Source organism: Corvus moneduloides, chromosome 33 (genome assembly GCF_009650955.1).
Source record: "Corvus moneduloides isolate bCorMon1 chromosome 33, bCorMon1.pri, whole genome shotgun sequence".
In the NCBI taxonomy this organism is placed as follows: domain Eukaryota; kingdom Metazoa; phylum Chordata; class Aves; order Passeriformes; family Corvidae; genus Corvus; species Corvus moneduloides.
The window spans coordinates 56,616-191,971 of NC_045508.1; the positions used below are offsets into that span (position 1 = coordinate 56,616).

Below are 135,356 nucleotides of genomic sequence, written 5' to 3' on the forward strand. Positions count from 1 at the left end.
ATGTGAGAGAGCAGCTGGAGTCCATGGAGCTCCTGTGGGAATGGCTGAGGAGCCAAGGGAGAGCTCCTAGGTGAGGATTAAAGAGAGCAGAGCTCCAGGTGATGTTAGAGTGGGAGTCTGCTCCAGGCCTTCTGAGCAGGGAGAACAAGGGGATGAGGCCTCTACTGACAGACAGGAGCAGCTTCACGTTCACAGGGCCTGGTCCTTGTGGGGAATTTCTACAGCTCCAATATCTGCTGGAGGGACAACATGGCAGGATATCTCCTTGTTCCAGGGCTGGGAGAGTCAGACATGTCTGGACTGTGAAATTCACTGAGACCAAAACATCCCCGTGCATGACATTTGCAGTGCCACCTGCTCCATCCCCTCCCCACAGGAGCCACCAGGAGCTGTCAGCCTGGACCAAGGAGATGTATCCACAGTTTCTGCAGCTGTCATTCCCTTGGACTCACCCCTCCTGCCTGTTTGCACTCCATCTTTTACTTAATCAAATAGGCAATCAAATTGATTGTGGTCCCAAGTGCTCGGATGTTGTGCTGACTCTCACCGTGTGTGACTTGTGGGGCACGTGTAAAATGCTGTTCAAGGGGGACCCAAATCCTTTCCTGCTCACATTGCATTGGACTGCCCTGTACCCACATTTCTCTGAAAGCGGATTGCGGACGTTTGGAGATCCCAAAATACCTTGCACGCATTTTTGATGTAAGAGCCAGTCACACTAGAGGTTCCTGATCTCCAAAAATGTGAGGTTTGCTTGGGTACTTCTTCCCTTGAGCTACGTGTTCATCCAGTGAGGGCCTTGTTTATCTTCAGCACAAACCAGAAGCTGCTATTTTTCAGCAGCACAAACGCCAAGTGCCCTTCTCCCTGCCAGGAGCCAACCCCATTTCAGCCAAGGGGAACGCAGATCAAGTGACAATGTTGGCAACAAAGGCCTCCCGGACCTGTCTTGTTCGGGCATTATTTCAGTTCTTTACTTGATTCCACTGATGCCTTTTCCTGGTCTTAAAATCAAGAGGCATACACGATTAGAAGGGGAAAAGGGATTTTACCTTGGTATTTATTTTAAGGATCCTTAGGTGTACACGTCTAGGTCGTATGCATCGAGATGCACCCTGCCGAATCTATCTCTGTGTCCGTGTCTTTCTTCCCCGTCTCCCCCCCAACATTGGGTATAACACTATAGGCTTTACTAATTAGCATATCTATCAAAGATTCCCCAATGAGAGGCTCAAGTGAGCCCCCCCTCCCCAAGGAACCTTCCCCTGGATGGTTCTATCTTGGTTTACAGAATGTGTTCTGGAGAGGACCTTGGGGTCTGGGGCACACTAATCCCTAATTACGAAGCTTCTAAAATGTTTCGTCTCTTAGCTTGACAAGTCCAAGGATGTAGGCACAAAGCACTAGGAATACAGAAGTTGTAAAAGGTATAACAGGGGTAAAAAAGAAAAGGCAAAAATCTTCATGGCATCACGACGGCACTTAATGCCCTTCTGTCCCTGCTGCTCCGTGTGGGATGCCTGGAGACACACGGGAAGGGCTGAGAGAGCCCCTGGGCTGTTCCAGCTGTGCCGCTTTGGGGGAGGCTGGAGAGGGCTGCTGGACCCCTGTGGCTGCTCAGGCCAGCACTGACCATCCTGCTCTGATCTCCCCCCTGACACCAAAGTGTCCTCAGGGAGGAGGTTCTGGGGCTGTGCACATTCACCACAGCTGTACAGGCCTGTCTCACTGACAGAGCTGGGCTTTGCAGGGCTGGTGTTCTCCTCATGGGTGCAGTTCTGCCAACTGTGAGAGCACAGGAGGCTCTCTCAGGGCAGGGACTGACCATCAGGGCACTGCTAAAGGTCTGTGACCAGAGCCCAGCCCTTCATTTCTCTGTTCCAAGGGAAAAGCCATTCTGTGTGAACTGGGAAGGACCAGAGTCTTTCCTCCCTCCCAGTTCACAGCTGATATTGGGAACATCACGGGAGAGGAAACAACAACCAGAACAAATTAAATCTCAGTAAAGTTTCTTTTCACATCAAAGTGAAACAATGAAGATGTGTTAACCCCAGTCCTGTTGTTCTCATTTGTCCTGAGCTCATGGTAAGGACAGCGGGTGCTGGACTCAGCTGCTCACACACAAACCTCTGGTGACAGCAGAGCTGCCCCGGGCTGTCCATCCATGGAGCCCCAGAAGGGCACAGCTCTGCTCCACAGGAGAGCTGCCTCACCCACGGGTTTGTGCTCAGGGCAGTTTGAGAGGTTTTTCAGGTTGGTGAGCCAGGATGTTTCTACTTTCAGGAGCTCCATTGCCCTGCAGGAATTCAGGAATAGAAACTTGAGGCTGGGGAAGTCAATTAGGGCACATTTAGAGAATCACATGAAACCACTGGAAACTTCCCTTAGGAGAAGCCCGTTCCAATGCAATTCCATTTCTGTCCAAAATATGCTCTGGCCTCTCTCAGATCATGCTATAGGCTGTGCTGGGAAGATATCAAGGAAGATGAAAGATTCAGAAGCAAATTAAGGCACAGGGTTTGAACCCTCACAGGAATTCCTTGCTCTGATGACTTTGCTGAATGTTTGAGCCAAAGCTGCTCAGGTCCAAACAGAGCCATGTCCAGCTGGTTGCTCCCTCCCAGCCTCCTCTTTCTGGGAGAAGAACAGACCCAGCTCCCAGGAGTGAGGGGCATTTGCATCATCAGTCAGCATCTTTGCTTGACAGATGGACACCCAAAACTCGATTGTTGGGGTAGGCAGCTGCATTGGATGTACCTGATCCTGGGCAAGCACCTGCAATCAGCCCGACTGGAGCAGTGGGGTTGGAGCAGAGGAATTCCAGAGGTACCTGCAAGCTCAGCCAGGGTGTGAAATAGTCCCCAGGGCAGGAATTGCCTTGGGGGAGAGGAGCTGTGCAGGAGGAGCCCCTTGCAGAGGTTTCCTCTCTGCTTTGCTGTGTTTGTGCAGGCTGCGAGTGTGGGGAGGAAAACCACAGCAGCAGGGCTGTGCTGTGCCCAGCAGCTTGAGAGCAGAGCTTCCGGCCAGGGAACGAGCTGCCTTGGCTCTGGTGTTGCTGTGAGCAAAAGAAACCTCAGTCAGTGTGAAATTATAAATGTTCCCCTGTTTTTGCTTGCTGCAATGACATTTTAGAGAATACAATTGACTTTTTAAACTTGCGTCTCTAGGTTTTTGCATTGTTTACAACCTCGTTAATTGTCAGCATTTTTTTCAGTTACACCATTATTCCATGTCTGTGCAGTGCATGAAAAGACTTCTAAAGAACTCAAAAAGATTTCTAGAGAACGTTGAGATGAAAGGCATGAAGGTCAAAATAGAGAAAGAATAGAAAATTTTATTAAAACAAAGAAGGATGAGATAATGCAGGGCAAACTGCTGACAGCTTCTCATCTCCACAGCTTTTTCCAAAATCTTACGGCAGACAGAGACACAACAGCAGAAAGGCAGAACACTCTGTGTAGGTCTCCACACACCTGCACTCCTAAAGCTCTGCCATGGCCACGCCAAGTCCTTGCACCATTGCTTTGGGTGGGTCCTCCTTTGCCCACCCCCCTCACAGCTCCATCCTGCCCCAGTTATCAGCTCCTGTTCTGCCTTTCCCACCCCACAGAAATCTCCCTCTCCACTCGGGTGTGCCTGGAACTCCAGCTGCTCTCCCCGCTCAGTTCTCAGGTGGTGTCAGCACAGAGGCACAGGCGGGCTCAGGTCCCTGGGACAGGGGTCCCCAAGCCATGCAGCTCCACCAGGGATGAACCTGGCTCAGCTTGGCTCTCCTGCTCATCCTCATGCTGGCTTTTCTGGGAATCAGAGGAGAACAGCGGAAGGTGCTGCTGGGAGTTCCTGAAGCAGTGGGCAGGAGCCTGGGAAAGGGAAATGCTCCAAGACATCAGCTTCCAGTGAACCCTTAAACTCTCTCTCTGGCCATCTCCTTTCTCCCAGCAGAACTTCCTGGCCCTGCTGAGCAACAAGGGTTGCTCTGTTCCTCTTCTCTGCCTCTGTCCCTTGCCCCAGCCCAGGATGTGCTCAGGCAAGAAAGCAGCAGATCTTACAGGTGCCCCATGTGCAGCTCTGCTCCTCCTTTCCCAAAGCCTCACATCTCACAGCTGTCCTGATGAGCCAGAGGAAGAGGGGCAGCTACACCAGGGATTCCTTCCAGTTCCCAAAGACCAACTCCACTGCAATCCCAAGTGCTTTGCAGAGCAGAGATCCCCTGTTTGACACAGTGGGCCCTCACTGCTGCCTGCAGTGAGCATCCACTCTCTGTGCACTGCTAATACAAAGCTGAACAATTCGGTGCTGTTTGGCTTGGCAGAGATCTTTCCCTCCCTCCTCCTTGTTTTAGAGCTTTTCCTGCTTCAAGCCCCATGTTCAGCTGCTGCAGAAAAGTTTGTGTCTCCTGTAAGCCTTGTGTCCTGCTGATCACACCTGGACATGCGATCTCCTGGACACCCACACCACACCCGAGTGCTGTGGCTTTGTCGAGGCGGACGGAAGAGCACACACTGCTCGTAATCCATAGTCGAGGAAGAGAGAAAGATTTTTTATTTTCTCTGCTGCCGCTCTTATAGCTCTTCACAGTGGCTGTGGCCTGTTGAGATTGGCTGCTTACAAACAGTGCCAAGGCTGTCTAACAAACAATGACCGTTCAGGCTGGAAAACAATCAGCTGTACAAGCAAAGGTATCGTTGTTACATATTACCCACACGTTCTTCCTTGTACACTCTTAACATCCCATAACCAGAACATCCTCCCCTCGTGTCCAGAACATCTTCTCTCACTGATTATTTTCTTGGCCTTCTCTGTGGCGTTCACTGAAGCTGCAGAATTTCCTTGTAAAATTCTCGTGGGTAAATTCTGCCTGGTTTCAGGTCTGATTCTGGGAGGTTTCCAGCCCAGCTGTCAATCTCTTCACCGATGGGCTGCTCTCTTTCACCTGACCTTGTGGGCTGCTGTTCTCGGCGTTCGGATGGAGACAGAGGCTGCCATCATGGTGGAGGCAATTCGGCAGCACTGCACACTTCTGCTTTTTCGGCTGCCTTCCTTCTACCGTGAGCGGAGCTTGCTCACTGGAGCAGCTGCTACACTGGGACCCTGACACCCACCTTACTAAAAGAGGGACCTTTTCACCATCTGCTTGGGTGCCTCAGGGAGAAACCCCGGGATTTCCGAGCCCTGCCCCCGCCGTTGCTTCGAGCCTTTGCTGCTCTGTAGCCCCGCTCGCCCTGCCTGCCCAGACCTCCGGGGCTTCCCGCTGCAGCTCCGGAGTTTGATCCATCTCGTCTGCCCCCTGGGATTTTGCTTGTCCCTGCCGTTCCAGCCTGCTGTTCCCGAGGGTCCGGCCAGACACCGGGATCGGCTGCCCGGGGGTTTGTGAAGCCTTTGTTCCATCCCTTCCCGGGATCCCAGGCCCCCAGTGCCGCGTGCTCCCCGAGCTCGCTCCGGAGCGCCCCCTGCAGCCGCGGGGGAACCATCGCACCTGCCCTGCTCACCGGGAGCCGCCAGCGCCCCTGCCGGCTGCGAGCGGAACTGCACCCGAGGGGAAAGGGCCTGACAGCCGAGAAGGCTGGCACTGGGTTTGTGATTGTTTGCTGTTACTGCCAGAGTTGTTGTTGTTTGTTTGACTGCTTATACACATATCGATAGATAATAGTAAAGAACTGTTATTCCTATTTCCCACATCTCTGCCTGAAAGCCCCTTGATTTCAAAATTATAATAACTCAGAGGGAAGGGAGTTGCAATTTTCTTTTCCATTCCAAGAGAGGTTCCTGCCTTCCTCGGCCAACACCCGTCTGTCAAACCAAGACATCGGCGAATTCCCATCGCTCCCATCCTTTATCCTCCCCTCGCCTCTGGGAATGGGTTTGGGAATCGTTTCTTTACCTGGGAGATTTTTAGGGAAATTTTTTTAACAGATCCAGCCCGGATTTTTCCACGGAAATTTCCTTTTATTTAAAAAAACCCCAAAAACAAACAAAAAACCCACCAAACCCTAAAAAACGCAGCCAAAAACTCCAACCAAAAACCAGGAAATGGGAATTTTATTCCAACAATTTCATGGCAAAGGTGAATTCCCACCTTGGACTCCCAGAGCAGGTTTTGGGTGGCAAAAAATACCAAAAATTCCCTTTTTTCCCCCTAAAAATTCCTCACCTGGGGTCGATAGAGGCGGAATTTTTCCCCGATCCCGAACTCCGTCCTTTGGGATGGGACGGGATGGGAATGGGCAAGTGGGAAAAATCGGGAAGAGGAAACGACTGGAATATTAAAAATAAAAAGGGAATAATTGGAATATTAAACAGAAAATAATAAAAATAGAAAAGAGAAAATAATAAAAATATAAAAGAGAAAATAATTTGGATATAGGAGGGGAATATTGGAATGTTAAAAAATATCTGGGATATAAAATAATTGGGATGTAGATGAGGAAATAATTAGAATGGAAAACTGAAAACAATTAAAATACTAAATATAAAAAATTAGGAACTCCAAGGGCAAATAATTAGAATAAGAAATGAAGAATAAATGAAATATTAAATATAAATAATTAGAATCGAGAAAAGAATTAAAATATAAAACAGAAAAAAATTTGAATATTAATGAAAAGTAATTGGAATATAAAAGAGAAAATAATTGGACTATAAGAGAAAGATAATTAGAACACAAATGATAAAATAATTAGAATTAAAATGGAAAATAATTAAAATATTAACTATAAATAATTAGAATCTGGAAGGCAACATAATTAGAATAAAAATGTGGAATAAATGAAACATTAAATATAAAATAATTCTACTCGAAAAGAGAAAATAATTAAAATTAAAAATGGAAAACAATTAAAATAGAAAATAGAAAATAATTTGAAGAGAAAGAGAAAATTTTTAGGATAAAAAATGGAAAATAATTTAAATATGAAATAGAAAATAATTCAAATGTCTAAAATAAAATAATTCGAATATCAAAATTCAAATCATTCCATTATAAAAGATAAAATAATTGGTGAGAAAATGAAAGAGAATTATTAAAACATAAAAGATTAAATCATTACAATAGAGAAGAAAATAATTAGAATATTAATGAGGAAGTAATTGGAATATAAAAGAGAAAATTATTAGACTATAAAAGAGAAAATAATTGGAATGGGAAGAATAAAATATTTGGAATATAAAAAAGAAAGTAATTAAAATAAAAAATTAAAAAGAATTAAAATAATAAATGCAGAATAATCAGAATATGGAAGATAAAATAATTTGAATATAAACCAGAAAATAATTAAAATAATAAATGTAAAACAATTTGAATGTAGAAGAGAAAATAATTAGAATATTAAAAATAAAATAGCTTGAATATTAAAGAGAAAACAATTGGACTATAAGAGGTAAAATAATTAGGACCGGAGAAAATAATGAGAATAAAAAATGGAAACTAATTAAAATATTAAATATGAAATAATTTGAATGTAGAAGATAAAATAAGAATTTAAAATGGAGAATAATTAAAATATTAAACATAAACAATCAGAATCTGGAAGATAAATTAATTAGAATATTAACTATAAAGTAACTTGAATATTAATGAGAAAGTAATTGGAATATAAAAGAAAAAATAGTTTGGATACAAGATAAAATCATGGGAATGCAGAAGAGAAAATAATTTGGATAAAAACTGGAAAATCATTAAAATATTAAATATAAAATAATGGGAACATAAAAGAGAAAATAATTGGGAGAAAATTAAAGAGAATTATTCAAATATCAAAGAGAAAATAATTAGGAAATAGGAAATAATTAGAAAACAGAAATGAAATAATTCAAATAAAGTGGGGAATATTAAAATCTCAAATAAAATTAATTAGGATCTAGAAGATAATTAGAATAGGAAAAATAAAATAAAATAGGATCTAAAAAAATCAAATAATTCAAATATTGAGGGTCCACAGATCAGAAAATTCCAGGGATTCCCGACACAGCAGTGAATTATTCCCATGGATTTATTATTCCAAACCAAATATCCAAGAAATGTAACAACCAGCGAGAGAAATCCGGGATTTATCCACAGGAAACCGGAAGAAAACGGGAAGAGAAGGGAAATATTTGAACACTTTGGGGTTTTCCGAAATTCCTGAATCCCTGAAAATTGTTTGGGGAACTTTGGGAACTCTGCTGGGTTTTATTTCCCTTTCTCACCCTCTGATTCATTAATTCATTAATTAATAGGTTTACATTATAATTCCATTGATGGTTAATTAATTATTAGTCATTATTAATGGATTTAAATTAATTAACGAATTTATAATTATTCATTGATCTCCTCCTGGCCTCAGAGACTGGGATTTGTTGCCCATTCCCAACTCCTAATTAGGGGATTTGAAAGGGATAATTTGAATATTTAAAAGGTACTAATTGGGATATTTAAAAGGAATAATTAAAACATTAAAAGAGAATGATTTGAATATTAAAAGAAAATTGAAATATTAAAAGGAGAATGTTTGAATATAAAAGGAAATAATTTGAATGTTTTAAAAAGGGATAATTTGAATATTAATAAGGGACTGCTTAGGATGTTTTAAAAGAATAGTTTGAATATTTGAAAGGGATTAATTGGGATATTATAAAGGACTAATTGCAACATTTAAATGAAACAAAATATTATAAGAGAATAATTTTAATATTAAAAGAAATTAATTGGAATACTAACAAGGGAATATTCTGAATATTAAAAGTGGGGTATCTGAATATTAAAAGAGAATAATTAGAATATTTTAAAAGGGGATAATTTGAATATTCAAAAGGGAGTTATTAGGATATTTTAAAAGGACTAATTGGAATATTTAAAAAGGAGTAATTAGAATATTTAAAACAGAATAGTTTGACTATTTAAAATGGGTAGTTTTACTATTTAAAATGGGATTTTTTGAATATTAAAAATGGACTAATTAGGACATTTTAAAAGGATTATTTGAATATCTGAAAGGAATAATCTGAATATTTAAAAGGGACTAATTGGGGCATTTGAAAGAAATAATTAAAATATTAAAAGGGAATAATTTGACTATTAAAAGAAAATGATTGGAATACTAAAAAGGGAATAATTGGAATATTAGAAGGGGGTATTTGAATATTAAAAGGGAATAAATTGAATATTAAAAAGGAACAATTGGACTATTTTAAAGGGAATAATTGGGACGTTCAAAAGGGAATTCAGTTATTAAAATAAAGCGAATATTAAAAGGTCACTGCTGGGGCCCTCCAACCCCCACGGGGCGGATCCCCAGAGCTTTCCCGTCGGAGCTGGGGCTGAAGAACGGGAAGAGATTCCCGGGAAGTTTCAAGGGGAGGAGTCCCAGGCGCTGCTTCTCCTCGGCGTCGAAGAAGGAGAGGATGCGGGATTCCTGGTCCAGGAGGACCCCGAGCACGCGGCAGCTCCCGGAATTGCGCTCCAGCTTCCCGCCGGGGAGGCGGAATTCCCCCAGGGAATACTCCAGCCCCGGCACCGTCTCCTCCGGGAAGCTGCCGCCGTTGTTCCGCAGGGAATCCCGGATCTCCTCCCCCAGCACGCCCAGCTCCCAGTCGGATCCATTGCCCACCTCCACTTCCCAGTAGCTCTTCCCTTCGGAAAAGCCTTCCCGGGCCACCACCACGGCTTTGGGATGGATCTTGGATCCCGGCTTGGAGGTGACGATCCAGGATTTTCCCTGGATCACGAGGTTGGGGTGTTTGCAGTGCTCGTCCAGGGTCAGGGAGACTTGGGAAGGAGGGAAAACCAACGGTTGCTATCGTTTGATATCATTTGGTATCGTTGGGGATAATTTGATATCGTTTGATACCGTTCAATATAGAATAATCAAATATTTGGGATTTTTCCATGTGTTAGGATGTGCAAAATCTAAATGCAAAAAAAAACCCCACAGAGCACAAAGTTCTGATTTTTGGGAAAATTTGGGGGGAAGGAGGAGGAGGAAGAGGAGGAAAAGAAGGAGATGAAGGAGGAGGAGGAGCAGGAGGAAGAGGAGGAGAAGGAGAAAGAAGAGAAGGAGGAGGAGAGGGAGAAGGAGAAGGAAAAGGAGGAGGAGGAAGAAAAGGAAGAAAAGGAGGAGGAGGAGGAAGAAAAGGAAGAAAAGGAGGAGGAGGAGGAAAATCAGGAGGAGCAGAAAAAGGAGGAGAAGGAGGAGGAGGAGGAGATGGAGAAAGAAGAGAAGGACGAGAAGGAAGAGAAGGAGATGGAGGAGGAGGAGCAGGAGGAGGAAGAGGAGAGGGAGGAGGAGGAAGAAAAGGAGGAGCAGAAGAAGGAAAAGGAGGAGGAGGAGAAGGAGGTGGACAAATGGGAAGAAGAGGAAGAGAAGGAGATGGAGGAGGAGAAGGAGCAGGAGAAGGAGAAGGTGGAGGGAGAGGAGGAGGAAGAGGAGGAGGAAGAGGAGGAGGAAGAGAAGGAAGAGAAGGACATGGAGGAGGAGAAGGAACGGGTGGAGGAGGAAGAACAGGCAGAGGAGAAGGAGGAGGAAAAGGGGAAGGAGGAAGTGGAGGAGGAGGAGGGGAAGAGGAGGAGGAAGAGGAGGAGGAGGAGGGGAAGGAGGAAGAGGAGGAGGAGGAGGCCAGGACTCACCTGCGTTACTCTGAGCCCGTCTGAATCCTGTGCAGAAAGGAGCACTAATTAATGCTAATTAACGCTCATTAACCCGGCAGCTCATTTGCATGCCAGCAGAGCTGGGCGGGGCGGAGCAATCGGGGCCGGGTCCCACTCACCCAACTGGGCCTGGATGTGCCCTGCAACGAGAGAGCCCAAAGAGCCATCAGGGCCACCTGTGGGACACCTGGGTGGGTGTGGGACACCCGAGTGACATCTGAGTGACACCTGAGTGACACCTGGGCGGGTGTGGGACACCTGAGTGACACCTGGTGACACCTGAGTGACACCTGGGTGGGTGTGGGACACCTGAGTGACACCTGAGTGACACCTGTGGGACACCTGGGTGGGTGTGGGACACCTGAGTGACACCTGGGCAGGTGTGGGACACCTGAGTGACACCTGGTGACACCTGAGTGACACCTGGGTGGGTGTGGGACACCCAAGTGACACCTGAGTGACACCTGAGTGACACCTGTGGGACACCTGGGTGGGTGTGGGACACCTGAGTGACACCTGAGTTACACCTGGGTGGGTGTGGGACACCTGGTGAAACCTGAGTGACACCTGGGTGGGTGTGGGACACCCAAGTGACACCTGAGTGACACCTGAGTGACACCTGGGTGGGTGTGGGACACCCGAGTGACACCTGAGTGACACCTGTGGGACACCTGAGTGACACCTGAGTGACACCTGGGTGGGTGTGGGACACCCGAGTGACACCTGAGTGACACCTGAGTGACACCTGTGTCACCTGTCTCAGGTGTTCCCATGTCACTTATGCCACCTGTGCCACCTGTGTCACCTCTGTGTGCTGTGCGTGCCACCTGTGTGTGACCCGTGCCACCTGTGCCACCTGTGTCAGGCGCGTGTCATCTGTGTCACCTGGGTCACTTCTGTCACCTGTCCCAGGTGTCCTGTGTCACCTGGGTCACCTGGGCCAGGTCTGAGTCACCTGGGTCACCTGGGTCACCTGGGCAGGTGTGTCACCTGTGTCACCTCTGTCACCTGGGAAACCTGGGCCAGGTGTGTCTGTGCCACCTGTGCCACCTGTGCCACCTGTGCCACCTCTGTCATCTGGGAAACCTGGGCCAGGTGTGTCTGTGCCACCTGTGCCACCTGTGCCACCTCTGTCACCTGTGCCACCTCTGTCACCTGGGAAACCTGGGCCAGGTGTGTCTGTGCCACCTGTGCCACCTGTGCCACCTGTGCCACCTGTGCCACCTCTGTCACCTGGGAAACCTGGGCCAGGTGTGTCTGTGCCACCTGTGCCACCTGGGCCAGGTCTGAGTCACCTGGGTCACCTGGGCAGGTGTGCCACCTGTGTCACCTCTGTCACCTGGGAAACCTGGGCCAGGTGTGTCTGTGCCACCTGTGCCACCTGGGCCACCTGGGCCACCTGGGCCACCTGGGCCAGGTCTGAGCCACCTGGGTCACCTGGGTCATACCCCAGTCACCTGTCCCAGGTGTCCCCATGTCCCACCTTTGTCACCAGTCCCACCTCCCAAAGCAGCCCCAGATCAGCTCCAAACGTTTTTCCAGAGCCCAAATCCCCGAAATTCCCCAAATTCCTCAAATTCCCCAAATTCCCCAAATTCCCCCAAACTCCCCGAATTCCGGCATTTCCTCACCGATTTTCTTCTCCATCTCCTGGTTCTCTGCGGGGGCAGAGAAGGAAATCGGGATTTGGGAATGGGAATCGTCGCGGGAATTCCGGGGAAGTGGTGTGAATATCGAGATAATTATCAAGATCAGAAATAATTGGAGAGATAACGAGTTAATTAATGGTTGATAATCATATAATTCATATTTAACTTTTAAATGATTCATATTTACTATTAATATCATTAATATTTACTTTTAATAGGATTTATATTGATTGTTAATATGATTTATATATATAGTTTATATAGAATAATTAATGTCTTTTCGATAGAATATTTAATTATGTAATAAATAATAATAATGTTATCGATTATATGTTATAGAAGTATAAAAGAAATAATTGCTTATAAATATTATATCTAATCATGAAATATAATTAGTAGGAGTAATTAGGTGTTCATTTTCTATAAATAAAATATAATTATGTTTAATCTCTGCAGAATAACAGGCATTTAAATACCTTATATTAAATATCAATTAATAATTATTAGGTATTCAATATTAATTAATAATATAGAGACAAGATAGATCTAAAATGTATTTAATTAATAATAATTATTATCTCTAATCTGTAGAGAATAATGGACCTGTCGATGCTGGAGCTTGCTCAAATACAATTAAATAACAATTAGTTATTAATTATTAGTTATTAGTTAATAGTCATTAATTACTGGTTATTTTGCATTATTAATTATTAATTTCTAATCATTGGTTATTAATGATTGATAAATGATCAAGTAAGCATTAATTAGTAATTAATAATTATTAATCAAGTAAGCATTAATTATTAATTATTAATTATTAATTATTAAGAAAGTAAGCACTCATCATTGCTAATTAACTATTCAGTATTCAGTTATTACTAAACAAAAAATATTCCCAAACATTTCCAGGAAATCAAGGTAAATATTAATTGATTATTAGAAAAGTAATTCCGGATCCAGCAGAAGCAGCTCCCAAAGGAATTTAAATTAATCGGAATTATCCCAATTATTTTTAGGCCCCTTTCCCACAAATAATCCCGGATTTATCCCTTCCATCTCTCTTGGAATTAATTAATAATTAATTAAAGAATTAATCCCGAGGGATTTTCCAGCTCCACCCTCAGAACTCCACCGAAATCCTTGGATTTTATCCCAAAAATCGCGGATTTGGAGGAAAACTCGAGGCTTTTTTACCCTTCTGGAATTTTCCAATCTCCTCCTCTGGAAAAGAAAGGAACAAAAATCAGGAAAATCCCCAAATCTGGGCTCAGTTTGGGGGCGAAATTTGAGGTTGGGATTAAGGGAAAGAATTCCATTACTCTGGGCCTAATAATTAATCCAAGCCTAATAAATTATTAAAATTATTCTAATAAATACTTAGTCTCAGTCTAAGAAATCACTAGTCTGAGCCTAATAATAAATAATTGGGGTAAGATAATAATTAGGATGAGTCTAATAAGTAATTAGTCCGAGTCTAGTAAATAATTAGTCCGAGTCTAATAAATTATTACAATTAGTCTAATACATATTTAGCCCAAGTCTAATAATTAGTCTGTCTGATAATTAGTCTAAGTCTAATAAATTTCCAGTCTCAGTCTAATAATTAGAATTATTCTCATAAATAGTTTTGGTCTAATAAATAATTAATCTGAATCTAATAAATAATTGCTGTAAGGTAATAATTAGAATGAGTCTAATAAGTAATTAATTATTCTGAGTCTAGTAATTAGTCCAAGTCTAATAAATTATTAGTCCAGGGCTAATAAATTATTAGAATGGGTCTAATAAGTAATTAGTTGAAGTCTAATAACTAGTCTGTCTGATAATTAGTCTGAGTCGGATAAATAATTAGTCTGAATCTGAGAAGTAATTAGTCCAAGTCGAATAAATAATTGGTCCTGGTCTAACAAATACCTCATCTAAGAATAAATAATTAGTCCAAAGCTAATAAATATTTAGTCTGAGTCTAATAACTAATTAGTCTCAGTCTAACAGGCAAGTAGTCTGAGTTAAATAATTACTCTGGGTCTAAGAAGTCATTAGGCTGAGCCTAATAAATTAGTCCAAATCTAATAAATAATTAGAATGAGTCTGATTAATAAATAGCCTAAGAAATAATTGGTCTAAGAAATAATAATTGGGCTAAGTCTAATAAATAATCAGTCTAAGCCTAATAATTAGTCTAATAAATAATTAATCTAAGTCTAATAAAGAAATAGTCTAATAAAAAATTATTCTGAGTCTAATAAACAATTAGTCTAATAAATAGTCTGAGTCTAATAAATAATAATTGGGCTAAGTCAAATAAATAATTAATTGGTCTAAGTCTAATAAAAATTAGTCTGAATCTAATAATTAGTCTAAATCTAATAAATAATCCAAGTCTAAGAAATAATTGGTCTAAATCTAATAATTGGTCTGGAGCTAATAATTAGTCCAAGGGTAAGAAGCAATTATTCTGAGTCTAATAAATAATTAACCAGTCTAATAAATAGCATGAGTCTAATAAATAACTAGAGTTTGTGTAATCAGCAATTAGTCTAATAAACAATTGGTCTAAGTCTAATAATTAGTCTGAGCCTAATAATGACTGTAAATTTAATAAACCATTAATCTGAGTCTAATGAATAATTATTCTGAGTCTAATAAATAGACTAATAAATAATTAATCTGAGTCCAATAAATAGTCTAATAAACAATTAGAATAAATCTCATTAATAAATAGTCTAAGAATAATAAATAATTAGTCTAAGAACTAATTAGTCTAAGTCGAATTATTGGTCCGAGTCTAATAAACAATGGCTTTAAATCTAATAAACAATTGGTTTAAGGCTAATGAATAACTAATTTGCAGCTAATGAATAATCAATTAGTATCTAATAGCTAGTTGATTATCAGTTAGTGAATAATTAATTAGCATCCAATGACTAGTTAATTAGCAGCTAATGAATAATTAATGCCGGCTCTTACCCAGCTCCCCCTTGAGATCCTCGATCTCTGTAAGGAATTGGGATCAGCCGTCAGGAATTCCCGCGGTCCCGCCCGCCCCCGGCGCTTCCGGGCAATTCCGGGGGGATCCGGGCGCTTCTCAGGGCCCCAAATCCCAGGGAAAGCCGAGTCCCGCACTCACCCTCCTGGATCTCCTGCTGGTTCTTCCCTGGGAAGGGGGAAGGGAAACGGCAATTACGGAAAACTCTGGGAGCGCCAAAACAGCCGCTGGAACGGCAACGGCGCATTCCCTGCGGATCAAGGGGAGAATTCCGTTCCATTCCATTCCATTCCATTCCACTCCGTTCCATTCCATTCCATTCTGTTCCATTCCATTCCACTCTGTTCCATTCCATTCCATTCCATTCCATTCCATTCCATTCCATTCCACTCCGTTCCATTCCATTCCATTCTGTTCCATTCCATTCCACTCTGTTCCATTCCGTTCCATTCCATTCCATTCCATTCCATTCCATTCCATTCCACTCCGTTCCGTTCCATTCCATTCCATTCCACTCCGTTCCATTCCATTCTGTTCCATTCCATTCCACTCCGTTCCATTCCATTCCATTCCATTCCATTCCATTCCATTCCATTCCATTCCACTCCGTTCCATTCCATTCCATTCCATTCCATTCCATTCCATTCCATTCCATTCTGTTCCATTCCATTCCATTCCATTCCATTCCGTTCCATTCCATTCCACTCCATTCCATTCCATTCTGTTCCATTCCATTCCATTCCATTCCATTCCATTCCATTCCATTCCACTCCGTTCCATTCCATTCCATTCCACTCCATTCCATTCCATTCCATTCCATTCCATTCCATTCCATTCCATTCCATTCCATTCTGTTCCATTCCATTCCGTTCCATTCCATTCCATTCCATTCCATTCCATTCCATTCCATTCCATTCCATTCTATTCCATTCCATTCCATTCCGTTCTGTTCCACTCCATTCCATTCCACTCCATTCCACTCCGTTCCATTCCATTCCATTCCATTCCATTCCATTCCACTCCATTCCACTCCGTTCCATTCCATTCTGTTCCATTCCATTCCATTCCGTTCCATTCCATTCCATTCCATTCCATTCCATTCCGTTCCATTCCACTCCGTTCCATTCCATTCCATTCCACTCCGTTCCATTCCATTCTGTTCCATTCCATTCCATTCCATTCCATTCCATTCCATTCCATTCCGTTCCACTCCGTTCCATTCCATTCCATTCCATTCCATTCCATTCCGTTCCACTCCGTTCCATTCCATTCCATTCCATTCCGTTCCGTTCTGTTCCATTCCATTCCATTCCATTCCATTCCATTCCACTCCGTTCCACTCCGTTCCATTCCATTCCATTCCATTCCGTTCCATTCCGTTCCATTCCATTCCATTCCACTCCACTCCACTCCATTCCATTCCGTTCCACTCCACTCCACTTCATTTTAGTTTCTTTAATTTAATTTAATTTAATTTAATTTAATTTCATTTCATTTCATTTCATTTCATTTATTTCACTCTATTTTATTTTGGATTTATTTCTTTGTTTCCTTTCTTTCCTTTTTATTTTTGATATTTATTTACATTTTATTTTTATTTCCACCGATTATTTTGGTTTTATTGATCTTATTTTGTATTTTATGGAACCGATTTTTAAAATTTTCTTATTTATATTGATTCCTTTTATAGTGATTTTTAAATTTGATTTTGTATTTGATTTATTTTAACTTTTATAAATTGGATTTTATATTTTAGTTTCCTTTTGATTCATTTTAATTTCTTTTTTTAAATTTTATGTTTTATTTATTTTATGGCTTCTTTAATTCATTTTTAGTTATTTATTTTATATTTTTCTTTATTTTCTATTTTTGCTTATTTATTTATTTTCAGATTTTAAGTTCGCTTCTATTTCTTGATTTTATTTTCATAGTTTTTATTTTATTTCTTTTATTTCTTTGTTTTATTTATTATTTATTTTATTCTATTTTATTTTCTCTTTTTTATTTTTTGTTTTGTGTATTTTATTTATTTTATTTTTTCTTCATATAATTTTTATTTATATTCCTTTTAATCTATTTCATTTTAATTTATTTTATTTACCTTCCATTTATTTTATTTTAATTTATTTTATTTTATTTTTTCTTTTTTTATTTATTTAAGGACTTTCTAATTGCTTTTATTTATTTTATTTGCTTTAATTTATATTTTCTTGATATCATTTTTATTTCAATTATTTTAATATATGTAATTTTCATTTATTTTCATTTATTTTCATTCATTTTGCATCTTTTTCTTTATCTTAGTTTTATATTTTCTATTTGATTTTTTCTTTAATTTATTTACTTTTTATTGCTTTTATTTCATTTTTTTGCTTTATTTGATAATTTCTTTCTTTTGTTTTTATTTCTATTTTTAATGTATTTTATTTGAATTTCTTTTAATTTCTTTCAATTTATTTTACTTCTATTTATTAATTTTCTTTTTAGTTTTTTCATTTTTTCATTGCTTTTATTTATTTTAATTGCTTTATTTGATATTTTCTTTAGATCATTTTTATTTCTATTTTTAATGTATTTTCTTTTAATTTCTTTTACTTTCTTTTATTTTCTTTTAATTTATTTTATTTTCTTTTAATTCCTTTTAATTTCTTTTCATTTCTATTAATTTCTTTTATTTTCTTTTAATTTCTTTTAATTCCTTTTAATTTCTTTTCATTTCTTTTAATTCCTTTTATTTTCTTTTAATTCCTTTTAATTTCTTTTAATTTCTTTTTTCTTTTAATTTCTTTTATTTTCTTTTAATTCCTTTAAATTCCTTTTAATTTCTTTTATTTTCTTTTAATTTCTTTCAATTCCTTTTCCTTCCTTTTCATTCCTCGTCTCCTCCTCATTTCTTTCATTTCTCCTTTATTCCCAATAATTTGATTTTATTCATTTCTTGCTCTTCAATTCTTTCATTTCCTCTTTCCCGCTCCATTCCCATTCCAGAACAGACGGATTTTCCCGCCACTTTTGGCCACCAAATCCCGATTTTTGGGGAATCTCCACCCTGGACCCTCCCCAAGGCCGGAATTCCCGGGGCCGATCCCAAATTCCGCCTTTTCCCGCCGGGGAATTGGACTCACGCTCGCGAGCCAGGAGCTGCTGGTTCCCTGCGGAGACACGGAGGGAGAGGCTCGTTAGCGGGGAAGGGAGGGCTAATTAAGGGGTAATTAGTGCTTATTAAGGCTTAATGAATGGTTAATTAGCGGTTGATTAATAGTTAATTAGTGGTTAATTAAGGGTTAATGAATGTTTAATTTGCGGTTGATTAATGGTTAATTAATGGCCAGTTAATTAATTGTTAATTAATGGTTAGTTAGGAGTTAATTAGAGGTTGATTAGCGGTTAATTAGCAGTTAATTAATAGTTAATTAGCCATCAATTAACAGTTAATTAACATTTAATTAATGGCTAATTAATGGTTAATTAATGGTTGATTAGTGGTTGATTAATAGTTAAGTAGCAGTTAATTATGGGTAATTAATGGTTAATAAGAGGTTAATTAAGAGTTGATTAATGGTTAATTAGCAGTTAATTAATGGCTACTATCGGTTAACTAACAGTTAATTAATGGTGAATTAGTGGTCAACTAACAGTTAATTAACATTTAATTAATGGCTAATTGACAGTTGATTAATGGTTGGTTGACTGTTGATTAATGGTTGGTTGACGGTTGATTAATGGTTGATTGACAGTTGATTAATGGTTAATTAGCAGTTAATTATGGGTAATTAATGGCTAATAAGAGGTTAATTAACAGTTGATTTAATGGTTAATTAACGGTTAATTAACGGTTAATTAGCAGCTAATTACCGGTTGATTAGTGGTAGATTAATGAGAATTAATGAGATTAATGGGAACGGGAATTGCAGGAATGGTGGGAGTGGTGGGAATGGCGGGAATGGGAATGGCGGGAATTGCGGGAATTGCGGAAACGGGAATGGCGGGAATTGCGGGAATTGTTGGAACGGTGGGAATTCCGGGAATGGGAATGGCAGGAATTGCGGGAATTCCGGGAACGGGAATGGCGGGAATTGCGGCAATGGGAAAGGGAATGGCGGGAATTGCGGGAATGGGAATGGTGGGAATTCCGGGAATTCCGGGAACAGGAATGGCGGGAATTGCGGGAATTCTGGGAATGGCGGGAATGGCGGGAGCTGCCGGCAGCGCGGCACTCACGGCGCAGTTTGTAGGCGGCCGCCAGCAGCAGGAAGACGCCGAGGACGAGCAGCATCAGGAACGCTGGGAGCCAGGGGGACGTGGCCGGGAAGAAAACGTCTGGAAAAGAAACGCCGGGAATCCCGGACTGGCCAGGGAACCCTGGGACGGCTGCGCCAGGAATTCCCCACCTCCAAACTGGGAATTCCCCATCCCCAAACTGGGAATTTCATCCCCAAACTGGGAATTTTCCATCCCCAAACTGGGAATTCCCCCATCCCTAAACTGGGAATTCTCCATCCCCAAACTGGGAATTCCCCCATCCCCAAACTGGGAATTTTCCATCCCCAAACTGGGAATTCCATCCCCAAACTGGGAATTCCCCATCCCCAAACTGGGAAATCCATCCCCAGACTCATCCCCGAGCCCATGGAAAACCACCCAGGACATTCCAGGACCTTCCAGTGGCTCCAAGTCCAGGAAATCCCTGGAAAACTTTAAAACCTCCTTCATCATCCCACGAAAACTTGGGATAACTGGGAACGATTCCCGTTTTCCCGGCGTCTCACCAGCGACGACGACAGAAGATTCCGAGGCCGTCTGGAGCCGGGGGTCCAGGATCCTGCAGGACGCGGCGTTCCCGGATCCCGGCCGGAGCAGCAGGGAGCTGCCGGCACTCCCAGTGTCCGTCGGCGCCGGAATTCCCGTCAGGTTTTCCCCCTTCCCGTCCGTCCACAGCAGCTGGACATCGGAGAAGGGGCGCTCCGAGAGGCACCGGAGCCGGATCCCGCCCTGCTCTGGCCCCTCCAGGATCAGCAGAGGCTCGTGGACGTTCCCTACGGATCAGAGGGACAGCAAAATCCCGGAGTTCCCGCTCCGAGGCGGCCGGAATTGTTGGGGTTCAATATTCTGGAATATTTGGGATCCAGATTCCGGAGTTGGTTGGGTTCAATATTCCCGGATTGTTTGGGTTCAATATCCCAGAATATTGGAGGTTTAACATTCCCAAATTTTTGTGTTCGGCATTCCCAGAATTATTTGCATTCAACATTCCTGGAATTCTTTGGATTCAACATTCCAGAATTTTCTGGGTTTAACATTCCCAAAGTTGTTTGGGTTCAATATTCCCAGAATTTTTGGGGTTCAATATTCCCAAATTTTTCGGTTTAAGATCCTGGAATTGTTGGGTTCAATATTCCCAGAATTATTTGGGTTTAACATCCTGGAATTTCGGGGGATTTAACATTCCCAGATTGTTTGGGATCAACATTCCCAAATTGTCTGGGTCCAATATCCCAGAGTTGATATTCCTCAATATTCCCAGAATTCTCTGGGTTCAATATTCCCGGAATTCTTTGCATTCAACATTCCCGGAATTCTTTGGGTCCAATATTCCAGAATTTGCTGGGTTTAACATTCCCAAAGTTGTTGTTTGGGTTCAGTGTTCCCGGAATTCTTTGGGTTTAACATTCCCGGAATTGTTTGGGTTCAACATCCCAGAATATTTGGGGTTTAACATTCCCGGAATTTTTGGGTTCGGCGTTCCTGGAGTTGCTTGGGTTTCACATTCCTGATTCCTTTGGGTTCCATATCCCAGAACTGCTGGGATTCAATATTCCAGGACTTTGGGGTTTAATATTCCCAAATTGTTTGGGTTCGATATCCTGGAATTGTTTGGGATTCACATCCCGGATTGTTTGGGTTTGATATTCCCGTATTTTTGGGGTCCAACATTTCCAAATTGTTTGGGATTAACATTCGGGAATTGGTGGGGTTCAATATTCCCAAATTTGTCAGGATTAAAATCCCTGGAATTTTTGGGGTTTAACATTCCCAGAGCTGTTTGGGTTCAACATTCCCAGAATTTTTGGGGTTCAATATTCCCAAATTTGTCGGTTTAAGATCCTGGAATTGTTGGGTTCAATATTCCCAGAATTATTTGGGTTCAGCATCCTGGAATTTCAGGGGATTTAACATTCCCAGATTGTTTGGGATCAACACTCCGGAATTGTTTGGGATCAATATTTGGGAATTGTTTGGGTTTAACATCCCCAGATTGTTTGGGATCAATATCCCGGAGTTGATATTCCTCAACATTCCCGGAATTCTTTGCATTCAACATTCCCGGAATGCCTTGGGTTCAACATTCCTGGAATTCTTTGGGTTCAACATTCCAGAATTTTCTGAGTTTAACATTCCCAAAGTAGTTTGGGTTCAACATTCCCGAACTCTTTGGGTTCAATATTCGATATTTTATTAATGATGATATTAACGGATTAATTAATGAGTGGTTCATTCATTACCTTGGGCTCGGTATCCCAGAATTCCTTGGGTTTGATATTCCTGGAATTCTCTGGGTTCAGTACCCTGGAATTCTTTGGGTTCAATATTCCCAGAATTCCTTGGGTTCAGCATTCCCAGAATTCTTTGGGTTCAGTATCCCGGAATTCTCTGGGTTCAGTATCCCAGAATTCTTTGGGTTTGATATTCCCGGAATTCTCTGGGTTCAGCATTCCTGGCACGGGGATTCCGGTGCCCACGGGATTGGGCGATCCCAAAGTTCCTTTCCCATCCGAGCCACTCCCCGATCCCACAGACTCACCCGCCGCGGGATGGAGCATCGGGAGCAGCAGCAGCAGCAGCAGCGGGATTCCCATTCCCATTCCCGTTCCCGTTCCTGTTCCCATTCCCATTCCCGTTCCTGTGGGAAAGGGGAAATTCCAGGGGTGAGGACGGAATCCAGGGATTGGGGTCCGGCTCCCAGGCCCCGTTCCCTGGGATTGGATTGGGATGGGGCGGGGAGGGAATTCCTTGGGAATCTCTTGGGATGGGTGGGGAAAGTCCCTGAAGATGACGGGAAAGTGGGAGAGAGGGGGAAAAGTGGGAACGGGATGGGAAGGGGAGGGGAGGGGGGGAAAGGGGGAAAGGGGAAAGGGAAAGGGGGAAAAAGGAGAAGGGAAAAGGGGAAGGGAAAAAAGGGGGGGAACGGGAGAAAGGGGAAACGGGGAAAGGGGGGGGAAGGAAAAAAAGGAAAAAGGTGGGAAAGGGAAAGGGAAAGGGGGAAAAAGGGGGGAAAGGGAAAAAAGAGGGAAAAAAGGGGGAAAAGGGGGAAAAAGGGAAAGGGGAGGGAAGGGATCCAGGGAAGGATCCAGGGATGGGACACAGGGAAGGGATCCAGGGATGGGATCCAGGGAAGGATCCAGGGATGGGATCCAGGGATGGGATCCAGGGAAGGATCCAGGGATGGGATCCAGGGATGGGATCCAGGGAAAGGATCCAGGGATGGGATCCCAGGAAGGACCCAGGGAAAGATCCAGGGATGGGATCCAGGAAAGGATCCAGGGATGGGATCCAGGGAAATAATCCAGGGATGGGATCCAGCAAAGGATCCAGGGAAGGGATCCAGGGAAGGGATCCAGGGATTGGATCCAGGGATGGGATCCCAGGAAGGACCCAGGGAAAGATCCAGGGATGGGATCCAGGAAAGGATCCAGGGATGGGATCCAGGGAGGGACGGAGGGAGGGATCCAGGGAAGGATCCAGGGATGGGATCCCAGGAAGGACCCAGGGAAGGACCCAGGGAAGGGATCCAGGGATGGGATCCAGGGAAGGATCCCGGGAAGGACCCAGGGAAGCTCCGCAGCTCCGGATTTCCCACAAACCCTAAACCCCCAAATCCAAGGAATTCCCGGAGAAGGCGCCGGCTCCGGCCGAGGGCCGGGAGCACCCACCTGATTCCCAGCCGAGGCCGGATCCCGGGAATCGCTCCCGGCCGGAGCCGCCGCCGGCCCCGGGAACCTTTGGACCCGGAATTGCGGCCCCGGAGCCGCCCCGGGTGGTCCAAAGGGCGCCCGGGAGCCCTCGGGAGGAGGCAAAGGCGGGAGCGGCCGGGGATCTGCGGGATCGGGATTGGAACCCCCCGGGATCGGGATTCAAATCCTTGGGATCGGGATTCGAACCCTCCGGGATCGGGATTCAAACTCCCCGGGACTGGGATTCAACTCCTCCGGGATCGGGATTGGAACCCCCCGGGATCGGGATTCAAATCCTTGGGATCGGGATTCGAACCCTCCGGGATCGGGATTCAAACTCCCCGGGACTGGGATTCAACTCCTCCGGGATCGGGATTGGAACCCCCCGGGATCGGGATTCAAATCCTTGGGATCGGGATTCGAACCCTCCGGGATCGGGATTCAAACTCCCCGGGACTGGGATTCAACTCCTCCGGGATCGGGATTGGAACCGCCCTGGGATCGGGATTCAAATCCTTGGAATCGGGATTCGACTCCTCCGGGATCGGGATTGGAGCCCCCCGGGATCGGGACACGGAAGCGCCGGGACCCCCCGGGGCTCTCCCGGGATTTGGGAATTTCCGCTGCCGCGGCGCTGGGAAAAGCGGGAATTGCGGCGCTCCCGAGAGGAAATTCCATGGAAAAGCTTTTCCAGAGGATTCTCCGGGATTGGGGGAGCGCCGGGAGTGGGGGGAGGGGCGGCCCAGGGGCTCCTCCAGCCGCGGGAATTGCGGGAGGCGGCACCTGCGGGGATCCGGCCCCGGGCTGGGCTTGGGAATTAATGAATCTATCTATTCATTAGTAATTAATAACCCGTTATTAATTGTTAATTAGTTATGATAAACGATTAATTCTTTATTCTTTTCTTCCTAATGATTAATAGATCATTGCTCTTAATTATTGTTATTTATTATTTATTATTTATTATTTATTATTTATTATTTATTAATGATTAATACAGCTTTGTTAGCAATTATTGATTATCGATTATTTATTAATTATTGATTATTGATTATTGATTATTTCTTATTTATTTATTAATGATTAATAGATCATTGTTATTAGTTATTAATTTTTTATTTGTCGATATTTAACATTCATTATTTACTTATTAATAATTAATAAATACTTGTTATTAATTATTTATTATTAATTATTATTAATTGTTTATTATTGATTATCCATTCATTAATAATTAGTAGATCATTGTTATAAATTATTGATTATTAATTATTAACTATTTATTATTTATTAATGATTAATAGATCATTATTATTAATTATTGATTATTGATTATCGAATATTCAATATTTAAAATTTAATATTTACGTATTAATAATTAATATATCGTTGTTATAAATAATTGATATTAATTATTCATTATAGCAATTTATTATTATTTATTTATTTATTTATGATTAATAGATAATTATTATTGATTATTGACCAATAAGTATTATGTATTATTTCTATTTTATTTATTGATTAATATGTAACTGTTATTAATTATTGATTATTTATTATTATTAATTTTTAATTATATTTTCTCTATTAATGATTACTCGGTCATTGTTATTAATTACTGATTATTAGTTCTATTTATACAATAATTAGATATAAAATATTTCATTCTTATTTATTAATAATGAGTAATTAATAATTATTTCATTAATCAATGTGTTGATCATTTATTACTAAATAAGCATATTAATAGGTCATTACCCGACGTGCGGTATTTTATTAACGCTGGATAACGGTTCATTAATTACTTCTATAAATAATAAATAAGTAAATGAACGGATGCATCGATCAATACCTGGGTCTAATTATTGATTATTAAGGATATTATTGATGTTAATGAGGGGTTATTAATGCCCCTAATACTAGAAATTGGAATATTAATATATCATGAATGGATTCTTATTAGCAGGGTATTAATATTCTGTTATTAATACTAATTGAGAGAACAATTTATTCTCTTACTAATGGGTGTGTTAATAGATAATTCATTGCAGTTTGGAATTAATTGCAATAGATAAGGATTCTAAATATTATTGCTAATTACGAATAATTACACTTAATTAACCCTAACCAAAGGCTATAAATAGCAATTTTAATTAATATCTATAGTAATTAATATTTTAAAAAATTAATTAATTTACAATTATGGATTTTTTAAAAATTGATATTAATTATTAATTTTTAAATTAACATATTAATAGATTATCAATGTTACTAATATAAATGATTAATAAATGTTAATCTTTAAAAACAATTGATATTTAATTATTTTGAAATGAAATGTAATAGATAATGACTATAAATATTAATATTAATTAATATTAATATTAATTACAAATACTTACAATTAACTCTAACCCTAAGCGATAATTACTATAAACATTAATATTAATTATTATTTATATATTTAATCTTTTATTAAGTATTTATATATTTAACTAATTAATTATTATTTTAAAATATTGATATGAATTATGAAGTTTAATAATAATGTCTCGATGTATTATTCATATTAGTGGTGTTATTATTAATAAATGTTAATATTTAATACTTATGAAGTAATATTTAATTATTTTTAATTATTTGCAATAGATAAGGATTCTAAATATTAATATTAATTACAAATAATTGCAATTAATTAACACTAGCCGACCACTATAAATATTATTAATAATTAATATTCATTGTAATTGATCTTTTAATAAATAATAATTTATTTAATTAATTCAGTAATTACTATTTTAAAGTATTGATATTAATTACTAATTTCAATATTAACATATTTATATTTCCTTACTATTAATCAATATTAATAATAGATGAATGATAATACTTATTAAATATTAATTATTATCTTATTATTTTGTAATTAATTGTAATAGATAATAATTAGAAATATTAATATGCATTATGAATAATTACAACTAATTAACCCTAACGGATAATGACCATAAACATTAATAATAATTAATATTGATATTAATTAATATTTATAATCATCAACCTTTCACTAAATATAAAATTATTTAATTAATTCTTTAATTCTTTAATTAATTCTATGACCATTAATTTTATCGTTACTATATTAATGTGCATCTAATAATAATATTTCATAAACATTATTAAGTTAATATTAATTAATATTTAATTAATTCTTAATTGATTGTAACAGATAAGGGCTATAAATACTAATCTTAATTACAATCAATAACAAATTACGATTAATTATATATTAATACACTTATTCATTAGAGAAGACATTTTCCTCTAAATTAATATTAATTAATTTTTAATTAATGACTTTTGAATTTAATGAATTAATTTTAATTAGTTACTAAGAAATAAATATTAATATTAATGGCAGCAAATATTAACACCCATCCAGGTATTAATTGGTGACTTAACAAACCAATCTATTCATTTATTCGCCATCACATCGATATTAAAATCAATGCATTAATCTAGAGATTAATTAAAACATCGTGTGAAAAACGAGGTTCGCTCTTAGTGAAACTTCAAGGAAAGTTGAATAAAAGGGACAATTCGGAGACAGCAGCACAAAGGGAATCGCGGCCGCGTGCTTTGGCAGAGCCAAAGGCGCCTGACAGCCAAAAGATCGGCTTTAAAAGTGCATCTCATTGCATATTCATCACCATCATGCATAATTCATAAACCCTTTGGCGTTTCTGTGATCGTCCCGTCTGCCTTCTCTTCCTCCTTGGCTCCATTCCGGCTCTGCTCCCTCCATCAATTCTTCGATCTCTGGTTTCTGGTTTTGTTTCTTCTCTGATAAGATACTCCAGGAATGTGAAGGCTTTCTCTGCCTATCTTTTCTAAATTGACTACAGAAACAATAGACATTCTATATCATGTATTACATTACAGAACCTAGGTAAAGTTTTTCTAACATTAAGGAACATGAAAAAAAAGCCAACATCACAATACATTCCTAACAATTATGTAACATGTGAAAAGCCAACGTCACAATACGTTCGTAACAGTGGGAAAACCGGGAAAAGGGCAGAAGAAAAAAGGGGGACGGGGGAAGGAAAAAAAACTAAGGTGGGAAAAGAGGGGAAAGGTAAAAAGGTGGGAAAGGCAAAACAAAAAGGAAAAAAGGGGGAAAGCAGAAAAGAAGGAAAATGGGAAAAGGTAGAAAAAAAAGGAGGGATAAGTAAAAAGGAAGGAAATAAGGAAAAAAAGGATAAGTAAAAAGGAAGGAAAGAGGTGGAAAAAAGGGGAAAGTCGTAAAAAGGGGAGGAAAGGTAAAAAAGGGTACAGGGAGGAAAAGGTAAAGAAAAGAAGGAAAGAGGGGAAAACGTTGAGAAAATGCAGGAAAAGTTAAAAAAAGGCTGATGGGGAAATGTGGAGAAAACGGGGAAAAGGTAAAGAAAGGTGGGAAAGGGGGGAAGGAAAAAAGGTGGGAAAGGTGAAAGCAAGGGGGAAAGGGGAGAAAGGAAAACAAGAGTGGAAAGGAAATGGGGAAGGGAACGGGTTGTGGAATGAAAGGGAAAAGGTGGTGGAGCCGAAGTTCTGTGGCGAGAGTTGGGAGCTGAGAGGAGCAGAGGCTGGAATGGCTTGGAATGCCAGGAATTGTGAAATAAAGGGGAGAAGAAAGCGGGACCATCTGGGAGAAGGTGGCGCTGAGTCCAAGGCTGGGCCCGGTGATCCCAGTTTCCCAACTTGAGTGGTTCTGGGATTCCGTGCAATGCTGAGTGTCCGTGACGCCGGGTTGCAGACAACACCCCCATGTCCAGTAGTTGCCACTCCAAGGAGAGATGATCCATCATTCCCGGTGCAGTTCAAACAGGAATTCCGGCCCCTCCTCTCAGCTCCCGGATTGCCGCGTTTCTCTGGACATTCCAGCCCCGTTTTATGGGTGTGCTCTGTTCTCCGAGCCCCTGGAACTGCAATATCCCTTTCCAAGCGCAGGCTAATCCCGAGGGTTCTGTTGGATTGCTCCCAACCAGGAATTCGATCCCTTTTTCCTCCCTAGAGAAGACTCCAAACTGGTCCTAAAAGGCCCGGGAAGTGCTTCACTTCGGGCTCCTGCTGTTTCCCTCACCAGCCACAGCTGCTTTAGAGCCCCGATCCACGGAAATGAGGGAATTCAGGTGTCAGGGGGCAAAAATAGGCCATGGAAAATGGAGGAAAAGCATGGAAACGTTACACGGAATATTTGTAATAAATCGGCTGTAAAATGATCCCAAAGCTGCTCTTTCTTCCCATTTTATTCCCTTTTTTCACCCCTGCCTTGGATCAATTTTGGCCTTTCAGTCTCTGAAGGATTTGTTGGGAAAAATATTTGGAGCTGTCTGTGGCAAAATGGCCAAATTCCAGTCGGGAATTGCATCGGGATTTTAGTTTAATTGCTGCCTTAAGGTAATGAATGAAACAATCTTGTTCTGGCTAAATGTGACCTATAATTGGGATTTGGGACGTTTGTTAATGGAATCAGTCATGGAAACATTGATTGTTATTTCCACGGAGTTGATTTTGTCTTTCATTTTTTAGATTAATTTTTAGCCCTTTTTGGAGAGGTTTTATCTTTATTTGAAGGAGCACAAAAGAGAAATTAATCAAAAGCGGGATGGAAACAGGTCTGGAGCTTTGGGCTTTGGGTCCTGGCAGTGTTTTATCCCACCTGGGATCACAATAAATTCCCAAATTTTACATCCAGGTATGGCCTCCGACAGTTTTGGACACAGAAATTGAATTGAACAGGAATCGAGCCCCATTTGGACGTTAATCAGTCCTGAAGGGTGAGAGTCTCGTAAATCCAATCATTTTCCATCTCCCTGCCAGTTCTGACTCCTCCCCTCTCCCTAATCCAGAAATAAAACTGGTGCAGGAATAACCAAACCCGGAAAATCTTGGAACATTAAAGCTCTAAATTCCACAGATTTTTCCATATCCGTGGATTCCCCCCTGGGCTCTGTGTTGTGTATTCCCGATTTTAGCTGCGAGTCCTCCTGCTGGGACCATCCACCCCCAAGTTGGGATTCTCCAGCTCCCATTCCTGCTGTTTTCCAGATGTTGGAAAACCAGGTTGGAAAAGGAGCTGCCGTGTTGGAAATGAGGCAACTTTTAAAAAGTTGAAATCACCCCAGTGCTGGGTTTGCTCCCCTTTGCCAAGGACGGGTGGAAACCGAGGTTCCTCCTTCAAAGACTCCGTTCACCGAGGGTTTGGGGTTCGCTGGGTGAGGCCTGATGGGCTCCAGCCAGCAAAGAGAAGATTCCCAGACTCCGAGAGTTCCGCGTGGACAGGTCGGGAGCGGCCAGGAGATCCAGAGGAGATGAATGGACATGAACGGACGTCAGCCCCGGTGCCACTGGAGATCCCCGGGCTGGGAAAAGACCGATAAGAAACCAGAGAAGGAAATCAGCCTTGAAGGCGAAGGGATCAATAACCAATAGGAGATGGAATACCGAGAATTGTGCCATTCAGAACCAGAGAAGGAGAATTTCTTTGAGTGTTTTTAATGGATAAATCTGGGAAAAGTCTGGGCGAGATCCGGGTGTGAGGGAACGATTTCCGCGGCACGTCCTGGCAGGATAAAGCAAAGCCCGAATCTCAAACACTGCAAAGATGCTGCTGGGGAGGTTCTGGTTTTCCTGCAGCTTTGGGGACGGATTTGGAGCGTTTTCCTGCTGCCCTTTGGATGGAGATGTTGTCGGCAAACAGAGCCTTTGGAATGTCCGGCTCCGGCCGTCGGGATTGGCTGGAACGCTGCACCCGAGGACAAAAAAGTCTTTTGTGGTCAAAGTCCCTTTTCAAAACTCACAGGATCGAATGCGGGAACTTGTGGAGTCTGTCCCCTCACAGATGTGGAAAAGATCCGTGTCCAGGGAATACAGAAATTCCACAATTCCATAATCCACGTGGAATTTAACATGGATATTCGGGATCTGGCTGTTCAGGAAAGCCTGGCTGGAATAGAAACGTCCACGCTGAGGGGTTTTTTGGAGAACAGTGAGCTGGTGGTTTGTTCTTGATATCCCCCCGGGAATGATTCCAGGTTGGAATTTCTTTTTGCCGTGATGGGAATTCCTGTTATCTGTGGGTGGTTTTAAGGGAAGTTGTTAAAGATCATTTCATTTTAATTTCTTTGCTGCCTTAATTGAATGAATCAAACAATCTGCTCATGCCTAAAACAAGCCTGTAACTGGGATTTGGGACCTTTTTTAACAGAATGAGCCATGGAAATGTTGGTTGTGATTTCCATGGAATTTATTTTGATTTTCCCTTTTTAAAATTAATTTTTAGCCATTTTTTTGTTTTGGTTTTTTTTTTTTTTGAGAGGTTTTATTTGAAGGAGCATAAAACAGAAATGAATCAAAAACCAGAGAGAAATGGCTCTGGAGCTTTGCATCCTTTCTATTCTTCCTTCGTTCATCCAAATTCTCGGAAAAGGGAATTTGCACTGGGGTTAATCATTCAACACAAACATCAGGGCGGGAGGTCTGGCATCCCACAGTCCCAATCCCTACTTTCATTTTTGGCTCTCTGCTGCCCCATGCTTGGCCTTTAGAAGATTCCATGCTCTGCTTTCCTCAGGAATGCGGGGCTGGACATGGATCAGCCCCCACAGGGATGGGAGCAGGAGTGGGAAAAGCTCCTGCAGGACAACCAAGGCTCCAGCGTGGGGGAGAGGGGCTGGAAATCTGGGAAAGGTCCCTTCCAACTCGGGGTATTCCATGATTTTATCACTCAGGTTGCATTTGCCAATCCCATGCCGGGAGGAACTCAGGGAATCAAAGCGGGATGTCCAAGGAGCTCTGTCCTGCCCAGGGAAGGGACTGGGACAGGAGGTGGGAAGAGGGGCTGGGAAGCTGGGAAAGGCCCTGGATGAGCCCAGGTGTGTCCAGGTGGGACCCGGCTGGGATTGGGAATGGCAGCAGGAGCAGGACAGGGATTGTCCCGCTGTGCCCCACCTGGAATTCTGGGCTCCATTCTGGGATCTCCAGGTCCAGCATGGACGCGGAGGGGCTCGAGCCTATCCAGAGCTGGGAGCAGAGCTGGGGATTCTTTGGCTTCTGGGAATTCTGAGGATCCGTTCCGGAGGTTCCGGCTTCTTCCTCCACCTGGCACCAGAACTTTCCATGAGGCCAACAGGAGTCAGGGAATCCACCTGCAGAGTTTCAGGGCACAGTGGATGTTTGGGAGCAGGATTGGGAAGTGAAGGAGCTTTTTAAGGAATTCTGGCTCCGTTTCTCCCCTGCCCGAGGTTATCCACATCTGCCTGGGCTTGGATTTAGTCTGGGAATCACAACTCAATTGCCGGAATTTCGTTACAAACAGCTGCTCCTGCCCTTTTCCTGATTTCCCTCAAAGGGGCTGAAACACCTCGGAGGATTTCCCCATAAATGCAGAGAAACCAACGGCTCTGGTTCGATTCCCTCTTCCCGCTGTGTGTCTGTGCTTGGCAGGAGCCTGGTGAGATTTTCCCTGGATATTTGGGTTTTTGATGTCTTCCCGAGCTGCAGAACGATGGGATCCAGATTCCGGCCGGCAGTGACTCTTCCCATCCTTGTTTTCCTGCAGATCATTCCCGGGGTCACAGGTAATCCCTGGTTCTGTCCCAATCCCAATTTTATTTAGGAAGGGAATTCATTCCCAGCCTAAATCTGTTTGTTCTCCCAGCTCGTTTTCCTGGCATTCCCACATCCCAGTTGCCCACAGGAAGCGCTGATGGGAACTTTGATAAGCACCAACTCCCAACACCGTTCAAGGTCCCTTCCAACCCAAACCATTCCAGGGCTGGATGATCCCAGCATGGGCAATTTTCCCACCTCTCTCTCCTCGCAGGCCAGTACAGCATAATTCCTCCTGACAGCCCCGTCCTTGGAGTCGTCGGGGATGGAGCCGTCCTGCCCTGCCAGTTACAAGGCAGAATAATCCCGGAGAAACTTTCCATCCAGTGGATCTTCTCTGGGAGCTCCACAGAAAGTGCAGTGGCCACTTTTGATGGGAAAACCCCTCAGAATCCATTTCTGGAGTTCGAGGGCTATCGGGGCAGGACGGAGTTTTTCCCATCAGAATTCCACCAGGGAAATCTGTCCCTTCTCCTGAAGAACGTCCGTCCCTCGGACCAAGGGAAATACACCTGCAGCGTCTTCCTAGAGAACTGGTATGACCAGGTCATGGTGGAACTGGATGTGGCAGGTGGGTGCCAGGGAAGGAATTCCTGCATTTTCCCATGAAGTCAGAGGCATCCCCGGGAATTTCCCCAGGATATTTGGGTTATGGATTTCTTACCAAGCTGTGGAACAATGCGGGTCCGCATTCCGACTGTTCCCATCCTTGTTTTCCCCAGGTAAATCTGGGGTCTGTCCCGGCCACAATTTGGCTCAGGAAGTTCAGTTTTGGATTCCAGGATTCAGGACAGACAGGGATCGACTGGAGAGGGTGTGCAAGGATGAGGAGGGGTCTGGATGAGGAGAGACTGGGGGAGCTGGGCCTGGTAATCTGGAGAAGGGAAGGTTGGGTGGGGATTGCATCAATCCATACATATATCCCATCAATCCATACAAATATCAATCCATATAGATATCCCATCAATCCATACAAATATCAATCCATACATATATCCCATCAATCCATACAAATATCAATCCATACAGATTTCCCATCAATCCATACAAATATCCCATCAATCCATAGAAATATCAATCCATACAGATATCCCATCAATCCATATGAATATCCCATCAATCCATAGAAATATCAATCCATACAGATATCCCATCAGTCCATACAAATATCAATCCATACAGATATCCCATTAATCCATACAAATATCAATCCATACAGATATCCCATCAATCCATAGAAATATCCTATCAATCCATAGAAATATCAATCCATACAGATATCCCATCAATCCATACAGATATCAATCTATACAGATATCCCATCAATCCATACAGATATCCCATCAATCCATAGAAATATCAGGCCATACAGATATCCCATCAATCCATACAAATATCCCATCAATCCATGCAGATATCCCATCAATCCACAGAAATATCAATCCATAGAAATATCTCACCAATCCATACAAGTATCCAATCAATCCATACGGATATCCCATCGATCCATAGAAATATCTCATCAATCCATACAGATATCTCATGGATCCGTACAAATATCCCATCAATCTGTATAAATATCCCACTAATCCATACAGGTATCCAATCAATCCATAAAAATATCCTATCAGTCCATACAAATATCTCCGAGGGGAAGAATTTCTGTCCAGGAAGGGAAAGAGCTGGAAAATTCTGCCCTGTTTTCCACCCAGTATCCCAATTGTCACCTGCTCGCGGTGTCATCCCACTTTATTGCAGCAACAAATTTCCCATCAGGGCGATCCTACCTGAGCTAAATTCCAGCTTTTTTGTGGAGAGAACAAAGTCCTTCCAAAGGTGTCTTTGGATTGATGGGAAAGTTACACAAATGGAACAGGAAATGGTGTCAAAATCCCTGATTTTAATGGTTTCACCCCAATTGGCAGCTGAGCCCCTCCCGGCCCCTCACTCCCCTTCCCTTGGGGGAGCAGGGAGGAATTCCAAGGAAGATTCCTGAGTTGGGATAAGAACAGTTTAATAACTGAAATCAACCCAAATCAAAACAGGAAAAACTGGGAGGAGAAAGAAAACGACACAAAGAGAGAGAAAGAAAAGCCATGAAAAACAATGGATGGTTGGCATCATTCCCAAATCTGAGGCAGCTCCTCAGAGAAATTAACTCCATCCCAGCAGGAACCAGGATGGAGAGGAAGAGCCATTTCCCAGCAATTTAATGGGAATTAGAGTTAGAAATCTGATTAATTTGCAAATTATCATGGAGAAATCCATGGAGACTTCCTGCCATGAGCCAGAGAATCCCGGGATGAGTTGGGTGGGAAGGACCTTCAATCTCATCCTGTTCCATCCCCTTCCATGGGCAGAGGCACTTCCCACTATTCCAGGATGTTCCAAGCCTTGTCCAAGCTGGCCTTGGGCACTTCCAGAGATGGGGCAGCCACAGCTCCTCTGGGAATTCCATTCCAGCCCCTCTCCGCCCTCCCAGTAAAGAATTTCTTCCCAATATCCCGTTTGCTGAGGGAATTCCTTGTGTGCCCTTTGTTGGAGCTGGATTTTTCCCGCTGTGCAGCTCAGGGTGCCGAGCCCTCGGTTTTCCTGGATGGACACGCTGGGAACGGCATCAGCCTCTCCTGCAGATCCCAGGGATGGTTCCCGGCGCCCTCCGTGGTTTGGCTGGACAGCCAAGGCCAGACGCGGCCGGAGGAAGTGACCACTCGGAGCACTCCGGGCCCTTCCTCCGGCATCTTTGATGTCGTGAGTTCCATGAGCCTGGAGCTGGGATCGGACCGGGAAGTGTCCTGCAGGGTGGTCAACGAGGTGCTCAACGCCACGCGGGAATCCCGAGTCCGGATTGCAGGTGAGTGACCCCTGAGGGATCAGCCGGGATTGGGTGGTGGCTGCTGTCCCTTGTGTCTCCATTGACCACGGAACGATCCTGGGCCTCGGGATCAGCCGGGATCGGGCGGTGGCTGCTGTCCATTGCCCTTGGAGAGATCCCAGAGCCCCAGTCCCAGGCCAGTGACCTGTGGGAAGATGAATAATGTGGGAACAAATCCCTCGTTGTGTCCCGGTGCATCCGAGATCCATTTTAGCTTGGAGAGGGAAGGATTGGGACATTCCAGTGGGAGAACACAGACCCTGCAGTGGCCTGGACACGAGGAGGGAGGGAGGGATTGGGACATTCCCATGGACATTCCCAGGATCCTGCAGTGACCTGGAGATCCCTGTTTTCCCTCATCTCACAATTCCATTTCTGTTCTCCAGATTCCTTCTTCCCTTCCACATCCCCCTGGATGATCTCTTCCCTCATCATTTTATGTGTGGATTTGGGAATTCTCGGGGCCACGGTTTATAAAATGAAACGTGAGTATTCCCACTTCTAATTCACCACAAGCCCAAATCCAAATGAAAATGTTAAATTAAAAATAAATGTATTTAAAATAAATGTCACTTAATTCTATTTATTTATATTTATATATTTCTTTTATTTTAATGTTTTAAATTTGATTTGATTTTTAATTATTTAATTTAATTTTTTCCTATTTTAAATATTTTATTTCACTTCTAATTATTAATTTTAACTACAATCGTTATGTTTTTATTATCTTTATTAGTTTTATTATTTTTTATTATTTTTGAAGTATTATTATTATTGATGACCTTAAAAGAAACATTTCCACATCAGATTCAGAAATGTGGGATTGAGAGGGAGACGGAAAAACTTAATGGGTGGAGAATTAAATTCAGGATTCAGGATGCCGGGATGATGGGATATTTACAGAATATTAATGAAGTTCCTGGGATTGTGGATTTTGAATACATTTTTCATTATAAAATGAGAGAATTTGGAATCATATTTGAAAGATGGTTTTTGTTAAAAAATAATGGGGATTGTTTGTTTTTCCAGGCAGTTTAATGGAAACCGGGAAAGCAGGTGAGGAGGGAAAAACGCCATAGAACCTCTAAATAGAAACGGAAATGAGATATTTAATATGAGACAATAAATATGAAAGAGAGAGAAGAACTATATTATATGTATAGTAAATATATTGCAATATATTTCTATTATTATATCGATTTATGATGTATAAATGTAGATATTAATATTTCATAATACAATTCTAAGATATTATTATAATCTATTATATTAAATAATACCATTATAATATGCTGTTATTATGGTTATATTATATTATTATATTATAAAAACTATATATATTATGCTTTTAATATATATTATATTATATTATAACAATTATATATATTATAGATGTTATTTTATATATAATTATAATAATATATAATATAGAATAAGTTTATACATAGTATATATAATATAATATATATTATAATATATTATTATAAGTATATTATCTATTATATATAGATTTTTTTCAAAACTGATACAATTATTTTATACAATGTGCAAATATAGAGCAAAATAATATTATTAAAAGCATGTCTGGATTTATATATATTTATTATAGAAGTCTATTTTATATGAAATGGAAATTTATGAAAGGAAATAGAAATAGATAATATATCGTATATAAAAAATATAAAAATAATATATAAAAATGGAGTGTATATAAAATATAATTTACAAAATATATCGAGATAAACTATATAGAAATATTTTATTCCTATTTCACTAATAAATGTATAATACACAATATGAAATAGACCATAATAGAACTTCCAATACACAAATCGATTATATAAATATCTATTGCCTGAGATATGAATATAAATTATATAAAATAGAAACCCACGTCAAAGATGAAAATAAATAAAAGATTCAAAAATGTGAAATCAGTAGGAATACAGAAATGTTTGCCGTGATCAATAATTTACTCCTGGATCTCTCTGATTGCAGAGCGCTCGAGGAAGGAGGCGGGGACAGGTGAAGATTCCCGGGAATCAGAGACGATTCATCCCAGGGGTTCTGGCTGCTGGGATGGGAATCCCAGCGGGATTTGGGCGCCGTTGGTCGCAGCTTTGATTTGCTGAGCCCTCAACGGCGCCCGAATTCGGGCAGATCTCGCAGGGCCATTCATTGCAGCCACCCTAAAGATAATGGACTTCAAATAATTGAATAAAATATTAAAAGTGTTGGGACGCTCCAAGGGACGGGATGGCGGAATAGTAAAAATGATAAATTAATAGAATTAACAACGGCGTTATGATTGTAACACATCGTAGTTAAAATAACATATTAACAGATTTCTAGATGATGTTCAATATATAATGTATAACGAATGCTATCGATGATGCATTAATATGTATGTTAATATATAATTAATCGATCGTGTATTTATTATATATTAATTACTTCATATAATTAATCTAGAATAGAATGCCATAGACTATAATATAGTGTATTATAATATATAATTACGTATTAATTAATATAAAATAAGAGCTGTAATTTCATAAAATATAAACGTACACAACTGTATTCTATAATATGCTATATATTATAACATACAATTACCTTACAAAATTATTAAATATTGCATAAGTAAAATATTGAACAACAATATGTTAATTACTAATATTTTATTATGTTTCAACCTTCCCATGATTCCCCGACCCATTTCCTGCTAAATTTCACCCCAAATTTTTGGCTCTTCAGCCTCAATTCCCTGTGGAATTGTGGGAACAGCAACAAGGCACTGCTGGGAGCTCAATGATTTCAACTGGAATTTATTCCCTCTTTAATTCATTCATGTTTATTTCCTCCTTAATGAATTATTTGAAATTTATTTCCTCGCTAATTTATGGAAGTCTTTAAATGACACAAGTCTGGGGCTCTTCCTGAGGGGCCTGAGGGATATTCCAAAATCCAGCTGGTGAGAAAGGGATTTTTGGAAAGTGGATTTGGGAGGTGGAGGATTAAATTAATTTAATTTAATTTAATTTTATTTAATTTTATTTTATTAATTTTTATGTAATTAATTTTCATTTAATTTATCTTTACTTACTTTTATTTAATTAATCCTTATGCATGAATTTTCATTTCATTTTTATTTACTGATTTTTATTTGATTAATTTTTTAAAATGTTATTTAAGTTTATTGAAAAAAGAGGGACTAAAAAGTGGTCAAAACCATGTCATAATTGAAGTTTTTAACAGAAATTTATCAATTAATGTCTCAATTATTTCAGAAAAAGACCGTTTGAAGGCACAGCAAGGTAAGGACAATTCTTCTGCTCCTTTCATTCTTCCAGGCTGCTGTTTTATCCCAAAAAGAGATGCGGATCGTTATATGAGGATAAAATCAAATGGATTTCTTTCCAATGGATTTCTTTTCTAATCGTTTGATTTTCCAGTTGATTCATTTCCTATTTTCCGGTAGAACTCCTTGTCAGAGCTTTAATAATTGAGGACAAAGAAATACTTTAAATCCCCATCATTTTTTCACCTAAATTAAATTAAATTAAATTAATTTTGCTCTTAAATGAAATATAATTAGTTTTACTCCTACGTTTTACTGAATTAGATTTAATTATTTTGTACTTCTAAGCTTTGGTCCTAAATTAAATTTGTTCAAGTATTTATTTAATTATTTATTTAATTATTTAATTTCACTCCTGAATTTTCATCCTGAACTAAATTTTTAAAAATCTTTAAATTTTAATCCTGAATTGACCCCCTCGGGAATTTACGGATTTTTCTCCCTTTTTCCTGGCATTTGTTGATGGACTCAGAGTCCCAGAGGAGCACAGCCGAAGCAGGTAAATCCATTTCTCCGATTTATGTAAATTATATTCAAATCAAATGCAATTAATATTAATGCCCTCACTATTAATTATCAAGCAGCTCCGAGAGCCGCTGAAAGGGCAGAAATTAAACTCCGGGGTTCTCCCACCCAACCCAATCCCAGCATTTGATCCCGGCATTGGCTTTGGGGAACTGAACCCCCCCGTTCCTCACGGGAACAATTCCAAAGGGCGAAGCGCTGCCGGGATTGCTCAGGGCTGGAATTCCTGCCCGGGGATCTCAGCTCTGCGCCGGCCCCTCGAGGGCCCGCGGAGCTCAGGGAAGTTGTTGTTTTTCCACAGGAAAGCTGGAAAACAATCGGAGACTCGGTAAGAGATTGTTTTGTGTCGGTGTCGTGTGCGAGACTGGTTTGATGTGAGGTATTCGATATCATCGCCTCATGGTGCGGATTTGATGTCGTGTGTGATATAGTGAATATTTATTAATCGAATATTAAACATTTCATATTATACGTGATGTGTGTTACATATTATACATTATTATCTAGGATATACAACATAGGAGAGAGTGTTATTATCTTCTTATTATATATGATGGATTATATGTTATATATTATGTGTTATATATTATATATTAGATATTGGATATTATGTACTATATTATATATTATATATTATGTACTATATTATATATTACATACTATATACATATAAAAATATATTTATATATTCTAAATATATGTTATTTTTAAATATATAATATATATTATGTTGTATTTATATATTTTATATATTATTTATTACTATATAGTATATGGTAATATATTCAATAAATAGTAATACATTATATATAACTGTATATTTCTATATATTGCATCTTATTGTACGTATTATAATAATATTGTAGGTATTATATGTATTATAGTATATATGTTTTAGAGACATAATATATTAATATATCACATAATATAAATTCTAAAAATAGAATTTTTGTATTTCTATTATATGGCAATCATATATCATGCATATTGCACATAATTCTTAAAGTGCTTATATTAAAAATGTCATATAATCTGAAAATAAATTATAATAAATAAAATATATTTATATTATATAGATAGATAGATAATAATATATTATATAGTATATAATATAATTATACTATATAAGAATATAATATAATGCGATAATTATATTATTCTATTATACTGCATTATATTATATTATATTTCATTAAATTTATGTGCAATAATATATATTATTATATAATGTATTATAATTTTATATATTGTTATATTATATATCATATACAATAATATATATATTACCTTGCACGTAATATGTAAAATAGATATATATCATATATCATAGTAGTGAGGTGTTATATACCCCATACATTATATTTAATGTGCTGCATATAAATGATATAGTTACATATTCTATGTACTAGAATGTTGTTATTATATAATACTCTATTTTTTATTACTATATTTGGCTATATATTATTAGATCCCATCTATTATATGAGATATAATTATACAGAACCCCACAAATAAAAACCCGGGTAATTTCATTGAAACCCACAAATATAAACCCTGCTTATTTTAATTAAACCCCACTAATTTTTTATGCTGAAATGGAATTCAAAAATTCAAATACCAACCCCTGGTGTGGCGGGATTTTCCATGGATTGGGGTTGTCTGACCTGGAAAACTCCCAGTGAAGAAGTGCCAATAACTGGAATTTCTCTCCTTTCCAGAGCGACTCCGAGCCGAGCTGGGTAAGTGGGATAAAAATTCCATTTTATTGCCCCATTTCAGTCCAATCAATTCCTTTCATTCATTGCAATCATTGAAATTGCTGCCCAACAGATCCATGAATTTCCCCTTTCCGTTTCCTTCCCGCAGATTTCTGGGAAGCCCGGAGCCACGCGGGTGAGCAGGGAATGGCGGGACACAGGGAGCGGCTTCCCGCGGGGAAACGGGAGATGTGGGGGGGATCTGGGGAAGAGATCCCTGCCTGTGAGGGCGGGGATGGATTGGAATGGAATTGCCAGGGAAGCTGTGGATTCCCCATCCCTGGAAGCGCCCAAGGCCGCGTTGGGAGGGGATTGGAGCAGCCCGGAACAGTGGAAGGTGTCCCTGCCCATGGAATTGGATGGGATTGGATGGGATTTCAGCTCCTTCCAACCCAACCCATTCCATGAATGCAGAACCTCACCCACTGTGGGATTTGGGGATTCAGGGATTTGGGAATTCAGCGATTCAGGGATCCCGTGGCCCCTCAGTTCCTCATTGGCCACATCCCCCGTTCCAGGGAATGTTTAAATTCCTTGTTGAACCACCCCAGGTCCTCACCCACTCTGGGATTTGGGGATTCTAGGCTTCAGGGATTCTGGGATTTGGGGATTTGTGGACTCGGGAATTCAGGGATTGAGGGATTCTGTTCCCTCAGTTCCTCAGTGGCCGCTTCCTTGTTCTGGGAAATGTTAAAATTCCGTTTTGACCAACACCACGACCTCACCCAGTGTGGGACTCTGGAATTCTGGAGTTCAGGGATTCTGGGATTTGGGGATTTGTGGATTCAGGGATTGTGGGACCCAAGGTTTCAGGCATTTGGGGATTCCAGGCTTCTGGGACTCAGGGACTCAGGGATTCAGGGTTTCCGAGGCCAGCCCCTCGTTTCCTCAGTGACGGCAGGGGAATGTTAAAATTCCTTGTTCAGTCAGCCCAGGAGCTCACCCACTCCGGGATTCTGAGAGAATGGGATTTCGGGATTCTGGAATTCAGGAATTTGGGGATTCTGGGATTCAGGGACCCTGGGATTTGGAGATTCCAGGACACAGGGATTCCGTGGCCCCTCAATTCCTCAATGGCGACATCCCCTGTTCCAGGGAGCGTTTGAATTCCTTGTTGAGCCATCCCAGGACCTCACTGACTCTGGGATTCAGGGTTTCGGGGATTTGTGGATTTTGGGATTCTGGGATTCGGGGGTTCTGTGATTTGGGGATTCAGGGATTCAGTGGCCCCTCGGTTCCTCAGTGGCCGCATCCCCTGCACTCCCCGGGAATGTCCCAATCCCTCGCGGAAGCCGCCGGGAGCTCCCGGGGCCGCTCCGCTCATGGGATCCTTCCCGTTCCCCGCAGTTCCCGTGGCGCTGGATCCCGAGGCGCGGCCCCTGGATCTCGGGGATGCGCAGGATCCGCTCCAGGTGCCGGTGCTGGTGGCGAGGGACGCGCTGGGAGCCGGGAAGTGCTACTGGGAGGTGGAGCTGGGCCGGGAGCGGGACTGGGCGCTGGGAGTGCTGCGGGACGGACCGAGCCTTGCCGGGCCGCATTCCCGGGATTCCCGGCATTCCCGGCATTGCTGGGCTCTGTGCGCATCCCAGGGACAGCTTTTCTCCAGCGGCAGCGGCAGCCGCCTGCTCAGGGAGCAGAGCCGGGGTCTCTCCGCGCTCGGGGTGTTCCTGGACTCGGAGGAAGAGCGGCTGGAATTTTATGACGTGGAGCAGAGGGATCTGGTGGCGGGGATGTCGCTGGGGGCCGGGGAGGATCCCTCGGGAAAGTTCTTCCCGTTTGTGTCCCAAGGGGAAGAGGGGACGCTCCGGATCCGCTCGGTGCCGATGCCGGTGCCGCTTTAAATCCGGATGGGATGAGGGAAGGGCTCCGTGGGAAGGAGGGAAGAGGCAAATGCTGGATGTCAGGGATGGAAAATTGAATCTGGGGAAAGTTGAGGCCGTGGAGGGGAAAAGAGATGGAAAGGAGGGAGGGAGAGAAGGATGGAAAAAAGAGGAGAGGGAGAGGAGAGGAGAGGAGAGGAGAGGAGAGGAGAGGAGAGGAGAGGAGAGGAGAGGAGAGGAGAGGAGAGGAGAGGAGAGGAGAGGAGAGGAGAGGAGAGGAGAATAAAAAGAGAAAATTCTAAACATTTTTTAAAAGAAATAATTGATTGAAAGAAAGCTGGGATGAGGTTCAGAAATCCCTTGGAGGAGTTCCTGTTCCCGTTCCAAACCGCGATTGTTACAAATGTGTGAATTTAAGTGGGTTTGGAGCTTTCCCCTCCTCGTTCTCCCGGGCACATTCCCCGTGCTCCGTGTTCCCCGCTTTTGTTGGGCTCAATCCCATCCCGGGCTTTGGGATGGTCAAATTCTCCCGGATTTTTTTTGTATCAATAAATGAATTAAAGTTGTTTTAAAGGCGAAAAAAAATATCGCAGTTTTGAGAACTTTGAAACTTCGGGTGGGAGAATTTGCGGCAGGAAAAGGAGATAAAAGAGGGAATTTTGCCCAAAATGGGGGTTAATTTGGCCTTTTTTTCCTGGCATCTCTGAAGAGGTTGAAGGGGGCTCGATCCCGTCTCCTTCAGCTGGAAAAACCGGGAAGAACCTGAGGAAGAAACTCCTGTGGAGTTCCCGAAACTCCTCCGGAACCCCCGGACCCCCCCCCCCCCTCCCCCCCCCAGTTTCCAGTCGGTGTCAGGAACGAACCAGATTAAATTTGGGGTATTTTTAAATTTGCAGAAATAGCAAATAAATGACCCAAAAAAACCCCCCCTCTAAACCCAAAGATTCCCATTCTCTCTCCCCTTTTCCAGGCTCAAATTCCCACCCAGGAATCTTGGGGGTCCCTGGAGGGTTCTGGAGGAGTTTTGGGATCTGCAGCGGAGGGGTCTGGGGGAAACTGGGGGGCTCTGGGGAGTGCCCAGGGGGTTTTGTCCTCAAATCCATTGGGACCGGATTTTCCTGGATAAAACTCCCACGTTTTACTGGATTTCCCTGGATAAACCCCCCATTCCTGACCGGTTTTCCCTGGATAAACCCCCAACTTTTAACCTGTTTTTCCTGGATAAACCCCCCATTCCTGACTGGTTTTTCCCCTGGATAAAAGCCCAGTTTTCACCGGGTTTTCCCTGGATAAGCCCCCCGCTTTTTACCTGTTTTCCCTGGATAAACCCCCATTCCTGACTGATTTTCCCTGGATAATCCCCCCATTCCTGACTGGTTTTTCCCTGCATAAAACCCCCATTCCGGACTGGTTTTTCCTGGATAAATCCCCCGTTTTTCCTCGGTTTTCCCCGGACAAAAGCCCTACTTTTTACCGGTTTTTTGCCTCATAAAACCCCCATTTTTACCGATTTTCCCTGGATTAAAAACCCCGGGTTTTCCCGGTTTTCCCTGGAATTCTCCTCCGGGAGCCTCCAGGAACCTCCAGAAGTGTCGAGGGATCCCTTTTGTGCCCTCTGGGGTGTTTGGGGGGTCCCCTTTGTGTCCCCCCCCCCCCGGTTTGGGGTCACCCCCGCCCCACCCGCCGCGGGCGAACAGAGTGGGCGTGGTCTCCCGCCAAGGCCCCGCCTCCTTCCGCTTCTCGCGCTTCCATTGGCTTTTGGAGCTGTCAATCACGCCCAACCCCGCAGCACACTGGGGGCGTGCCCTCCCGCCCATGTCCCGCCTCTTTGCCCTATCTCGCTCTTCCATTGGCTATTTGCGCTGTCAATCAGGGCCCCAACCCCCGCCCCAGCCCCGTGCGTGGGCGTGGCCTACCGTGACTGACAGCGCGCTCGCCCAATGAGAGGCGCGGTTCCTCGCCACCTCCCCGACGTACGGCGGGACCGGGGGGGGGAAATTTGGGGGGGGTGAGAAATTTGGGGGCGTCGGGACCCCCCGGGACCCCCCGGGACCCCCCCGGGACCCCTCGGGGGCGGGGCCGCGCCCGGCCGCTCCGGCCCTTTGTGTCGGCGAGCGGCGGGCGAGGGGCCGGGACCAGCTCGGGGGGGCTGCGGGAGGGACCCCAGGTTTGAGTGGGGAGGGGGCTGCGGACCCCCAGGGTTTGGGGGGCGGGAGGGCAGGACCCCAAGTCCGGGGGGGCTGCGGGACCCAGGGCTGGGGCGGCTTCAGGGATGGGAGGGGGCCGGGACCTGGGTCCGGGGGGGCTCCGCGACCCCGGGTTTGAATGGGGCAGCGTCCAGGACCCCCGGTGTGCGGGGCTGTGGTACCCCCAGGTCTGGGGGGGTTTCAGGGCAGGGAGGGGGCGTGGGGACCCCCAGGTTTGGGGGGGCTGCGGGGTCGGGACCCAGGTTTAGGGGGGTTTCGGAACCCCAGGGCCGGGGGGAGTCGGGACCCCAATTACGGGGGTCGCGATGGACTCCGAGGGGGGGGAACTTTACAGAGGTCTGGGGGCTTTTGGGGGCAAGGTGGGGTCGGGGGGGGGGGGCTGGGGGTCAGGTGGGGCTGATGGGGGGGTCCTGGGGGTCCTCAAGGCGAGGGGGGGTTGTAAAGCTGGGGGGACCGCCAGGATGGGAGTGGGGGAGGGGTCTTTCCTTAACCATCCCCTGTCCCCCCCCTTCCCCAGATCCGCATCGGGATATTCGGGGGGGTCACGACGGAGCCCGGCAGGATGGAGACCCCCCCTCCCCGGCCCCGCTGGCGGCTGCGACCCCCGGACCCCGCGGAGGGGGGGGACCCGGCGGGGGGGGGACACGGGCGGACCCTCGGGCCGGCGGTGGCCCCGCGGCGAGTGGACGCGGCGCCTCGTCCCGGCCCTTCCCGGGGGTCCCGGGGCGGGGTCCGGGGGGGCCGGTACCGAGATGCGGCGGCTCCGGTTCCGGCAGTTCCGCTACCAGGAGGCGGCGGGGCCGCGGGACGTTTGCCGGAGGCTGCGGGAGCTGTCGCAGGGGTGGCTGCGGCCCGAGGTGCGCAGCAAGGAGCAGATCATGGAGCTGCTGGTGCTGGAGCAGTTCCTGAGCATCCTCCCCGAGGACATCCAGAGCTGGGTGTGGGTCCGGCACCCCGAGTCCTGCGCCCAGGCCGTGGCCTTGGCCGAGAGCTTCCAGCTGGGCCACGGAGATCCCGCCGGGATTTGGGAGCAGCAGGTGGGAGCGGAGAGGCGCAGGGGTCCGGACATGGGGCGGGGGGGTTCCGAGGGGCTCCTGGTCCCGAATTTGGGAATAATCCCCCCCCCCCCCCCATTCCTCCCACTACATCCCACCCCCTCAGACCTCCCCACCGTGGATTCCAAGCTCATTCCAGAGGGAAGCCCCCAAACAGAGACTGGAAAGGGGGTCCTGGGTGCCTAAATCCGCTTGGCAGCTTTCAGGAGTCCTGGGCCCCAAAATCCCCTCTGCGTCTTGGGGGGTCCTGGGAACCCAAAACCCTTTTGGGGCCTTCAGGGGTCCCAGGCACCCAAACTCCTTCCACAACTCCTGGGCATCCCCAGCACCCAAATCCCCTCTGCAGCTTTTAGGGGTCCCAGGCCCCAAAATCTCCTTGGCATCTTTTGGGGGTCCTGGGCACCCAAATCCCCTCAGCAGCTCCGTGTCCCTGTTCCCGCGTGCCCCAGGTCACCGTGCGGGTGAAGGTCGAGGATGTGGCCCCCGGGGACATGGAGGACCCTGGAGCTTTGGGGGTCCCACCGAGCCCCCTGTCCCCATCGGAGTCCCCCCGGGAGGAGGCGGCTCCGGGCAAGGAGAAGGCGGTGGCCGAGGAAGAAGAGCTGCGGGAAGGAGGTACGGGGATGGGGGCAGGAGACCCTTCACCCACCCCAAAAATGGGGTGAAGGTGCTGCCACTGGAGCTGGGGGAGCTTGGAGGTGGTGGGACCCAAAAACCATCTCAGTGGCCCCAAAAGTTGTCTTCTGGGGGTCAAAACCATCTCAGTGGAGCCAAAACCAAAATCCTGGGGTCAAAACCCATCTCTTTGGGCACAAAACCATGTCCTTGGGTCAAAATCAACTTTTTGGGGTCAAAACCCATTTCACTGGGACAAAACCACCTCACTGGGTCAAAACCCATCTCTTAGGCTCAAAACCCATCTTGTTTGGGCTTCAAAACATCTCTTTGGGTTCAGAACCTTCTCCTTGGGATCAAAAACCGTCTTGGGCTCCAGAACCATTTTCTTGGGTCAAAACCCATGTCCTCGGGCCAAAATCATCTCCTTGGACTCCAAAACCATCTTGGGTCAAAAACCATCTCCTTGAGTCAAAAACCGTTTTGGGTTCAAAACCATGCCTTTGGGTCAAAACCAATTTTTTGGGGTCAAAAACCATCTCATTGGGTTCAAAACCATCTCCCTGGGCACAAAATCATCTCTTTAGGCTCAAAAGCCAGCTTGGACTCAAAACCCATCTTGCTGGGCTCCGAAACATTTCCTTGGGTCAAAAACCATCTCAGTGGCTCAAAGACCGTCTTGGGCTCAAAACCATCTCATTGGCTCAAAACCATCTTGGGTCAAAAACCATCTCCTTGAGTCAAATCCGTTTTGGGTTCGAAAACATCTCAATGGGCACAAAATCATCTCCTTGGGCTCCAAAACCGTCTCCTTGGGTCAAACCCCGCCTGATTGGAGGTCCAACCTCACCCTTCTCCCCATGGTCCTGATGGCCTCCCATGGGTGGATTTGGGGGGTCAGTGGTGGGAGCCGGACCCTCCCCACGTGCACCGGAGCATGGAGGGGCCGGAGCCGGACATTCCCCATCGGGAACCACCCCATGGACCTCATCCTCTCCCCCACAGGTCCCATCACAGCCCCAGAGCTGCCCCTTCCCCAACCCCAACACCCACCCGACGTCCCCAGAGCCGCGATTCCCGCCCGGAGAGGAACCCCCCGGCGCCAAACCCAGCGGGACCCCACCGCTCCCACGGGAAACCCCACGGAGGACGCCGGGAGCGCGGAGAAGCCGCCGGAGCGGCCGTACCCCTGCGGGCAGTGCGGGAAGAGCTTCGGCCGCCTGACGCACCTGAAGACCCACGAGCGGACGCACACGGGGGTGAAGCCGTACGGCTGCGGCGCCTGCGGGAAGCGCTTCGGCCACCTGTCCACGCTGACCACGCACCGGCGCCTGCACACCGGGGAGCGGCCGTACGGCTGCGGCGCCTGCGGGAAGAGCTTCACCAACCCCTCGGACCTGAACAAGCACCAGCGCTCGCACACCGGCGAGCGGCCGTACCCCTGCCCGGCCTGCGGGAAGCGCTTCAGCCAGCAGTCCAACCTGACCATGCACCGCCGCAGCCACACCCAGGAGCGGCCCTACCCCTGCCGGACGTGCGGCAAGAGCTTCAAGTACCTGGCGGATCTGACGGTGCACGAGCGCTCCCACACCGGGGAGCGGCCCTTCCCCTGCGGCCACTGCGGGAAGAGCTTCAGCAACAAATCCTCGCTGGCCCGGCACACGCGGATCCACGCCCGGGCGGCGGCCAGGGACAAGTGACAGCGGGCGGGCGATGGGCGGGGGGCGTTGGTGGCCGTGGGGGGACAGCGCTGGGTGGTGGAGCTTGGGGGGGGTTGGAGGAGGGGGGATGGGGGGTGTGGTGGGGCCCCACGAGCCCTGGGGCTCCAGAACTTGGCTCCCTGGTCCCGGAGATGGGAGCGATGTCCCTCAGGGGCTGGTGGCCCCGGGACTGCCCTGAGGTGGGTCAAACACAGATGATGATGGACGTGAGCTGATGTTTGATGTCTCCCATGACCTGGTGGCTCCAGGATCCCGTTCCCTGCTCCCAGAGGTCCAGCAGGGGTGGTGGGATGATGAGTTGATGTTCCCATGACCTGGCGGCTCCATGATCCCGTTCCTTGCTCCCAGAGGTCCAACACAGGTGGTGGCACCATGACTGATGGGCTCCACGAGCCTGGTGGCTCCAGGACTTGGCTCCCTGGTCCCAGAGAGGGGACACAGGTGAGGGATGTCCCCCAGGACCTGGTGGCCCCAGGATTGTTCTGAAGTGGATCAAACACGGATGAGGATGGACATGAGCTGATGGTTGACTCCACAATCCCTTTCCCTGCTCCCAGGGATCCAGCAGGGATGGTGGGACCATGACTGATGGGCCCCATGAGCCCAAGGCTCCAGGACTTGGCTCCCTGATCCCGGGGATGGGGCACAGGTGAGGGATGTGCCCCACGGCCTGGTGGCTCCGTGATCCCATTCCCTGCTCCCAGAGGTCCAGCATGGGTGGGATTGGTGTCCCCCAGGAGCTGGTGGTCCCAGGACTGTCCTAGAGTGGATCAAACACGGATGAGGATGGACATGAGCTGCTGGTTGACTCCACGATCCCTTTCCCTGCTCCCGGAGATCCAGCGTGGGTGGTGGGACCATGGCTGTTGGTCCCCATGACCTGGTGGCTCCATGATCCCGTTCCCTGCTCCCAGAGGTCCCACACAGGGGGTGGGATGTTCCCGTGACCTGGTGGCCCCAGGACTCCCTGTCCTGCACCAGCATTGGCCGACCCCACCCGGCCATTCCAGGGGGTCTCTGGGGGTTCTCCCGAGGTTCTCCCGGGGGTCTCAGGCTCTGCCCTCCCCCAGCTTTCCCCTCCTTCCCTGGAACAATGGATTTTTGTCCCTTCTTGGCCTCGTGGTTCAACTCGTGTGAGGGGGAGGGGGGTGAGAGCCAAAAATTCCTGTTCTTCAGGAAACCCGGGATCTCCCCAAATCCCTGTGCCCTGTAAGGGACACACCTCCCACCCCCAGGGAATTCTGGGCTCTCCCCAAATCCCTGCATCCCCTGCAAATCCCTGCCACTCCCATCCCTCTCAGGGACATCCCCCTCAGGAAATTTGGGGTCTCCCCAAATCCCTTCTTACCCCTCCCAGGAAATTTGGGGTCTTCCCAATTCCCTGCCCCCCCCCCCCCCCCCCAACTCCCTGGACCCCCTCAGAATTCCAGGACCCCCAACCCCTCTCTCCCTCCCAAGCCTGGATTGTTCCAGAGACCCCCCCCCCCCCAAAATCCCGGACATTCCCCCGGCCTTGGAATGGGGTTTATCCCTTGAATTTTGGCTTTTTCCCCCCTCCGGAGTTCCCCCAGGTCCCTTTGCATCCCTTATTTTGGCTTTTTCCCCATTTTCCCTCATCCCTTTGCTTCCAAAATCCGTGACTCCACACGTGGGATTTTTTTTGCTCTGCAAACGATTTTCATGAGAAACAAGAGGGAGAAACCAACACAGACACAGGGAATGGGAATTGTGTCCATCCCGCTCCAGGGGGAGGGAGGGTCCAGCTGGAGAGAGAAAATTTTGATGGAAAAAGAAAAAGGGGGAAATCATGTAGGAAATGGATTTTCCTGTATCCTGTGCCAGTTTGGGGAATCTGGGGGCAAAAAACAGAGACTCTTGAGGGCAAAACCAGCGTTTTCCTGGATTCCGTGGTTTCTGGGGGTTTTTTTTGGGAGAAAATGGACAATTCAGATGGAAAACGCCACATTTTCCTGCATTGTTGCCACGTGGTTTGGGACTGGGATGAAGGTTATACCACGAAAACCAAAAATACGGGAGAAAAAGCACCAAACCCAGCGATTTTCCTGGATTCCGCATCGTTGCTGGAGTTTTTTTGGGGAGAAAACTGGAAATTCCACTGGAAAAGGCCGCATTTTTTTTGTGGTTTCAGACAGGGATGAAGGTTCTGCCATGAAAATGAAGAAGACTGGAAAAAAACTCAACAAATGCGGCAATTTTCCTGGATTTCATGGTGGTGTTTGAGGTTTTCTGGGAGAAAAGAGGAAATTCCGCCACATTTCCCTGTGCTGTTCCAGGCAGGGGTGAAAGTTGTGGCACAAAACTGAAAAAGATTGGGAAAAAATCCCCCAAACCCGAGGGTTTTCCTGGGTTTCCCGGTGTTGTTGGACTTCTTTGGGAGACAAACAGCCAGAAAACCACATTTCCCTGCATTTCGGGATGAGGTTTATGCCATAAAAGCCAAAAAGGTGGGAAAACCGCGCCGAAGCCAAGCGTTTCCATGGATCTGCTGCCGTCGCGTTCCGCGGGGGTTATCTGGGGGAAAAACCAGCGGGAAAAGCCGAACTCCAGGAGTCGCCCCATCCCTAATGCGGGCAGGGGGGGAGCTCGGTGAGCTCCCGGCAGCGCTCGAGGCCGGCGCGGACCCCGGTGACCGCCCGGCTCCGCACCCAGCCCGCGATGACCACGCGGTGCTGGCGGCCGGAGCGGAATTCCCGGGTGAGCCAGGCCGAGAAGGGGACGCGGAGGTCGCGCCGGAGCCCCCGGAGCACCACGGCGCATTCCGAGCGCGCCGGGATCTCCTCGCGGACCTCGTGGACGCGCGACACGAACTCGCTGGTGCTGGCAGCGCCCGCCCACGGCACGGCCGTGACATTCCCTAAATCCCATCCCGTCGCCGTGAGAAGCAGCGGGGCCGCCCGGAGCACTCCGTGCGCGGCCGCCAGCGCCGGCAGCTCGGCGCTCCAGTCGTGCTCCATCTCCGTGGCCTCTTCCAAGGTGACGGATTTTAGGGCGGCCCGGCAGCCGTCGTTCCTCGCCAGGACCTCGGCCAGCGCCGCGTCCTCGAAGAGCTCCTGCGCCGCGCTGCCGTTGTAGGACACGTTGGCGATGGAGACGTCGGCCGGGCCCTGCCGGACCACCAGGATCTGGTACCACTTGTACCAAATCTCCTCGCCTTGCACGGCCACGAACAGCGCCTGCTGCTCCTTGGAGGCTTTTCCCAGCCCGTCCTCGCTCCGGCCCACGAAGAGGTCGGTGAGGGGACAGCCCTCCACGGCCCCCTCGGGGGTGCTGCCGAAGGACGTGTCCACCCAATCCAGCGCCTCGAAGCCGCCGGGGTTGACCAGGATGTGGAATTTGGAGTCTCTCTCCTCCTGTTCCAGCCACGGGGAGAAGCAGAAGGGGCCCCGCTCCGGGTCGTAGGCGCCGAGGTTGCACTTGTGAGCCCGGGTGGAGCAGACGTATTCCAGGCGGCCGGAATGGCGGTTCCAGTTGGAGACGGCGTCGGCGGGGAGCTGGCCCTGGAAAGGCACCCACTGGAGCGAGGATGGAGCGTCCTGGGAGCGCTTCCGGCGCGGAGGGAGCCGGGCGGGAGCTGGAACGAGGAGTTGTGGGGTTTGGGGAAACTGAGGGGGGTCCGTGGGTCGGGGGCTGGGACTGGGATGGACTGGGAGGGGATTGGGATATACTGGGATGGGACTGGAAGGGGATTGGGATATACTGGGATGGACTGAGAGGGGACTGGAAGGGGATTTAGTGGGAGAGACTGGGATGGACTGGAAGGGGATTGGGATATACTGGGAAGGCACTGGGATATACTGGGATGGACTGGGATGGGACTGGGAGGAGATTGAGATATACTGGGAGAGACTGGGATGGGACTGGAAGGGGATTGGGATATACTGGGAGAGACTGGGATGGGACTGGAAGGGGATTGGGATATACTGGGATGGACTGGGAGGAGATTGGGATATACTGGGATGGACTGGAAGGGGATTGGGATATACTGGGATGGACTGAGAGGGGACTGGAAGGGGATTTAGTGGGAGAGACTGGGATGGACTGGAAGGGGATTGGGATATACTGGGAAGGCACTGGGATATACTGGGATGGACTGGGATGGGACTGGGAGGAGATTGAGATATACTGGGAGAGACTGGGATGGGACTGGAAGGGTATTGGGATATACTGGGAGAGACTGGGATGGGACTGGAAGGGGATTGGGATATACTGGGATGGACTGGGATGGGACTGGAAGGGGATTGGGATATGGTGGGAAGGCACTGGGATATACTGGGATGGACTGGGATGGGACTGGGAGGAGATTGGCATATACTGGGATGGACTGGGATGGACTAGAAGGGGATTGGGATATACTGGGATGGGATTGGAAAGGGATTGGGATAGACTGGGAGAGACTGGGATGGCATTGGGATATACTGGGATGGCACTGGGATATACTGAGATGCACCAGGAGGGGACTGGGATATACTGGGATGGACCAGGAGGGGACTGGGATATACGAGGACGGGACTGGGATGTACTGGGAGAGGGCTGGGATGAACTGGGAGTGGACTGGGAGAGACTGGGAGGGAATTGGGGTGCACTGGGAGGGAACAGGGCACGAGCTGGGAGGGCAGTGGGATGGACTGGGATGTACTGGGAGGGAAAGTGGTGTCAGTGGGAGAGGACTGGGAGGGACTGGGATATACTGGGACATTGTGGGATCGGGCTCCATCCCGGGACTCACCGGGGCGCTCCGCGGGGCTCCTTCCCGGGGCTGGCACCGCCGCAATTCCCGGAATTCCCGGAATTCCCGGAATTCCCGTGCCAAGGACCAGGAGGGCGGCGGCGGCCAAGAGCTGGGGGGGACCCGGGAGGCGTCACCTTCCCCCATCCCAAATTCCCGAGCCCCAAATCCCCTTTTCCCGCCGGGTTTTGGGCTGAAACCCCCCCGGATTGGTCCAGTTCCACTTTTTAACTCCGGGAAAAAAAGCCGGGAAAGGGAAGGGCAGGAAACGCGCCCCCAATTCCTCCATTTCGGAGCGAATTCCATTCATTTCGTTATTTCATGGAATTTTTTAAAAATTGCCATATCTGGGCGCTGCGAAAAATCCCCCCCCCCCCCCCTTTTTTTTCTTTTTTCCCCCCAGAAATGGTTAAAAATTCCCAGAATATTCCAGAAGGGACCGGGCCGTACCTGGAGCGTCGGCATCGCTCCGGAGCCGACGGAGCCTGCGGAAAAATCCGGGATTTTCTTCCAAAATCGCATCAACTTCAGGAGCCCCGGGGCCACGACCCTCCCCAAATCCACATTTTGGGGTCCCTTTCCCCAAAATCCACAATTTGGGATCCTTCCCTTCCCAAAATCCACAATTTGGGTTTCTCCTCTTCAAATTTTGGGGTCCCTTTTCCCAAAATCCCCATTTTTTGCTCCCCCTCCCTTCAAATTTTGGGGTTCCCCCCCTAAAATTCCACATTTTTGTGGCTCCCTGGCTCCAACCTTTGGGGTTCTCCAAATATTGGGGCTCCCCTCGATTCCCAGCTCCACATTTTGGGATCCCCAGCTCAAATTTTGGGGTCCCTTCTCCCCAGTTCCCAGATCCGAAATTTGGGGCTCTCCCAGATCCCATTTGGGGCTCCCCCAGTTCCCAAATCCGAATTTTGGGGTTTCCCCCTCCCCGGCCCCACATTTTGGGATTCCCCAGCTCCAATTTTGGAGTCCCTTCTCCCCAAATCCACATTTTGGGACTCCCCAGTCCCACATTTGGGGCTCCCCCAGTTCTCAGATCCAAATTTTGGGGCTCCCCTTCCCAAAATCCACATTTTGGGACTCCCAAGTTTTGGGGTTCCCACGTCCCAGTTCCTCATTTTGGGGTTCCTCCTTCCCAAACTCCACATTTTGGGCTCCCCAAACTCCACATTTTGGGGTCCCCCCTCACCTGTGCTCCCGTTTCCAGGTAAATCCCCTTTTTTTGGGGTGTTCTCAGCCGGTTCTGGTGTTTTTCGCGTTATTCAAGCCCCGAAAACGCCCCCAAACCCCCCCAGGAAAAACGTCAAAAATGCAAAAAAAAAACCCCAAAATAGAGAAGTGGGATTTTGTGGGGGATTTTTTCCGCTTGTTGAGGACTTTTCACTTCACTTTTCGGGGCTTTTTTTAACCTTCGGGCCCCAAAGAAGGTCAAAGAACCCCAAAACACCGCTGGGAAATTGAAGATTTTGGGAGAAATCCGGGGATTCCTGGTTTTCCCAGTGGTGAGATTTTTAAAAAGTCACTTTTTTTTCTTAGGAATCATCTTCAAAAATGAGTCAGAAGCCCCCAAAACTGAGCTGAAAGACCCCAAAAATGAGTCAAAACATCCCAAAAAGCACCAAAACACCCAAAACAATGAGTCAAAACATCCCCAAAAATCACCCAAACACCCCAAAAATGAGTCAAAACATCCCAAAAAAATCACCAAAACACCCCAAAAATCACCCAAACACCCCAAAAATCACCAAAACACCCCAAAAATGAGTCGAAAGATCCCAAAAAATCACCAAAACAACCCAAAAATCACCAAAACAACCCAAGAATCACCCGAACACCCCAAAATCACCAAAACCACCCCACAAATGAGTCGAAAGATCCCAAAATATCACCCAAAAGTCCTCAAAATGAGCCAAAACACCACAAAACGAACCCCAAATCACCCCCAAGACCCCAAATCAGCCCAACACCCCCAAAATTCAGATAAAAAATCAAAAATTTTCCAAGTTTGGGGGGTTTCTAACCCAAAAATGCCTCTCCTCCTCCCCCCCCCCCCAAAGTGACGTCTCCAAATCCCCCCCGGGGACCCCAAATCCCCCCCGGGACCCCAAATTTCCCCCCCCACCCCCCCAAAGATCCCGAACTGAGCCCCCCCCGCCCCCTCCCAGTGCTCCCAGTCCCGAACTGGGACCCCCAGGAGGGAACCGGAGCAGCCGCGGGTCCAACGAAACTTTATTGGGGGACGGGGAACACCCCAAAAAATGGGGGAATGACTCCAAAAAGGGGGGGGGAGACCCCCGGGAGGGGGGAATTTGCCCCAAAGTAGTGTCGACGTCCCAAAAAAACGGGGAAAGACCCCAAAAAGGGGGGAAAGACCCCCGGGGGACCTGAAAATCTCCTAGAAAAGAGTGAAAATCCCAAATAAAGCGGGAAAATCCCATTGAGGGGGATCAGAGACACCCAGGGGGCCAGGAAAGCCCCCCCAAAACCACCCAAAAAATCGGAATAAAGGGGGAAAATCCCCCGGGGGGGCTCAAAAATCCCTAAAAAGAGAGTGAAAATCCCAAAGAAAAGGGGGAGAAATCCCACTCTGGGGTGGGAGGGGCGGGAGGGTCCCGGGGGTGCCGGGGTGGGGCAGAGACCCCCGGCAGGGCTCGAAAATCCCCCCCAAAAAATCTGAATAAAGGGGAGAAAAATCCCCCCCCAAAATCACCAAAAAATCCCAAAGAAAGGGGGGAAATCCCCCCAAAAAAGGGGGAAATCCCAAAGAAAGGGGGGAAATCCTAAAGAAAGGGGGGAAATCCCAAAGAAAAGGGGGAAATCCCCAAGAAAGGGGGGAAATCCTAAAGAAAGGGGGGAAATCCCAAAGAAAAGGGGGAAATCCCCCAAAAAAGGGGGAAATCCCAAAGAAAGGGGGAAATCCTAAAGAAAAGGGGGGAAATCCCCCCCAAAAAGGGGAAATCCCAAAGAAAAGGGAGAAATCCCAAAGAAAAGGGGGAAATTCCCATAAAAGGGGGGAAATCCCCCCAAAAAAGGGGAAATCCCAAAGAAAAGGGGGAAATCCCCAAAAAAAGGGGGAAATCCCCAAGAAAGGGGGGAAATCCTAAAGAAAGGGGGGAAATCCCAAAGAAAAGGGGGAAATCCCCCAAAAAAGGGGGAAATCCCAAAGAAAGGGGGAAATCCTAAAGAAAAGGGGGGAAATCCCCCCCAAAAAGGGGAAATCCCAAAGAAAAGGGGGAAATCCCAAAGAAAAGGGGGAAATTCCCATAAAAGGGGGGAAATCCCCCCAAAAAAAGGGGAAATCCCAAAGAAAAGGGGGAAATCCCAAAAAAAAGGGGGAAATCCTAAAGAAAAGGGGGAAATCCTAAAGAAAAGGGGGGAAATCCTAAAGAAAGGGGGGAATCCCAAAAAAAATGGGGGAAATCCCAAAGAAAAGGGGGAAATCCCAAAGAAAAGGGGGAATTCCCGCTCCGGGGGTCTCAGTCCCTCCGCAGGTTCTTGAGCCGCTCCTCCAGGTCGGCGTCGGCATCGGCCAAAGCGGCCGAGGCGGCCTCGGCCCCCCCGCGCCCCTCCCCCGCCGCCAGGGACCCCCCCGGGGGGGGCAGCGCTGGGGACACGGAGGGGCCAATCAGGGGCCATCCCAAAATCCCGCCGGGAATGTCCCAGATAGCCCCAAAACCGCGGTGAACGGCCCCAAAATGCCACGGGAATAACCCCAAAATCCACCCCCCCCCCCCCCCCCGACCGCCCCAAAAACGCCCCCGGTCCTCCCCCCCAAGGTCCCTTAAACACCCCGAAATGTCCCCAAATTCCCCCGAAATGTCCCTGGATTGCCCCAAAATGTCCCCAAATTCCCCCGAAATGTTCCCAGATTGCCCCGAAATGTCCCCGGATTGCCCCGAAATGTCCCCGGATTCCCCCCAAATCCCACCCGGGATATCCCAAATGTCCCCAAATCCCGGCCAACGCCCCCAAAACGCCACCAAATCCCCCCAAATTCCCCTGGATGCCCCAAAGTGCCCCCCCTCCCCCCCCCCCGGCTCCTTAAATCCCCCGGAACGTCCCTGAAATGCCCCCAAATGCTCCAAAATGCTCCCCAAATCTCCCCCAAATCTCTCCAGGATCCCCCAAACCCCTCCAGGACCCCCCCAAAACACCCCCGGGCCCCTCCCCAAAATGCTCCCAAATCCCTCCAGAAGCCCCCCGAACATCCCCAAAACTCCCCCCCCCAGCCCCTTAAATCCCCCCAACCCCCCCCCAACCCCCCCAGGACCCCCCAAATCCCTTCAGAGCCCCCAAAATCCCTCCAGGACCCCCCAAAACACCCCCAGGCCCCTTCAACTCCCCCCAAAAAGCTCCTAAATCCCTCCGGGACCACCCCCCAAACATCTCCAAAACTGCCCCCCAAGCCCCTTAAATCCCCCCAACCCCCTCCCAGCCCCCCCAAATCCCCCGAGGACCCCCCAAATCCCTCCAGACCCCCCAAAATCCCCCCAAAATCCCTCCAGGACCCCCCCAAAACACTCCCAGGCTGCTTCAACTCCCCAAAATGCTCCCAAATCCCTCCGGGACCCCTCCCAAACATCTCCAAAACTCCCCCCCCGAAGCCCCTTAAATCCCCCCAAACCCCCCCAGTTCCCTCCCAGCCCCCCCAAATCCCCCGAGGACCCCCCAAATCCCTCCAGAACCCCCAAAATCTCCCCAAAACTCCTCCACGACCCCCCCAAAACACCCCCAGGCCCCTCCCCAAAATGCTCCCAAATCCCTCTGGGACCCCCCCAAACATCCCCAAAACTCCCCCCCCAAGTCCCTTAAATCCCCTCAAACCCCCCCCAGCCCCCCCAGGACCCCCCCAAATCCCTCCAGACCCACCAAAATCCCCCCCAAATCCCCCCAGGACCCCCCCAAATCCCTCCAGACCCACCAAAATCCCCCCCAAATCCCCCCAGGACCCCCCCAAATCCCTCCAGACCCACCAAAATCCCCCCCAAATCCCCCCAGGACCCACCCTAATCCCTCTAGACCCCCCAAATCCCTCCAGGACCCCCCAAACTCCCCCCAAATCCCCCCGGGACCCCCCAGGCACCCCCTCCCCCACTCACTGGCCAGCTCGTCCGTCAGGTTCAGCCCCAGCTCGTCCAGGACCTGGGACACCACGGCGTCACTGCCGGGACACAGGGACAGCGCTGGGACGCACTGGGACGCACTGGGACTCGCTCCATCGCCGTGTCCCCAAACCCCCATTCCCCAGGTGGCCCCGGGTGTCCCGTGAGTGTCCCCCAAGTGTCCCCTGGGTGTCCCCAGGGGTCCCCCGAGTGTCTCCAAGTGTCAACGAGTGTCCCTGGGGTGTCCCCAAATGTCTCCCAGGGATCCCCAAGTGTCCCCTGGGTGTCCCCAAGTGTCCCCTGGGTACCCCAGGGTGTCCCCCAGCATCCCCAGGTGTCCCCACCTCTCGTCCTCGTCGTCCTCGTCCCCGAGGGCGTCGTCGATGGCGTCGTTCATCAGCTCCTCCTTCATGTCCATGAGCTCCGACTGCTTCTGGAACTCCAGCAGGATCCGCTGGATCTGCGGCAGCTTCAGCTGGGGACACAGGGGGACATCAGGGACACACAGGGGACATCAGGGGACATCAGGGACACCCAGGGGACATCAGGGACACACAGGGGACATCAGGGGACATCAGGGACACCCAGGGGACATCAGGGACACTCCAGGGGACATCAGGGGACATCAGGGACACCCAGGGGACAGCTGGGACACACAGGGGACATCAGGGGACATCAGGGACACCCAGGGGACATCAGGGACATCAGGGACACACAGGGGGACATCAGGGGACAGCTGGGACAATGAGGGGACACCCAGGGGACAAGAGAGTGACCCCAGGGACACCAGTGTGGCAGTGGGGATGCCCAGGTGACCCCAGTGCCCCCCATCCGTGTCCATGGTGTCAGCGTGAGCCAGGTGACCCCACCCAGCTTTCCATGGTGGCCCTGGTGACACCCCAGGTGGCCCAGGTGGCACTCACCTGCCTGTTCATGGTGGCCATGGCCCTGGTGACACCCCAGGTGGCCCAGGTGGCACTCACCTGCCTGTTCATGGTGGCCACGGCCCTGGTGACACCCCAGGTGGCCCAGGTGGCACTCACCTGCCTGTTCATGGTGGCCACGGCCCTGGTGACACCCCAGGTGGCCCAGGTGGCACTCACCTGCCTGTTCATGGTGGCCATGGCCCGTGTCACGCCCCGCATGGCGCTGGCCATGGCGCTGTTGGATTTCAAGGTCTGCACCCGCAGTGCCACCCCCTGCACGTTGGCCCTCATGGCGATGAACTTGCGCACGTAGCGCCGCGTCCGCACCAGGTCCTTGGCCATCACCCGCACCGCGTCCTGGGGACACGGGGACAGCGTCAGCGGGACAGCGGGGACATGGGGACAGCAGGGACACGGGGACATGGGGACACGGGGACATGGGGACAGCGGGGACATGGGGACATGGGGACACAGGGACATGGGGACAGCGTCAGCGGGACAGCGGGGACATGGGGACACGGGGACATGGGGACAGCGGGGACATGGGGACAGCAGGGACATGGGGACATGGGGACAGCAGGGACATGGGGACATGGGGACAGCGTCAGTGGGACAGCAGGGACATGGGGACATGGGGACAGCAGGGACACGGGGACATGGGGACACAGGGACATGGGGTCAGCGTCAGCGGGACAGCGGGGACATGGGGACAGCAGGGACACGGGGACATGGGGACACGGGGACATGGGGACAGCGTCAGCGGGACAGCGGGGACACGGGGACAGCATCACTGGGACAGTGGGGACACGGGGACAGGGGGGACACGGGGATACTGTCACTGCAGCAGCGGGGACACCAGGGCACACACAGGGGTCACAGGGACAGCAGGGACAGCGGGGACAGTGGGGACAGCAGGGATGTGACAGGGGACAGGGGACAGAGAGGGACAGACAGGGGACAGTGGGGACATCAGGGGATATCAGGACAACATCAGAGCGACAGGGGGAACATCAGCAGGGATGTCCAGGGACAGCAAGGGGACATCACAAGGACAGCAGGGACAAGGAGGGGACACGCAAGGGACGTCACGGGGATTGTGGGGACAGACAGGGACAACAGGGATAGACAGGGGACACCATGGGGACAGCAGGGACATCACCGGGACATCCAGAGACAGTGAGGGGACAGTGGGGACAGCCAGGGGACAGCAGGAAGAGACAGGGGACAGTCCCCTTGTCCACTTCATGTCCCCCTCAGTGTCCCCCTGTCCATCCACGCCCCCAGTCCCTGCCTGTCCCCTTGTCCCCTCCACACCCCCAGTCCCCTCCATGTCCCCGTTCCCCAGTCCCCTCGCCCTGTCCCACCCCACCACATCCCCCTGCACCCCTGGTGTCCCCCACTTCATCCCCAGCATCCCCTCCACATCCCCCAGACCCCTCCCTGTCCTCTGCTCCTTCCTGTCCCCTTGTCCCCTCCGTGTCCCTTCCCCCCCCAGTGTCCTCTCCACATCCCCCAGTCCCCTCCCCCTTCTCCCACCCCCCACGTCCCCCCGCTGTCCCTGCTGTCCCCGCTGTCCCCTCTCACCATCTGGCCCTGCTTGGCCATTTTCTTGATGTCCACGATGATTTTCTTCTCCTGCGCCTCCAACTTCTGCCGCTCCCGGTCCAGCTCCCGCACGGCCCTGGCCAGCGCCCGCTGGTTCTGCCGCAGCAGCTCCTCCGGCGTCTTCCGGCGGCCAAAGAGCAGCTCCATGGGGACAGCGGCACCTGGGGACAGCGGGGACAGCGATGGGACAGCGGGGACGGGGATGGGACAGCGAGGGGACACTGGTGGGACACGGCCCAGCTCCCGCTGGCTCTGCCGGAGCAGCTCCTCCAGCGGCCGAAGAGCAGCTCCAGAGGGACACTGGGGACATTGGAGGCACCTGTGGGACACCTGGGGACACCTGAGGGACATTGGGGACACCTGGGGACACCTGTGGACACTGGGGATGTTGTAGATGCCCATGGGACACCTGGGAGCTTTGGGGACACCTGAGGGACGTTAGGGACACTGATGGGACAATGGGGACACTGATGGGACAATGGGGACACTGGTGGGACACTGGTGGGACAATGGGGACACTGATGGGACAATGGGGACACTGGTGGGACACTGGTGGGACACGGCCCAGCTCCCACTGGCTCTGCCGGAGCAGCTCCTCCAGCGGCCGAAGAGCAGCTCCAGGGGGACACTGGGGACACCTGGGGACACTGGGGACACCTGGGGGACACTGGGGACAGTGATGGGACATGGCCCAGCCTCTGCTGGAGCCTCCAACGGCCCAAGAGCAGCTCCAGAGGGACACTGGGGATGCTGGGGACGCTGTGGACACCCATGGGACACCTGAGGGACATTGGGGACACCTGAGGGACATTGGGGACACCTGGGGGACACGGACAGGGGGGGACACAGGGATGTGGTGGCATCTGGATATGGGGGAGACGGGGACAGGGGACACGGGGGACACAGACGGGGGGACGCGGGCCCTGGGGACACCGGGGACAGGGGGGGCCAGGGGGGCCAGAGGAGGACACGGACACGGCGGGGCGACACGGGGGGGACACGGACAGTGGGGACCCGGCGGGGACACTGGGGGACAGAGGGAGAGACATGGACACGGGGGGACAGGGCTGTGACACGGGGGGACAGGGCAGTGACACGGGGGGACCCCTGGGCTGTTCCAGAGTCCCCACTGCCCCCCCAGGCTCCCCTCAGGGCCCCAAAGTGCCCCCCAAAGCCGCTCCCGCCGCCTGAAATCCTCCCGAAATCCCCTTAAATCCCCTTAAATCCCCCACGGACGCCACCCAGGCTCCTTAAATCCCTCCAAGAGCCCGAAAATGTCCCCAAAATGTTCCCAAATCCCTCCAAATTCCCCCCAAACGCCCCCGGCCCTCACCCGGCTCCTCCCGGGCACTTCCGCAAACAGTGACGTCACGCGCGAGGCCGATCACGTGGCGTCAGGCGGGTTTCGATCACGTGACGGCGCCCCCAGGGGAGGAATGAACCACAGAGGAGCGGCGGGAGCGGCCACTTCCGGGGAGGGCAGCGAGAGGAGCGGCCGGAGCGGCACCGCCGCGGGAGGGCGACCCCTGGCAGCGCGGGGGTGTCGGGCCGGCTGGGGGCAACTGAGTGTTCTGGGATTGGAAACTGGGCATACTGGGAGTGCTGGGAATGGGAACTGGGCATACTGGGAGTGCGGGGAGGAGGGAACTGGGCATACTGGGAGTGCTGGGAGTGGGAACTGGGCACACTGGGAGTGCTGGGAATGGGAACTGGGCATACTGGGAGTGCTGGGAGGAGGGAACTGGGCACACTGGGAGTGCTGGGATTGGGAACTGGGCACTCTGGAGTGCTGGGAATGGGAACTCGGCATACTGGGAGTGTTGGGAGTGGGAACTGGGCATACTGGGAGTGCGGGGAGGAGGGAACTGGGCATACTGGGAGTGCTGGGAGTGGGAACTGGGCACACTGGGAGTGCTGGGAATGGGAACTGGGCATACTGGGAGTGCTGGGAGTGGGACCTGGGCATACTGGGAGTGCTGGGAGGAGGGAACTGGGCATACTGGGAGTGTTGGGAAAGGGAACTGGGCATACTGGGAGTGCTGGGATTGGAAACTGGGCATACTGGGAGTGCTGGGAATGGGAACTGGGCATACTGGGAGTGCTGGGAGGGGGAACTGGGCACACTGGGAGTGCGGGGAGTGGGAACTGGGCACACTGGGAGTGCTGGGATTGGAAACTGGGCATACTGGGAGTGCTGGGAGTGGGAACTGGGCACTCTGGAGTGTTGGGAATGGGAACTGGGCACACTGGGAGTGCTGGGAATGGGAACTGGGCATACTGGGAGTGCTGGGATTGGAAACTGGGCATACTGGGACTGCGGGGAATGGGAACTGGGCATACTGGGAGTGTTGGGAATGGGAACTGGGCATACTGGGAGTGCTGGGATTGGAAACTGGGCATACTGGGAGTGCTGGGATTGGGAACTGGGCGTACTGGGAGGAGGGAACTGGGCATACTGGGAGTGCTGAGGAATGGAGCTGGGCCCATTCCAGTTTAACCAGTGACACCCACACCCCCCTCCCAGTATAACCAGTAACACCCACGCCCCCCTCCCACTATACCCAGTATCAAGCAGTCCAACCAGTGAGACCCACATCCACTTCCCAGCATGAACCAGTATAACCAGTACCACCCACTGCATCCCTCCCAGTATACCCAGTATAAACCAGTACTACCCCCCTCCAGAATAACCCAGTATAACCAGTAACATCCCCTGCATACCTCCCAGTATAACCCAGTATAGCCCACTGTAACCAGTAGCATCCCCCTCCCAGTATAACCAGTATAACCAGCCACCCTCCCAGTATAACCAGTAACACCTTCCTCCCAATATAACCAGTATAACCCAGTATAACCAGTCACCCTTCCAGTATAACCAGCCACCCTCCCAGTATAACCAGTAACACCTTCCTCCCAATATAACCAGTATAACCCAGTAAAACCCCCCAGTATAGCCCAGTATAACCCAATAACACCCACTGGGTCCCTCCCAGTATAGACCAGTACAACCAGTAACATCCTCACACCCTGTTCCCAGTATAGCCCAGTATAACCAGTAACACCCCCCCTCCAAGTATAACCAGTAACACTCCCCAGTATAACCCAGTATAGCCCAGTGTAACCAGTAACACCCCCCACTATAACCCAGTATAACCCAGTATAACCAGTAACACCCCCCAGTATAACCCAGTATAGCCCAGTGTAACCAGTAACACTGCCCAGTATAACCCAGTATAGCCCAGTATAACCAGTAACACTCCCCAGTATGACCCAGTATAGCCCAGTATAACCAGTAACACCCCTCAGTATAGCCCAGTATACGCCAGTATAGCTCAGTGTAACCAGTAACACCCCTCAGTATAGCCCAATACAGCCCAGTATAACCAGTAATACCCCCCAGTACAGCCCAGCATAGCCCAGTGTAACCAGTAACACTCCCCCTCCCAGTATGACCCAGTACAGCCCAGTATAACCAGTAACACCCTTCAGTATAGCCCAGTATAACCAGTAACACCCTCCAGTATAGCCCAGTATAACCAGTAACACCCCTCCAGTACAGCCCAGTATAACCAGTAACACTCCCCCTCCCAGTATAGCCCACTATAATCAGTAACACCCCCTAGTACAGCCCAGTATAACCAGTATAACCAGTAACACCCTCCAGTATAACCCAGTATAACCAGTAACACCCCTCCAGTACAGCCCAGTATAACCAGTAACAGCCCCCAGTACAGCCCAGTACAGCCCAGTATAACCAGTAACACCCCCCAGTATAGCCCAGTATAACCAGTAACACTCCCCCTCCCAGTCTAACCCCGTCACGGCCCCCTCCCAGTCCCCACCAGTCCCCACCAGTCCGACCAGTGCGGCCCAGTTCGTTCCCTTCGCTCTTTAATCTCGGCCGAGCAGCGCTGGGGGAGGGGCAGGGGGGGAGGGGCCCCCCCCCGCCCCCGGGGGGGAATAAATAGGGGGGGGCGGGCGGGGCCGGGGCTTTTTGGGGTTGTTTTGGGGTTTTTTTGGGGTTTTTAGGGGGTCCCTCGAGGCAGCGCTGCAGGAAGCGACCCCCACGTCCCCCAGCGGGGTTTGGGGGGGTCCCAAGGGGAGCTGGGGGTTTTTTGGGGGGGGGATTTGGGGTTTTTTTTTGGGGGGGGGGGGGGAGGAATTTGGGGGTTTTTTTTTGGGGCCACTCGAGGTCAGTGGGGTTTTTTGGGGGGGCCCTGGAGGGGTTTTGGGGGTTCACCCCCACAAAGCCCCCAGGAGGTCCTGGGCTGGTCTGGAGGGGTCCTGGGCTGGTCTGGGGGGGGTCCGTGGTTTTGGGGTTTTTTTTGGGGGGGGGGGATCACTTGAGGCAGCGCTCGGGCTCAGCAGCCCCCATAAACCCCCCCCAGCTGGCTCCCGGTGGGTTTGGGGGATCCGGGGTTGGTTTGGGGGGGGTCGGGGAGGGTCAGGGAGCTTTGGGGTTTTTTTGGGGGATCCCCTGGGGTTTTTTTGGGGGGGTCACTCCAGGCAGCGCTCGGGCTCAGCGGCCCCCACAAACCCCCCCCAGCCAACGGGAGGTTTGCGGGCTCCAGCCTTGGTTTGGGGGGGGTTGGTGGAGTTTGGGGTTTTTTCGGGGGGTCCCTGGGGAGGGCTTTTGGGGTTTTTTTGGGGGGGGGGTCACTTGAGGCAGCGCTCGAAGTAGGTGGCCCCCACGTAGCCCCCCCGCAGCGAGCGCTGCACGTTCTGCTCGAAGAGGCGCCGGTTGCTCTGCAGGACCTCGGCCGCCTCTTTGTTCAGGGGGTCCTCGGGGTTCGGCTCCTGCTCAGGGCGAAATTTAGGGTTGGGGGAGCCCCAAAATGTGGGGAGGGGACCCCCAGAATTCCTTAACAACCCCCCCCTACCCCAAAACCCCCTTGTTTGGGGGGTCCCGGGGGTTTTTGGCTCCTATTTTGGGGGGGGGATCCAGCACCTTTTGTTCAGGGGGGTCTTTGGGGTTCGGCTCCTGGATTTTTGGGGACCCTAAAGAGCCCCCTTTAGGGTTAGGGGGGCCCCCAAAATCTGGGGGAGGACCCCAGAACACCTCCCAGGCCCCGGGGGTTAAGAGCAGGGCCCAGCACCCCTTGTCCAGGGGGTCCTCAGGGTTCAGCTCCTGCTCAGGGGGAAATTCAGGGTTGGGAGGACCCAAAATTTGAGGGGGGACCCCAGAATTCCTTAAAACCCCCCGAAGACCCCAGACCCAGAGATTTAAGGTGGGGGCCCCAGCACTCTTTGTTCAGGGGGGTCTTTGGGGTTTGGCTCCTGGTTTTTGGGGGGGTTCAGGGCTGGGGGGGGCCCCTTTAGGAAATTTAGGGTTGGGGGGGGTCCCAAAATCGGGGGGGGGGGGACCCCAGAACCCCTTAAAACCCCCCAGAGGCCAGAACCCCTCGCTCGGGGGTGCCCAGGGTTTGGCTCCTGGCTTTGGGGGGAACTCAGGGGGGACCCCACAGCCCCAACCCCCCCCAGGGACCCCTTCACACCCCCCAGGGCCCCCCTGAACCCTCCCAGGTGTCCCCAAACACCCCCAGGTGCCCCCATGAGGTGCCCCCCCAGTGTCCTCGAGGTGTCCCCAAGGCCCCCAGGTGTGTCCCCAGGTGTCCCTGAGATGTCCCCAAGGTGTCCCCAGGCATCACCAAGGCCCCCAGGTGCCCCCAGGTGTGTCTCCAAGGCCCCCAGGTGTCCTTGAGGTGCCCCCAGATGTCCCCAGGTGTGTCCCCGAGGTGTCCCCAGGGCCCCCACATGTCCCCAGGTGTCCCTGAGGTGTCCCCAGGTGTCCCTGAGGTGTCCCCAAGGCCCCCAGGTGTGTCCCCAGGTGTCCCCGAGGTCTCCCCGAGGCCCCCAGGTGTCCCTGAGGTGTCCCCAGGTGTCCTTGAGGTGTCCCCAAGGCCCCCAGGTGTGTCCCCAAGTGTCCCCAAGGCCCCCAGGTGTCCCCAGATGTCCCCAGGTGTCCCCAAGGCCCCCAGGTGCCCCCAGGTGTCCCTGAGGTGTCCCCAAGGCCCCCAGATGTCCCCAGATGTCCCCAAGTGTCTCCAAGGCCCCCAGGTGTCCCTGAGGTATCCCCAGGTGTCCCCGAGGTGCCCCCAGGTGTCCCCAGATGTCCCCAGGTGTCCCCAGGTGTCCCCAGGTGTCCCCAGATGTCCCCAGGTGTCCCCAGGTGTCCCCAGGTGTCCCCCCTCACCAGGAACAGGTACTGGAGGCCGTAGATGATGGAGTTGATGGTCAGGACGGGCTTCCAGTCCTCCCTACGGACACAGCCAGGGGTCAGCGTGGCCACCACGGCCACCACAGCCCCGCCAGGCGTCAGTAGCCACCCCAGGTATTGGTAGCCCCCCCAGGGCTTCAGTAGCCCCCCCAGGTGTCTGGTGCTCCTCCCTGATGTTTGGTAGCCCCAAGGTATCAGAATCCCCCCCAGTAGCCCCCTCAGCTGTTTGGTGGCCCTCCAGCTGTCCTGAAGCCCACCCCAGATGTTCAGTAGCTCCCCAAGGTGTCAGCAGCCCTCCCAGGGGTTTTGGTAGCCCACCCACAGATGCTGAAGCACATGTTACCCCCCAGGTGTCAGTAGCCCCCATGCAGGTGTTGGTAGCCCCCCCAGGTATTCAGTAGCCCCCCTAGATGTTCAGTAGCCCCCCCAGGTGCTGGTAGCCCCCCCAGGGGTGTCGGTAGCCCACCTGAGGATGTTGAGGCACACGTTGCCCTCCAGGTCGATGTTGGGGTGATAAACCATCGTCTCACACTTCACTTTGGGGGGGTCGTGGGGGTAGCCCTGGCCCACCTGGGGGGGAGGACACGGCCACCAAGTCACCCCCGGGGCTACCGGGCATGGCTCAGTGGCCACCAACCCCCTTCCCAGCCCACAGGGGACACACAGTGCCTCAGGGACCACTGGTCAGCGTTTGGTGGCCACCAGCCCCCAGGTACCACCTTTGACCCACAGGAGCCCTGTCACAGCTCGGCGGCCACTGGTCAGGGCTCAGTGGCCACCTGGTCCCCTCACCCCATCCCCATGGCCACTGGTAGCCATGGGAGCTGGTGGCCACAAGAGGGAAGTTGGTGGCCCTGGGACTTGGTGGGCACAGGAGGGGTTTGGTGGCCATGAGAGGGACTTGGTGACCATGGCAGGGGTTTGGTGGCCACAGGGGAGGTTTGGTGGCCATAGCAGGGGTTTGGTGGCTATAGCAGGGGTTTGGTGGCCACAGTGGGGGGGTTGGTGGCCACAGCGGGGGTCCAGGACTGACCTTAAAGCTGAAGACGAATTTGCCGCCCTTGTAGAAACCCTGTGGGACAGAGAAACGTCACCGGGGGGGAGAAGGGATGGGGGGACAAGGACAGGGGGGGACAGGGGGACAATGGGGACCCCAAAGTGACAGGAGGGGACAGAGGGAGGGGACGGGGGGATGGGGGGACAGAGGGAGGGGACAGGAGGGGACAGGGGGGATGGGGGACAGGGGGAGGGGATGGGGGTGACAGGAGGAGTTGGGGGGACAGAGAAGGGACAGGGGGGTGACAGGAGGGGACAGAGGGAGGGGACAGGAGGGGACAGGCAGGATGGAGGAGGATGGGGGACAGGAGGGGACAGTCCCCATCTCGCCAGGGCAGATAGAGCAAGGGGCCGCAGGGAGGTGGCAGGAGGTGCCAGGGGGTGCCAGGGGGTGCCAGACCCACCTCGTCGGGGCAGATGAGCAGCCGGAAGTGCAGGAGATCGTCCTGGTCGGAGAAGTCGATCTCGCACGTCTTGGGCAGGTTCAGCTCGTTGATGTCTGGGGACAAACAGGGACAACTGAGGACAGCTGGGGACAAGTGGGGACAAGTGGGGACAACTGGGGACATGAGGACACACAAGGATGTGGGTGACAGGGGTGACACATGGGGACCCACGTGACAAACGGACACACAGGTGACACATGGGGACACAAAGGAACAAAGGGGACACAAGGGACACGGGTGACACGGCCATGACAACAACCCCACGAGCCCAACCCCCCGCCCAGGAAGGCCCTACTGGGACCAGAGCATGACCCCAGTGGGGCCCTACTGGGACCAGTACCTGCCCCTTCCTGGGACACTCCTGGAAGCAGTACCTGACCCTCACTGGGACCAGTACCTCCCACCCACCAGGGTCTAACTGGGACCAGCATTCGTCCCTCACCAGCACTTTACTGGGACCAGTATCTGACCCCCACCGGCACCAGTACCTGACCCTCAGCAAGGCCTTGCTGGGACCAGTATGTGACCCTTCCTGGGACAACAGCCCCACTGGGGCCCTACTGGGACCAGTATCTGACCCTTACTGAGACCAGTGCCTGCCTGCTACCAGGGCCTAACTGGGATCAGGCCCTGACCCCAACTGGGACCTAACTGGGACCCTCACCAAAGTCTTACTGGGACCAGTACCTGCCTCCTACTGGGACCAGTACCTGACCTCCACCAGGGCCCCACTGGGACCAGCACCTGCCTCCCACTGGGGCCTAACTGGAACCAGTGTGTGACCCCTACTGGGACCAGCACCTGCCTCCCACTGAGGCCTAACTGGAACCAGTGTGTGACCCCTACTGGAACCAACACCTGAGCCTTACCAAGGCCTTACTGGGACCAGTGTGTGACCACTACTGGAACCAGCACCTGCCTCCCACTGGGGCCTAACTGGAACCAGTGTGTGACCCCTACTGGAACCAACACCTAAGCCTTACCAAGGCCTTACTGGGACCAGTACCTGCCTCCCACTTGAGCCCTACTGGGACCAGTATCTGATTCTTACTGGGGCCAATCCCTGCCCCCACCAGGGACCACTGGGACCAGTACCTGCTGCTCACCAAGGCCTTACTGGGACCAGTACCTGACTCCCACTGAGGCCCGACTGGGACCAGCATCTGACTCCTACTGGGTCCAGCACCCAAACCCAACCAGGCCCCTACTGGGATCAGTCTCTGAGTCCTACTGGGACCAGTACCTGCCTCTCACCAGGGCCTTACTGGGACCAGTACCTGCCTCCCACCGGGGCCTTACTGGGACCAGTACTCGACCCCCACGGAGGCCCTGCTGGAACCAGTATGTGACCCCTACTGGGACCAGTACCTGCCCCTCACCAAGGCCTTATTGGGACCAGTATCAGAGCCCTATTGGTCCCAGTACCGGACCCTCATCGAGGCCCTACTGGAACCAGTACCGGGCCCCAACAGGGCCGTTAACGAGACCAGTACCTGCCCCCCACGAGGGCCCTGGTGGGCCCAGTATGTGGCCCTTACTGGGCCCAGTACGTGTCCGCCTCCTCCCCCCACACCTTTCTGGATGCGGAGCTGCGCGGCCGAGGCCTTTTTGCTGGAGCTCTTGGTGCCGCCCGCCGATTCCTCCTCCTTCTTCTGCTGCTTCAGCGAGAAGAGCTTGATCATCCTGCCGGGCCGGGGCGGCGGGGCCGGGGCGGGTCCGGGCCCCCCCCGGGGCCGAGGGAGCGGGGCCGGGCCGGGGGCGGCTCCGGTTCGGGGGGTCCGGGGGCGACGGGGGCCGGGGGCGAGCGCTGAGGGCCGGCCCGCTCGGCAACTTCCGGAGCCGCTCGGCAACTTCCGGAGCCGCTCGGGACTCTCCGGAACCGCTTCACAACCGCTCGGCAACTTCCGGAGCCGCTTCGTGAAACTCCGGAGAGGGTTCGGGGATCTCCGGTACTACTTCGGGAAGCTCCGGAATGGCTTCGGAACCACTTCGGGAGTTTCCGGAGTCACTTGGAAACTTCCGGAACCGCCTCGGGGATCTCCGGAACCGCTTCTGAACCGTTTCGGGACTTTGCTGAGCGGTCTTAGGGATGTCCGGAGCCGCTCGAAACCTCCCGGAGCCGCTTCGGAGATCTCCGGAAAGGGGGAGGTGGTTCGGGACTCTCCGGAACCGCTTCAGAAACGCTGGGCAATCTCCGGGGCCGCTTCGTGGGTCTCTGGAATCACTTCGGGAACCTCCGGACGGCTTCGGAACCTCTCGGCAAACTCCGGAGTCGCCTGGCAACTTCCGGAACTGCTTCGGAACCGTTTCGGGGGGTTGCGGAACTGCCCCGGGGTCCGCAGGCGCCGCTTTGGAACCGCTTCCGGAGTTTCCGGAATCGCTTCGAGGATCTCCGGAAGGATGGGGGGGCCTCGGGGGTCTCCGGAAGGGGCGGTTCGGGGCCTCGGAGGACTTTCTGGAAAGGCTCGGGCGAGCCCGAGGGCGCTTCGCCTTCTTCCGGAAGGAGATCGACTCGTTCCGGCGCTTCGACCCCGCTTCGGTGTTTTCCGGAGCACTTCGGGTTCTTCCGGAAAAGGAGGCGGAGCGAGGCGCTCCGAAGAGCACAGATCTCGGTCCCTCGGCTCTTTCCGGAACACTTCGGCTCTTTCCGTCAGCCCCTTCGTATGTCCCCAGACCTCTTTCCCGCTCCTCACACTCGGCTCTTTCCGGAACACTTCGGTTCCTCCCGGCTCCCATCAGCCAATCCCGCCCCGGGGGCGAAGTTTGAGGCCCTTTCTCCCAATGGGCGCCGCCATGTTCCCCATGGGCGCGGCCATCTTTACTGAGGCCAGGGGGGTGTACTGGGACCAGTTTCCCCTCCCAGTCCCTCCCGCGGGGCCATACGGGGCCCAGTCCCTTCCCTCTCAGCGCTGCCCGTCCCAGCTCCACCCCACCAGCTCCCAGTTGAGCTCCAGCCGCTCAGGGCGGGGGCATGGATGGAACTGGTGGGGCAGAAGGAGAAGGGAAAACGGGGGGCACAGGGGTCAATCCAGCCCTGAAATAAGGGAGAGTCCCAGAGATCTGGGTCAAATCCAGCCCTGAAGTGAGGGAGAATCCAGGAAATCCAGCTCAAATCCAGCACTGAAATGAGGGAGAATCCAAGAGGCCAAGCCAGGGCTTTATTTTTCCAAGTGACCCCAGGATAATGGGGGACAGGGACATCGCCAGGCCCTGGGAGGCTCTGGGGCAGGATCCGGGGGGAAATCGGAAACATGGGGGGGAATCAGGAGCCCAGGGGGATAACTGGGGTCCTGGGAGGGGTTTCAGCACCCCAGGAGGGGCCATCAGCATCCTGGGGACAGCTCCAGGGATTCCTCGGGATCCACCAGGAGCCGCGAGAACTTTTGGTCTCCAAAGACAGTGCTGAGGCGGCTCTCGAGGAAACGCTGGAGCCCCAGGATGGACTGAACGTCTGCCTTGTCCTGAGGGGAAAGCAGGGAACTTGAGAGGGGCTGGACTCCCAGAGGAACCCCCAGCCCCTCCAGGGGGATTCCCAGACCTCGGTGAGCTGATGGAATTGCCGGAGCAGCCGCCAGCCGTCCCGGGCGAACTCCTCGGGGCTCCGGTAGTGGGGGCTCAGCTTCTCCTGGAGCCGCGCCCGCATCAGCGTCAGGTCGATGGCGTCCCGGCTGTCCTGCGGGATCGGGATCGGGACTGGGGTCAGGGATCCCGCTGGGAGCAGATCCCACACCCGTGGATCCCACTGGGCTCACCGGGGAGCTAGAGAGGCGCTGGAGGGGCCGGCAGGGCTCGTGGCACAGCAGCTCCAGCAGGACGTACTCGCACTTCTGCGGGAGCAGGAGCGGGATCCTGAGATCCCAGCGGGAGCTGCTGGATCCCCCAGGACCACCCTGCACTCACCTGCTGGTCCAGGGGGCTCATTTTGTGGGGGGGTCCCTGCTCCACGTCCAGGCTGGGTGAGGGCAGCTCCTGGCACAGCAAACACGTCCACTCGGGGCTGCAGGATCGGGAATGGGATCCCATGGGATCGGTGCCCGGACACCCCCAGGGGTCTGGGATTGAGGGAAGGGTGTGGGGGGCAGGGAAGGTGGATCCCATGAGGTTTGGGGTCAGTGGGGAGATTCCCAGAGGGATCAGGGACACGAGGTCCCACATTTGGGGTCAGCAGGGGGATTCCCAGAGGGATCAGGGACACGAGGTCCCACATTTGGGGTCAGCAGGGGGATTCCCAGAGGGATCAGGGACAGGAGGTCCCACATTTGGGGTCAGCAGGGGGATTCCCAGAGGGATCAGAGCCAGAGAGCCCAGGGTCAAAGAGGTCACAGCTGATCCACAGGGAGGTGACATGGGGCAGTGGATCGCAAGGGATCCCACGGACATTGGGGGACCCAGAGAGGTGACAAAAGACAGCAGAACCCAGGGACACCGGGAGATCCAGAGGTGACAAGGGGCAGTGGATCCCAGCAGATCCTGGCTCCCAGGGAGGTGACAAGTGGCTGTGAGTCCCAGGGACACTGGGGGACTCGGGGAGGTGACATGGGGCAGTGGATCCCAGACCCCGGGAGGCGCTGAGGGGCAGCAGATCCCGGTGGATCCCAGTGGATCCCGTACCTGGGCACATCCTGCAGGGCGGGCAGGTGGCAGTGCAGGTGGAAGCAGCGCTGGCAGCGGTCGCACATCACCACGGCCCCCGCCTGGCCGCACACGCGGCAGCACGAGACCCCCAGCATTCCTGGGATCACCGGCATCCCTGGGACCGCCGGGACCACCGGGAGCCCCGGGCCCGGGGAGGATCCTGTGGCAGGGCCCAGCTCCACCGGGGGAGGGGGGAGCAGCCCCACGGGTTTGGTGTCCCCGGTGTCCCCGGTGTCCCCGATGGGCGATTCCTGCTGCTCCTCCTGTGCGGGGGGATGCCGTGAGGGAGAGGGGACACAGGCAGGGGACACGGGGGACGGGGAGGGGAACATGGGACACCGGAGGGGGAGGGGGGGACCCTCACCTTGACAGGGGAGGAGAACATGGGATGCTCACCTGGATGGGGACGGGGACACGGGAGGGGGAGGGGCACTGGTGATGCTGGCCTGGATGGGGAAGGGGACACGGAACACAGGACGGGGACAGGGGACAGTGGAGGGGAACATGGGAGACCCTTACCTTGACAGGGAGGGGGACATGGAACACTCACGTGGATGGGAGTGGGACAGGGGAACCTGGAGGGGGACACGGGGGACGCTCACCTGGGTGGGGAGGGGGACAGTGGACACTGGACGGAGACGGGGGTCGCTCACCTTGACACGGAGGGCTCCGTGTGGCTGCGCCGTCCCCGCTGTCCCTGCTGTCCCCGCTGTCCCTGCTGTCCCCGCTGTCCCTGCTGTCCCCGCTGTCCCCGGCGTCCCCTGCTCGATGACGATGACGCTGAACTCCTCGGCTGAGGGCCCCGGGAAGATGCGGAACACGGGCGGCTGGGCCGGGTCCAGCTCCAGGTCCAGCTCCAGGCGCTCCAGGCTCACCCGCGGCACCTTTGGGAGCAGGGGGCTGCCCTGGGCCCCGGGGGGGCCCCTCCTGGGGGGACAGGGGGAGGTCAGAGCCCCCCAGCCCAAGAAGGGACAGTTCCTGGGAGTTTGGGGTGCTGGGAGTCCCCCTGGGCACTTTGGGACAGGGGCAGCCCAGGGACAGAGTGACAAAAATCAGGAGTGCTGGGGACAGGGGCAGCCCAGGGACAGAGTGACAAGGCCTGGGAGCCCTGGGGACAGGGGGACGAGAGACAGGGCTGCTCTGGCCAACCCCTGGCACAGAGGGACCCCAGGAACAGGGGACAGGGACATCCTGGACAAGGAACCTTTAGGAAGGGATGGGATGGGAGGGGCCGCAGGTAGCCCTGGACAGAGGTGACAAAGGACAGAGGGGTCCCAGGGGTCCATCTTCCCCTCCCCCATCCTCCAATTACCGCTTAATGAGCAGCTTCTTAACGAACTTCTCCTCCCTGGGAGAATTCCCGGGTTTCCTCCTGGATAACCGGGGGGGGAAGGGGGTTGTCAGGGCAACCAGGGGGGCTCCAGGAAGCCCCAAATGTCACCCTTGTGACAAGGGGTCAAGACAAGGGGTGACAAGGGACAGGAGGGACCAGGTTGGGGGTGACAAAGGACAGGAGGTCCAGGGGCTGTGAGAAGGGAGGGGGGTCCTGGGGAAGGACCATAAGGGACAGGGGGTCCCAGGACATGGAGTGACAAAGGACAGGGGGTCCCAGGGGGCGGGAGGGGGGTGACAAGGGACAGGGACCCTCCCACTCACCTCCTCACTCCAGTGATGGCGTTTTCAGGGGGGCTGGTGGCTGGTGACAAACACCACGTCAGGGGCTTCCTGCGTGTCCCCTCTCGTGTCCCCCCTCCCCGTGTCCCCCCCACTCACCCAGCTCGGGGGTCTCGGTCAGCTGCGGGTCCAGGTGGGGGGGGGACAGCTGGGGGGGACATTCCAGCCCCTCGGCCCCACAGGGAGGGGTCCAGGGGGGCTCCTGCTCCTGCAGGAGCAGCTCGGGGGTCACCTGTCCCCCACTCACCACCGTGGCCTGGGGGGGGCCCTGCAGGACATTGTGGGGGGGGGGCATCACCAGGGGGCTCCCGGGGGGGTGGGACCCCCAAAAATGTCCCCCCAAAGTACCTGTGAGGCGGGGGAGGGGTTCCGGGGGCTGGCAGCAGGGGGGGGGCTCAGCGAGGGCGGGGGGCTCAGCGAGGGGGGGAGGGGATGCTCCGAAATGATGGTGCCTGTGGGGGAGGAGGGGTGTCAGGGTGGCCCTGGGGTCCCCTGACACCCCTTGTGCCTCGTCACCGCCCACCCTGGGACCTCCTGCCCCCAGTCACCCCTCATGTCCTGGTACTCCTTGCCTCCTGTCACCTCCCACCTGGGACCCCCTTGCCATTTGTCACCTCCCACCTGGCACCTCCTGTCCCTTGTCACCCCCATCCTCTTCCCTCCCGTCCTTCGTCACCCCACGTCCTGCTCCCTCCTGCCCCTTGTCCCCCCATGCCCTGCTCCCCGGTGTCCCCTCACCAAAGCTCTCGGCGCTCTTGGTCCAGGCGTGCAGGTCCCACTGGAATTTCATGTCCCCCTGGGGCTCCACAGGCTCCACGATGACCCGAAGCGCCCGGAGCAGCTGCGAGTGGATCTGGGAAAGGGGGGGGACAGCAGCACGTGGGGACCTCGGGAGGACACAGGGGACACTGCCTGGGGGGTGGCACAGCGTGGGGACAGCGAGGGGACAGGGGAGAGCACCCCAGGGACGTTGTCACAGCACAGGGACACCCAGGGGGACGTGTGGGACCACAGTGAGAGGGACTGCAGGACCCAGAGGGGGGGGATGTGGCACCCTGGTGGCACCTGTGAGGGGACGTGCCAAGGATGACCCCCCCAGCACCCCGGGGGACACCACCAGTGGGGTGGCAGCAGGGGACACAGGGCACCCTGGGGACAAACTGTCCCTTGGGTACTGTCCTGTGACCCCCTGAGCCCCAAAACAGGAGACACGGGGGACACCTGAGCCCAGGTGAGAGGTGGCACATCCTGGGGGTGGCTTCACTCCAAGGGCACAGAGTCCCAGGCACAGGGGGACACAGCTGTCCCCAAGTGCCACCCCTGGGAGTCCCGGCCCGACACGCTGCTCTGGGGGGCTCTGAGGGGAATCTGGGGGGCTCCAGGGGGCTCTGAGGGGGTTTGGCTCCTCACCAGCTGCTCTGCACTGCCTGGGGGTGGCTTTGCTCTGAGAGTGCAGCATCCCGGTGACAAGGGACACGACTGTCCCCAAGTGCCACCCCCTGCCCCAGGAGCTGTTTGGGGGAAGTGGAGGAGGGATTCTGAGAGGAATCTGGGGGGTTTTTGGGGGGGTTCAGCCCCTCACCAGCCTCCTGGAGAGCAGCAGGGCGGTGCTGTGGGGGCTGCCGAGGGCGCGCGCCGCGAAGCGCAGGACGTGCTCCTGCTGCCGCTGCACTTTGCTCATGGCCCGGTGCTGCTGCTCCAGCTTCTCCTGCTGCCCCTCGGTCACCCGCTGCCAGGCACAGGGAGGGGACACCGCTGTCACCGGGCCGGGCCACGCGGGGACGAGCTGGGGACGGCCCCGGGCTCACCTGGGCGTCGCTGACCAGCACCTTGCCGCGCTTGTTGAGCTCCTTCATGATCTGCAGGATGGCCATCTTCACCTCCACCTGCACCCGCTTCTGCACGTCCGTCACCCGCCGGATGCTGCCGGGAACGGGGGGGTCAGGGGGACGCAGGGCACGCGGGGGGACGGGGAGGGGGACACGGGGGACACCCACAAGCCACGCAGCTCCTTGGTGGAGCGCTGCAGCACGGCGTGTTTGTCCCCCAGGCGCTGCACCAGCGCCGCCAGCACCGAGCGCTGCTCCCGCACCGCGTCCTCCAGGAACTGAGACCTGGAACAGGGGGAAAGGAGGGGGAAAAGACGGGGAGGAAAAGACGGGGAGGAAAAGTCGGGGAGGAAAAGACGGGGAGGAAAAGACGGGGAGGAAAAGACGGGGAGGAAAAGACGGGGAGGAAAAGACGGGGAGGAAAAGACGGGGAGGAAAGAGAGGAATGGGGCAGGAAAGGGAGGACAAAAAGGGGGAGAAAAGAAGAAGAGGGAAAAGCAGGGGAAAGGAAAAAGGGGAAAAAGGGGGAGAAAAGGAGGGAGAAAGGGGGGCAAGAGGGGAAAAGGGGGAGGGAAGGAGGTGAAGGGGCAGCGAAGGGAGGACAAAAAGCGGGGAGAAAAGGAGGGGGAAGGAGGAAAAAGGAGGGGGAAAAGGGGAAGGGGGGCAGAAAAAGGGGGGGAAGGGGATGGGAAAAGGTGCAAGAGAAAAGGAGAAATAATCTTATTAGCTCATTAACCTTTAATGAGCTAATTAATCTTCATTAGGCATCAGTTATCTAATTCACTTGGTTAGTGGATTAAGGGTTTTTAATTAAGGAGATGCACCAGGTACCACTCTGTCATTTAATCCCTTATGCAATTAGATCTTATCTAACAAAAATGCTTTTGACACCATTAACGATCAAGTAAGTGAGCTAATTAATAAGGTAAGCAAGCTAATGAGATATATGCTTAGATAAGTAATCAAATTAGTTATTGATTCCCCCAGAAGTTTGATCAGTCTGAGAGCAAAAACCAATAAAAAACCATTTAAAAAACAGCAAAACTTTGCAAAACCATAAACAAAGCCCAACTAATTGATTAAAAACTAATTTAAACAACCAACAACATAATTAATTGATTAGTCATTAACTAGGTCTCTCCAGCTCTAGCCACTCCAACACTCCCTCTGCTAATTAATTCTCACCTTTCTCAACCCTTCAGTACCCGCCCAACTAAGGAGTTCTGTTTATAAAATCAGTAATTAACTAACGAGAGCAATTAACCTGCAGGCCAACTCCAGGTGTTTTTCAGTAACGAATCAGCTCAATCAATTAATTAAAGCCACCTTTAAGGGTGGCCTTGCTGAGCAGGTGCCCTTTCACTCATCAAACCGATTCCTCGTTTTCCAGGGCTGGGTGACTGCCGCGCTAATTAGGCATGCAAATGAGGGGGGCGGGACTCACTGGTGGTCGCGGTGGGTGCCCAGGTGACAGTCCCGGCACGTGAGGGTGTCACACGTGCTGCAGAACAGCTCCAGCGGCTCCGCAGGGTGCGCCGGGCACTGCACGGCCCCGGCCCGCGGCACCGCCCCGCCTGCCGAGAGACCGGAACCGGTGGGAACGGGCTGGGAATGGGAATGGGAACGGGATGGGACTGGGATAGGAGCGGGAATGGGAACGGCACTGGGATGGAACTGAGATAGATGCGGGAATGGGGTGACACCGGGAATGGCACCACGATGCAACTGAGATAGGAGCGGGAATGGGAACGGGGTGGGAATGGGACCGGGATGGGACTGAGATAGGAGTGGAATGGGGTGACACCGGGAACGGGGATGGTGCTGGGATGGCACCAGGAATGGAGCTGGGAATGGGGTGGGAATGGGAATGGCACCGGGATGGAACTGAGATAGGAGCAGGAATGGGGTGGGAATGGGAATGGCACAGGGATCAAACTGAGATAGGAGTGGGAATGGGAATAGAGTGGCACCAGGAATGGCACCAGGATGGAACTGAGACAGGAGCGGGAATGGGAATGGGGTGACACCAGGAATGGGGATGGGACCGGGATGGAATTGAGATAGGAGCAGGAATGGGAACGGGGTGGGAATGGGGATGGGACTGGGATGGGACTGAGATAGGAGTGGGAATGGGAATGGGGTGGGAATGGGGATGGGACTGGGATGGGACTGCGATAGGAGCGGGAATGGGAATGGGGTGGGAACGGGACGGGGATGGAACTGAGATAGAAGCGGGAATGGAATGGGGTGGGAATGGGGATGGGACTGAGATAGGAGTGGGAATGGGAATGGGGTGACACCGGGAATGGCACCGGGATCGAACTGAGACAGAAGCTGGAATGAGAATAGAGTGGCACCGGGAATGGCACCAGGATGGAAATGAGACAGGAGCGGGAATGGGGATGGTGCTGGGATGGAACTGAGATAGGAATGGGAATGGGGTGGGAATGGGAATGGCACCGGCATGGAACTGAGACAGGAGCAGGAATGGGAAGAGAGTGGCACTGGGAATGGGGTGGGAATGCTGCTGGGATGGCACCAAGAATGGAGCTGGGAATGGGGTGGGAATGGGACTGGGATGCAACTGAGATAGGACCGGGAATGGGAATGGAGTGGAATAGGCTGGGAATGGTACTGGGAATGGGATCAGGAATGGCACTGGGATGGAACTGAGATAGGACCAGGAATGGCACCAGGAATGGAGCTGGGAACGGGGTAGGAATGGGACTGGGAACAGGGTAGGAATGGCACTGGGAATGGGGCTGGGATGGCACTGGGAATGGGGCTGGGAATGGGGCTGGAATGGCACTGGGGATGGCACTGGGGATGGTGTTGGGATAGAATCAGAACAGCACCGAGATGGAACCAGGAGAGGGCCCTGAATGCCACCAGGAATGGTACTGGGATGGAACTGGGACAGGGCTGGGAATGGTGCTGGGATGGCACGGGGAATGGAACTGGGATGGGACCATGAACGGCACTGGGAATGGTGGTGGGAAGGCACCAGAAATGGCATAGGAACAGAACTGGGATAGGACTGGGAATGGCACCAGGATGGCACTGAGAGAACACAGGAATAGCACTGGGGCGGTACTGGGAATGGCACTGGGACTGGCACCTGGAATGACACCAGGATGGATCCGCTGATGGAGTCAGCGCCTTGTTAAGGGCGGGACAGGGACAGTGACAGGGACTGGAGTCACAAGGACAAACACAAGGACAGGGACAGGAGGTGGCACAGACTGAGCAGCCGCAGAGGGTGAGAAGGATGGGACTGGGGCCATGGACAGTGACAGCGAGGTGCTGGGTGTACCTGACCCTCTGACGGGCCTGCACGTAGGTGTCACACAGTGACGGGAACAGGGACAGGCAGGGGCCAGGAGGTGCCAGGGACTCACCCAAGGCCCGCACGGTGTGGTCCCGGGTGTACCTGACCCTCTGATGGGCCCCCACGCAGGTCTCACACAGCGGCTCCGCGCACTCCAGGCAGAAGCTGGTGGCCGCTGCATTGTCCTCACAGCTGGTGCAGCTCTGGGGACAAGGGACACGCTGGGGGACCTCCCTCCCCCCAGTCAGCGCTAATTAGCGCTAACGAGGCACTACCTGCCTGCTGCCCTGGCCGAGGGCTGGCCCAGCCCCGCTGTCCTGCAGGAAGAAGTTCTCCATGATGTCACCGAGGGGACACTGCTGGTGGCACACGGGGCAGCCAAACACTGGGGGGGACAGAAAGAGGACACAGTCACCCCACACCCTCCTCTGTCACCTCCATTTGTCAGCAAATGCTGGCTCATTAGTGGGGTGGGGGCTGGGGACCTCCAAAACGGAGCCCCAGGGCCACCATGACCACTGATGTCACCAGAGAGGTCCCTGTCCCCTTCCCAGAGAGGGAGACAGGGATGGTGACAAGGAGTCACCAATGGGGTCAGAGCGTCCCCCAGGACAGGACACTCCCACGGTGGGGTCACAGTGTCCCCTGGGGTGGGACACCTGCCAAATGGGGTCACAGTGTCCCCCAGGTTGGATACTGGGGTCATCCCCTCCCCATAGAGCTCCCAGTAATTCCTGCAGCAACCCGGTAACTCCAAGAGATCCCAATAGTTCCAAGTGCCTCCTCAGTGCTCCCTGAGCTCCCAGGAACGCTCAGTGTCCTCCATAAACCAGAGATGCCAGTAACCCCCAGCATTCCCAACAAACCCCAGCAATCCCACTGACCACCAGTGATCCCAGTAAACCCAAGTGCCTCCCCAGTGCTCTCTGAGCCCCCAGTAAGCCCCAGTGATCCCAGTAAGCTCCAGTGATCCCGGTAACTCCCAGTGGTCCTCAGTGTCCCCAGTAACCACCAGCGCTCCCATTTCACGCCTCCTCCTCACCCTGCCCGTCGCTGCCGGCGGCTCCCGGCGCGGCCCCGAGGCAGCCCCGGCACACGGAGTGCAGGCAAGGCAGCAACCGCGGTTCCCGCTGGGGGCTGAGCCGCTCCCGGCAGGCGCCGCAGAGCTCCAGCAGCTCCAGGGGCTCCGGCGGCTCCGCTCCCGTCGCCTCGGGGCCGTTCCCGACCGCCACCGGCAGCGGCACCGACATGGCTGCCCCGTCCCACTCAAACGCCGCACGGCCTCCTCCTCCCGCCCCCGCCCTGGCGCACAGCCAATCACCGCCCGCTGCGCACGATTGACAACGCGGAAAACCAATAAAAGAGCTGGAGGGCGGGGAGTAGAGAAGATTGACAGCTCTCGGCAGCAATGGGAGAGGGGGAGCGGGGATAGAAAGGGCGGGAAGACGCCTCCTGCACGTGAGTGGGAACGGACCAATCAGCTCGCAAAGCGCTCGGAGAGGAACCAATCAGCGGCCGAAGAGCCCGGGGAAGGCGGGGACTTCTTGGATGGACCGGCCAATCGGCATCGGCGTTCCGCGGGCAGGCGGAGCCGAGGCCCCGATCGACGGCTGGATAAACCAATAGGAAGCAGGAGGGGGGAGGGACTGGGAATGCTGGGAGTTACTGGGGTGACGGGGGATTGATGGGATCACTGGGGATTACTGGGATCACTGCAGGTCATTGGCATCACTGTGGGTCACTGGGAGCTCAGGGAGCACTGGGCAGGCACAGGGGATTATTGGGAGCACTGGAGGTTACTGGGAGCACTGAAGAGGGACTGGGAGTGCTGGGCAGCAGAACTGGGCAGGGACAGGGGGCACTAAGAAGGGACTGGGAGAGCTGCAGGGTTGAACTGGGAGCACTGGGGAGTATAGCAAGGGGGTTACTGGGGACACTGGGAGTTACTGGGAGAGCACGGAGGATGGCTGAGAATGCTTGGAGGACACTGGTGGCTGCTGGGGGTGTTACTGGAGGGCCCTGGGCAGCACTGGGACCAATGGCTGAGGGGCCCTGGGCACTGGTGGCCCCGGAACGGTGTTCCCAGTGTCCCCCCACCTCCACCCAGTGTCCCCTCATGTCATCCCAAGTCCCCTCCTGTCCCCTTCCACGTCCCCAGTGTCCCCCTTGTCCCCAGCTGTGCCCTGGGGGCTTTGGGGGTCCCTGAGGATCGGGGTGGCACCCAGGGGGGACAGAGGACAGTGCTGCCCTGCTGGCCTTGGTGACACAGGGGGCCCTGCCGGGGTCCACAGGGGAATTTCTGAAGGAACCCTGACACGGCCTGTGGCTACTGCCACTCCTGTGGGGTGGCCACGGGGATGTGGGGTGGCCACTGGCACCCACAGACAATGGAAATGACCTGGGGACAACCCATGATGTGGGCAGTGACCTCTCCACGGTGGCCACAGGGACATGGAGTGGCCACTGGCACCCACGGCCAGTGTAAATGACCCAGGGAGGACATGGCCAGTGGCCACAGGGATGAGTTTGGTCCCTTGACCTGGCCACGAGTTGCCATGGCCCTTCCTGGTGGCCACATGCCACCGTTCAGCAGGGGACACATCACGGGGGCCATCAGTGGGGGGCAGATTTTAGGGTAAAAAATGGCAATAACAGCACCAGAAGGGCCATTGAACCCCCCCCGTTCATTGTCACTGTTTGGGGGGGCAGGAGCCACGTGGTGGGGAGGGGCCAGGGGAGGGACCCCACGTCCCTCCCGGTGTCCATCCATGGCTGGGGTGGGGTCACAGTCACGGAGCCATGGAATGGTTTGGGGGCAAGGGACCTTCCACAGACACTTCCCGGCATGGGCACGCCCAGCTTCTATGGAATGCCATTCCAGACCCTCACAGGCAGGAATTTCTCCCTGAAATTCCACCTCAATCTCCCTTTTTCCAGCCTGAAGCCACTCCCCATGTCCTGGCGCTCCAGGCCCTTGTCCAAAGTCCCTCCCCAGCTCTTGGAACCCCTTCAGGCACTGGAAGGGGCTCTGAGGTGTCCCAGGATTGTTCCCTTCTCCATGTGGGCCACCTCAACTCTGTCCAGCCCTCTGAGCACCTCTGTGGCCTCCTCTGGACTCATGGCGTGGTCCATCTGTCCAATCCCCATGCCCAGCTCAGTTCCAGGATGTTCTGGGGGTGGCAGCAGGTCCATGATATCGTCACCCCCCACCGTGGGCATCCCAAAGAGCCACCGAACTTCCCGGGCTCCGTTCACCCTCCGTGACACCGCGTTGGCCATCACCAGCCTCCTCCTGGACTCCCACGTGTCTCAGCACAGTTTCCAGAGGATTTTCTCCGTGATTCTGGCACTGCTCGGAGCCCTGGGTGTTCCACATGTTCCAAAGGGGGTGTTCTGTTACCCTTCTCCTGTCACTGGGAACGTCCCCAAAACTTCCCGAATCTGACGGAGAGCGTCTCAGCCGCTTCCTCCAGGTCTCACCCCGGATGCTCCAACAGACCCACGGGCACAGAGGAGCCCCCAGGCCCACCCTCAAGGCCCTTCGAGGGGCAGGGACCCCCCCTCACGCCGTGTGAGTGGAGCCGGCACCCGCAGTGTCCGGACCCGGCCACGTGCTCAGTCCAGGTTCCGGTGGTGGCGGTGGCGGCCCTGGTGGCGGCCCCGGTGGGGGCACGGGGTGGGAGGCGGCGGCGTGGCGCTCCAGGAGGGTGCGGTGGGAGAAGCCCTTGGTGCAGAGGCGGCACTGGAAGCGCTCGGGGCGGTGCGTGCGCATGTGGACGTTGAGGGAGCTCTTCTGGGTGAAGCGTTTGCAGCAGACGCCGCACTGGAAGGCGCGGACGCCCGTGTGGGTCACCATGTGCTTGAGCAGGTAGTCCCGGAGAGAGAAGGAGCGCCAGCAGATGGAGCACTGGTGGGGCTTCTCGCCTGTGGACACACAAACGTGGGGCAACTGGAGTCAGTATGGGTCAGCATGGATTGGTACAGGTCAGTGTGGGTCAACAGGGGTGAGTACAGGTCAGCGTGGATTAATACAGGTCAACAGGGATCAATGTTGGTCAAACAGGGATCAATGTGGGTCAACATGGATCAATAGGGGTCAATGTACATCAATACAGGTCAACATGGATCAATACGGGTCAACATGGGTCAGTGTGGGTCAAAAGGGGTCAACGTGGATTGATATGAGTTAACGTGGGTCAATGTGGGTCAAAAGGGGTCAACGTGGATCGATGCAGGTCAACATGGGCCCAAATGGATCAATGTGGGTCAGCATGGATCAATACAGGTCAACACGGATCGATACGGGTCAATATGGGTCAGTGTGGATCAACACGGATCCATACGGATCAGCATGGATCAACGCAGATAAACATAGATTGACAACGGTCAACACAGGTCAACATAGATCAAAAGGGGTCAGTGTGGATTGATAGGGGTCAGCATGGATTGATACAGGTCCATGTGGGTCACCAGGGGTCAACATGGATTGGAACAGGTCCACAGGGGTCAATGTGGATCAGCATGGGTCAACATAGATCAAAGTGGGCCAACATGGGTCAACGTGGATCAGCATGGGTCAACATAGATCAAAATGGGCCAACATGGGTCAACGTGTGTCAAGATAGTCAACAGGTCAACAAGGATTGATATGGGCAAACATGGATCAAGATGGGTCAACATGGATCAGTACAGGCCAACATGGATCAATACAGGTCAATATGGGCCAACACAGATCAACATGGGTCAACAAGGATCAACAGAAGTCAACACGGGTTAACAGAGTCAAGATGAGTCAATGTGGATTGATACAGATCAACATGGATCAACGTGTGTCAACGTGGATCGATCAGTGTAAGTCACCATGGATTGATACGGGCCACCATGGATCATCGTAGGTCAACATGGAGCAACACAAGTTGACCAGGGTCAGCACGGATTAACACAGAGTGATGAGAGTTAATGGATCAACATGGATCAAAAGGGAACAACGTGTATTGGGGAGGGTCACCATGGGTCAACAAACCAAGATGGGTCAACATGGAGCACCATGGACCAACATGGGTCAATGTGGGTGAACATAGGTGAGCAGTGGGTCAGCACAGAGTGACCTGGACATCATGGATCCACCCAGGTCTGCGTGGGCCAAAATGGATCAACATGAAGAGATGTGAGTCAAAATGGATCAACAAGGGTCAATGTGGATCAACAGGGGCGAACGTGGGTCACCATTGGTCCAGTGAAGCCTCCAGCAGAGGCCAGTATGGGTCTGTACAGATCAGTGTGGGCCAACACTGGTCAGCACAGGTCAACATGGGTCAGCACAGGCCAACATGGGTTGGAACAGTCCAACATGGGTCAGCACAGACCAGCATGGGTTGGAACAATCCAACATGGGTCAGCACAGACCAGCACGGGTTGGAACAATCCAACGTGGGTCAGCGCAGGCCCGTGTGGGTCTGTACAGGCCAACATGGGTCAGCACAGGCCAACATGGGTGTGTTCAGGCCAAAGTGAGTCAACATTGGTCAGTATAGGCCAATGTGAGTCAGTATAAGCTAGCACAGGTCAGTACAGGCCAACGTGGGTCAACACTGGTGAGGACAGGCCAACATGGGTCAGCACAGGCCAGCCCTGGTCAGTACAAGCCAACATGGGTCAACATTGGTCAGCACATGCCAACGTGGTCAATGGGGCTCAAGCGAGCGACACGCATTGACACGACCAGAAGGGACTGATCCAGGTCATCACGGATCGGCGCAGGACACCAGCACGAGTCATACGAGAGCCACGTGTGTCACCAAAACGCCTGCCCTGCCCTCCCCACCACGGCCCCCGTGAGCCCCCTGCTCACCTGAGTGGATGAACATGTGCTTGGTGTAGTTCTTGCGGGAGCTGAAGCTCTTCTGGCAGTGGCCGCACTGGTAGGGGGGCTGGGGGCCGCGGGGGGGCCCGGCCGGGGGCGCTGGGGGGGCCGTGGGGACAGTGCCCCCCTCCACACCCACCTCGTAGGGCGGTGGCAAAGGCGGGGGGGGCCCAAACCCGAAGCTGTCCCCCCCCAGCGCCTCCCGGCCACGCTCGGGCCCAAAGGCGCCGCCGCCGTCGTCGCTGGGCCAGGGTGGCAGAAAAGCGTCGGGAAAAACCTCGGAGGCTCCAAAAAATGCGGGGTCCGGGGCAGGGAAGGGTGGGGGGGCCACACCTGGGGGGACAACACCTTCCTGGGCCCCCCCTTCATCCTCTGCCTCCTCCTCCTCCAACTCCTCCTGCTCCTCCTTGAGTGCCGGCGCCAGGCGCAGCGGCTGCCGCTGTTTGCGGCTGTGGCCGCTCGGCACCGGCTCCGAGAGGCTCTCGAGCTCCGGAGGTGGCCCCGGGGGTGACACCAGCGGTGGCCCTGGCACCTTGTGGGGCGGGGGCAGCACGGCGGGGCCGCGGCTCTGCGAGATGATCTGGGTGCACTCGTCGATGACCGTCTTGATCTGCAGCACCGAGGCGGCCGTGAGGATGTGCAGCGCCTCCGACTGGGCCACCACGAGGCTGCCGCTGTACAGGAACTCCACGAGCTGGCGCACGGCCGCCGAGGGCACCACGGGCGGCACCTCGATGGCCGAGTGGCCCAGCAGCAGCTTGTCGTGGAAGAAGGGGCTGCCGGCGGCCAGGACGCAGCGGTGGGCGCGCAGCGAGGCCTCGCGGATCCGCACGGTGACGTCGCAGAACTGCCCGGCCACGCGCTGCCCGTTGAGCGTCTCCAGCAGGGAGCGGCTGAAGTTCTGCAGGTGGATGTAGTGCACGGCCTCCGGCATGGCCGCGGGGACACGGGGATGGTGGGGAGAGAGGGGACACGGGGATGGTGGGGAGAGAGGGGACACGGGGATGGTGGGGATAGAGGGGAGAGAGGGGACACGGGGATGGTGGGGATAGAGGGGACACGGAGATGGCAGTGACAGCTGGGACACGGGAATGGCCAGAGATGGTGGGGGTAGCAGGGACAATGGGGACACAGGGACGGCGTGGACACGGGGACAGTGGGGACAGTGGGGACACCGGGATAGCGGGAACAACAGGGACACTGGGACGACAGGGACAGCAGGGACACCGGGATGGCGGGAACGCTGGGATGGTGGGGACACGGGGACACGAGGCCGGTGGGGACACCGGGACGGCGGCGAGGCTGGCAGTACCTGGGGAAACAGAGGCGGGGCTGGGGACGTTCCACGGGGTGTCACCGGGGGCGGGGGACATCGCCGGGGGCCGGGGACAGCCCCTGTGACGTCACCAGGGCGTGGGGACATTGATGGGGACACGGGCGGAGACGGGGGACACCGCGTGTGACGTCACCACGCGCCGTGGACAGCGCCGATGACATCACGGGGGACCTAGGGACACCGGGCGGAATGTTCCCGACCTGTCACGACAGCCGGAACCACCCAACCCAATTCCTCCCCCTCCCTGGACCTCTCGGGATCTCCCGACCCGACCCTTTCCCCCCCACCCCCAAACCCCGGGACCCCCCGGCCCCTCCCCCACACCTCGCTCCTGCTCCCGCCGCCGCCGCCGCTCTCTGACGTCACTTCCGCCAGACCGGACCGGAAAGCGACTGTGGACCATAGAGAGTGGCGCAGCGCGCCCCCAGTGCGCCCCCCTTCCTGCCATGGAGACGGGGAGGAGCGGCCAGGGGCGGATATCGCCCCCGGCGGGCGGGGGATTCCTCAGGGTCGCGGTTCCTTATGGCTCATCCATAGGGACCCCCGGGAGCGGGATCATCCATAGGGACCCCCGGGAGCGGGATCCTCCTAGGGACCGCAGTGGCCCCATAGACCCCCACAGGGATCCCCATAGGGACTCCAAGAAGTCTCGAGACTCCTACAGACCCTTATGGGGCCTGCATTACAGACCCCAATAGGGCCTGCACTACAGACCCCAATAGGGCTGCAGACCCTTATAAACCCCCATAGGGACCTGCAGGGTCAGGACCTTTCGGCGACCCCCACAGAGACCTCAATAAGGCTAGAGACCCCTATAGACCCCCACAGGGACCCCCACGGAGCAGGACCACCCTACAGACCCTCATAGGGACCTCCCCCTACAGACCCCTATACACCCACACAGGGGCCCCAACAGAGCTGGAGACCCCTAATGACCCTCCCAGGTACTCCCCTGGGGCCTGGAGCCCCCCACATGTCCCCCAGGGGATCCCCATAGGGCCTGGATCCCCTGCAGATCCCCCTGGGGACGCCAGAATGTCTGGAGAGCCTTATAGGGACCCCCATGGGGATTCCAATAGAGCTATATAGGACCCCTACAGACCCCCCACAGGGACCCCCATGGGGACCTCAGTGGGGTTGGAGACCTCCCGTCAATGTCTACAGGGATGCCCATAAGGTCTGGACTCCCTATAGATTCCATAGGCATGGATCCTGTAGGTATCCCTGTAGGGCTGGTATGCCCGATAGACCCCCTCAGGGATCCAGATATACCCCCCAGGGATCCCCTGTAGACCCTTCAGGGATCCCTGTAGAGCTGGCATCCCCTACAGACCCCCCAGGGATCCATATAGACCCCATAGGGTCAAACTGGCCCCTGTTGGCCGGTGTTAGTCTGTGCTCCCCCATGTTCCTTGAGCCGTGTTGGCCCACGATGGTCAGTCCATGTTGATCCATGTTGACCCACGTTGACTCCTCTTGGTCCATGTCGATCCGTGTTGATCCCTGTTGATCCGTGTTGACCCACACTGATTCCTGTTGACTCCTGTGGATCCATGTTGATCCATGTTGGCCCCTGTCACTCTGCTCTGCTCCATTTTGACCCACGTAGACCGACCTTTGTCCATCCAGGTTGATCCGTGTCACTCCGTGTTGACTCACGTTGGTCCAGTGTTGATCTGGGGAACTGTGGGGTTTGAGCTGTGTTGGCCTGTGCTGACCAGTGTCACTCCATGTTGACTTCTGTCCCTCTGTGTGGACCTGTGTCATTCCATACTGACCCACGTTTGTTGGGATGTGTTGACCCTTGTGTTGACTCACATTGATCCATGTTGATCCATGAGTTGACCCACGTTGACCCACATCAATCCATATTGATCTGTCTGTTGACTCACATTGATGCATATTGATCCCTGTGCTGACCTACATCAATCCACGTTGATCTACATCAATCCATGTTGATCCATGCTGACCCACATTGATGCATGTTGATCCCTGTGCTGACCTACATCAATCCATGTTGATCCATGTTGACCCACATTGATCCTTGTTGATCCATGAGTTGACCTACATCAATCCACGTTGATCTACATCAATCCATGTTGATCCATGTTGATCCATGTTGATCCTTGTGCTGACCCACATTGATCCATGTTGACCCACATTGATCCATGCTGATCCCTGTGTTGACCCACACTCATCCATGTTGACCCATATTGATCCACGTTGATCCATGAGTTGACCCACATTGATCCATGTTGATCCATGAGTTGACCCATATTGATCCATGTTGATCCCTGTGCTGACCCACATTGATCCATGTTGCTCCATGAGTTGACCCCCATTGATCCATGTTGACCCCACATTGATCCATGTTGATCCATGGTGGCCGTGTTCCTGTTGAGCTGATTTGACCCACATCACCGTGGATTAACCTGTGTTGACCCATGCTGACCTCTGCTGGTCCAGGCTGTTGGGCAGCGTTGACCCATGGTGACCTGTGTTAACCCACGTTGATCCATGCTGGCCCGTGTTGATCCCTGGTGTCCCGTGTGGACCAGTGTTGACCCATGTCACTCCATGTCTCTCCTTGTTGACCTCTGTTGACCAGTGTTGACCCATGCTGACTCACGGTGATCCACATCGATCCCCGTTGTCTTATATTGACTTGACCCATGCTGAGCCATGTTGACCCGTGTTGACCTGTGTCACTTTGTGTCTCTCCAGGCTGATCTGTGTTGACCCGTGTCACTGCATGTTCTCTCCATGTTGACTGTTGTTGACCTGACCCATGTTGACCCATGTTGACCCGTGTTGACCCATGTTGAGCCATGTGGACCAGTGTCACTCCATGTCTCTCCATGGTGATGGATGTTGACCTGACCCATGCTGACCAGTGTAACTCTGTGTCTCTCCATGTTGACCCCACTGTACAGGTGACCCCAGCAATGACCCCTTGTACGACTCCATGGCCCCCCGGGTGCAGCTGCTGCCCCCTCTGCCCCATCCAACCCCAGCCCACACAGGGGGTCAGTCACTCACGTGACGTCACCGAGTGCCATCCCCACCGTGACATCACACGCAGCACTGTGACATCACCGCTGGTCCCATGCCCTGCTCCCATCACAGCCAGCACCATGAAATCACAGGTGACATCACAGATGACATCACTGTGGTTCCCACTAGCCCAACATCCCTCCCTTGGGTGGCTCCTGAATTCTGGGGGCCCTGGGTTGGTGTCCCAAAACCTGCATGCCCTCGGGCAGGGGTGACACCCTAATTCCACTGTGCCCTGGGACACCTGTCCCCTGGGCGAGAACAGCGGTGACACCCAAATTCCGGGTGCCCTAGGACACCTGTGTCCCCTCAGGTGAGGGCAACAACAGAATTTTGGGGTGGTCTGGGACAACTGTGTCCCCTTGGGTGGGGGTGACACCGGAATTCCAGGGTGTCCTAGGACACTGTGTCCCCTGGGGCAGGGGTGACACCCTAATTTCACTGTGCCCTGGGACACCTGTTCCCTGTGCAAGGACGGGGGTGGCACCCAAATTCGGGTGCCCTGGGACACCTGTGTCCCCTTGGTGAGAGTAACACCTGAATTCTGCTGTGCCCCGGGACACCTGTCCCCTGAGTAAGGGTGAGGGTGACACCCAAATACCGCTGTGCCCTGAGACACGTCCCCAGCAGGGATGACACCGAAATTCCGGGATGCCCTGGGAAACCTGCGTCCCCTGGGCGAGGACAGCGGTGACACCCGAATTCCGGGTGCCCTGGGGCGGTGCCCCGAAACCTGTGTCCCCCCGGGCGAGGGCGGGGGTGACACCGGCTCTTGGAGCCGATGGAGCCGAACGGACCCGCCCGGACATCGGGCCCGGGGGGTGGGCGGGCTCTGTCCCCTCCCCGCGGGTACAGCCCGGGGGAGGAACGCGGTGCCACACGCGGGTCCTCCCGTGCCCGCGGCGGGGGTGGCACCGGGAGCGCCCCGGCCCCGCGTCCCACGGGCTCGGCGGCCACAGGTGAGGGACGCAGGGTCCGGAACCAACCAGGGTGGGCAGGGGACCCCCCCCACCTCAGGGTGGGCAGGGGACCCAACCCCCCTTCCCAGGGTGGGCAGGGGACCCCGGAGTCCGGGCACCCCCGACCTTCCCCCTACAACAAAGGGACCCGAGCCCACCCGGAGCTGGGGGTGGGGTGGAGGGGGGGGGGGTCCCAGCCTGGGGCTGATGCGGTTTTGGGGGGGAGGGGGTTATTGTAGGGTCTCTAAAAGGTCTCTGTTGCTCCAGAGCCCCCCCGGTTTGTGCCATGATGGACACGGGGGACAGGAGACGACGCGGCGCCCCCCGGCTGGCACAGGTGAGTGGGAGACCCCCAGGTGAGTGGGGGGACCCCCAGATGAGGGCGGGAGACACAGGGATGGAGTGGAGGGAACGCAGGTGGTGCGGTGGGGAGGACGCAGGGATGGGGTGGGGGGGCTCGGGTGATGGTGGGGACCCCCAGGCACCCGGGGAAGCCTCGACCCCAACTGGGAGGGTCCCAGGGGGTGGAGGAGTGGAGGGGTCCAGGCGTTTGTGGGCTCCCGGCCCCGCCTTTGGCTGGGGAGCCCCGGCGCCCCATCCACGGCCCCCCTGGCCCCCCGCCAGCCCCCGGCCTGGAATTGGGACACGGGGCGGGGACAGGGACACAGCGGCCGCGAGCCCTTGGCGCCCCTCCCCCCCCGTGGGAACGGACACATCCCCCCCATCCCTCCCCCGCTCCCCCCGACCCCCCAAACTGCTCCCCCGAGGGGACCTGTGAATGTTCATTCCCCCCAAGCGCTCTGAGGGGGTCCCCGGATTCCTGGGACCCCCTGGACATCTGGGTCCCTCCGGACTCCTGGGACCCCCAAACATCTGGGACTTTCCAGACCCCTGGGGCCCCCCAAGCACCTCATTCTCCCCCGGACTTTGGGATCCCCCCAAACCTACAGGACACCCCGGATTCCTGGGAACCTCCTGGACCCCTGGGCCCCTCGAACTCTGGGGATCCCCCAGACTTTGGGACCACCTCGGACTCCCGGGACCCCCAACACCTGGGACCCCCCCAAGGACCTGGGACCCTCCTGGACTCTGAGACCCCTCAAACACCTGGGACCCCCCAGACATCTGCCCCACCCCCCCAAACTTTGGGACTCCCTGGGTATTTGGGACCCTCCGGACACCTGGGAGTCCCAGAATTCCTGTGACCCCCTGGACACGTGGGGTCCCTCAGACCCCTGGGATTCTCTGGACCCCCAGGAAACCCCGGACATCTGGGAACCCCTGGACACCTGGGACCCCTCTGATTCCTGGGAACCTCGAACTCTTGAGACACCCCAGACTTTGGGAGTCCCTCGGACTCCTGGCACCCCCAGCACCTGGGACCCCTCAGACTTTAGGACTCCTCCGGTCCCCTGCGACCCCCTGGATTTTGGGTCCCCCCAAAATTTGCCCCCCCTCCCCCCCGCAGGCCCAGCACCGCCGGGAGCTGGAGGAGGAGCTGCGGGACCTCAGCAGCCAGGTGGGCGGGGCTTGCTGGGAGGGGCGGGGCCAGCATCTGTCAGTCACAGAATGCCCCCGCCTCTTGCTGAGGAGGGGGTGGGGCATATGACTGTCAATCACCCAGGTGGGCGGGGCATGGGTCCACCTGTAACTATGGGGGCAGAGCTTGGAGCTGTCCATCATCTGGGGGCGGGGCCTTCCACCCAGAGGCGTGGTCTGGGGCTGTCAATCACCCCCTGCCCAACCAGGTGGCGGCACTGGGGCGGAGCCTGGCGGCAGAACGTGGGCGGAGCCTGATGGAGGGCGGGGCCCTGAGGGCGTTGGAGATCGCGGTGGGCGGAGCCCAGGCACGGGTGGGCGGAGCCTGTCGGGCGCTGGACAGGGCCAATGAGCGCCTGCGCCTGCAGCAGGTGGGCGGGGCCGGGGGTCTGAGGGGGCGGAGCCTCGGGCAGGGGTGTGGTTAGAGGGGGCGTGGCCTGTGGGGGAGGCAGGGCTTAAAAGGGTGGGTGGGACATGGGCAGGGGTGTGGCCTGGGAGGGGGAGGAGCCTCTGGCAGGGGGTGTGGCTGAGGTGGGGCAAAGAGGGTGTGGTCAGGGGTGTGGTCTGTGAAGGAGGTGGGGCTTATGAGAACAGGCAGAGCTTTTTGGAGGGTGGGTGGGGCTGTGGGGGAGGGGCCTGAGGGGGTGGAGCCCCATCATGGGCGGAGTCAGGGTGTGGGTGTGGCCATGATGGGGCTAAAGGGGGCGTGGTCTGAGGGTTGTGTGGCTGTGAATGAGTGGTGGAGCAGTGGGCAGGGCCAGGTGTGTGGGCGTGGCCTGTCCCAGAGCCCTCCCCTCCGCAGGAGGCAGGGCAGCTGCTGTGGGCGGAGCTGGAGGCTGCTCGTGCTGCCAAGGCGGGGGCAGAGCTCCGGGCACAGGAGGCGGAGTCTCAGTGCCTGGCCCGAGGGGTGGAGCTGGAGCAGCTGCGGCAGGTGGGCGTGGCTAAGACCAGGGGCGGAGCTTAGTGCAAGGGGTGGGGCTATTGCAGCTGCGGGTGGGGCGGGGCTAAGGACCAATGGGATGGGGCTATTGCAGCTGCGGGTGGGGCTAAGGACCAAGGGGGTGGGGCTATTGCAGCTGCGGGTGGGGCTAAGGACCAAGGGGGTGGGGCTATTGCAGCTGCGGGTGGGGCTAAGGACCAAGGGGGTGGGGCTATTGCAGCTGTGGGTGGGGCTAAGGACCAAGGGGGTGGGGCTATTGCAGCTGGGGGTGGGGCTAAGGACCAAGGGGGTGGGGCTATTGCAGCTGCGGGTGGGGCTAAGGACCAAAGGGGTGGGGCTATTGCAGCTGCAGGTGGGGCTAAGGACCAATGGGGTGGGGCTATTGCAGCTGGGGGTGGGGCTAAGGACCAATGGGGTGGGGCTATTGCAGCTGTGGGTGGGGCTAAGGACCAATGGGGTGGGGCTAAAGCAGCCTATGGGCGTGGCTATGGTGGTGGGTGGGGCTATTGCAGCGGGCGTGGCTCGGGGGTGTGTCCATGCTGGCCCTGCCCACAGGCGGTGCGGGCGGCCCAGCATTCCCGGCGCCGGGCGGAGCAGGAGCGCGACCACGTGGCTGCAAAGGTGGGCCACGCCCCCCGCCCCAGGTGAGCATGGCCGCGCCCCCTCCCTGGCCACGTCTCCTTCCAGTGTGTCCCCTATAGTCCCAATGTTCCCTATAGCCCCTATAACTCCCATGTGTCCCTGTAGCCCCCATCTCTCCCCTATAGCCCCTCTCTGTCCCCGTGGCCCCTGTAAGTCCCCTATGGATGTGTCCCCTGTAGCCCCTATATGTCCCTACTGTCCCCACGTGTCCCCTACAGCCCCCATGTCCCCTACAGCCCCCATGCTGGGGACCCCGGGGGGCTGCAGGCGGCGCTGGAGGAGCTGCGGGAGCACAACCGGGGCCTGCGGGAGCACCTGAACCAGCGGCTGGGCCAGGTGGGGACACGGGGGACACCTATGGGGACATGGGGGGGCACGGGGAGCAGCGGCGGGGGGCGGGTGGGTGACGAGAGGCGCCCATGGAGTGTCTGGGGGGTGGTGACAAGCAGGCACCTGTGGGGGCAGGGGGGCACCTGCGGGGGGAGGTGGGCAGGTGAGGGTGCTGTGGGTGCACCTTTGGGTCCATAGGGACCGTGTGGGTGCCATGCGGGTGCCATGGGGACAGGTTCGGGCTCTGACCCCCCTTTCCCGCAGGTGGAGGAGCTGCGGCAGGCGCTGGTGGCCGCGGGCATGCGGGCACGGGAGGCGCAGGGGGCGTGGGCCCGGCTGGCACAGGAGCAGCGGCTGCTGCGGGAGCGGCTGCAGCACCCCCGGGACCCCCCCGCGCCCCCCGAGCCCGCCCTGCGCGCCCGCTGCGCCCACCTGCAGGAGCTGCTGCAGCGTGAGGCGGGGTCAGCGGGCACGGGGGGCACGGGGGGCACCCGGAGGGCCCCAAGGTGGTCCCCAGATGGTCCCAGCGTGATCAAGGGTGGTCTTGGGTGGTGCCAGGGTGGTCCCAGAGAGTCCTGGGGTGACCCAGGGTGGTCCAGGGGGATCTTGGGGTGGCACCAAGGTGGCCCAGGGTGGCTCAGGGGAGTCCAAGGTGACCCAGGGATTTCCCATCGTGGTTCAGGTGACCTTGGGTGGTCCAGGTTGATTCAGGGTGGCCCAAAGGTGGTCTTGGGTGGTCCCGGGGTGGTCCCCAGATATCCCAGGACAGCCCTGTCCCACATGTGTCACCGGCCATGGGTCACTCTGTGAGTGACGTGGGGTGACATGGGTGTCCCCTGGTGACAAGGTGTGGGTGACCCTGTCCTGGGTGGCCGAGGGTCCCTCTGTGGGTCCCTCTGTGGGTCACTCCATGGGTGACACAGGTGTCCCCTGGTTGCAGGGCGCGGGTGGCCCTGTCCCGGGCCGCGCGTGTCACCAGCCGGCGCCTGCGGGTGTTGGTGGCCGAGGCGGAGGAGCAGCGGCTGCTGGGGGAGCGCTACCGGCTGCAGGTGGGGACAGCACCCACTGTCGCCCATTGTCACCTGCTGCCACCGTGTGTCCCCTTCTGTCACCCACTGTCACCTCCTGTCACCGCCTGTCTCTCCCTGTCACCTTGTGTCACCATGTGTCACCACACATTATCGCCTGTCACCCTCTGTCACCATGTGTCACCTCCTGTCATCACCTGTCACCCTCTGTCACCTCCTGTCACCTCCTGTCAGCCCCTGTCAGCAGCCCATGTCACCTGCTGTCACCTACTGTCACCCTCTGCCCCCTTCTGGCATCCTCTGTCACTTGTCACCCCCGTTACTTCATGTCACTCTCTGTCGCCCTGTCCTCCCCCGTCACCCTGTCACCCTCTCTGTCCCCCTCTGTCACCTGTCACCCCATTATCTCGTGTCACCTCCTGTCACCCCTGTCACCCTCTCTGTCACCCTCTCTGTCCCCCTCTGTCCCCCTCTGTCACCTGTCACCCCCATTATCTCGTGTCACCTCCTGTCACCCCTGTCACCCTCTCTGTCACCCTCTCTGTCCCCCTCTGTCCCCCTCTGTCACTTGTCACCCCCATTATCTCGTGTCACCTCCTGTCACCCCTGTCACCCTGTCACCCTCTCTGTCACCCTCTCTGTCCCCCTCTGTCACCTGTCACCCCCATTTTCTCATGTCACCCCCATCACGCTGTCACCCTGCAGCCTCCCTGTGCCCCCACGTGCCCACGTCCCAACACCCGATGGCACCACGTCCCTGTGTCACCTGGGCCCCATGTCCCATATCCCCCTGTCCCCATGTCCCCAGTGTCCCCAGTGTCCCTCTGTCCCCTTCAGGCCCGTGCCAGCGAGGCCGCAGGCCGGCTCCTGGCTGACCAGGTGGCCGCGGTGGCCGCGGGGACGGCCCAAGCGCTGGCCCAGGGCCACCACCTGCGCCGGGAGCTCGAGGACATCGGGGATGGGGCCGCGGCCACCGCCCGACATGTGGCCGTGCTCAGGACACGCCTCAGGTGGGGACAGTCCCCTATGGGCCCCTATAGACCCCATGGGCTTGTTATGGGGTGGGGGGGGGCTCTCTAGGGGTTCTATGGGGTTAATGGGATAGTGCGGGATTCTATGGGGGCTCTACGGGGTTTATGGGATACTGGGGAGTTCCATGAAGGTTCTGGGATGCTGGGGGTCCCCAGGGGAGCTCTATGGGTTTATGGGATGTTGGGGTTCTCCGGGGAGGTTATGGGATTGGGAATCTCTATAGGAGCTCTCTGTGGGGTTACAGGATGGGGGAGGGCTCTATGGGGGTTCTGGGATCCTGGGGATCCCCTGGAGGGTTCTATGGGGTTTATGGAATGGGGGGCTCCATGAGGGCTGTCTGGGATATTGGGGGTCCCCAGGAGGGCTCCATGGAGTTTATGGGGTGTTGGGGGTCTCTGTGGGATTTATGGGCTATTAGGGGCTCTATGGGATTTATGGGATGTTAGGGGTGTCTGGGGGTCTCACCACCCCTCGGTGCCCCCCAGGTGCGACCCCATGAACCTGTCCCGCACGGTCCGGCGGATGCTGCGGGATGGGGACGACGACTCCGAGGACAGTGGGGACAGCGAGGACAGCGGGATGCCCCCTGCCACCCCCCTCAAACCTGCCCCCGGCGCCTGGGGGGGGCTCGGCCCAGCCCCCAGCACTGGGGGAACCCCTTGAATCCCCCGGGACCCCAAAGCCCGCCCAGGGCCCCCCCTCTCGTGGGGGGTTTTTGGAGGGGCTGGTTTTTGTTGGGGGCAGGGTCCCCAACTCATTAAAGTGCCTTCGAGAGGGTCTCGCTCTTGAGTGGCCCTGGAGGACTTGGGGGGGTCCCAAAATCCCCCGAGCCCATCTGGGCCGGGATCGAACCACGCCCCAAAACACAGTTTGGGGATCCCTTTTGGGGGATCCCCCTTTCCCGTGCCACAGTTAGGGGCTGCTTGAAAATATTCTGGAGTCACAGGTTGGGGGGAGCTTGAAAGCCCTCAAATCCCCCAGAAGCTGTCGGGGGGGGCCTCAAAACCATCTTTACACCAATTAGGGGGTGCTGAAACCCCTCAAAACCCCCCGAGACCCCCCAAAACCCGCTGGGGGGGATCCCAAAACCCTCTTTACCCCGATTGGGGGGGTTGAAACCCCCTAATAAACCCCCACAATCCCTCCAAACCCCCCACAGTCTGGCCGGCGGGGGGGAAAAAACCCTTTTTACCTCAACTGGGGGCGGTGAAAGCCCCCAAAAGCCCCCAAAAGCCCCAAAGGCCGTGGGGCGGGGCCGCGGAACGCCCGCGGTGGGGGCGGGGCTTGAATGGTTAATGAGGTGAGGGCGCGACCCCGTCGGCCAATAGCAGCGCGGGATGCAAATGAGGCGCGGCTCGGGGGCGTGGCTCCCCGCCCACATCGGAGTGGCAGCCAATGAGGAGAAGGGGCGGGGCGGGCGGGTGTGGGGTGGGTGTGCGGGGGTTGTTCTCGCGGAGTTGCAGAGTCTCGCGAGAGTTCAGGGGAGGCCGCGGCGGCGGCGGGATGGGAGCGACGAGGTGGGGCCGGAATGGGGCGGGGGGTGGAAAAGGGGGAAAAATGGGGAAAAGGTGGGAAAAGGGGCGGCCTGGGATCGGGAGAGAACACGGGGAGGGGGTTCCGACTATTGGGGGGAGATGTCAGGTCCCGGGAGGGGCGGTGGTGGGAGAGAGGGGAGACAGGCCCCGGGTGGGGGGAAATGGGGGGGCACACACGGGGATGGTGTCCCCCCGTGGGAGGGGGACGACGACACGGCGGGGAGGGGTCCGGCCGTGGTGGGGAGGGGTCCGGCTGTTGGAGGGGGGTCCGGCCTCGGAGAAGGGTGTGTGGGGGGGTGGGGGGGCACGGCGAGTGAGATCCGACCAAGGGCGGGGGCCCCGGGCGGATTTTGGGGCTGACGCCACGGGGGTTTGCAGGGTGTCTGGGCTGGTTGGGTGGCGCGGAGGAAGCGTGGAATTTTGGGGAGGGGGCGTCTCGGCCCTGTGACACCCTCCCTTCCCCCAGATGCCCCGTCACTGCTCCGCCGCCGGCTGCTGCACCCGGGATACCCGCGACACCCGCGGCCGAGGCATCTCCTTCCACCGGTGGGTGCCCCCCGAGACCCCCGGGGCAGGGACACCACCCCCCCCGAGCAATGGGCTGTCCCACCTGTCACCCCCCCGCTTAGCACTGGGCTGTCACAGGGGTGCGCGTCCCCTCCCTTAGCAATGGGCTGTCCCAGCTGTCACAGGTGTGCATCCCCCCTTAGCAATGGACTGTTCCAGGTGTGTGTTCCCCCTTCAACAATGGGCTCTCCCAGGTGTGCGAGTTCCCGCTCTCCCCCCGTTTTTTAGCAATGGGCTGTCCCAGCTGTCACCCCCCACCTTAGAACGGGCTGTCCCAGGCGTGTCCCCCTCCCTTAGCAATGGGCTGTCCCAGGTGTGTCTATTCCGCCCCCCCCCCCATTTGTGGGATGGCTCAGCCCTGTGCCCTTTAACAGGACCTGCCTGGACTGTTCCATTTCCAGGTGTGTGGGGGGAGGAAGGTGTCATTCAGCTCTGCAGAAATGGGGTCAGGTGTGCGGGGGGAACTGCAGCCTCGCAGCTCACCTGTGTCACTTGTGTGACCTGTGTCACCTGTGTGACCTGTGTTCCCCCATCCTGTGTCTTCCCTGCGTCCCCCCATGCCTGCCATGACCCCCTGTGACCTCTGTCCCCCCGTTGTCCCTCCATACCCCTTGTCCCTCCCATAACCCACGTCCTCCCCTGTGACCTGGGTGCCCCCCGTGTCCCCTCTGTATGACCTGTGTCCCCCCATGTCCCCATCTTCTCGTGTCCCCTCATGACCTGTGTGCCCCACGTCCCACTTCCCCCCATATCTCTCTCTTTCTCCCCATGTCCCCTCCCAATCCTGTGTCCCGTTGTCCCCCTGTGTCCCTCTGTCCCTCCCATGTCCTCGTGTCCCCCAGGCTGCCCCGGAAGGACGATCCCCGCCGGGTGCAGTGGCTGGAGAACAGCCGGCGCCGGGACCCCTCGGGCGAGGGCCGCTGGGACCCCACCTCCAAATACATCTACTTCTGCTCCCAGCACTTCGAGAGCTCCTGCTTCGAGGTAGTGGGCTACAGGTGAGGCCAGGGGGCTGCAGGTGGGGCTCCAGGTGAGATCCAGGCTCCGGGTGAGGCTCCAGGGGCTATGGATCACCCCGACCTTCTCCTGTGAAGGGTTTTGGGGCTCATCCCCCCCCCCCAGACCCTTGAACCTTCCCTGGAGTTTGGGGGCACCCCAAGCACATGCCCCAAGGTGTTTGGGGCCACCCAGGGACTCCCAGCAAGGGATGGGGACACCTCAGGGACCCCCAGCAAGGAGTTGGTGACACCCCAGGGGAGCCCCTGTGATGTGTCACGGACATGCCAGGGAACTGGGGACACCTCAGGGTGTCCCAAAGACCCCCCTGTGAAGTATTGGGGACAACCCAGGGACCCTCCTCTGACCCCAGAGGTGCCTCGTGAGGGGTTGGGGACACCCCAGGGCCCTGGGGGTGCCGGAGCACCCTGAGGGACCCCCCCCCAGAGCCCCCTCCCCATTTCCCCTTGCAGGCCACAGACCCCCCAGGTATTTCAGGAATCCCCTCAGGGATTTTTAGGTGCCCCAAGATCTTCCCTGGAGCTTGGGGGGCTCCCAGGACATTGGGAGGCTTCACCCTGAAGACTCTTGACTTAAAGGACCTCCTGGGGATCACCCCCAGGTTTTGGGGTCCCCCCTGAACCCCGTTTTCCCCCCCCCAGTGGCTACCACCGCCTCAAGGAAGGGGCTGTTCCCACCGTCTTCGCCGTGGGCCCCTCGCGGCCCCCCCGGACCCCCAGGCCGAAGCCCCCCCTGGCCGACAGCGACCCCCCGAAGCCCCTCCGGAACGCCCGGAAGTGGAAGTGAGTCCTGGGGGGCTTTGGGGGGTTCAGGGGAGAACGGGGCTCCCTGGTTTATTCCCAGCACCGGCAGAACCCTTCGCTCTTCCCCGCTGGACCCTGCGGGACCCCCAGACCTCTCCCACCCCTGGGACCCCCCGTTCCCCACCGGACCCCCCATTGTCCCCTGACCTTTCCCACCCCCAGGACTCTCCTTGACCTCTGGGTGGTCCTGGGGGCTTTTGGGGGCCTCACAGGGTAATGGGGCTCCCCAACTTATTCTCCATGTGGATGGGACCCCCCCCATCCCTGCTGGACCCCTTTCCTCCCCAACCTCTCCCACTCCCCAGGACACCCAATTCCCCCCCGACCTCTCCCACCCCGGGGACTTTCCTGCATCTCTGGCTGCTCTGGGGGGAGCTTTGGGGGGCTCTGCAGGATAAGAGAGATTCCCTGCTTTTTCTTGGAATAGGTGGGAACCTCCCCACCCATCCCTTCTGGATTCCCTGTTCCCCCCCAGCATCCCTGTCAGACCCCCGTTTTCCCCCGACCTCTCCCAACTCTGGGACACCCACATCCCCTCTGGATTCCCTGTTGCCCCCCACATTTGCCACCCCCAGGACCCCCCATTCCCTCCTGGCCTCTCCCACCCCTCGGGGCTCTCCGGTACCTTCTCATGCTCTGGAGGCATGTTGGGGGGCACTGCAGGATGACAGCTCTCCCCTCTTTCCTCTCCCCACAGACGGGACCCCCTCCCATCCCCGCCGGCCCCCCCCGTTCCCCTCCGACGTCTCCTGCTTCCCGCGGGACACCAAAGACCCCGGCCCCCCCCCGGCCGGTGACCACGGCGGTGTCCCGGCGCTTCCCGGCCCCTCGGGCGCCATCCCAGAGACCCTTTTGGTGGCCACGGGCGACGAGGAAGCCACGACCACTCCGGCTCTGCCCGAGGGAGCCCCCCCGGCCCCCGCAGCCCCCGCGGGACCCCCGGGACCCCCGTCCCCGTCGCTGTTCATGCTGCGGCTGCCGCCCCGCGCCGGATCCTACATCCAGAGCGAGCACAGCTACCAGGTGGGAAGCGCCCTGCTCTGGAAGCGCCGCGCCGAGGCCGCGCTCGACGCCCTGGACAAGGCCCAGCGGCAGCTGCAGGCGGGAAAACGGCGGGAGCAGCGGCTCCGGCTGCGCCTGGCCGAGCTCCAGAGGGAGAGAAGGGGCGTCCCGGAGCCGCGGCGGAGCCCCAAGGATCCCCCGGGGCCGGTGGAGGTGGAGCTGCTCGGAGACGGAGGGCACTGAGGAATTCCTGGTTCTCCGAGGCTTGGCCACGGCAGGAAGGTTTGTAAATAAAGATTTCGCCTTTTCTATGCGGTACTTGTGGGAATCTGTGGGAATTCGTGGAATTTCTAGAAGTTTTAGGGAGAAATTCTCCAGTGAGGGGCTGGAATAGAATTCCGGGTCGTGCCCGGACTTTAGACAAGGAGGGACGGGATAAGGAAAAGTGGCGTCACCCTGGAAGTGGGGAGATTTAGGTGGGATATTGGGAAGAAATTCTTCCCTGTGAGGTTGGTGAGGAGCTGGGATGGAATTCCCAGGGAAGCTGTGGCTGCCCCATCCCTGGAAGTGTCCAAGGCCCCGGCTGGATGGAGCTCGGAGCAACCTGGAATAGTGGAAGGTGGCAGGGGGTGGGACTGGATGGGCTCTAAGGTCCTTCCAACCCAAACCATTCAGTGATTTCATAAATCGAGGAGGTGGCTCGTGTGTGGGGCGGGCAGCTGGGACGGTGTCCCTGTCACGTATCCGGCACAAATCGGCTCCGTCGGTGTCGGTGAAGCCCCGGTGGGAGCTGGGAAGGGCAGGAGAAGCCGATGCTGTCGTGGGGGTGTGAGATGTGGGGGATCCCAGCCGCTCCCTGGGTCGGTTTGGGGAGGAATAAATGGGATTTGTTCCAGATCAGAGCCCAGGGCGGGAGTAGGACAAGGTTGTGGGGACTCCAGATCAAACAAGGACAGACATCTTTATCCTCACACCAGGGATTTGGGGCATCATCTGCCCCTTCCAGAAGGGAAAATGAGGGAGTCCAATCCCCAAAAATGGCCCGGCACCCAAAGAATGGGAATTAAGGGTTTAATTTCTACAGCATGGAGGCGCTGGGGCGGGATAACAGCAACCCATTGCCCTCCTCATGCTCCGACCTGGTTAAAACCTCCCTGAAGGAAACCCAAAGTGCTGGATTAGCCCCAAATTAGCCTTTGCTAATTACCCCGAGGCTGTCAGTGCCCTGGGGCCACTGTGGAGCCCCCAGAAGAGCCGCTACAGACTGAGCTTCATGTCCTGGATGGCGGCGAAGGTGTCGGGGGTCAGCGGCACGTAGGATTTCCGGGCGTTGTCGCGGAAGAACAGGCGGTCCCGGATGACACTGGGGTCAAAGCCTTCCTTGACCAGGTTGCTCTTGCACTGCTTGAATGTCCCCGTGATCTCCAGAGCGTCCTGGGGACAGGGATTTTGGGACTGGGGGACCTCGAGGCCATGCCCAGGTGCCACTGTGGGAAGCGGCGACCTTGGCATTGCTAGCGCGGAATTGCAGGTGGTGTCATCAGAACTGGGGGATGCGTGGGTGTCTTTGGCATGGAGTGGCCTCCGTTGGCACAGGGTGGCCACCACTGTCATGGGAAAGGGGGGACCTCGACACTGTCATCGGGAGAGTGGAATGATGCCATCATTGGCACAGGGTGACCCCAGTGTTGATAGCGAGTGACCGTCACCAGGAATGGATGGATGGTGCCACCAACAACAGGGTGACTCGCCCCCACTGTCACCAGGGGAGCCCCAGCGCCGTTACTGGCACGGGGGGGACCGGCGCCATCATGGGAAACCGGGGGGACACCAATGCCGTGATTGCAACTGGGTGAGCTCTACGGCCCACTCCAACCCAAACCATTCCATGATTTCACCCTGCCGTGACTGGGCGCTACCGTGCTGGATCACCCTCATCCGAGGGCCAACCCCAGCACCCCAAAGACCCCTGGAGCCCCCCAGGGTGGGTGGGTCCCACTGACCTGGATCCGGATGAATTGGGGGGCGGCGTAGGCGGGCAGCGTGTCCCGCGTGAAGGTGTAGAGTTTGTCACCATCGAAGGTGGCCCCATCCTTGAGGCGCACGGCGGCCATGCCACAGCGTCCCTCACACCCTGCAAACATCGCCTGGGGTCACTTGGGGCAACCACATCTCCTTGGAGTCTTCTTGAGGCCCCCGTGGCTCTTGGGGAGGCTGTTGTGTGGCCAAACTTGTTTTGGGTGGGTCTGTCCCAATTTTGGCACTGTAGAGGCCACTGGGATGGTGGTGGATGATGCTGGGTGCTCATTTTGGGTGAATGCTTCCTATTTTTGCCTCCTTTGTGGCCACGTGGACCCACCTCAGCAGCTGACACTTGCTTTGGGCAACCAAGTCACATTTTAACTTTTTTTGGGGATCCTTGGGCTGTTGTGGGGGATGTTTTGTGCTCAAAACAACTCTGGATGTTAAAAGTCCCTTTTTAACCTTCCTGGTGGCCGCTCAGACCACCTGGGGACGTGTCACCCACCTCAAACACCCCCAGGTCCTTATTTTGGTGGGACTCACCTGGCACAGCCACACCGTAGACGTTGACCTCCTGGATGAAGCTCACCAAGGCCAGCGTGGCCTCCACCTCTGTTGTGGCCACGTTCTCCCCTTTCCAACTGGGGAGGAGAAGGGACGGAGCTGTGAGGGGGGATTCGGGCTGGCACCAGCCACTCAGACACACGGAGGAGTGTCAGAGTTACCGGAAAGTATCCCCGACACGGTCCTGGAAGTAGATGAACTTCTTGTGGTCCATCATGAGGAGGTCGCCGCTGTTGAAGAAGACATCGCCTTTGGCCAAGACGTCCCTCAGGATCTTCTTCTCTGTCTTCTGGGAGTCGCCAGCGTAGCCATGGAACGGGGTGTTCTTGGTGATTTTGACCACCAGCAGCCCCGTCTCACCTTCGGGGAGGCAGAGGAGGGTTGGAGGCTGCTCAACCCCTGCCTTGGCTTCTTCCAGGGGTTTCTGGTGGCTTCCAGTCCCCAGGATGGTGGTGATCAGGACTGACAGGTGGTTTTGGTGCATCTCAACCCTGTCTACCCCCCTGATAAGGCCCTGGCGAGGTTCATCCCTTACCGGCTTTGACAGGGATGCAGAGACCTCGCTCATCGCGCACGGGCTCGTCCTCCTCCACGTTGTACCTGATCAGCTCGAAGGGAGCGAAGAGCTGGAGGGGAGGGAGAAACCTGGGATTAAAAACAGGGAGGAGAACTTCCTTCCAGTGCCAGCTGGGGTCTGTTCCAACCCACGGGAACACACCTGGGTGGGGATTAAAAACCATTTGTTTTTAATTGTCCTTAATTTTAAATCTTTTAGTTGAAATCATTAAAATTAAATCTTATTTAAATCTATTTAATTGTCCTTAATTTTAAATCTTTTAGTTGAAATCATTAAAATTAAATCTTATTTAAATCTATTTAAATAAGGTTTAGTCGGATCAATTCAAACACTGAATGAACTCATGGTGACATCTTCCAAATCCAGGAACTGTGGGACAACATGGTGGGGAAAAAGGGGGGAAAATACCTGGTTTTTGCAGCTTTTGCTTAACAGCTGGGTGGGGACTGAGACGTGGCACCAAAGGGGCACTGAGATGTCCAGGTCCCCATGGACACCCCAAAACCAGGCTCCAAGTTAACACTGTTGAGTCAGTGTTGGCCACCCAGGTGGAGTGGACTCATTTTGGGTGTGAAAAGGGGGTTCTGGGGACTCTGCTTTTGTGTCAGCCCAATCTGATGGATGGTGTTGACTTCCCTCGGGGATGTCACAGTTTGCTCCACCACCAAGAGGTGCATCCAAGACCCCTTCCCTTGGCTGAAACCCAACTTGAGGTGCCGCGTTGGGCCCCAGAAGGCACTCGGTGTTTGCTCCCCTCGTCACCAGCATCATCCCTGGTGTCTCATCCCGAGGAGCACATTCTCACCTTGATGAACGTGTTGGCCCTGCCCACGGCCCCGACCTTCCCAGTGTAGTTGATGAAACCGGCGTTGCCCTCGGTGGCCCCATAGAACTCCCAGACGGCCACGGGCCCAAAGCGCCGCAGGAACTCCTTCCACACCTCCGCCCTCATGCCATTACCCAGAGCCATGCGCACACCGTGCTCCCGGTCATCGGCGCGCTGAGGGGTGACACACGAGAGGGGCCACCTCAGGGTGTGACCAGAGCACTGCTGACCCCCCGGGGTGGTTTTGGGGCAGGCAGGGCCTCACCTTGGGCGTGTTGCACAGGTAGCGCATGAGCTCGCCCACGTACTGGATGACAGAGACGTTGTAGCGCCGGCAGTCGGCCCAGAACTGGGATGCCGAGAACTTGGCCCGCAGGACGCAGGTGGCTCCTGGGGGACATGGCACAGGGACGGTGACCCCACCCTTCTTCTCTTTTGCCCTTTTCTCCATCCATCCATCCATCCATCCATCCGTCCGTCCGTCTGTCCGTCCATCCATCCGTCCATCCATCCGTCCATCCATCCATCCATCCCTCCATCCGTCCATCCATCCATCCATCCATCCGTCCATCCATCCATCCATCCATCCTTCTATCTCTGTAAAACAGCTGTCCTTCCTTCCATCCATCCATCCATCCTTCCATCCATCCGTCCATCCATCCATCCATCCATCCATCCATCCATCCATCCATCCTTCTATCTCTGTAAAACAGCTGTCCTTCCTTCCATCCATCCATCCATCCTTCCATCCTTCCCTCCATCCGTCCATCCATCCATCCATCCGTCCGTCCATCCATCCATCCATCCATCCTTCTATCTCTGTAAAACAGCTGTCCTTCCTTCCATCCATCCATCCATCCTTCCATCCATCCATCCATCCATCCATCCATCCATCCATCCATCCATCCATCCATCCCTCCATCCTTCTATCTCTGTAAAACAGCTGTCCTTCCATCCATCTCTGCATCCATCCATCCATCCATCCATCCATCTTTGCATCCATCCATCCATCCATCCATCCATCCATCCATCCATCCATCCATCCATCCATCCATCCATCCATCCCTCCATCCTTCTATCTCTGTAAAACAGCTGTCCTTCCATCCATCTCTGCATCCATCCATCCATCCATCCATCCATCTTTGCATCCATCCATCCATCCATCCATCCATCCATCCATCCATCCATCCATTCATCCATCCATCTCTGTAAAACAGCTGTCCTTCCACCCAGCTGTCCTTCCATCCATCCATCCATCCCTCCATCCCTCCCCATCCATCCCTCCCGGCCCTTGCCTGCGCCCTGTCCGTGTGGGGCGAGGGGTACGTACCGACCTCGAGGCACCCCCCAACCCCGACGAGCAGCCCAGCCGAGTGGTAGAGCGGCAGCGTCGTGTAGACGACATCGTCAGGCCGCAGGCCACACATCCAGCCCAGGCTGGCCACCATCATCATCTTCAGCTCCGTGATCACCGCGGCCTTGGGCAGCCCTGAGGGGGAGAACGAAGGATGGGAAACGGTGCTCGGTGGGATGGGGGGTCCTGGGGTGGAGAGTGGGAGGGCAAAGCCACTCCCTGCGGTTGGGGATCTTTGTCCCTTGTTGGGAGGAGCCACGAGGAACCTCGTCCAGGTCGTCATCCAGTGAGTGATGCCCAACCCTCCCATGGACACAGGACACACCTGGCCCAGGTGGACCCACGATGGTCAGGAGCTGGGTCTGGTTTGGGTTGAGGGTTGATGAGGGAGGTCCCACCCCACCCCAACGAGGACAAATCCAGGCACATGGTGAGTGACCCTCCCATGGACAGAGGACACACCTGGTCCAGGTGGATCCGCAATGGTCAGGGTTGGAGGAAGACCCCCCAAGACCCCTCCAAGCTGCCCATCCTCACCCACCCATGCAAGCTCCTCCTGGCTCCTCCCAGTGCAGAGCCTGGGAGATTCCCCAGCTCACCGGTGGTGCCGGAGGTGTAGATGTACATGGCCTTGGAGTTGGCGGTGACACTGGCGCGGTGCCGGGCGGGCAGGGGCTCGTCGGGGGCCGCCTCGATGGTGGGGAGCAGCGCCTCGACCCCTGGCGTAGGTGACGCCGAGCTCAGGTAGAACACGCGGACGCCGTCACGCTCCAGGTCCGGCAGCACCTCCTCCACGGCCTCCCGGAGCTCTGCGGGGACAGTTGGACATGGGGAAGGTCCCACAGGGATGAGAGTCTGGAGGGGACACAAAGGGTTGGGGGGGCGCCTAAGGGAGCCCTAAATGGGCACCTGGTCAGCTGGGCACCCTCGGAGTCATGGATAGGTGGGCTGAGGCTCCCAAGTGGGCACCCCGGGTATCCTGAATGGGCACCCAGTGTATCCCAAATAGGGATGTCAGTTGGGTGGGCATTCTGGGAATCATGGATGGGGGGCCAAGGGCCCCAGGTGGACACCCCAAGGTACCCCAAATGGGCACCTGGTCAGGTGGGCACCCCAGACATCCCAAACGGGCACCAGACACATCCCAAATACAAACCTTGATCGTGTGGGCACCCCAAAGATCCAGGATCCCAGGAACCCAGCGTATTCCATGCAGGAGCCCCAAGATCCCAGGTAGGGACTCAAAGCACCCTGAAAGGGCTCCCTGATCCCCCAAGTACCCCAAACTTCCCCGAGGGGCACCCTGAGGACCCCAAATCTGGGACCCTGATTGCCCAAACACCCCTCACACCTTGAAGATCACACTGAGCACCCCAAAAGGGGGTCCTGTGATCCCCCCAGACACCCCACACACCCTGAGAGGCACTCTGAGCACCCCAAACAGGGTTCCCTGATCCCCCAGATCCCCTAAAACTGCCCAAGAAGTGCCCTGAGCACCCCGAAAGGGGGATCCCAACCAGTCAGGCCCCCACAGTCATCCTAAATGGGGTCCCTGATCACCCCTAAGGGAGCCCCAGTCCCATGGGTGCCCCCAGGGACTGACACGTGCACACCCATGTCCAGGCCCACAGACACGCACACGTGCAAACCCCCCACCACAGGTGCACTCACCGGGACTGGCAAGAATGGTGGTGGCCTTGGTGGCTGCACCCCCTAAACAGCCCTGTCCCCACGCCCCCCCCGACCAACCACCCCATCCATTCCCTGTCACCAGGGCTGGCAAGGACAAGGGTGGCCTCGGTGGCTTGCACCTCCTACGTCCCCACAGCCCCCTGACCACCCTGTCCAGGGCAGGTTTCCCCAGTCCCCTCTCACTGGGGCTGCTGAGGACGACGGTGACCTTGGTGACCACAACCCTGCCATGTTCCCAAAGCCCCCCGGAAGCCCCCTTGTCCCTCTCTCACCAGGGCTGGCGAGGACCAGGGTGGCCTGGGCGGCCTCCAGCGCGTGCCGCAGCGCCCGGCCCCGCACGTTGCAGTTGAGACAGGCCATGGGACAGCCCAGCTTGGCCAGCGCCAGCCATGTCCACACGTAGGTGGGCTCGTTGGGCAGGAACACGGCGACCGTGCGGCCGCTCTCCAGCCCTAGGTGCCGAGACAGGGCCCAGGCCGCGCGGTTGCTGCGCTGGTCCATGTCCTCGTAGGTGTAAATCTCATCCTGGAAGCGCAGCAGGGGCTGGTGGGGCCGGCGCCGGGCGTGCAGCTGGAACACGTCGAGCAGGGTGACGGCGGGACGGCGGGACAGGCGGCGGCGGCAGCGCAGCGCTGACCTCACCATGGTGCCGAAGGCCACCAGGTCGTCCCAGAGGAAGGGCACCAGCTGGGCTGTGGCTGCCGGCACCAGCACCAGCAGCAGGAGCAGCCCGGCCAGGGCCGCCGCGAGGGTCGCCAGCACCGCCATGGCCACGGGGCGCCGGTGGCACCCGCGGTGCCGGTGGCCAAGGTCCCGCCCGGCCAACCTTTGCCCCGGCCGTGCCGAGATTGCGGCGTTGCCGGGGTCCGGAGTTCGTTGCTCTTTGGTGCTTCTGTGTTTATTTACTTTCCTTCCTGCTTTTTTTTCGTTTTCCCTTCCCAACCCCGGGGCGTGGCTCTGCACCCAGCATCTCCGACTTGAGGGTGGCTCTCTGGCCCCTGCCACCCCAGCTGTCCCTCTGTCCGGCCATCCAGCCTGGCCATTCGTATCCTTCTGGCTGCTCAGCAGGACTGGACAGTTGCCATCCAGCTACAGACTGGGCTCCGCCTGTCTGTGTGTCCCCGTGTCTGTGTGTCCCTGTGTCCAGGTGGGACATAGCTGTGTGCCCATCCTTCCACTGACACCCAGACAACCTTGTCCATCCCCCTCTAGCCCTCTCTCCCTCCTCCCACCCCCCCGCAGCTCTGGGCTGTGGACTGGGGGCTCTGGGAGCAGCCCCAGCTCCGTCAGCACCAGGAGGAGCTCCAGGCACACCTGAGGGGCAGGTGGGGCTCCCCCCTCCCGTCTCCATTGGACCCCAAATTCCCCAGCTGACCCCAGATTTCTCCAGCTGACCCTGAACATCCCTAGCATTTCTCCTTCCTTTATAAAAACCAGGAATTCAGCCCCCTTTTACTTTATTGGCTCTCCCACGTGGAAACCCCACTCCAACCCTTCCTCTCCCGTTTCCATGGAGAATCGTCACGCCTCTCCGAGTGGGACCAGCCTCACACCGGAGCCTTTTGCCACTTCCCTGCCACACAAACAGGACTTTTCCCTCCCTGCCGACAGAAAAGCTGAGGAATGCCGGAACGCCCAGCCTGGGCATAATCACTGGATCATTAATCTTTCCGTTCCTTTCCCAAGAAAAAGCAGGTTGGGCACGGCCTCACCTTCGCCTCCGATTTGCTGCCAAACCATCCCGAGGATTTTTTTCGCAGTTGCCGGGGTACCGTCCTTTGCTCGTGGCCGTTTCGCAATTCTGAGATCATGCGTGTTTGGGGTTACCGCGGTCAAAAGTGCCACCGCGGCGAGGGGATGTCACGAGCTCGCCAGTGAGGTGTCATCTGTCGGAGGTCACAGGAAGTCCCCGGTGGGGTGTCCCACACGGTCCCCAAAGAGGGGAGAAGCGGGGATGTCCCACCCCTGTATAGGCAGACCCGGGGCACAGAGCCCTCACGCGAGTGTCCCCTGCGGTCCCCATGACAAGCAGGGACCCCCCGTTCCCGTCCACGGCAGGACAGGGGAGGGGGGACCGCAAAAGGAGGCGCAGGTCCCACCGAGATTCGAACTCGGATCGCTGGATTCAGAGTCCAGAGTGCTCACCATTACACCATGGGACCGGCTCGCGCTGCGCCCCGCGCCCGTCCCAGACCCCTCCGCGCCGCTCCCTCCGCCAGGAAAACGAGACCCCGGGGCGCCCCCGGGGGGGGGAGGGGCGGGGGGAGCAAAGAAACCCCCGGGATTGGGCTGGGAAAAAGAGAGGAAGGCCCGCCCGAACAGGGACTTGAACCCTGGACCCTCAGATTAAAAGTCTGATGCTCTACCGACTGAGCTATCCGGGCTCCTGCGAAGGGTTGCCACAACATGGAATTCATTGGGTTTTGGGGGAAAACCTGATGATTTTACGGAGAAACCCGAAGTTTTCGGGGATTTTAAGTGAAAAAGCCGCCCGGCTCGGGGCAGGGAGGAAGCAGAGCGGGGCGGGGCTGCCCCAGACAGGGCGGGCCCGAGCGAGAGCGGCCGCCGGGAATGTGGAATTGGAGCTTTTTTGGGCTCATTTAATCCCAAAAGTCCTCAAAAGTTTTCTCCACAAGCCCATTTCCGGGCAGCGAAAGAGACAGAAATTACCTGGGTTTTTCCGTGGCTACTGATTTCCTCCGGCTGTCCTGAGAGCTGCTTGTTGCCTTCCTGCCCCTGAGCGAGGGATTTCCGGGCTTTACTCCAAAATATTTTTTTACTACTACTACTTCTACTACTACTATTACTACTACTATTATTATTATTATTATTATTATCATCATTATTATTGTATTATTGTATTATTGTATTATATTAGTACTATGACAATATGGATATAATATAAATAAAATACAATATGCAATAATGTAGCCATATAATAATATATATAAATATACTGGAATAAATTAAAATAGTAGCGATATTTGTTACAATAATGATTTTATGTCTCTTTTATTATTGTTATAAATTATAGGTGACATTAATATAAATAATATTATAATATAAATAATATAAATATAATATAAATAGGTGACAATAATATAAATAATATTATTAATGTCAGACTTGAATAATAAGTCAGACATGCTGACTCTCCCTGTCCTGGAAGAAGGAGATATCCTGCCAGGCTGTCCCTGCAGCAGATACTGGAGCTGTTGAAATCCCCCACGAGGACCAGGTCCTGTGAATGTGGAGCTGATCCTGTGTCTGCAGAGGCTCCCTGGGCTCCTCAGCCACCCCCAGGGAGCTCCAGGGACTCCAGCTGCTCTCTCACACAGTGGGAAAATCCCCCTCTGCGTCTTCCCAGCCTGGCCTCCCTAAAAACCCCGTGTGGCTCCTCCAGGCACGGGAGCCATTCCACAACATCTCCAAGATCTCAACAAAGCCCAGCCCTGAAGCCACGGCCCAGCTTCTGCCTCATCTTTATTCCCCACAGGGGCTGCATTAGTGGATAGGCCCTTGCCAGAGGCCCCTCAGCATGGACTGCTCCTGTTTCCTGCCACTTCCCCCTCACGTTTCCTGCCACTTCCCCCTCACGTTTCCTGCCATTTCCCCCCTCACGTTTCCTGCCACTTCCCCCTCACGTTTCCTGCCATTTCCCCCCTCACGTTTCCTGCCATTTCCCCCCTCACGTTTCCTGCCATTTCCACCTCACGTTTCCTGCCATTTCCCCCTCATGTTTCCCGCAACTTCCCCCCTCACGTTTCCCGCCACTTCCCCCCTCACGTTTCCTGCCATTTCCACCTCACGTTTCCTGCCATTTCCCCCTCACGTTTCCCGCCACTTCCCCCTCACGTTTCCCGCCATTTCCACCTCACGTTTCCTGCCATTCCCCCCTCACGTTTCCTGCCATTTCCCCCTCACGTTTCCCGCCACTTCCCCCCTCACGTTTCCTGCCATTTCCCCCTCACGTTTCCTGCCATTTCCCCCCTCACGTTTCCTGCCACTTCCCCCCTCACGTTTCCTGCTATTTCCCCCTCACGTTTCCTGCCATTTCCCCCTCACGTTTCCTGCCACTTCCCCCCTCATGTTTCCCATTTTTTACCTCACATTTTCCACCCTTTGCCCCCCTCATGTTTCCCACCCTTTTCCCCTCACGTTTCCCACCATTTATCCTCTCCTGTTTCCTGCCATTTTGTCCCCTCACATTTCCCTCTGGCAAGTCTCGCTTCTCCTCCTGAGCCTTCCGCTCCTGCTGGGTGTCTCCGTGTCCATCCACCTCTCTGGCATCACAGGCCTTGCTCTCCTTTGTTATCCATCAGGTTTGGCAGGTCAGGGTCCCTGCTTTGTCTCTCAGTGTCCGTCCACCTCGCTGCGGTCACTGGGTTTCTGTCCTTTGTTACAAAGGTTGGCAGCGCACAGCTTCTGGTCTCTCTGGGCTCCCAGCCAGAGCTCAGCCTGCATCTCAACCTGTCCGTCTGCCTCTGGAACTGCAGCTGCAAACCCAGCTCCTGCACCAGATGTGTTCCTCAGCAGCAGAGCTCAGGGAATGCAGGAGTGTGGGGACTTGTCTACAGATATATTCTAAATTTTCAGCCTCAGGACTCCGATGTTTTTCACTGTCCAGTGTTTCTCCTGGAGTTTAGAGCTTTCTTAGTTCTGGTGCAATGAATCCAGGAATTAATCATCAGAACTAGATAAGGTCCACTGTTTCTGATGTGTACTTGATCTCTGGGCTGAAATGAATGAACTGGGGTTGAGGGTAAGAACTTCTGAGAGAAAGATAAACCTTCTAATTCATTTTAGGATTTCCCCAATGAAATTGCTTATGGAGTGGCTATAGCATTTTAAATACTAAATGAGATCCTCTATCAGATGACATCCCTAAAGGCACCCCAAACCTGGGTATGATCTCTTTGAGAAGTATCTTGGTTACTTCCCTTAGCCTTGTTGGTGCAGCAGGGGAAAGCTTCTGGCCACCCAGAAAAGGTATCCACTAATACTAGGAGATACCTGTATCCTTGTCGGCGTGGTAGCTCAGAAAAATCAATTTGCCAGTAATCTCCAGGAGTGTTTCCTCTTTTAGTGATCCCTGGATGCAGTTTTTTTTAATTGAAAGGATTATTTTTAAGACATATCAGGCATTTTTCTGTAACAGACTTGGTATTTGTCATATGGACACTGAGTATCTGAGTCCATAGACTTGTCACCATAGCATCGAAATCCCAGTGGGTTTGCTGGTGTTTCTCCTGAACAATTTCTAATATTAGCTGTGGTGGGACTATGACCTGGTTACTAGGAGTTACTAGCCATCCACCCTCTTTATTCTGGGCTTTTAGATAGGTAGCTAATTTTAAATCTGCCTGGCTATGACCAGGTCTAACTTCTGGAAGTGAAATAGCTTTCTCAGGTATTAACACAGGATGCCTCGTTGTGCAGCCTCTTGTGCAGCTTTATCTGCAAATCTGTTCCCTGCATGCATTTGGGAATCCCCTTGTTGGTGTGCTTTGCAGTGTAGTAGGGCCACTTCTCTGGGCAGTTGGATAGCAACAAGGAGGGATAATATTTCTTGTTTATATACAATTGGAAATCCCTGTGCTGTTAATAGACCTCTCTCTAACCTTATGGCTCAATGCTAAAAGCACATTTCGAGTCAGTCTATATGTTTTTACTCATTTTCCTGCTGCTAATTGTCTCTTTGTAATGCTATGAGTTTTACCCTTTGCGCTGTGTCCACAGGCAGCGGTGCAGCTTCTCTTACCTCGGTTGACGTGACATTGGCATAGCCGGCTCTTTGCTTTCCATCTTGCACAAAGCTACTTCTGTCTCTGGATCTTCAGTGGGGGCATCTTGCAGGTCTGGTCAGCTTGCATAAACTTGCTCAATTTAGGTGCTCTTCTCCTTGCATCGGGCTGTTCAGGAATTGGGCTGGGTTTACTGGTGTGGTGACTTTCAACTCCACATCTTCTTGCTCCATTAGAACAGTCAGGTATTTCAGCATATGGCTCAGGGAAAGCCAATGCCCCCCTTTTTGGCCCAACACAGTGCTTACAGCATGTGGAGTATACACTATTATCTTTCGTCCCAAAGTCAATTTCCTGGCTTCTTGCATCTTAGTAAAATTTTAAGGAAAGTTTAATAAAAGGGACAATTAGGAAACAACAGCAAAAAGGGTATTATGGCCAAGTGCTTTGGCAGAAAGCCAAAGGCACACCTCTACATCCAAAAGATCGTCTTTAAAAGTACATCTCTTATTGCATATTCAGCACAATCATGCATGATTCATAAATCCTTTGGAGTTTCTGTGTATCATCTCATCTGCCTTATCTTCCTCCTTGGCTCCATTCCGTCTCTGCTCCCTCCATAAATTCTTCGATCTCTGGTTTCTGGTTTTGTTTCTTCTCTGATAAGATACTCCAGGAATGTGGAGGCTTTCTCTGCCTATCTTTTCTAAATTGACTACAGAAACAATAGACATTCTATATCATGTATTACATTACAGAACCCAGGTAAAGTTTTTCTAACATTAAGGAACATGAAAAAAAAGCCAAGATCACAATACATTCCTAACAATTATGTAACATGCGAAAAGCCAACATCACAATACATTTATAACATTGCTGCAGCTTGCAGGCATCCAGGCCATCCCTGGCTGACATTGTCAGTTGGCTGAGGAACTAGATAAGGAGGCCACCATGGAAAAAGAAAACAGAATGCTTGCTTTAATACCTAGCAATGAAGTAAAAGATATAAAAATCCCGCTGTTTACAGAGGAGGAGGAAAAAACCATCAGGTGTTGAGTGGTAGAAATACGTCATACCAGACCTTGATGGAAAAGGAGGGGTAGAGGGCGTGCTTGTGGCCAGAGAAGAAAAAAGAAAGAGAAGGACGAAAAAAAAAAAGAGTTTAAATTCCACTGCCTGGATTATAATTTTGGTCCTAGTAACTGTGCTTTTGCGGAACTATTGCTTGTACCTTGTCTTAGTCCCTGTTTTATCAGGTTAATTGGGAGCAGAGAGAATGCAGGTGAGCAGCCTGCCAGTGAACCCAAACCTGGCAGCTGCTAGTCAAAGAATAGGAGCCCAGAAGATCATGATTAAGCAGGTGAGATTGGAAAAGAAAGAAACAAGAAGACAACTTACAATTTGTCTTACACAAGCTAGAGCAACGCTATGGACTTCAGCAGGAAACCAGGACTTAAAACTTTGGAATAAGCCTAAACTTATTCCTGTAAGCTCAGCACAGACAGAAGTTCACAAAAATAATAGGACTAGAATGTAATGTTTGTTTATATGTGTTTAATGGTTGTTATTGACAGGAAAAATGTGTGCTAATGTCTTTACAAGCAATTTCATGGGTGAAGGTATGGGTGTCAGTGTCTTTTAAATGAGTCCTGATGTCTCTACCAACTTCAAGCCGCAGGTTTGTTACAGAACCCAGACAGTTTGAGTCTTGAAACAGACAAATGGGTCCGCACAAGCCTGAGTTTCTGAACTTTGGGAGAAAATGACAGGTTCAAGGGGTGGCATGCAGTAGGCAGTTCAGGAAGGTTGTACCTTCCAGTACCCCAGCCAGTGGGGAAAAGAAGAGGGCAACACGCAGCCAGGAGTTTAGAATAAAAGGAGGCTGCATTCTCCAAAACCTTGAGAGAGAAAATCCTATGGGCATGTGCTTCAGTGGATTCTCTCCCTTTATTTGAATAAAGTTGCAGGACTCTTCTGTCTCCTTTATGGACACTGGCTTTTCATAGTGTGATTTGCTGTACAAACGGGGAACTCGTCCGAGATCCTTCCACCATCTGGTCAGTGGTGTGGACCGCCAGAGCCAACAGCGCACAAGCGGAGCCTCTGCGTGCTGGCACCACCTGAGAACTGCATGGGGAGAGCAGCTGGACTTCCAGGAACACACGATTGGACACGGAGATTTCCAGCGGGGTGGCAAAGGCACAACAGGAGCTGATAACTGGGGCAGGAAGAAATTCTGAGGGGAGTGGGCAAAGAGGGAACCACCCAAAGCAATGGTGCAAGGACTTGCTGTGGCCATGGCAGTGTTAAGCAACTGAAACACCTCTGTGATGCCTTTTCCTGGTCTAAAAACTTAAGAGCCAGACACGGTTAAGGGAAAAAAGGGTTTCTACCTCAGTATTTAATAAGGATCCTTATGGTGCACCACTTTGCCAAGGTAGAATGTGCCAAAATGCCCACACACGATAGATCATGTATACAATTTATAGACATTGCAAATTAGCATATCTAACAAAGATTCTTCAATGAGAGGCTTGAATGAATAGTGTGATATTCCCCCATCTTGAGGAATTCTCCCCTGGATGGGCCTAATCTTAGTTTACAGGATGTGTTCTAGAGAGGACCTTGGTTTCTCAGGATAGCGTAGGGCTTTGTGGCCTCCAACTGCGAGGCCTCCAGAATGTTTGGTCTCCTGGCTTAACAGAATACTAGGACTATGCTAAGTTATCGGACTTAAGGAACTGAAGTATGCATGCTAAGAGCACTGAGGATACATAAAAGCTATATAAAAGCTGTGTCGCGAGATGGTTGGCAATGAAAGAGACGGGGCAGATTGCTTGGATGCAATAAGCCAATTTTATTGATACAGAGCTGAGTATTTATACCTTTTTAGCGGTTATATAAGCAGTTATATAAGCAGCAATCACTATAACAACCATATCTATGTTTCTTAATAACATTGCAAAACTACAAGCTAGCACTAACTATCACACTAACTATCACTGCCTTTTATGCTGACTGTTTCATTATAGGCCTTACTGCCTGCCATGGTTCACGGCCTAGCAGCGTTAGCGCGTCCACTTCTGACATGAGTTTATCAGTGCTCTCACTTCTGCTCTCTAGCTGTATCTCCACGTCTCCCCCTTTCTTATCCACGAGTAGAATTTTCTTTGTTGACTTATCGATCAGTCTCTGAACACATTGCAAAACACATGGCAGACAAAACATCATAAGCAACAGCATGGTTAAAATATAAATTCCTGCTTTAGCTAAATGCTTAAGCCAGCCAGTGAGTCCCCATCCTCCAAGTATGCTTCCAAGCCAGTCGTTATCATTTACAACTCTCAGTTTGCTAACACTATTCCGAAGGGCTTGGATGTTAGCATGAATAGACAGGGAATGATCAGACAGGTTCATGCAGCATAAGCCTTCAAATTCATCACAGCCGTGTCCATGCGCTAAAAGCAAAAAGTCAATTGCAGCTCTATTCTGCAGTGTAGCACGTCTCACGCTATCTATGTCTGTTAACAAGCGTGTTGAGGCAGAGCTAGTAGCATTAGTTTGTTCTGCAAGCCAGCAGCCAAGGTTATTCAAGGTTTTCAGAGCATGAGCTGTTCCAATAGATGGAATGATAGATGCAAACACTCGGGCTCCCAGGTTCCAAGATTGAACATTATCATCACAATCTTGGCTATATGTGTGCGTGCTGCATTTTGCTCACACCAGTTTATGCAGAGATGGCAAATTTCCTCAAAACGAGTGAAACATAGTTAGTGGCCCGAAAGTGCAAGGACCTCCTATAGCTTTGCCTGGTATTCCTTTCCATGCTCTGTTCCCACATATCAAAAATATATTGTCCAGCAGTCCAATAGCATCACTTCTAGGAGTGACTGGTTGGGGCAAAGTATGATTACACCAGGCAGAAGCATTGGTGTAAATTCCTGTTCCTGAAACATCTAAGCCAAATTTTCTGCTGGGGTGGTTAAGTATAGTTTAAATAAAAACATGCAAAAGACTGTGTGGACCCAAAAATATCCAATTCTTGGGGCTGCATAGGGAGAGGGGAAAAATTAAGGACCTTATTTCCTCCTAAACCCCTGTCGTTAGAAAAGTACCATCCGGCTGATTCACCAGCCCTTTTTCGCCAACTTTCCTGGCACCACCAGGTTGGCTCAATTCGGCCCATGGCAGTACACTCCCTTCAAACTGTCAAATTGAATAAGGTATCCCATTCACTTTTCACTAAGGACATAGCTACCAAACAGGTTTGGAAAGGGTCACCAGGGGAGGTCATGAACAGGCACAGCGTAGACTCATTTAAGGATTCAGCAAGCGTAAGCCAAACATTACGTTCTGGGAGGGGTGGCATTGCGGCCACCTCTCCGTGGCCGAGAAGGAGCCCTGCTTAGAGAACTAGTCTGAGAAGGCAGGTCTGGCTCCCAAAGATACCATTGTGGAAGCCAGCCATACTCTTTCCACAGTGTGATCCTTTGTGCTACACAATTATCATAAGAATATCACAAAGGATCACGCTGCAGACAGTGGCCACAGCGCGATGCGATACTGCTTCTGACACTTTCGACACCGACACAAAACCCACACTTGATGAGAATAATTTTTGCAAATAAAACAAGGAATAGGGTTGCTCTCAAGTCCAAGTTTCTCTTTAAACCGTTTCCAGTACTGTTCACGAAGAGAGACTTGACCTGCAATTATATTTTGTACTTCTGCTGGAGTGGGTCGTCCCTGGAAATTAAAAAGTGGTGTAAAGTCAATAAGTCCCCTGTAGTCAAGTAGAAGCTGGTCGAGCTGATGATCAGGGCAAGGTGTCCTCTGTGGTCTCTGGAGCTGAGGCAGAGGCTGGGATGGCCGGGGTCTCTGCTGATAGTGTGCCAGGGTGACCGAGATCTTCAAAGTCCTCAGGAGAAGCTTTTAAGGATTCTCTGAAGGGTCTCACGCTCTTGGCTGGGATCCACCTCGGGCCATTCTCTGTAGAAACACAGGCAAAACCCCTTCCCCATGTGATGAGGGGATAAGGTCCCAGGATCTTACCTGTCTCTGGGTCTTTAACAGGGACCGGGGCCTTCTGTTTGACTTCCAACTGTCGGTTACTGCCGAAGTGCCTTACAACTGGGGGATTGGGATCCATCAGGGAACAATTTAAAAAGTTAAACACATACAATGCTTTCTGTAAGCGTTCAGCTGGGGTAGCATTCCCCATTCCCCCTTTCTGTTGTAATAAAAGACGTTTTAGTGAACAGTGGGCTCGCTCAATAATAGCTTGGCCCGTGGAGGAATGAGGAATCCCCGTTTTGTGTATAACTCCCCAAAGGGCAAGAAAATTTGCAACTCTCTGGGAAATATACGCTGGACCATTATCAGTTTTAATCTGTGAAGGAATTCCCAAGACTGCAAAGGCACTTGCGAAATGATGGCAAACATCTTTTGTCGATTCTCCTGTATGACAGGATGCAAACAGGGCACCTGAAAAGGTGTCTATAGAGGAGTGTATATATTTAAGCCTGCCAAATTTGGAAAAATGAGTAACATCTGTTTGCCAAATTTCGAGGCTCTGGAGTCCTCTAGGGTTAACACCTCCAGCTAGAGAAGGAAAGGAGTGTCTTTGGCAGTCTGGGCACACAGCCACAATGTTAGAGGCTTGCTGAGAGGGCAAAGCAAAAGTTCTGGCAAGTGCAGCAGCATTTTGATGAAAAAAAGAGTGGCTGATTTTTGCTTGGGAAAAGCGATCAGGTACTACTTGCGCAGGTGGTTGGCGGTTCCCTTCTGCAATGAAACTGGGTAAGGTAGGGTGAGATCTAACATGCATTACAAAATATGATTCTTGTCTGTTATCTAAAAGGAAAACAAGCTGTTGTAACCAATAAAACAAATCTGCATTTGGCACATCTTTCAACACCGCAGCTTCAGCTCTTTCCACAAGTCCTGCAACATAAGCAGAGTCAGTTATTAGGTTAAAAGGGATAGACCAGCGTTCAAAGGCTCGTACAACAGCCGCTAACTCAGCAATTTGAGGAGATCCTGAAACAGTGGCGACATCTGAGTCCCATCGGTTGAGATTAGAATCCCACCACAGCATCATAGATCTGTGGCTGCAACCAGACCCATCTGTAAAAACAGTTAATGCTTGCAAGGGAACCTCGCTTCTTTTGGGTTGTGTCAGGAGATTGAATCCTGCTGCCATGAGCTTGTGTTTCGGGGGGTATGTGGAAAGCTGTCCAGAGTAATCGGTGAGAGCCATCTGAAACACTTCGGACTGTTGATAAAGCCACTGTAAATAAACACAGTAACAGGCAAACAAATCAAACAGAAATCAACACCTGCAAGTGTAACAAGTCTCTGTCTAGCTTTTACAATGAGCAAAGCAAACATTTCATGTTGGGTACTGACAGTTTTAGACATGTGGTGTGGCAGAAAAATTCATTCAATAATTAATAAAGGGTCTGGCAAGTTAGGGTCCCACGGAAAAATTAAAGCATGAGGCTGTTGAGCTGGATTTAAAATGATTAAAGAAAAGGGCAACTCTGGAGCCCAACGAGCTGCTTGCCGATTTGAGATAGCATCAGCTACCTTTTGCAATGCTTGGCGAGCTTCCAGTGTAAGCTGCCAAGGTGATAGTAAATCAGGCTCTCCTTTTAACAGAGCGAACAGAGGGCTCAAGTCTGCGTTTGAGATTCCTAGCAGGGGACGAACCCAATTAATTATCCCCAAAAGTTTCTGAGCATCATGCAAAGTAGAAATGTTAGTTTGAATTTGTAAAGGTTGAGGAGAAATACTCTGGGTCCTAATTCACCAGCCCAGGTATTTCCAAGGGGGTTGACGCTGAATTTTTTCAGGAGCAACACAAAGTCCTGCTTGAGTTACAGCCTTACTGACAAGGGCTAAGGCTTTCTCCATGACTTCTTGTTTTTCTGCAGCAATTAAAATGTCATCCATATAGTGCTACAAAAGAGTATCAGGCATGTCTAAGCGAATGGGACTGAGAATTTTTGCAACAAACCACTGGCAGATAGTGGGGCTATTTTTCATGCCTTGGGGCAGGACAACCCAGTGATACCTTTGCAAGGGTGCCTGCATATTGGTGCTCGGGACAGAAAAGGCAAATTTTGGTGCATCATCAGGATGCAAGGGAATGTCAAAAAAGCAGTCTTTTAAATCAATGACTGTCAAGTGCCAATTTTGGGGAATCATGGTAGGAGATGGGAGACCAGGCTGGAGGGCTCCCATGTCCTCCATAACAGCATTAATTTTGCGGAGATCATGGAGCAAACGCCATTTGCCAGATTGTTTTTTAATAACAAACACAGGCGAATTCCAAGGACTGGTAGAGGGGACTATATGTCCTTTTGAAGCTGTTCCTGGACTAATTCAGTGAGTGCACGCAGTTTAGGCAATGGTAGGGACCACTGATCCACCCAAATGGGTGTCTCTGTTTTCCAGGTTAATTTCAGGGTGTTGCGTGCCTCAATGGTCCCTATTAAAAATCCGATTGAATTCTGAAACCCCATTGTGAGAGTACATCCCGTCCCCATAACACTATGGGCACAGGTAGAACAAATGGCCTTACAGAGGCTGTGTGGTTTTCTGGTCCTGTCACTTGAATCAAATGGCAACTTTGATAACTGCGACTACTCCCTCCTATTCCGGTGAGGGCCATGGGCACCTCCATAAGGGCCCAGTTAGAGGGCCACTTATCTTGAGAAATGACAGTAACGTCAGCTCCAGTATCTAAAATACCAGTGAGTGTTATTTGCTGTCCCTGCAATGACAGGGTGCACTGACAGGTAGGACGCTTATCAGAAATTGATTGTGCCCATAGTATTTGTGGGGTCCTTACAAAACCAAATTCTGCCACCTTGGTACCATATTTTTCTACAAAGGATGGTGAATCATGTGGAAGAGGAATTAATTTAGCAATGCAGGTACCTTGTGGGATAAAACATGGAGGGTTAGAGGTCCAAACTATGATCTTAAGTTCATCTTTAAAATTTAAGTCCATAATTACAGGGAGAACAGAAAGTCCTGGAAGGCTGTTTGAGGACTTCCCTAAGAGTAGGGCGCTCCTTTGGGGCCCTAGCAGTCAAAAAATTCCTGTAGGGAGCAAATGAACAGAAGAATTGTTTAACGTTTCTGTGGTGGAGGTGTGTAGGTCCAATCCGGCATTCCCTGCAGTTGCTGGGTGAAAACTTGAGGGAAGCTGCCTCTGGACATCTGCGAGGCTGGCATCTGAGGAGCAGGCATCTGAGGAGCAGGCATCCTGCAGGGCAGGCATCTGAGGAGCAGGCATCTGAGGAGCAGGCATCTGAGGAGCAGGCATCTGCAGGGGCGGCTGAGGCATCCATGTCAGAGTGTGGTGCCGCCGTTCCACACTCTGGTTCCAGTTTCCCTGGTATCCTTGGAGCAGGCTTAGAATCATACTTAAAGTGACATTGGTTAGGAGAATGTGGGCCTCTGTGGCACTGTGAGCACACAGGAGTGGCTTTAGGTTTATCTCTTTTTGGAGCAGAACAGTCCTTTCTCAAATGACCGGGTTTGCCGCAGCTGAAACAGACTCCTGAAGTTGCAGGGGGGCCCTCTCATGGCTGCAAGGGCTGCAGCCATGGCTGGATATTGGTGTTCTAGGGTGCCAACATGATTGCATGCTTCGATCATTTCGACCAGAGTCGGATTCTGGTTAGGCAGAGACTTAAGGAGATTTTACAGTCTGCGCTGGCATTCTCAACAGCAAGCTTCAAAAGCAAAATTTCGTGAGCTGCTGCATTATCAGTTTGGCGTTCGAGGGCCTGTTTAAGTCGGTCGATAAACTGCATATAGGATTCTTGGGGCCCCTGGACAACGATTGTAAATGATTTCTGAGGCGTCTTTGCATCAGGGACCTTCAGGAAGGCTTGGCCAGCCGCGTTTCGGACTCCTTCAAGAGCTTCCTGAGGAATCTCTCGGGCTTGGACATTAGGGTCGATATATGGTCCTGCTCCCATAAGCTGTCTAACTGTGAGGGCCGCCAGGGTCTGATTAGCATGACCCACATAACTTAGAATCAGATCCTGTAGACCTTTTTTCCACTCCTTTTCCCATAAAGCATTTTGAGCGGGAGATAGCAGCAGCCCTGCCACAGTTTTTAAATCATATGGTGTCATAACATGAGCTGCAAGCACAGAATCTAGCAAAGTCACAAAATACGGTGAACTGACGCCATGCTCTGTGGCTGCCCACCGAAGCTCTTCGATCTCTGAGAAAGCAATGGGCATTCCATTTTCTTGGTCCTGTATACAAGACCGGTGCCACAATCTTGTCTGCAAAATCTAAGTCCCCTTCTTTTAATGCTTGTTGTTTCAAGTGGACCCAGGTCTCGTGAGGATCGGGGGGAAATAAATCTGGCTCTTTTTCAGGATCAATAGATCCGGGGTCAAAGGGATCCTCTCCTTCATCCTCGCTGCTGTCAGCTGGACCGTAGCCAGCGGTAAATGCTTTTATAGATCGTGAGGAGCCCTCCTCCCTTTTTGTTGCAAGGGGAGCTGAAGCCTTTGGTGAAGGAGGCACAGTCTCTTCAAATTGTAAAGAGTTCTGAGGCTCCACTTCTGCGGAGGGGGAGCAAAGGGCACCCTCATTATCTTTAGCAAGAGATTTTTCGTGAGCTTTTAAAGCTTCAAAAATTATTTTCCAGGAGGAAATAATTTGTGCAGCATTTTTATCACCGTTAGCCGCAGCATTCCAAAGTTCCACTCCTACTTTATCCCGTAAATCCGCCGTAAAAATCGTGGACTGAGTTACTCCTTCTATTTTAGAAGCAGTCCATCAAAGTATAGTTTTTAAATCGTGCGCAGGCAAAGATTTGCCTTGCTTGTCAAGCAGGGTAGACATAAGCGCAAGTGTAGAGAAATGGCTGAGTGAACAGGGACGTGTGTACGTGCACAATCCAAGCTGTATTAGTGAACTGTCCTTGACTAGGGAAAAAAGAGAGGAGCAATGCTAATGTGGCAAGCCAACAGGATGTTGGGGAGGGGGATGCTGACCATAGAAAGAGAAAAACTTATGTTAGTTAGTCGTGTGCATATTAATCTGTAACCAATCGCTTGCTATTAAAGGCCGCGTGAACAGTAGCTGTAACCCAATAGTATGGAGCTTGCTTATGCGTGCTTGAGGAATTAGAGTATAACTATGGGTCTGGCAATAGAATAAATGGAGTTCCATCATATCTCTATGAGAAGCGTGGTTCATCCCGGCAGATCTCTGGCTATTTCTGGTGCCCGACCAGGGACTGTTCCTCAGAGGAAGATACGCTGGCTGATCACCAAAAGGAGGGTGACGACAACGAGCGACAGAGACACTGCTGGCGGAGAGTGTCGACCGTGAGTCAAAGGACATCGGTCAGGCCGGTAAGAAGGGTGGCTGTTGCTGCCTGTTCTGAGCTTCCCCTCCCCCTCCCAAAGACACTTGCTCCTGCCATGTGCTCCGAACTCCTTTGTTCTAAGCTCGGGCAAAACCAAATGTAACTCAAACTCTTCAGCAGTGTCTGATTGGCCGGTCACCCCGGGTCCGCCCCCAGTCCTCCCCTTTCCCCTTCTCCTAATAAAAGAGATGGTCGAGGGAGGCCCTGCCCTCTCTTGGCTCAGCTATCTTCCTGTGAACATCTCTTGTTGTCTGTCCCATTTGAAAGCTTCTAACTGCAGGAAATTGAGCGAGCAGAGAGCTGTATTTCTCCCTCTTTGCTTCTGCTGATGGTATTTGCTTTGCAGCTGATATAGGTACCGATTTTAGAGCTACTAAAGTGCTAGATCGCCCGTGCTACCTCTCTAGGCTGCTCGAGGCTTTCTAAGGCATTAAACTACTAGCCTAGCTGGTATAAAGCTGAAAAGATACCTTCCACAGGTCGCTACCTTCCCTCCATGATACCCTGCTAGCATGGATTTAGAGTTTGCGGCAGCACAGAAATTACTCCTCAGTCTCCTCGCTAAGCGAGGGGAGGAGGTCAAGGAAAAGGATCTAAATAAGCTCGTTTTATGGGCGCAGGAGCATGGACATTTGTGAGTTCCCCTCCTCCTCTTCTATGCAGCCGAGTGGAGGGAAGTAGGGGATCACCTCTGGGACTGTACTATCCAGGGAAAAGGGAAAGAAACGACAAACTTAGGGCCCACCTGGAGAACTGTTATAAATGCCTTGAAAAATATGCAAGCTGAGTCAAAAGTAGCTGCAGCTGCAGTGGAGGCAATTGCAACACCGGCTGGGGTTGTCGCTCCTGCCCAAACTACACAGCACGGGGGGCTGAGAGGACTGTTTAAAAGCCTGAGCGTGATAAAAGGGCAGAAAGCAGAGAAGCACTTTGAGACTGTCAGTGAGCTCCTGCAGGAGCAGGAGAAAGAGCTCTTGCAATCAGAGCCAAAAGAGGAAGTTACTGCCACTGTGCCTCAGAGCAAACTGAAGGCAAACGCGGAAGTTACAGTCGACCAGTCAATGGGCGGTGAAACAGGCGGTCCTTCTTGTCAACCGCGCCTCTACCCTGCTTGCCTGCCCCCTCCACCTCCGCTGCCAGCAGAGATTCATCCTGGACCACAGACTCTTTCTCTGCCACAGACTGTTCCTCTGCCACAGACTGCTTCTCTGCCACAGACTGCTTTTTGGCTGGAGCCACAGACTGTTCCTCTGCCAGATGATGACATACCAATGACAGAGGTGACAAATGAGCTACATGCTCATCCCCCAGGATCTTGTGTGAACCCACAAGCATTGGAAAGATGGGCTTGTCAAGTAGAAGAGGCAATGCATCAAATGAAACGACACTTTGATTGTGCTCTGTCTTCTATGGAAGAAAAGCTCCATCAGAAGCACAAGCCACAACAGGGTCCCACTGAGTCCCGAAAGGGTGCGGTCCAGACGGCCCTGCAACTACAGGAACGGGCTCAAGTCGAGCCCTCCGCTCCACCCCCGTAGTCACACATAACAGCCATATAAAGTTACAAGCCACCCCAGGGGTACAAATTTGTTATAAAGACCCACGGACGGGACAATGGGGGAGGCCAGCTCCATTGTTATTTAATGGTCGAGGTTATAGCTGTGTTTCTACAGATACCGGATCAATATGGGTTCTTAGCAGATGGACCAAGCCTGCTCCCAGTCCCGCTGTTGACAAAAGCGGCTCCAGCGAGTGCGTGACCGACTGAGCCAGGACGTGGCATGTACAGCGGATGTTCCCAACCTTTGGGAAGTGAACCTTTGCTTGGTGGCCGGTGACCTCACATTTAGATGACCACTCGGAGTCTGGGAACAGTCACTGAGTGTGCATGCTAATCGCCGCAGAAATTGTTTACGCTGTTATAATAGCTTGTGCTTGCGCTTGTGCTGTGGGGGCTGTGGGGAAGAGCTTACTAGGGGAACTTGGAATGTAGATGAGCGAGGTAGTTTATGCTGAGAATGTTATCAAGGGCCTGAGACAAGAAGTTTTAGGCAGTGTGCGTCTATCGTGTTCAGAATTCCACCACAACAGATAAGAGTTAGCTCATTCAGGGATCCACATGAGTTTGTGCAAACTTGGAAGTGTGGACAGGGAAGGAAGCCATCAGACGTCTGCAAGTGAGTAAAAAGACCACTGTAACCCAGGCATGGTGCCCTACATGTGGCTCCTCCTCTCAAGTACTTTCACCCTGAGTAAAGCTGTGATAACTTCAGTGTCAGAAAGAGAAAACATGTGGGTAACATGGGCTCACCAGGCGAACCAGACAGATTTCTGTCTGGCCATGGCGTCAGCAGCAGATCCATTTCGCACATGTCTAATTGGTGTGCCATGGATCTCACTCGAGGACACGTTTCAAAAATGGGAGACAGATATAGGGAAAATCAATGAGGAAGTGGAGCAACAAATGCAAAGCAAAAGAAACTGGGGCGAGTGCTTAGGTTGTTGGTCTAGTTATTGGCACTCCTTGCAGCAAACCCGTATTGTTGCCAATTTAACAAAAAATGCAACCTTGCCTCTTCAAGAGCTACAGCTTTATGGGTCCCTTTTTCCCAGTATGCTTGTTAACGTGACACCATGGACCAACTGTTCCAATGTGGTGCCTCCAATGCAATATGCCAATGGGTCTGGGGTTTTCTTCTTTGGAGATCCTTGGGAGGACTACCAGGCATGACAGGGCATGGCCTCCTTTCCATGGAAACAGAACGTATCAGGACACTCCATTGGAGGCTGGAATGTGCCGGCCATGCTGGGAGGAGCTGAGTCTATTGACACAACCGGAGGAAAGATTTTACCTCCTGGAGTGTTTTTGATATGCGGAGATAGAGCATGGAATGGGATTCCACATAGTCCAATTGGGGGGTCCTTGCTACCTGGGAAAGCTAATAACTATGTTTGCCCCTTCTATACAAGCATGGAAAAACATTACAGCATCAGAAAAATAGGATGTGAAATAGATACCAGCATAGTGTTTCCACGTTTGGTAAAGATTGTAACGATAAGGTAAACATTATGAGTTTGAGTGCGTTTATACCATTGGCTATTTTTAACCCAGGGGGTGCTGCAGCTCATGGCTATAACAATCTGAAAAAGTTGGCCTGTTGGTCAGAAAAGGAATTTAATAGGACTCCCCATATATTAAATGAGTTTTTAACTGATGTAGATAATAGCATTAGGCACGCTGTACTATGAAATCGAGCTGCGATTGATTTTTTTATTGCTAGCTCACGGCCATGGCTGCAAAGAGTTTGAAGGTATGTGTTGTATGAACCTATCAGACCACTCCCAGAGTATCCATCGACAGCTCTCAGAACTGCAAGATGCTTTTCAAAAGATACAGATCCATACAGACAGCTTCTCTGAGTAGCTGTCCTAGCTTGGTCTGACAGGATGGTTAGGAAACCTGGTTCAAGAAGGATTACGTCTGCTAGCTACAGTAGTAATTGTAGCAATAATAATTTGTTGTGTTTTTGGGTGCATACAGAAAGCTTTAGAGAAAGTTGTTCATCGGGCTTGGCTTGTGCAAGAAGAAAAAGGGGGAATTGTAGAGAAATGGCTGAGTGAACAGGGACATGTGTACGTGCGCAATCCAAGCTGTATTAGTGAACTGTCCTTGACTAGGGAAAAAAGAGAGGAGCAATGCTAATGTGGCAAGCCAACAGGATGTTGGGGAGGGGGATGCTGACCATAGAAAGAGAAAAACTTATGTTAGTTAGTCGTGTGCATATTAATCTGTAACCAATCGCTTGCTATTAAAGGCCGCGTGAACAGTAGCTGTAACCCAATAGTATGGAGCTTGCTTATGCGTGCTTGAGAAATTAGAGTATAACTATGGGTCTGGCAATAGAATAAACGGAGTTCCATCATATCTCTGTGAGAAGCGTGGTTCATCCCGGCAGATCTCTGGCTATTTGCAAAGCACATCTCTTTCTAGAGTGGTCATCCCCTGACCCTGGCCCATAGTTCCCTGCAGCGACTCACCTCTTTTTCAGAGGATCAATTGTCGGCCGGCGTGGCTCCCGCTTCTCCCTGCGGCTTAACCACAGTTCCGAAGGCTCCCGCTCCCCTGCGGCTTAACCTTCAGCGAAGTTACTGAAGTTCTGCAGGGCGCCGCCGACTGTCACGTAGGCGGTAGCCCAGTCCTCACACGGAGGCACCAGTTGTTGCGAGACAGTCGGCGATGAAAGAGACGGGGCAGATTCCTTAGATGCAATAAGCTGATTTTATTGATACAGAGCTGAGTATTTATACCTTTTTAGCAGTTATATAAGCAGTTATATAAGCAGCAATCACTATAACAACCATATCTATGTTTCTTAATAACATTGCAAAACTAGAAGCTAGCACTAACTATCACAGGTACATACCAAGCATGCCTTTTATGCTGACTGTTTCATTATAGGCCATACTGCCTGCCACGGTTCACGGCCTAGTGTTGCAGTGGGGATACTGCAACACGCATATATCAAACCAGGAGTCCCGTGGAAAGGAAATATATATGGACAGACAGATTCTTGATAGCTGTTTCAGAGATGTTTATTTCTCCAGCCGCATGGCCGGAGCTCTGCCCAGGAACTGTTCCAGTCACGGGACCAAGGGTCCTTCTGCCCGCGCAGGGAACACAAACCAACCAATGGGAACGAGGCTGAGCAGGGACAGGGAAGCCCCGTGTCTGTGCCCTCAGGGCCCCTCTCCCAGGGCTACACGGCGGGGGAGGGACCCCAACACCTCACCCGTTTTATTTTAATAAAAGGAGAATGAAAACAACTGGATAAACATAACAAGAACAGTTTCAAAACAAAACAAGCCACCCTCCTGAGTCTTTAAATGTCCAAACAGATTCTGTGGAACATCTTAGGGCTGACAGAAGGGAGACAGAATTCTCTGAGCATGCTTTGTGGGGAAACTGAGGCAGGAGAGGGTTTAACTTCTTCCCTCCCCCTTTTCATCCCCCACTCGGCATTGGAAAGGGATTTTTGGGGAAACAATTGGCAAAAGCATGGTTTTGTGAGGGAAACCATGGATGAAAAAACGGATTGGGAATACACTGGGGGTAATAGGACATAGGGTAAAAGGGAAAGGTGGGATTAGGAAAGGGAAACTGTAGGGGGGGCTTACAATGGAGATATTGTCTAACATGACTACGATTTTTTGCATATATACTGCCTTTTACAGGAACACCATCAGGCCCAGTGACCTGCGATGCTTGTAACCCTTTTCTCCCTAGTACAATATTAAATTCCACCACCTCTCCATCTCCCAAGCTTGGGATGCATTTTTCAGGGTTATTCTTTTTAATAGCAGTTCTATGCACGAATATGTCTTGCTGGTTGTCACACCTTGTTATAAAACCATAATTTTGCTTAACATTATACCATTTTACTATCCCTAAGGTCTTAGTTACTATGATCTTTTTCCGAGTGGCTGCTGTTTTTTGTCTCGCTGCGTCTTTGCTCTCTCCTTCGGTCGCTCCCGTGTTGGAATTGTCGGGGCTGCTCGTGCCTGCGTGCTCTTCCCGGGGTCGCGTTTGGGGCTGCGCGGGCCGGGCCGGGCCGCGCCGCTCAGTTCTCCGTGCGTCGCCTCCTCTGGTCGCAGCTTCGCTGCCGCTGCCGGGCGCTGCATCCACGTCTCGGCCAGGCCCCCGAGCGACGACCCCCCTGCGCCCTGCTCCAGCGCGCGTCTCGGCTGGGCGCGGCTCCGTTCCACCGCCGCTGCCGCCAGCCGCCGCCCGTGCGCCGCCCCTCTCGGTCGGGCGTTCACGGGGCTCGCTCCACCACGCGCTGCACAGGACCGTGCGGGCACCGCCGGGTCCCGCCGCGCCTCGCTCCGCCACCGACACTGCGGCTCGCTTGGCTCCACCCGCGCGCGGGAACTGCCTCGCTGCTGCTCGCAGAGCGCTCAGTGCACGTGGCCTGGGCCGCACGGTCCCTGCACCAGGCTTCCCTTCGCCAGGACACAGCTGACATTGTTCAACAGTCTCGGTAACTAAATAATATTCACGAAAATATTCTTCCATCGGCATATATTTTGACTCCAATATTAACTGTGTCCAAACGGTTTTCCAAAAGCCCTTCGTAAGAATTAAATCCCAAGAAACATAGAAAAAGTTCTTAAACAACCATGCCAGGAAGTGTTTCAGTTCTTTCTGAGCTTGAATCAAGCTAAAATTTACAAATCGTTGTTCAAGAATCATTTTAAGTTTAAGATAAATGTCCATATGCGGCTCTGAGAGCCAAGAGTCTTCCCACGGTTCCTCCATAGTTTAGATACGGAATAGCAAAGCAAAACCAAGAAGAGGAATCCAAAGTTCCCAGGGTTTACTCACACAAATCAGTCGCTTAGGGATCGGGGATCGTTCTGCTCTCAATTCTCCACCATTTGTTGCAGTGGGGATCCTGCAACACGCATATATCAAACCAGGAGTCCCGTGGAAAGGAAATATATATGGACAGACAGATTCTTGCTAGCTGTTTCAGAGATGTTTATTTCTCCAGCCGCATGGCCGGGGCTCTGCTGAGGAACTGTTCCAGTCACGGGACCAAGGGTCCTTCTGCCCGCGCAGGGAACACAAACCAACCCATGGGAACGAGGCTGAGTAGGGGCAGGGAAGCCCCGTGTCTGTGCGCTCAGGGCCCCTCTGCCAGGACAACATGGCAGGGGAGGGACCCCAACAGCCTAGCGGCGTTAGTGCGTCCACTTCTGACATGAGTTTATCAGTGCTCTCACTTCTGCTTTCTAGCTGTATCTCCACAAAGCTGTATAAAAGAAAAGGCAAAAAATCATCATGGCATCACCTGGGCTTGTGTCATTTTTCTCACCATTTTTTGTTTTTTACTCCCTGTCGTGGTTTGACACTGGTTAGGTGCCAAGCACCAATGAAAAATTATTTATTTACTTGCCTCTGCTATAACTTGAGGAAAGGGCAGTCAATAACTAACTCATGTAAGCACAGTTAACTATTGGGAGACAGCAAATGTTACTTCAGACAGCAGATGTTAATTACAAAACCTAAGAAACCAAATTCACCCTAATCTTGTCAAGACAGAGGGGACAAGGATTATCCCAGAGACCGCTGAATCATTCCTCAAAGGACTACTCATGCCCAGGGAGAAAGGCGAAAAGTGCACTGTGAGGATGACTACTGGCCTTCATCAGAGAGACCCCCGAGGAAGAAGAGGAGCCTTCCTCAGCGCGACCACCAGGACACGCAGCGCATGCATGACCCATATGCTAATGATACTAATGACTTCTGAGAAATAATTTGTATAACCACGCCTGTCCCAAGGAAAGTGATGAATATTCATAATTTAACCCTTAATACTGTGTTGTAGGGAGCACCGGTGTGTGTGTTTGGAGGAGCGATCCCCACACACCCAGTGTGCCGAATAAAGCAAATACCCACTTCTCTGTCTCTGAAGTGTCTCCTGGCCCGGTTGCGGCGTGATTCAAACTGAGCAGAGAAGGGGAAATTAAAACTTCATTTTCATAAGGTGAAATAAGGGTTGTTGAGGAAAACGGAAAAAACTTCAAGGCAAAACAGGTCCACGCTTAAACAGTTACAGTATAAAGAAAATTTACTAACAGAATTAAAGGCAAAAAGAATAAGAAGAAACTAAAGCAAACTTCTGGAACACCTTTCTCTTCCAGTACCTCCCTCTTTCCACCAACCCATACAAAGGAAACGGACATAGAGTTTGGCCAGTGTTTCATTTCTCAAGAGTCTTTCTTTATGTTTAAGGAAAAGAGTTTCTTCTGCTGTGCCGTGGGATTCCTCCCACAGAAGATAGTTCTCTGTGAACTTCTTTAATGTGGCCTCAAACTTTCACAAACAACAGTCTGCCCGAAACCTGCTGCAGTGAAAAATATCCCTCCCATGAATCTTGTAGTCTTCCCACACTGCTAATCATGGGTCATGACAATTATGGGGTTTCAGTCCGTTAAGGATGAGCTATTCCAGCCTGAGAACAAAGGTTCTCTTCTTCAATCTCTAAGAGCCTTTCACAATGTCTATGAGCTCTGGCGTTGAGCATTTTTCACAAGCTGCACATGGATTTCTGCATCCCCCCACATACTTCATTTCATGAATTCGAGGGAAAACGAATTGCTGTATTATAGTCCGAGTGCTCACCATGGCTTGCAAGGAGAATTTCAGGTCTGGGCGCTGGGAGTGCCTCTGCTGTCTTTCTCTTCCCCCACACTGACCTTGGTGCCACCATGTTGGCCTCTTCACGTGACTCTGCCTTTCTTTTCTCTCTCTTTGGAAGAAAGTTGGTCTTGTCTGGGCTCTGCGTCGGGGAAAACACTTGCCATGTTTCTCATTGCTGGCTGCGTGGTGTCTTTCTCGGTTTGGCGCGAGTCATGCCGGCTGTGGGGAGGCCCCGCTGGCCCCGCGCAGGCCGCGCCGGCTGCAGAGATTTGTGCCACGCGGTTCGGGCTGTGTGGCTGCTCAGGGCTGCCTCCAGCACCGGGGCGGCTTCTCCCGGCAGCCCGGCCCTGTGGGGCTTGGGGGGGAACCTGGGCCTGCTCCAGGACGGGGCTCGGGGCTTCCCCCCTCGCCACCCCTCAGTGGGGAAGCAGGAACAAAAGGGAACTTCTCGTGCTTCCTCTTCCTTTAAATATGTACATCACAGAGGCATTAGCAGCTTATTTAACTGGTCTAGTAACGTGTCCATCAACCACAGGCTCTATGCCGGTCACAGAGGACGAGCAGCTGTTTTCCTTTCCTCTTTTCTTTCCTCTCCCACACAAACCACAGCCCTAAGTTTTGCTAAACCACCATACTCATGTTTCCCACCCTTTTCCCCTCAAGTTTCCCACCACTTTTCCTCTCACACTTTCCGCCCTTCTGCCCCCCCCACGTTTCCCATCATTTTTGGCCTCATGTTTCCTGCCTTTTTTCCCCTTATGTTTCACCCCCATTTTTCCTCCCATTTCCTGTCTTTTTTTTCCTCATGTTTCCTGTCTTTTCCTTCTCACATTTCCTGCCCTTTTCTCCCCTCACGTTTTCCACCTTTTCCCCATCACGTTTCCCACCGTTTTTTCCCCTCACACTTCCTGCCCTTCTGTCCCCTCACATTTGCCATCATTTTTTCCCTCATGTTTCTGTTATAAATGTACTGTGGTATTGGCTTTTCGCATGATTACAAAATTATTATGAATGTATTGTGATGTTGGTTTTTGCCTGTTACTAATTGTTGGGGGGGGACTTTGCCTAGGTTCTGTAATGTAATGCTGTAGAATGGCTGTAGTTTGTGTGGTCAGCTTGGGAAGGATGGGGGCGGTCTTCATATCCTTGGAAAATCTTATCAGAAGAAAAAAACCCAAAACCAGACGGAATGGAGCCAAGGAGGAAGATAAGACTGATAGGATGATACTCAGCAACTCCAAAGAATTAATGAATTATGCATGATGGTGATGAATATGAAATAAGCTGTGTACTTTTGAAGACGATCTTTTGGATGTAACGGTGTGCCTTTGGATCTCTGCCAAAGGACCCGGCTGGCTGTAACACCCTTTTTGCTGCTGTCTCCTAATTGTCCTTTTATTAAATTTTTCTTAAAATTTTACTAAGAGAGAACCTCATTTTTTACATTTCCCACCTTATCTCCTCTCTGTTTAACAGCCTTTCTTCCTCTCATTTCCTGTCCTTTTTACTCAAGTTTCTTGTCCTTTTCTCCCCTCACATTTCCCGCCCTTTTTCTCTCCTCACATTTCCCACCCTTTCCTCCTCACATTTCCCACCCACAATTCTCACTTTTCCTCCCAAGTCTGCTAGCTTTAACATAATTGCTTCCATATTGCTTCAAAAATGCTGCAATATACTCATAGATAGAGCTGTGTGCTGCAGTCATTATCATTTCTGTAACCGATTTCAAGACATTGTTTCTTTTATTTGAAAAGCTCATCTATATATATAGCTAATATATATAATATGTATTCATAATATAAAGAATTTATATACATGACATAATAGATATAATTTCTATATTTTATTTACTCATAATTTTCATATATTAGATATAGTTATCAAATATATAATTTATAGATATGTTTTACTTATATAAATTATATCTAGAAGGTAATTAACTTTCTAGAACTATATACAGTTTGGACAGGTCTGTGGCTGGGCTTGGATCCAGGCACACCGAGTCCTCTCGCAGGATTTTAGGCAGGCGGGTCTGAGCGCCCAGGATCCTTCTCTCTGGCCCGCAGTAGTTCAAGTTCTGTGACAGAAGCAGAGCCCACATGAGCCCCGTGTCTGCACAGAAGGGGCCATCGCAAGGCCCGAGAAGACGAGCAGATGCATCGGGGGGATGCGGCCGTGCGCAGGGATGCAGCCCACCACAGCTTCTCTTACCTTTCTGCTGACAGATGAACTTGAAGCGGGCGCAGAGAGCATCCAGAGCCATAAAGTGGTCTCTTCTCTCTTGAGCGACTTGAATGGATGTGCCAGCAGCTTCCCCAGGCCTGGGATCTGGATCTCTCCACAGGCAGCACCTCTGTCCTCATTTTGACCAGGCTGGAGGAGGCAGGCAGAAGAGCAGAAGGGCTGAGGGCCGGCAGCTGAGCCATTTGGCAGGAGCCAGGAGGGGACTGGCCATGACCCTGGGCTTATTCTAGACCACCTCACACCATGCTCAGGGGCTGGGGGGAATGGGTCCCTCCTGGTCAGGGCAATGGCAGAGTCAGCAGTCATGGAAATGCCGGCTTGCTCTTTGAGAAGGACCTTAGAAAGCCAGGGCATCCTTTCCACACCTGATCATTCAGCAGGTGTTTGAGTTTGTGTCCCTGCCAAGCCTTACATCAAGGTCCCTCTCTGCTCAGAGGCACCAGCAGCACAGCGCACGCAGGGAGAATCCTGATCTTCGCTGCTTCCTTGGAGACTTCAGGACCAAGCTGGTCTGAGCTGCCAGGGAACAGATGGCAGGATCCTTGTCTCCTGTTTGCAGTCTGTCAAGCTCTACGACAGAAAGAGAGCCCAGATGAGCCCCCATGTGTGCAGAGACGCCTCAGCTCCCCCGAGCCCGGGCTCCCCACTCACCCCAGAGCACCTCAGCCACGGTGTCCTCACTCTGCTCTGTCAGGTGCCGCGCAG

At 52.7% G+C, this 135,356-nt stretch overlaps 11 protein-coding genes, 2 long non-coding RNA genes and 2 other non-coding genes across 39 annotated transcripts; 5 read left to right on the forward strand and 10 right to left on the reverse strand.

Annotated features, from left to right (window-relative positions):
* Nucleotides 1-8,447: 8,447 nt before the first annotated feature.
* Nucleotides 8,448-23,893, reverse strand: LOC116437157 (butyrophilin subfamily 2 member A1-like). 5 transcript variants are annotated; one of them, XM_032094753.1, is made up of 13 exons: nucleotides 23,594-23,604; nucleotides 23,191-23,398; nucleotides 22,062-22,160; nucleotides 20,029-20,295; nucleotides 19,481-19,579; nucleotides 18,385-18,411; nucleotides 15,401-15,427; nucleotides 15,241-15,267; nucleotides 13,465-13,491; nucleotides 12,253-12,279; nucleotides 10,741-10,761; nucleotides 10,601-10,627; nucleotides 8,448-9,742 (listed from the first exon to the last, which is right to left on the reverse strand). In XM_032094753.1, exons 3-13 carry the CDS (start codon nucleotides 22,150-22,152, stop codon nucleotides 9,231-9,233), a joined length of 1,152 nt encoding a protein of 383 aa, XP_031950644.1. In that variant the 5' UTR covers nucleotides 22,153-22,160; nucleotides 23,191-23,398; nucleotides 23,594-23,604; the 3' UTR covers nucleotides 8,448-9,230. The 5 variants fall into 5 exon arrangements, with proteins under 5 accessions (XP_031950644.1, XP_031950646.1, XP_031950647.1 ...); XM_032094755.1 differs by lacking the exon at nucleotides 18,385-18,411 and having other exon boundaries at nucleotides 23,191-23,893; XM_032094756.1 differs by lacking the exon at nucleotides 12,253-12,279 and having other exon boundaries at nucleotides 23,191-23,893.
* Nucleotides 10,768-12,224, reverse strand: LOC116437182. 6 transcript variants are annotated; one of them, XR_004237199.1, is made up of 5 exons: nucleotides 11,777-12,224; nucleotides 11,304-11,629; nucleotides 11,127-11,188; nucleotides 10,983-11,044; nucleotides 10,768-10,952 (listed from the first exon to the last, which is right to left on the reverse strand). It is a non-coding gene; the product is annotated as an uncharacterized LOC116437182 (long non-coding RNA). The 6 variants fall into 6 exon arrangements; XR_004237203.1 differs by having other exon boundaries at nucleotides 10,768-10,860; nucleotides 10,994-11,096; XR_004237201.1 differs by having other exon boundaries at nucleotides 10,768-10,911; nucleotides 10,994-11,096.
* A 6,162-nt stretch (nucleotides 23,894-30,055) lies between the features above and the next one.
* LOC116437147 (butyrophilin subfamily 3 member A2-like) lies at nucleotides 30,056-42,397 on the forward strand. Of its 6 annotated transcripts, XM_032094727.1 has the most exons (13): nucleotides 30,057-30,290; nucleotides 31,702-31,835; nucleotides 32,081-32,437; nucleotides 34,433-34,720; nucleotides 35,128-35,226; nucleotides 35,771-35,797; nucleotides 36,740-36,766; nucleotides 38,032-38,058; nucleotides 38,575-38,601; nucleotides 38,929-38,955; nucleotides 40,346-40,366; nucleotides 40,494-40,520; nucleotides 41,732-42,397. In XM_032094727.1, exons 2-13 carry the CDS (start codon nucleotides 31,763-31,765, stop codon nucleotides 42,223-42,225), a joined length of 1,494 nt encoding a protein of 497 aa, XP_031950618.1. In that variant the 5' UTR covers nucleotides 30,057-30,290; nucleotides 31,702-31,762; the 3' UTR covers nucleotides 42,226-42,397. The 6 variants fall into 6 exon arrangements, with proteins under 6 accessions (XP_031950620.1, XP_031950618.1, XP_031950619.1 ...); XM_032094729.1 differs by lacking the exon at nucleotides 35,771-35,797 and having other exon boundaries at nucleotides 30,056-30,290; XM_032094728.1 differs by lacking the exon at nucleotides 40,494-40,520.
* Nucleotides 42,398-44,221: 1,824 nt separating this feature from the next.
* Nucleotides 44,222-47,819, forward strand: LOC116437162 (zinc finger and SCAN domain-containing protein 22-like). The gene is made up of 4 exons (XM_032094765.1): nucleotides 44,222-44,371; nucleotides 44,929-45,448; nucleotides 45,916-46,081; nucleotides 47,087-47,819. The coding sequence occupies exons 2-4, from the start codon at nucleotides 45,164-45,166 to the stop codon at nucleotides 47,779-47,781; spliced, it is 1,146 nt and encodes a 381-aa protein (XP_031950656.1). The 5' UTR covers nucleotides 44,222-44,371; nucleotides 44,929-45,163; the 3' UTR covers nucleotides 47,782-47,819.
* Nucleotides 47,820-47,866: 47 nt separating this feature from the next.
* Nucleotides 47,867-49,310, forward strand: LOC116437188. Its single transcript, XR_004237209.1, has 2 exons — nucleotides 47,867-48,073; nucleotides 48,153-49,310. It is a non-coding gene; the product is annotated as an uncharacterized LOC116437188 (long non-coding RNA).
* Nucleotides 49,311-50,227: 917 nt separating this feature from the next.
* On the reverse strand, nucleotides 50,228-54,170 carry LOC116437158 (natterin-3-like). Its single transcript, XM_032094758.1, has 4 exons — nucleotides 53,742-54,170; nucleotides 53,000-53,034; nucleotides 52,550-52,661; nucleotides 50,228-51,394 (listed from the first exon to the last, which is right to left on the reverse strand). The coding sequence occupies exons 2-4, from the start codon at nucleotides 53,012-53,014 to the stop codon at nucleotides 50,385-50,387; spliced, it is 1,137 nt and encodes a 378-aa protein (XP_031950649.1). The 5' UTR covers nucleotides 53,015-53,034; nucleotides 53,742-54,170; the 3' UTR covers nucleotides 50,228-50,384.
* Nucleotides 54,171-55,902: 1,732 nt separating this feature from the next.
* CHMP2A (charged multivesicular body protein 2A) lies at nucleotides 55,903-61,623 on the reverse strand. 2 transcript variants are annotated; one of them, XM_032094779.1, is made up of 6 exons: nucleotides 61,519-61,623; nucleotides 60,165-60,346; nucleotides 58,758-58,937; nucleotides 57,999-58,129; nucleotides 57,652-57,713; nucleotides 56,029-56,156 (listed from the first exon to the last, which is right to left on the reverse strand). In XM_032094779.1, the coding sequence occupies exons 2-6, from the start codon at nucleotides 60,330-60,332 to the stop codon at nucleotides 56,029-56,031; spliced, it is 669 nt and encodes a 222-aa protein (XP_031950670.1). In that variant the 5' UTR covers nucleotides 60,333-60,346; nucleotides 61,519-61,623. The 2 variants fall into 2 exon arrangements, with proteins under 2 accessions (XP_031950671.1, XP_031950670.1); XM_032094780.1 differs by lacking the exon at nucleotides 61,519-61,623 and having other exon boundaries at nucleotides 55,903-56,156; nucleotides 60,165-60,332.
* Nucleotides 61,624-64,497: 2,874 nt separating this feature from the next.
* On the reverse strand, nucleotides 64,498-69,754 carry UBE2M (ubiquitin conjugating enzyme E2 M). 2 transcript variants are annotated; one of them, XM_032094783.1, is made up of 6 exons: nucleotides 69,478-69,754; nucleotides 67,863-67,957; nucleotides 67,436-67,474; nucleotides 66,869-66,972; nucleotides 66,379-66,442; nucleotides 64,498-64,982 (listed from the first exon to the last, which is right to left on the reverse strand). In XM_032094783.1, the coding sequence occupies exons 1-6, from the start codon at nucleotides 69,584-69,586 to the stop codon at nucleotides 64,842-64,844; spliced, it is 552 nt and encodes a 183-aa protein (XP_031950674.1). In that variant the 5' UTR covers nucleotides 69,587-69,754; the 3' UTR covers nucleotides 64,498-64,841. The 2 variants fall into 2 exon arrangements, with proteins under 2 accessions (XP_031950674.1, XP_031950675.1); XM_032094784.1 differs by lacking the exon at nucleotides 64,498-64,982 and adding an exon at nucleotides 65,047-65,166 and having other exon boundaries at nucleotides 69,478-69,667.
* Nucleotides 69,755-71,030: 1,276 nt separating this feature from the next.
* Nucleotides 71,031-80,668, reverse strand: TRIM28 (tripartite motif containing 28). Of its 5 annotated transcripts, none has more exons than XM_032094703.1 (18): nucleotides 80,413-80,666; nucleotides 79,646-79,755; nucleotides 79,441-79,573; nucleotides 77,487-77,616; nucleotides 76,211-76,327; nucleotides 76,022-76,136; nucleotides 75,796-75,942; nucleotides 74,952-75,066; nucleotides 74,562-74,665; nucleotides 74,313-74,481; nucleotides 74,196-74,235; nucleotides 73,852-73,911; nucleotides 73,142-73,466; nucleotides 72,516-72,802; nucleotides 71,805-71,901; nucleotides 71,657-71,731; nucleotides 71,443-71,577; nucleotides 71,031-71,365 (listed from the first exon to the last, which is right to left on the reverse strand). In XM_032094703.1, the coding sequence occupies exons 1-18, from the start codon at nucleotides 80,618-80,620 to the stop codon at nucleotides 71,228-71,230; spliced, it is 2,505 nt and encodes an 834-aa protein (XP_031950594.1). In that variant the 5' UTR covers nucleotides 80,621-80,666; the 3' UTR covers nucleotides 71,031-71,227. The 5 variants fall into 5 exon arrangements, with proteins under 5 accessions (XP_031950594.1, XP_031950595.1, XP_031950593.1 ...); XM_032094704.1 differs by having other exon boundaries at nucleotides 73,193-73,466; nucleotides 79,441-79,591; XM_032094702.1 differs by having other exon boundaries at nucleotides 79,441-79,591.
* A 1,363-nt stretch (nucleotides 80,669-82,031) lies between these two features.
* ZBTB45 (zinc finger and BTB domain containing 45) lies at nucleotides 82,032-86,963 on the reverse strand. The gene is made up of 3 exons (XM_032094733.1): nucleotides 86,894-86,963; nucleotides 85,222-86,545; nucleotides 82,032-83,294 (listed from the first exon to the last, which is right to left on the reverse strand). Exons 2-3 carry the CDS (start codon nucleotides 86,165-86,167, stop codon nucleotides 82,933-82,935), a joined length of 1,308 nt encoding a protein of 435 aa, XP_031950624.1. The 5' UTR covers nucleotides 86,168-86,545; nucleotides 86,894-86,963; the 3' UTR covers nucleotides 82,032-82,932.
* A 3,168-nt stretch (nucleotides 86,964-90,131) lies between these two features.
* LOC116437145 (myosin heavy chain, embryonic smooth muscle isoform-like) lies at nucleotides 90,132-96,872 on the forward strand. 5 transcript variants are annotated; one of them, XM_032094721.1, is made up of 11 exons: nucleotides 90,132-90,582; nucleotides 90,809-90,919; nucleotides 92,051-92,101; nucleotides 92,331-92,492; nucleotides 92,924-93,052; nucleotides 93,617-93,705; nucleotides 93,922-94,039; nucleotides 94,298-94,494; nucleotides 94,974-95,082; nucleotides 95,899-96,071; nucleotides 96,579-96,872. In XM_032094721.1, the coding sequence occupies exons 1-11, from the start codon at nucleotides 90,256-90,258 to the stop codon at nucleotides 96,754-96,756; spliced, it is 1,644 nt and encodes a 547-aa protein (XP_031950612.1). In that variant the 5' UTR covers nucleotides 90,132-90,255; the 3' UTR covers nucleotides 96,757-96,872. The 5 variants fall into 5 exon arrangements, with proteins under 5 accessions (XP_031950612.1, XP_031950613.1, XP_031950616.1 ...); XM_032094722.1 differs by having other exon boundaries at nucleotides 90,135-90,582; nucleotides 93,940-94,039; XM_032094723.1 differs by having other exon boundaries at nucleotides 90,253-90,582; nucleotides 90,850-90,919.
* A 657-nt stretch (nucleotides 96,873-97,529) lies between these two features.
* Nucleotides 97,530-101,333, forward strand: LOC116437163 (THAP domain-containing protein 7-like). Its single transcript, XM_032094766.1, is given in 6 exon segments — nucleotides 97,530-97,610; nucleotides 98,095-98,174; nucleotides 99,038-99,193; nucleotides 99,854-99,994; nucleotides 100,713-100,737; nucleotides 100,739-101,333. Coding segments are annotated over 5 exon segments (924 nt in total). The 5' UTR covers nucleotides 97,530-97,610; the 3' UTR covers nucleotides 101,261-101,333.
* A 739-nt stretch (nucleotides 101,334-102,072) lies between these two features.
* SLC27A5 (solute carrier family 27 member 5) lies at nucleotides 102,073-108,889 on the reverse strand. Its single transcript, XM_032094720.1, has 10 exons — nucleotides 108,325-108,889; nucleotides 106,960-107,169; nucleotides 106,337-106,495; nucleotides 105,272-105,396; nucleotides 104,986-105,180; nucleotides 104,139-104,229; nucleotides 103,765-103,963; nucleotides 103,583-103,680; nucleotides 103,021-103,151; nucleotides 102,073-102,451 (listed from the first exon to the last, which is right to left on the reverse strand). Exons 1-10 carry the CDS (start codon nucleotides 108,818-108,820, stop codon nucleotides 102,275-102,277), a joined length of 1,881 nt encoding a protein of 626 aa, XP_031950611.1. The 5' UTR covers nucleotides 108,821-108,889; the 3' UTR covers nucleotides 102,073-102,274.
* A 1,253-nt stretch (nucleotides 108,890-110,142) lies between these two features.
* TRNAQ-CUG lies at nucleotides 110,143-110,214 on the reverse strand. Its single transcript has one exon. It is a non-coding gene; the product is annotated as a tRNA-Gln (tRNA).
* Nucleotides 110,215-110,363: 149 nt separating this feature from the next.
* On the reverse strand, nucleotides 110,364-110,436 carry TRNAK-UUU. The gene has a single exon. It is a non-coding gene; the product is annotated as a tRNA-Lys (tRNA).
* Between the last annotated feature and the right edge of the window lie 24,920 nt (nucleotides 110,437-135,356).

Excerpts from the sequence above, each read along its gene's own strand:
- LOC116437157 (XM_032094753.1), bottom strand. The coding sequence starts at position 22,152 with ATGGGAATGGGAACAGGAACGGGAACGGGAATGGGAATGGGAATCCCG. Across the intron at positions 10,762-12,252 it reads GGAGATGGAGAAGAAAATCG|GGCACATCCAGGCCCAGTTG; the intron begins GTGAGGAAATGC and ends CTCTCGTTGCAG. Across the intron at positions 10,628-10,740 it reads GCACATCCAGGCCCAGTTGG|GATTCAGACGGGCTCAGAGT; the intron begins GTGAGTGGGACC and ends CTTTCTGCACAG.
- LOC116437147 (XM_032094727.1), top strand. The coding sequence starts at position 31,763 with ATGGGATCCAGATTCCGGCCGGCAGTGACTCTTCCCATCCTTGTTTTC. Across the intron at positions 35,798-36,739 it reads AATGGAAACCGGGAAAGCAG|AGCGCTCGAGGAAGGAGGCG; the intron begins GTGAGGAGGGAA and ends CTCTGATTGCAG. Across the intron at positions 36,767-38,031 it reads GAGGAAGGAGGCGGGGACAG|AAAAAGACCGTTTGAAGGCA; the intron begins GTGAAGATTCCC and ends CAATTATTTCAG.
- LOC116437162 (XM_032094765.1), top strand. The coding sequence starts at position 45,164 with ATGCGGCGGCTCCGGTTCCGGCAGTTCCGCTACCAGGAGGCGGCGGGG. Across the intron at positions 45,449-45,915 it reads CCGGGATTTGGGAGCAGCAG|GTCACCGTGCGGGTGAAGGT; the intron begins GTGGGAGCGGAG and ends CGCGTGCCCCAG. Across the intron at positions 46,082-47,086 it reads AGAAGAGCTGCGGGAAGGAG|GTCCCATCACAGCCCCAGAG; the intron begins GTACGGGGATGG and ends TCTCCCCCACAG.
- LOC116437158 (XM_032094758.1), bottom strand. Across the intron at positions 51,395-52,549 it reads GAGCCCCGCGGAGCGCCCCG|CTCCCGCCCGGCTCCCTCCG; the intron begins GTGAGTCCCGGG and ends TCCTCGTTCCAG.
- CHMP2A (XM_032094780.1), bottom strand. The coding sequence starts at position 60,332 with ATGGAGCTGCTCTTTGGCCGCCGGAAGACGCCGGAGGAGCTGCTGCGG. Across the intron at positions 58,130-58,757 it reads TGGCCACCATGAACAGGCAG|CTGAAGCTGCCGCAGATCCA; the intron begins GTGAGTGCCACC and ends CTGTGTCCCCAG. Across the intron at positions 57,714-57,998 it reads GAGGACGACGAGGACGAGAG|TGACGCCGTGGTGTCCCAGG; the intron begins GTGGGGACACCT and ends GTGTCCCGGCAG.
- UBE2M (XM_032094783.1), bottom strand. The coding sequence starts at position 69,586 with ATGATCAAGCTCTTCTCGCTGAAGCAGCAGAAGAAGGAGGAGGAATCG. Across the intron at positions 66,973-67,435 it reads AATTCGTCTTCAGCTTTAAG|GTGGGCCAGGGCTACCCCCA; the intron begins GTCAGTCCTGGA and ends CCTCCCCCCCAG. Across the intron at positions 66,443-66,868 it reads GTGTGCCTCAACATCCTCAG|GGAGGACTGGAAGCCCGTCC; the intron begins GTGGGCTACCGA and ends CTGTGTCCGTAG.
- TRIM28 (XM_032094702.1), bottom strand. The coding sequence starts at position 80,620 with ATGTCGGTGCCGCTGCCGGTGGCGGTCGGGAACGGCCCCGAGGCGACG. Across the intron at positions 77,617-79,440 it reads CCACACCGTGCGGGCCTTGG|GCGGGGCGGTGCCGCGGGCC; the intron begins GTGAGTCCCTGG and ends GTCTCTCGGCAG. Across the intron at positions 71,578-71,656 it reads AGCGCCTCTCTAGCTCCCCG|GACAGCCGGGACGCCATCGA; the intron begins GTGAGCCCAGTG and ends CCGATCCCGCAG.
- ZBTB45 (XM_032094733.1), bottom strand. The coding sequence starts at position 86,167 with ATGCCGGAGGCCGTGCACTACATCCACCTGCAGAACTTCAGCCGCTCC. Across the intron at positions 83,295-85,221 it reads GCACATGTTCATCCACTCAG|GCGAGAAGCCCCACCAGTGC; the intron begins GTGAGCAGGGGG and ends GTGTGTCCACAG.
- LOC116437145 (XM_032094721.1), top strand. The coding sequence starts at position 90,256 with ATGACACCGAAATTCCGGGATGCCCTGGGAAACCTGCGTCCCCTGGGC. Across the intron at positions 93,053-93,616 it reads AGCTGGAGCAGCTGCGGCAG|GCGGTGCGGGCGGCCCAGCA; the intron begins GTGGGCGTGGCT and ends CCCTGCCCACAG. Across the intron at positions 93,706-93,921 it reads GGCCACGCCCCCCGCCCCAG|CCCCCATGTCCCCTACAGCC; the intron begins GTGAGCATGGCC and ends TGTCCCCTACAG.
- SLC27A5 (XM_032094720.1), bottom strand. The coding sequence starts at position 108,820 with ATGGCGGTGCTGGCGACCCTCGCGGCGGCCCTGGCCGGGCTGCTCCTG. Across the intron at positions 103,964-104,138 it reads CTGCATCCCTGTCAAAGCCG|GTGAGACGGGGCTGCTGGTG; the intron begins GTAAGGGATGAA and ends GCCTCCCCGAAG. Across the intron at positions 103,152-103,582 it reads CTACGGTGTGGCTGTGCCAG|GGTGTGAGGGACGCTGTGGC; the intron begins GTGAGTCCCACC and ends CGATGTTTGCAG.